General features: G+C 39.3%; 4 protein-coding genes across 6 annotated transcripts; 1 reads left to right on the top strand and 3 right to left on the bottom strand.

Moving 5' to 3' along the window:
* Window positions 1–17164: 17164 nt before the first annotated feature.
* On the bottom strand, window positions 17165–22052 carry MKKS (MKKS centrosomal shuttling protein). Its single transcript, XM_066316529.1, has 4 exons — window positions 21062–22052; window positions 20381–20556; window positions 19606–19716; window positions 17165–19138 (listed from the first exon to the last, which is right to left on the bottom strand). Exons 1-4 carry the CDS (start codon window positions 22050–22052, stop codon window positions 18698–18700), a joined length of 1719 nt encoding a protein of 572 aa, XP_066172626.1. The 3' UTR covers window positions 17165–18697.
* LOC136359676 (uncharacterized) lies at window positions 22030–22439 on the bottom strand. Its single transcript, XM_066316536.1, has one exon. The coding sequence runs from the start codon at window positions 22437–22439 to the stop codon at window positions 22290–22292; it is 150 nt and encodes a 49-aa protein (XP_066172633.1). The 3' UTR covers window positions 22030–22289.
* A 1984-nt stretch (window positions 22440–24423) lies between these two features.
* Window positions 24424–25528, bottom strand: LOC136358578 (uncharacterized; the record flags this gene model as incomplete). The annotated part of the gene is made up of 2 exons (XM_066314454.1): window positions 24424–24632; window positions 25462–25528. Coding segments are annotated over 2 exons (276 nt in total), but the record flags the coding sequence as incomplete, so codon positions are not given.
* A 143-nt stretch (window positions 25529–25671) lies between these two features.
* Window positions 25672–95968, top strand: SLX4IP (SLX4 interacting protein). Of its 3 annotated transcripts, none has more exons than XM_066316531.1 (9): window positions 25672–25735; window positions 27054–27186; window positions 29682–29730; window positions 59648–59737; window positions 62757–62895; window positions 78157–78234; window positions 80095–80183; window positions 92599–92708; window positions 94169–95968. In XM_066316531.1, exons 3-9 carry the CDS (start codon window positions 29704–29706, stop codon window positions 94998–95000), a joined length of 1365 nt encoding a protein of 454 aa, XP_066172628.1. In that variant the 5' UTR covers window positions 25672–25735; window positions 27054–27186; window positions 29682–29703; the 3' UTR covers window positions 95001–95968. The 3 variants fall into 3 exon arrangements, with proteins under 3 accessions (XP_066172628.1, XP_066172629.1, XP_066172627.1); XM_066316532.1 differs by lacking the exon at window positions 25672–25735 and adding an exon at window positions 26200–26314 and having other exon boundaries at window positions 62772–62895; XM_066316530.1 differs by lacking the exon at window positions 25672–25735 and adding an exon at window positions 26200–26314.
* The last annotated feature ends 6162 nt before the right edge of the window (window positions 95969–102130 follow it).

Raw genomic sequence — 102130 nt, 5'->3', positions numbered from 1 at the left:
AGGGACCTCCCCAATTGCTGACCACTATCAAGACTTTCATTCCTGAGCGACCTCATAAATGATCCTGCCAAAGCACAGCCACTAGTTCTTGTAAAACTTTACACTTTAGGGCTGCCCTTGCCTAGGTTTAGGCTGAGACACAGAACTGAACATATGTTAATGGACTGTCAGAGGGAAGAAGACACACACCCACCTCCATCTCCACCCTCTGTGAGGCTCCTGCACTATCCAGTGGCAGGGGAAGTGAGAAGTTGCCGTGTGTTTGCCAGACACAAGTGGCAGGGCTTTAGAGGAATGTACTGAAATGGTTTTAGCCTTTCTGCAGAGAATCCTCCCTACGAAAGGATATACACCCTCCACTAGGAAATTCACTTACTGATCACACCAGAAACAAACTTCCACCTGCTTTTTCAGCATTTATATTTAGTCACTAGAAGAGGTACAGAGACTCCATTGCCAGTCATATGCACACTTTGGGATTATACAATTTACTGCTACTGCAAATCTTCTGGATAAGATCAGTTTTTTAAGGGAAAACAGCCAAAACACCCCGAGGCTGTTCAGAAGAATACAGAATTTAAACAAATCCTTTCTTTGTTCTGTTGCAATTCATGTTAATAGAGATATCCAAGAGAAGCTCTGGAGGTTTTATCTCAGCCCAGCTGATGGTTTAGACATGATCATACAAGCTTTGCAGTGGGTTTATATTCATTATTTTACACCATGCTATGTTAGAAGTGTAACATGGCAGTGATAAACTAATGCTTCCAACCAGCATGGAAAAGAATGCCAGCATCAACACAGCAGCTGCTTAACGGCCTCCTGGTTAACAGCAATAATCCAATAATCCTATATTGCTACCACACATCTTTGACAATTTTGACACTAACACTGAAGAAAAGCAAAAAATCCAAAGGAAAATGTTCAACAGCCTGAGCAAGACAAAGACTTCATAGCTGTCTGTATCAATAAATTGTGGCAATAAAGATTTTCTGCTCCTACTAAACCATAGGTTTCGTTTCTGCCTTTCAAATAGACTGCCTTCAGAAAAACGTATTTCATATTTTCAAAGAAACCAAAACCCCCTGTATGAGCATGGAAGAGGAAATAGAGAACATCATGAATGCTGCTTAGTTCAGAATCTAGATATTTGTCTGCAAAAAAATAATAGTACTTTGATTGAGAAAAGATTTACGAACAAGCAAATCAAATGGCACGGAAGTTGCCGGGAAATGTGCGCTGCAGCATTTTCTAGTGCAGGATTCGGAGCTGCCTATGAGCTCTGTACATTTGGGTGATTTTCATTGAAATTCAGCACACTACGTTGCAGGCAGGGAAGTCTGCCAAAGATTTTATTTTTAAGATGCAGCAGCTACATGACCTATTTTTGCCTTCAACCAGCTAGCAACTTCTCCCTCAAAAGAATAAGGAGACATAAAACCCAGTGCAGATTTGAGTACCTGTGTTTTGCTTTCTTCCACAGAGATGACGTGGAAAAGCAGCAAGGATTAACAGTGGATAGCAACGGAGATCTGGCTGTTTTTCTTCCTCATTCTGTTTTAAACTCCACGTGTCCAGAAGAGAAGGGGAAAGACTACGTGCCTGTTGTTTGCTGAGGGCCTACAAAAACAGAGATCTCGTCTGACAGCATCAGGGTAACAATGGCCTTTGCCATCCCCTCCAGAACAGCAGGGTCCTCGGCCACCCCCATACACAGTGCAGTTCCTGCTTTGGCTGCGTGTCAGTCAGCTGGTCCTCTCACTGCAGAGATGGCAGAGGTCTCAGGAGCCCGGCATTTATGTAACACTACAGCACAGGAGAACAGCCTGTTCCTCAGGCTTCCTATGGCTCACACTTCCAGGAAGAGCTGGACTCACTGCCCACGAGGAGGAAGAAAGGGCTTTGTCCAATTCCTCCAGCTGGGATAGACATGGTGAGCTTGGAAAGTGTGAAGTGGAAAAAAAATAAAAATAATTGAAAACCCCAGAGCAGCTACAGAGCAAAGAGACACGGCTGTGCTGTGTCTCACTACACACACATCAGAGGGGAAAGATGATGTGCTGCTTATGCCTCATGAGGACAAAACTCATCATGCTTCCACACTTGAGTCCTGCAGCACACACACAAATCTAACCCATAGCTTTAAAACCAGTATTAGCCATGCCTTTAACCCCCCTACTACTTCATAATAAGGTAGACCAAACCACTGTTTTTATAGTTACAGTTTTTTGCCTGCTTGGAAACTGTCAGATTCATATTTTCAAGCTTCTCTGCACAGCAATCAGTGCACTTGTTTTTTTGTTTGGTTTTTTTTAAAACTGAAAACTGGGACTCCACGTGTTTGTAACTGCAGGAAGAAGCCAAGCTCACAGAAAATTTTGCAGGAAGTATAGGTATGCCTATTTCCACTGCTTCAAGACAGAAATCTTAAATTCTGTGTAACTGCTAAGTTCAATCATTATACCTGATTATTTAACAGTGCAGTAGATGAGTACTCCAGACTTCCTAGGCAAAAAAAGAACACAATCTTGCACCACAGCTTATAAGGAATACACAAAAAGGATATACAATAAAACTGCCATCAAAAGGGGCAACTGCTTGTGCCTCTTTATGCACACTCTAATAACCAAGAGGACACTCAAGATCAGGAAATAGTAATGAATATATGTGTATTTTAGTAACTAAGGGTACAGATTATCTGAAAACCAGGAGTTTGAAACAGGTTTCTTGCAGTGTGAAGCCTGCATTTACCCTCTGTTGCACATACAATTTCTCACTATAATTCTCTTAGTTGCACAAGCATACAAGTAAAGGAAGACCTTATTATGATCCAAATATGTAAAAAATATCACATTTTTGTTCAGATTAACAAATTCAATTCTCCTCTGAAGATGTGATTTTTATTCAATTAAAGATTAACATTTCCTAATCACTGCTGCTTTTAACTAGAGCTCCAAGCGAAAAAACCAAACCAAAACATTTATGTACATTTTTATACATGCACCTAATATGAAAGCAAAATAAAACAAAAATTAGGAAGGTCACTGGAGTGGATGACTTCTCAGAAAACATTTGGCTGATGTTGTAAAGACTGACAGGACAAGACAAAACACAGGTAATGTAAAGCAGTCCAACTGAAAAGGAGGGTCTCCTCCTAACTGAGAAGAAAAAATGAAAATTGATTCACTTATTACTTCTTTGAGGTTGAGTTCAATCTTTGCCATTAGTTTCTATCATTTAAGCAATCGGGTGCTTTTTTTTTTTTTTTAATTTTACTAGAGTATATCAACTTTGATTTTTTTATTGCGGTTTGATTCCAAAATAGAATTTCCTTAAAGAATAGAGAAGTATCTCACCCAAACTCACAGATTTCCCAATTTTCTGATACAGATCTCAGAGATTCAGTGTTCATCCTTTATCCTAACTCTCTAATGTTCTGGTGGTTCACACTCAACAGTCACAGCCAAAGAGGGTCATTTACTCCCTCAGATGTTGCTGTGTACAAAACAAAAGCTGCCTGCACACTAGTGCCCTTTTAATCAGGTTTTTTCAGGGCCTTTCTGCTGTGTTTGCCAGCACAATGGTTCAGAGGCCTTCCTAGGAACAACAGGCATCTGAGCATCACTTGAAGCAGTTCCCTAAAAACATCGAGGGACAAAATTCAGTACAACAGGGCTTGGGCTAATAATAGTCAAGCTGCTGCTGGGATGAAGTGAATCAGATCTTCAGCAGAATCTCAGATTCTTCTCTGAGAATGTTTCTATGTTTCTGAATGTCTTTTACAAAGTCAGAACAATGTAAGGAGGGGAAAAAAGAGGGCATGACTTGGGTTCAAGATGGGAACTACCAAAGTCCCAAAATACAGACAAAACACCAGAGTTATTTTAGAGAAGAAACAGCACAATTTAAAAATATGTCTAAATGCACATGATGACTGACAAAGAGTATTTTTGAAAATTTTACTTTAAAAGGTTGGATTAATCCGGATAGAAAGCAGAAACAACATTGGTAACCATAGATTAGAGACTGAAGAAATAACCAAGAAATAGAGACTGAAGAAAGTTCAACAGACATTTCTCCAACATATCACTGGGCCAGAAATCCTGCTAAATTATTCTGTGACTGCTCACAAGTTTTTGTATTCCTGAGGATACACGCCAAGGAATTTTGTGTCTTTCTGCACAGCAGTCTGAACAGAGAATTCCCTCCGTGTTTATAAAAATTCTGTATAAAATAATTAATATTTTAAGATAGAATAATTCAAAAGAAGTCAATAGCATAGACTGTAGCAGAGGTTACTTTGGTATTTTTGATCTCCAGCAAACAAACCCATCCTTGTTTTGGCTGGCAAAGCCTGGAACTCTTTTCATCAACTACTTGACCAAGCACATTAAGGAGTCCTGTGAAAGGTAAAAGCAGTTTTGTGTCCTGCAATATCTGATATTCCTTCTAGTTCCATACGGTTCTGACCTCCACAAGATTCTTACTTGAATTTTAAACAGAATTATACCAAAATTTTCCATTACCTTCAAATACACCAATAGAATATATTTCTTAGTAATCCTTGTAACTGCTAGATAGGCATTTTAGGCAGCCACTTAATGCTCTTTCTTATTAAGCAACCTTTAATTTAATGAGTCCACTCAAAGTGTCTAAACACTCCAGTGAGAGAGCACCAGGTCTTTTTCTCAAAACCCCTGCAGTAATCCTGTTTTCTTCATACCCTTGGGTGATGGAGTAGTGCTTCACTGTATTTTAACCAGGCACACAGTCTGAAGAGGCAGATACCACAATGCAATAGTCGCAAATGGATCCAATCAAGTTCCTGCAGTGAAGCTGGTTTAGTTAATGATTACTTTAATCTTATCTATATTTCCTTTCATGTTAAACACTCATTTGCTCTGTGCTACCAAAACAGCAGCAACAAAAAGGACTTTGCTATTATGTTTTACTTCATTTTCTTCTTCGTGCAAAAAACCTCCCATGTTTTCATTATAAGAACATTTCAGTAACAAAAAAATTTTTTTCCCAGAACCTTTTCTTTTAGCAAGCAGGTTATTGACTATAGCATTGAATTCTGAGAGCTGATTGAACAGTTGACTTTTGTCAGTTCTGCCCTCAAGACTCCCATATTCAGTTAATAAACCTTGTGGAACAAACTATGCAGGGAAAATATAAAGACACTTGACACTTCTTTTTTTGTTTTCCCTTTTTCCCGATGAGATTCTGCTGACACAATACACTGATACAGAAGACAACAAAGATTCCCAAGCACGGGATTGGCTGCAGTGATAAGACACCCCAGCACCACTGGCAGAGGAGAAGTGCACACAGGGAAAACATGCAAGAAATTAGAGAGTCAGAGCGCTCATTTTTTCCAGAGGAAGCTATGTTTCTGGCTCTGCTAGCTACAAGGGAACTGAGAAAAACCAGTAGGGACAGCCTGTCAGCCAGCAGAGAGGCTGGAGCACACGGGAAGCTCAACAAGGACACAACAGCCAACACCTTCCCTTTCCAAAAGGCTCAGGATGAGCAGAAGCCTGTGCAGAGCTTCCCCGGCTCTCCCTGCTCAGAGCTCACATCAAGGAACCAAAATCTCTCCGAACCAAAAGCGCTGCCTGGATGTGGATTGACAACAGCACAGGGACACGTGTAGCTCTAGGCCAGGCACAGAAGCATTCCTGCCGCTGAGTCACAGCACCAGGGAGCTGTGAGTGGGTGTGAAGCAGTTAGAAAACCACAAGCCTACCACGGGATGACTGTCAGAGATGACTGGTGGGCTTTGCTTTGAACCAGTTTGTGACGAGTGCAGATATCTGAATGCTGCTGTTTCTTTTACAAAGAAAATGGCTGGAGCCTTTTGTAGATTGTGTCCCTTTGGCTATAAAGTCACAGTCACCTTACCTGTGAAATACAGGTGGCCAAAACAACTCCACATGAGATGAGCTCTGATGGGACTTACAGTCCACGAGCAGCTACTGCCTTTGTGATCAACACGTAAATTTTTATATAAAAGTGTTGAACCACAGTAACAAGCGCCTACTGAAGTGAGCCCAGACTCTTTTATTATGGAAACACACATTTTAAAACAGAAAACAAACGATGGGTTACATGAGGTGGGTTGCTGTCCAGACTGGAGAAGGTTCCAAGCAGACCTTATAGTGGTATCTCAGCACCTATAGGGGAACTTCAAGAGAGCTGGAGAGGGACTTTTGACAAGAACATGGAGTGAGAGGAGAAGGAGGAATAGCTCCCCACTGACATAGAATAGGTTTAGATTAGATGTTAGGAAAAAATTCTTTACTGTGAGGGTGGTGAGACACTGGAACAGAGTGCTTAGAATAAGTTCTGAATGCCCCACTCCTGAAAACTTTCAAGATCAAGTTGGAAGGGGCTCTTGAACAACCTGATCTAATCCCACAGCAGGGGACTTGGAGCCAGATGAGCTTTAAGGCCCCTCCAACCCAAACCATTCCATGATTCTATTTTCTGATTTCCTGGAGCCAGGAGTAGTCATGAGCTGCATGCTACATGGCACTGCTGCAAGGCTGAATTACTATCCTGCGTATAACAGAAGCATTGAACACCCAAAGAATCACAGAATGGTTTGGGTTGGAAGGGACCTCAAAGACCACCTGATTCCCTGTCGCCTGCCATGGGAAGTGCCATCTTTGACTAAACCAGGCTGCTCAGAGCCCCATCCAACCTATCCTTGATACCAAACTTAGAGTGAAAGAAATAGCACCTGTCATAAAAAAAACAGTGGACTCACCTGATCTTAGGAACAAAAGATGAAACTCATCCCACACTGTCATTATGGAAAGAGCTATTTGCATTCATACTGGACAGATCAATGCAGTGGATTTCTCTCTTCTCTGCTTTTAAAACCACCAGAAATCCATGCTTTTTAGGTAGATCTTGGAAGAACATCTGGATACACGGTGCATGACTTCATATATTACTTTTACCCTCTTCAGGCAAAAAAACCATCATTTCATAAAAATGTTTTTCATCTAGCTTGGACTTTCTTGAGATGAGATTTGTTGAAACATATGGCATAACAGTACCTCCTAAACAGAGGTATTTATTAAAGAAAACAGTGATAAATATAGCTCCAAATAAACAGCTTTCAGTAAGAAAAGCTCTCCAGCTTTACCTCCCTTGTTTATCCAGGCTAGATCTTCCTTGGAGCACTGTGTACCACACAGACAGCCAACAGCTGAGTATTAGTGCAAAATATTACAGTGTCATTATGGTTTGCTTAAAACTGACTTTATACTGCTCTGGCTCCTCTTTTCCAAAAACAGTCCTTGGCCAAAACAAACCAGCAAAGCAAAAAAAGCTCACTGAGAACAGAATTGTTTATTCCAAAGGAGATAACTAGAAAGATGAAGGACAGACTGACTGCTGGCATGGAAAATGGCTCAAAGACATCTGTTCAACAGCTGACCCACACCCACTACACAATGGACTGAAACATCTACAGATTAGCTACTGAAATCCCCAGTTTATAGCTCAGTATTGGCTCAGTGCATTAAAGGGCTGTGGGTTAAACTGTTGGAGCTCAGCAATGAAAGCACAGGGACAGGCCAGAGCACTGGGTCTTTGGTCTCACTATTCCCACCCACCAGCCAGAACTAAATTATTTAGAGGAGCCAAGTTTAACAGCTGTGTTCTGTACATTTAATATTACCAATACAATAAATACTGAAGTGTTTCACTGGTGTATTGGGATTAAGGGAGAAACACTGCTAAGGCCTAAGCTGCTCTGCAAATAGGTATGTGCAGTACCAAGAGAAATGTACATTTGCAGCCAAATTTTACCAACATTCCAAATTTTACAAGCACATTTGCAAATTAAACTGAAGGATTGGGACTGAGGTGCAGCCCCATGACAGCATTGCAGCAAGCCAGAGTAATTGATGACTTAGTTTTATCATAGCAACCAAATTCTTCAAATTCTAGTTTTTTAAATTTATTTTACTAAAACCAGATAGGATTTGGAAGGATTGAACACCTGTCACTTTCTCTGTCCTTCACTTATTGCCCATCTGCAGCTGACAAAAGTGTTAAAGGATACAAATAGCAAAGGGAAGAAAAGCAAAGCAGCAAATCTTTTCTTTGATTTGCATAGTTTCTCCAGGCATAAATTCAGCAAAAGGCACAGATTTCCTCTCTAATGGTTTCCCTAGTCTAACAATTTGCAAAAGAAGCTAAGTCTAGAAGAATGGAATCTCTCATCCTCGATATCACGGGCATCTGAAAGCTTTTAACCTTTAATGCAGCGTGGACTTCAGTATTACCTTCACACACAGATACAGGAGAACTGTGATAGAAAGCTGCCAAATCCCAAAAGCCCAGATCAAACGAGCACTTGCTCTTTAATTAATAAGGACATGGATGTAAAGTAGAAAATTTCAGGCCCTCTGCAGGCAAGATGTGAGTTTAGGACTCGAGAGACAAAAGATCAAATACCACCTGCTCCCACCTACAGTGTGACCTACAGCATCCTAAACTAGGCTTCCTTTTCTGACCCATTGGAAGCCACATCTCCCTCCACTTGCTCTGTTGTAGGGATTATCTAAGTGAGCCCCACTGGGCCCCTTTTCTTTTATCTGCACTTCTGGGTGAAGAATATTTTTTGTTTCCTTTTTTTAAAATAAAACCTGGAAGTAAACATGTATGTCTTCCTCTCACAAGGCTCAGGTTCAGCTTGTGGTCTCTTACTACTCCCATTACGAATGATCCAAGGCTGCTCCTGCCACAGAGGTCACTGCTCCATCACTGGTGGTTTGTCCAGCCTACGCTGTGCTTTGCAGTTGTATTTTTTAATCTGTGTTTTGCATGCTTGTAACAACTCACTGCATTGGTTTACTCAGAGCAATAGGACTCTTTAGACATCTGCAAGATAAACCGCTTTAAACATTTGCTATTACAGAATAACTCCAGTCTGATGTCCTGGGTAACTTCACCTGTAAATCTCTTTTTTATTCTTAAATAGCTTGTATTATGGCTTACCAGCTGATGCTGGGAGCTCTAGAAGGGATGTCATTCAGCCTGGATGGGCAGAAAAGGGACACCTAGAGAATTCAGGAACGGGACAAAGCACATCTTTCATCTTTCTTTCCCTGCTTTCATAAAATAAATCTCTCTGGCTCTCCAGCTCAGCCCTCTGCTCCATCCCCCCAACACAGATAAAAGTGACTTCCATGATCTCATATTCTTCTGACCAAAACAGAGACAGTCACAAATACGTGACCCAGGGGCTCAGAGACAGTCCATATAAAACACTTTTGGATCTCATCCTGCCATGTCAGTATTTCACCATGGCTTTTAGTCACTGCTCTTAAAACTCACACAAAAAGGCTCAGGCCTAGACACACTGCTTCATGATCTGAAATCTCATTTCAGCATGTTTGCTTTGTCCCCCTCTTTTCTTCTGAGCCAGAGTTCAGTTCCTCCAAATAAAGACAAACCTGAAGAAACTCACATTTAGGCATTACTGAGAAATTGTCCTACGAGTGCCCATTAAAACTGACAATCCAGATGCAGCCTGACCCAGGAGCCCTTAAATTGCTGATTGCTAGAAGCTAAAAGTGCAGTCCTGGAGACTTCTTGCTGTTCTTCCCTCAGCACTTAAAAGGCCACTGTAGAGAATGAAGATAATTGTATCTCAGCTGTGTGCTTACTTTGTGTCTCATCATCACTAGTATCTTTTGAGGGCAGAGAAAATGGTCTTTTTGGTCTGTATCTTATTTTGCTCTTCCTGTATTCAAATGGTGTCAAGAAACAGACCAAATTTTCAAAAGGGTGGTGGGGAAATGACACCTTTTCAGATTCCAGAAAAAAAAGAAACAGACATTTCTAGGATCTGGCCCATATTTTGAAAATGCCAATTTTTAAAAAGTAAATTCTCATGCTTTCTTACCTTACAAGTCACTGCAATCCCACTATTTAAAGAAAAGGAGGCAAAAACAGCTTAACACAGACAATGACAATAGAAATAAGCACATTACTCTTTGAAAAGGACAGGATTTCATCAACTCCAGCTCCTCCAAGCTAGGCTGAGTACTCAGCACTATGACAACAACCTCCTGGTACACTGTTCAAGGCCAAACCAGTGAGCGTGTGTGCGGTCTCTGAGAAGGCAGCAGATCCCACACTCACCATCTGGCTGGAGCTCTTTGGAAGACAGGCACCTCCCATCCAAAATCTCCAGGTTCTCCAGTCGAGGTCGGCAGGCAGAGCACAGCCTGCCTCACTCTGACAATAACCAGAACCACGCCGACCTTCAAATTCATCACACCAAGAACCTTCTGTTGAGATAATTTCATCAACTCTATTCATTACCAGCGTGTCCCTGAGGATTCTGCCAGGAAGAGGCTGAGGCACAGCGTTTCTGCTTCTGGGTGTTTCATTATGGCACAAGTTCTCATCTAAGTGACTTGCCCCTAATGGAGATAAACATCTTGTTCAGCTGGAACTTCTGCCCGTAGCCAGAGCCCTGGGCAGGGCCAATCTTTTGTTCCTGTCACAGCTATTGAGAGCATGTCTGGCTAGGAATTAAGATGAATTCTTGATTAAACATCAATGAACACAAGTGACAAGCATGCGGGGCAGAGTTTGCCCATTTTTACCCAATAAAGTTCAAGCTTATATATTCAATAAACTGATTTTTTTGTCCAGGTATACTTTATACTACACACACAGTCTTAAGATCATAGCGTCCTTGCCAAACGACTCAATGTTTTTACTACCTGAAAATATCAATCTAATTCTCTATTCAGGGAGCCTTACTACACAATTATGATAAAACTGAGTGTTTTCTTTCCACCCTGTAGAGAAATAATCTCTTGGCCTGTGGCTCCAAATCCATTCTCCTCTGTGTTTCATGGTTGGTTTTTAAACTGTATTTGTTACAGCCACAGAATTGATTTCGTGCCTTACAATTACTGCTGGCTTTGCCAGTCACTACACCCAGTCATCACTCAGGCTGGCAAATATTCTCTATCTGAAGCTATAAATATAGATAAGTATTTTATTTTGAGTCCTTTAATATCACCTGCCTGGAACCTTGCAGCAACTGCTAGATATGACCAAAGCATCACGGCAAATAAATCCCTATTTTCCAATATTGCAAGTCATCCTTGTAAGGCTGGTGTGGATATTTAAGAGACATTTTATATTAATCTGTTACAAAGATAACTATCTGCAACACTTTTCACCATCCAAAGCTTCAGGCAAAATGTCTGTCAACAAAATGGAAACTCACCTCTGCTATTTTGCAGAGGTACAACTATTCCTTTTCTCACTAAAAGGCATGTTGATATCATACAACTTTTTTTTCTTTTCTTCCTCCGATGTAAAACCAACTTTATCTTCTTTTTTCTACACGCTCTAGATTCAGACAGATGTAGTTCTTGATGACTTTATGCCCATAAGTCATAGTTTTAAGCAACTAGATGTAGCCAATATTATAGAAAAAATCTTGCTTTTTACTCAAGCGTCTTTAGGGCCAATAGCAAGGGAGGTTTTAGATCCTCTACCAGTATGCAAACCCAACCAAAACCACATTCTGAGGATTGTGGATGCTTATGTTTATTTTGTGTGTTCAGGAAACTTATTTTGCCATGAGATTTTTGGCCTAAACTTTGCAACACATACTACATATAAAGTCATACAAGATGTGCCTCCTTCAATCAGCACTACCTCAAGAAACTTAAAACTTTCCGGGCTCCTATATGAATTCAGTATAAATTTAACGATTGCTACGCCAAAAACGTGAACACTGAAACAAACCGCTCCTTCAGACTATTTACTGTAGTTTGCTTAAAATAAACTTAATTATAATATAACCTTAAAACACCTACAGCAGTTCAGCCATGCAACTGCATATTCCTCTCGGTTAAGAGGGAACCCTGCTGTGTTAAACATACACCATGCATAAGGCATGCATTGCTGCCCACAGCTCCTCGATAACTGGTTCCATGCCAACACACACAGCTCCAAACGGAGACAGGCCAGAAACAGCGTTTCTCTGGTGTTCACTCCAGAAATCCACAATAAACCTCGGGAATTCTGTCATGCGTTCCACCTATTCCTTAACAGGCTGTACTAAACATAAGCAATAATGCCATGCATGAGTTATTCCTGCAGTGAAGCAAATCCTTCTCTGGGCCCAGCTAAAAACTGGAGTGACACCTGCTGTTTCGCACGCAGCTTTGGAAAGAGTTTTCATTGAGCAGCCATTTCGATTAAGCAGATGTAACAGATCTTCTTAACACCTAAACCCAGGACACGTGCACTTACACTCCCCTCAGAATTCTGCTCTTCTGCGAAACACTCATATGAAGGACTCATTGAAAGGGTTTTACACTCACAAAGACATCAAGTGCATACTGCTTTTAGAAATTTCATGCTATAATATTTCAGTACCCAAAGGAGGGTTTTGCACAACAATTTTTGTTATTAGACTCTAAAATCATTTCTCTGCTGCTTTGCTTTGGAGATGAGTTCTTTATTTGGAAAGGCTCATACTAAAGCAAGAAAAAAAAAAGATTGAATTATTCAATATAGAGTTCAAGTATTCCTTTTTCTTAGCATTTTGTACTATATTATCTTAATCAGTTAATTTCAAAGGTAAGAAACAGCAAGGCCATGTTCAGCTGTTTTAGCTCCTACTCAAATAACCATGTTTCAGCTGAAAACAACTTTCAATTAGAAATATTCCCAGCTGTAGAACATTAACACATCTGACTGGCCAGACCAAACAATTTATGGAACAAAGCAGAATAATTTATGGACAAATTCACATTTACAAGTAAAGTATCATGGCAGGACAGTTCAAAACCCGATTCAGCAAAGATATCTGGGTCAAACACAAAGCATGAAAGTCGGTGCAATGCTGATCAAAACTACATGACATTTCAGTGTTACAGCGACAGCGAGTTTCAGGACATGCTTCCAAGGATCACGATTTTAAATACCCAAAAGGAACTCAAGTAAATACTAAAAATCTAATTTCCTTTCCCTCACCTCTGCTGACAATACCAAAGAAGAAATACAGCATAGCAGGGTATGCAAAACCAAGCGAAGAATTTGTTCTACCTTTGTTAGTTACAGGAAAAATATTTCCTTGCTTGCTTACAAATGAAGTTGTGGAAAGCAGAAAAAAAGGCAGGCATAGACAGACAGCCGTGCCACACAACTACCTGCTGAACAGGCACAGTGCTGGTGCAAAGTAAATGTATTAAAACTTACTTTTCACGGACTGCAGCTCATGTGATGATGGAGGGGCCATGGGTCAATCCTCTGTGTCCATCCTCAGACCACTCCTGAGGAGATTTCCAGGGGTGTGGCTATGTGGTCTTCCCGACGGAACTCCCTCATCAAGCGTTGCCGGGCCATTCCCTGTTTTTAAAGATACTGGGCAATCCATGTCAGCCTTCCCAGAAAGTGCCCACGTCCTGGAAGTTCCCCAGGCCTTTAGCACACCGTTGGCCCTTGTTTCTCCACAGGTAATTTCCCTAATGTGTCTCTGAGGGGAGCAGGGCAGCCTGTCACAGCCGCCCTGGATAACAACCATCAGGAACCATCAGCCTTTTATTACCTTCGTCAAAGAGAAGGTGGGGTTTTCTTCCTCCGAGCCTTCTTTGAGGCCAGCTCCTTCCCGGCTGATCTCCAGGGTGTCTGTCCCTCCGGAACAGTTCATTGCACAAGGAAAAACCCCATTTTCCCAGCACTTTCCGCAGGATGAGGCTTTGCTGACAGCCCTAGTGCTGTGCCGCGGCTCCAGGTTTCCTTAAACCCAGTTTTTGCTCCACACCCTTCCTGAGGGTGCCCAAAATGGCATCCCACCCGCTTCCAGCAGCTGCCCTAGGCCAGCTCTCCTTAAACACATCCGAAAAGGGCAAAAAACACCACTTGGCAGCAAGGAATTTAAGGGGAAAGAGTGGGAAACATGGCAGGAGAGGTTTATCTGGACCCAGGAGGTTTTTCATCCCGTTTTCTCCCTCTGTTGAGCTGAGGCGTGAGCAAGTGGTTGCGCAGGCACGTGGCAGGAAGAATATTAGTTACAAAGAGGAATAAATGAGGGTGGAATAGTTTTGCTTCTGGCTCCTAAAGCCACAAAGTCTTCCAAGAACTGAAGGTGGCACAGTCCCTACAATTCCCTGAAAAAACCATTCAGCCAAGTGCAGCATCCATCAGCAGGGTCTGCAGAGCCCACACACAAATGTCGACTCAGGGATTAGGGAACTCATTTCCCCCCAAACCTCACTTTTTTTAAAATCAGGAATAACGGATCAGTCTACCAATATCATAAAGCCTTAAAGCAAAAGAGACCAGATTTAATGGTTTATGAAAAGAAGGTTAGCAGGAAGGAATAGGTGTTAACATTGCAGTGCTGCCACACAAATGCTTAGCAGACACTGTGTAATAGTATTAAAATAATAAGCAGCTAGTATTTAATGTGTATTTAATGTGTACCTGAAGAGAGTTGATGTTGTCCGGACAGAAAATAACAAGGACACTAGGAATCAGTTTGCAGAAGGCAGAGAGACACAGCTGGGGCCTGCCAGGCACATGATAAAAGCTTGAATAAAAGCTTTTCATGTGCAAGCAGATTTAAAAGCTGAAGTTCATAAAGATGTTTGCAGAAAGGTATGAAAATAAAATGTGTTTAATGTTTAGGTCAAGCAGCCCAATCCTGGAACCTGTTCTGCAATTAATTTTATTGGTGCCTGGAATAATGACATGGTGACTCTACTTATATACAATGCACTGTGACTAAATTTCTGCTTCCAGCATAGAGAATAAATTTGTATATGCTTTTGAGCTTGTGTTGTACAAGGCTAATTTGAACCAGGCAAAGCATACAGACAAAAAGCAAAATTATTTCTTAACTGAGAATGTAAGATCACAGTGTTACTGGTCAAAAAGTTATTTATTAGTACTGTGCAACTTGTCTCTTCTGGCAAACATAGAAATCACTCATATTTTCAATAATGGATAAAAGCGACTTATATTCTAGAACTAACCATTGTAATATGGCTTCTCAAAAAGTCTGGCAGATCGTAAGCATGCTGGAGGCAGTCCATTTGCAATAAAGTCAGGCTGTTTCTGCATCTTCAGAACAGCAGTAAATGCAGATTCAGTTAAAGTTCTTCCTACGACATTGACTGACTCAAAGATATTGATTTTTCTGAGATTGGAGAATGTAATACTTACATGACTCAGTTCACATGGCACTGCTGAAAATGTGATGAATACCACATTTTGCTAACCAGCCCAGCAAAATAAGGGCACAAGTAAAATTCAAGAGTAGAGGTTTTAGGTAAGGTGAATTGTTTTGTACATGCTCTGCTGTGCTTGTGATATTCAAGGCACTGTTTTCCTTACAAACTTTGCCAACAATCAATACTCTCCTTACCAGGACAGATCTAACATTGTAATGGCTGCTCAGCCTAAAAAAGCCCAAACATTTAAATTAAAAAATTAAAAAATGAAAAATTTTGAACAACAGACCAATGTTATGCTACCAATACAATAAGGATAGGTTTCCCAAAGTCACAAATCTGTTTCTAGCCTGTCTTCCATATGAACATCCACTCTGAACAGCAGAGCCCGGACTCTGAAGACATGATACAGTAAGAATTGCTGATATATCTGACATTGCTGATCTTGAACTCCAACCATTCCTGCCCACAGCCTTAAGGTCACATTTCTCTGTGTGTGTGCACTGAAGATGTAAAGCAATAAATCAGATTACTGGTAGCAACAGTGATGTACTGTTTCTGGAACTTCAGAGAATAATAAAATGCATCCAGGTTCAACATAAAAAAATGTGGCATTTTACCCAGAAAAATAATTAAAGGAGTCTACATAAATTCTGATCAAAGTTTCCTTAATGAAATGACTCTAATATTTTAGCAAGGATTTGAGTTATTATAAAATCTCTTTCTTTGTTCCTGTGCAGCGAGTAGCTTTTCACTTTACATCTGGATCTTAGAACTCTTCACCCACAAATCTTTGGTCCCATTTTATAGACAGGAGAATAGACAGAAAAAGATCTCAGATATGGTTCAGTGACTCTACAAATTTACAGATAAGAAACAGGTATTACACATTCTTAACCAATGCCAAAATAGTAACATTTAATGGTGCATCTGCTTGAAATGCACAGAATAATAAACAGAAATAAAGATCCCTTAATCAATCAGCATTTTCAGGTTTTCACTTTGATGGTTTGAGAATCAAATGGGAATAGAAATACCAAACAAATACTGAATTGAGGAGTAGCTATATTACACTGGCATCTAACTTAAATATGCTGACCTGAGTGATTATAATATCAACACTTCTTTATTTCTCCTTCTAGGCCTGGAGCATGAACAAAGCTGAGAAAGCTGGTAATGCTTTCTGTGCATTCCAGAAGTGCCAGATAACACACTTCTCATGCATTATCAGTAGAATTACTAAAGTTTAAATGAATCTGAGCAATCTTTGGAAATCAGACATGACCGAGGTTATGATCAGAAAACACTTGTCTCCTACTACTTATGTAATGCTAATTTTTCCCACTGAACTTCAAATGCCAAGGGGAACAGGAATAAAACCATAGTGGCCTCTCAGAGGCATTACAACTGAGGATATTTCATTCTGTCAGCTTTAAAACACAGGGGGAACCATTTTTGCACCCAAATTTAATTACAAAGCATGAAAGTTCAAAAAAGTTACTTCCTGTTGCTGTTAGCTTGAGTCAAAATTCTTTTTACTTGGATTTTAAAAGGTGTTCAAAGTTGTACTCCTCCTATGTTACCCCTTAAAGATGAGGCAAGACTAAACACTAAAGGTTCAAGCCTACTGTGGTACAACTGAGAACTGAACCCATACTGTCCATAAAGAGCAGAGCAAGCTGCTTATTTACCCTTTTTAGTCACAGTAGGAAACAAATATTCATTCTTATTAAAATGATTGATACAGGAGAAAAAATCTTTAATTAATGTATAAATTAATTTTTAGCTACTTAGCAAAACTAAATTTAATTTGTTCAGTTTAATCTGGGAGTTTCTTTTTGGGAGAGAATAAAAACCATTGCCAGCTTTGATTCAAGACCTGTGATTCCACCTTCAGATACCAAGACAAAAGAACACTCACAACTACCTCTACTTGAATATTATTTTAATTTTCACTTCACAGCTGTAGTCACTAAACTCAGCATTTTCACACTGCATAACGAGCTGCTATTATAGGAAGTAAAATAGCATAATTCAGCACTCTGAGCTGGAGAATCACAATTAGATGAAGTATTACCAAGATTTTTCTGTGCCTTAAGATATGCACCATCATTTGGCTTCATTATTCCTGATGTTTTCATATAGTTCATGGCATATGGGATGATCAAGATATAAAAGCAGCCCTTTTAGTAACTGGCTTTCAGCAGTCTCCATTATCAATCCTTGCACAAGCCCCCAAAGGATGCCTTACAGCACTGAAGCAATCATTCCAGGTCATAAAAAGATAAAGAACTTTAAATAACTCTTCCTTTTTTTTTCCCAGTGAGAAAATGATTACTTATGTTCTGAAAAATTAAAAGGACTTTGTACTAAAGGTCTGGAAAGATCTGGTTTTAATTACATATTTCAAATCTACTGCTTATATGCAGTAAATAGATTATTAAAAACTTAAAAGAGAGCAGGAAAAAATAAGCAGACTAGACTGGAACTGACTGGGATGTGTTCTGGAAACACACCATAAACAATTTGTCCCTTGTGACTGAAAACAAAAAGGGAGAAGAAAAGTGGCAAAGAAAATGAGCTTAAGTAAGAAACTGTAACACCCCTTTTGATCTTGCATGCAAGCTGAGAATAAGAAAGTTTTGATTATTCAGTCTACAGTCTTATTTAAAGATCAAAACAAGTCTGAGCAGCTTAAAGCATTACTTTATTAAAAGAAGCCATGTACAGTCAAAGAGTTAAATTGAATGGTAAGTGGGACATTCTTGCAGTTTTGCTTAAATGATAGAAATTTCATTATAGACTGCCCTGTATTCCACAGAAGAAAATCAAGGTCCACTTGACAAGTTTTTTCCACCCAGTCTGCCATTTCTTTTCAAATCTTCTGTTACCTATGTGCTCCCTTAAGAGCTCTAAATTGAGTTGTTATAACTTGTTAAATAAATTACGTGTATGAATTCAAATCTTTCAGCCATTTAGCAATAGAAACTGCATACACATATAGTATACTGTGACAAAAACTTTGGGACAAAATTTAAAACAAGTGGTTCAAGGTATCTGCTAAGCCTTTTTTACCAACAAAATTAAAAATACCGGTGATAAAATTCTCCTGCAATATAGAAGTCTCTTTGAATGTGTAAAGCTTTTGCTGAAACTCTACACATAGCACGTTTTCTCAGCAAGTGAATCCATTTCTCTCATTCCTTTGAAGATGCCACAGAGCTAGCCAATATCCAAAACTTTCCTTAATGCAGAGGGAATAGGTTGAACATTTGAAAATGGTTGAGAGCACAGTAGATTAACATCAAGAAGAGTATTCAGCAGCCAACTGATGAATTTAAAATTTCTGTCTGCTGTCCACATTCCAACCCATTCAAGTAATTTAACACATTATACTTTACCCTGCTTTCAATTCAATGTTTTCTTGCTATGCAACACAAATCACAATTAATTTTGTGATTCTAATTTTGATCTTCAATTATGTATGAAAGATCCAATATCAGGTTGGCTGTCTCCAGAGCTACCTGCAGGCCACTGCACTTGGCAGCAAAGCAATCCAGAGTCAGAAGATCAGCAACTTTTGCTGAGGGCTCTTTAGGACAGCCCTGTATAACAGGAGAGCCAGACTGGCTTTGCAAAAACCTCCAGCTGAGGTCCTCTGTGTTATCATTCACCCCACAGCCACATCTTGAAACTAGATCTGACCACTTGGAGACACAGGGAGAACCTGATGGAACAAACCAAGAGTGTCCATAAATCATGTCTGTAAGAATTTCTTCACCATCGTGACTCAGAGAGCGAGCTACAGACTCCAGGGAACGGCAAAACCCTTCAGCAACCAATTGGTATTGTGTCTGAGAACAATCTAGGTCTTTGAAAGTGCTGGCAGGCAGACTAGAACTCTAAAAAAGAAACCAGAACCAGGAAAGCAAAGTTAGAACACTGTTTTACAGAAATAATTTTAAACATGTATCATACTGCTGCTTTTTTTTCCCCCCAAAACAGATGGTTCGGTTCTAACTAAAAAATGTTTAAGTCATGATTATCCCACAATAGGAAAGAGTCAAAGTGGAGTTCTGCATTATCATCTTTCAATATAAAAACTCTACATATTTTCAACACTTAAAAATATGCAGTTACTATAATAGATACCTAAAGAAAGATCAACAAGTACAAATACAGTGTTAAATTTAATGGATATAATTAAAACGGAGTGCTTCAAATAGACTCCTTCATTTTATATTAGCAGTAAGCAAAAATGCCACATTAATCTAGAAAGAGACAAGAGTTTTAACTGTTGTAGGGATTCTACATAAATTCTAATTTCTTAAGTGTATCAAGCATCTTAAACCCCTTATGTCTTATGTACCTTGTATCTTATGTATGAAGCCAGGTGAGTTTCTGTACAGCCCCCTCCTAATAATGCCAAAGGTTCCTTCACTGTTAACTGCAACACGTGTTCTGCAGTTTCACAGACACGCTGAAAGCCATATGAAATTCTTGTTAGACATACCACCATTAAGAGGAATTGCCCCCATTGAAAAAACCACCAGAATAGTATTTTCAGTAGTTTCTGGTACAGATTCCATAAACTTGAATTACATGTGGATATAAAGCTGCTGAGGGATTTCCAAAACCATGTTCACTTAATGAGAAATCGTCTTTATTTGTCCACGCTATGGAAAGGCAGAAATAAAAAGCTGCATTTTAATCCTTCTTTTTTCAAAACAGGGCTGTATCTAAAAAGTCAATCAGCATCAATGACATTTCCAGACCAACTGTTCAACGCAAAATAATACCTGACTATCATTGTATGTGCTGCTGCCAGCTTTTTGCTAGGCAGTTTTGATTTTTACGTTCTCATAGACCAAGCAATGATAATGGAAATGAAAATATTTACCCAGCACTGGCCTCAAAAACAGGTGAAACATGTACCTGTCCCTAAACAAATCCCTGCATTAAAACAAAGGCATTAAATGAACATGAGCACTTCAAGGATTTTGAAATCCTTGAAACAAATAAACTTAATTTATGTACTGGAAAAACTATGTTTCTAAACTCAATATATTTAATATTTCTCAGCATTTTATTTCTCCATTAAAAACATAGCTTTCCAATAAAAGATTTGAAGAAAATTTGCCTACCTTCAACTCATCCCATGCTGTTTCACTTCTGTTACAGAGTATCAGGCTGCAGATAACTGTGTCCTCAGGAATTAGATGTAGAAAATGCTTTGAAGCAAAACTCTCAACGCACAAATCCTTCACAGTGCCGTAACAGCCAGGAGACAATGAATGTATGGAAGCTATAGGCTGTGAACCTGTCAATTAAGAATGGAGAAAACAGTATGTGGTACCATCAGAACAGCTAGCTGATGCATTTTATAAAGCACAAACTTTATTCCTCTTGGCTTTTTAACTTATATAGATTGTTCAATACCTGACATTTCAATTCACACAGGAAACCACAGAAACCAACACATTTAGACTGCGAGATTTGGTGGCAGTTTCAGATTAAAAAAATAAAAAAAATTGTTTCATTTTCCTTGAACCAGTTTAAAAACAGTTTCTGGAACTGGATATCACTCATGCAGCAAGCAGGAATAACACCTGTGGTATGCCACCATCAGGGCCTGCAAAAGACCAATATAACCTCGAAAAATAGTTTTTAGACTAGAAAAGAACAACTCTTGCTCAGCTGCTTAGGTAGGTTGGAGAGGAAAATAAGAGACTCCTCCTTTGCAATGACTCCACCCCAGGTAATGCTCACCTGACCATGAAAACCCCAGGGCAGTGGTTTAGAGCAGAGAACTGGCAGCCTGTTACCTGTCATGCGGCCCAGGGGCTCCATCACTGACAGCCCAGCCCTGTCCACAGCGAGGACACCGTGCTCCTGCAGGTACTGCTTCAAGGAGGGATGCATCACTTTCTGGCACACTACAAGGCCCACCTCATCCTTAACCAGCTGCTTCCCCACATTAAGCAACTGGTTCAGCTCTGAGACTTCCAGAGAAATGCCGTGATGGACTGCTACTGTTCCTTCCTCAGGGTTAAAGCCGTCGCCTGACATGGACACACTGAAAAGGGCAATCTTGATCATCTTTGAACCAGTCCTTTTGACAGCAAGTGGTTTTCCCAATTGGATTTCGGGCGTTTCTAAGAGCAGTCCGGGAAAAACTGTAGAATCCACAACTCTTCTACCTTTCACAGGTATTATCACACACTTCCCCAAAACAGCATTAGCCTCAACATGACACGGAACAGTAAATATAAAAGCCTTTAAAACCAGTGAGGTGAGATGATCAACTTCAGTTTTATTAAGCATGCAAGCAGGTTTGCTTGTTAAAATGCTACGTACCAAACAAGCAAGAGTCTCAACACTGCTAAAATCCACTGACACCCGGCAACCACAAGCCTCAGATTTCAGGTGCTCCATGCACAAACTCAGAAGATGCCTGCTTATTTTAATGACAGTAAAAGGTGCAACGTTCAGGCTCCTGAAATTTTCGATGAAGCCACAGCAAAGAATGGCAGCGAATAAGCCACAGTCACTGAAACGTGACACGTGGTTCCGTACAGAGGCTGTCAGGACACGCAGCACAGGCTGGCTGATGGAAAGGTGCCCCAAGAGGGCTGAGGATTGGGAAGTGGTACAAACACAGCCCCCCACACCATTGTGGAGCTGCTTGAGTCGACCAGCAGGACCGTAGGAAGATTTTAATATTCCGCTCAGCACAGACAGTGACTGACTCACTGCATCTCTAGTTAAAGGCTCACTAATAAATAACGGAGGCTTTTTAGCTTCAAGGCGAGACATTTTGAAGGTAAGATTTTAATTCTAGCCAACAAAACATTGCAATTTTACTTGGCTCTATGATTCATTGCACTTTTAAATTTTAAAAGTAGTACATTTTAATTCTTTGCAGGTAAGGATTATTGTTTTCAGTATGAAACAGTATAAATAACATTCTTGAAACTACCCATCACAGCTCTCTTAAAAATCAGGCTTAAATTATGTTGCAAAACTGATAAATAGTGACAGCAGGAAGCTATTTCATTCCCCACGATCTCTTTTAGCTTCTGATTGAGATTGAGCAGACTTTTTTGCAACAAAGTTTACAAGCATGGTTCCCAAGTGGACACCTATAACTGACAATCCGGCTACAAGCAGAAAGTTCTTTCTAATCCAGGGAGTTTTCTTCATCTTTTCCGGCCACAGTCACAGATGAAAACCTTCAAGCTACAATAAAAACCAGAAAGATATTAGAATAACCTTATGAAAATATTGCATAACTTGACCTATTTTAGTTTTAGTTTTCACCAAAAAAAGTCACAGGACTCTTCCAGTCGGTATCCAGTCTATCAGATACTGCATCAAAAAATCATTTAGGTTGGAAAAGACCTTTAAAGTGGAGTCCTGCTCTTAACCCCAGCACTGCCAAAGCCACCACTGAACCACGTCCCCAAGTGCCACATCTATGTATCCATTAAACACCTCGAGGAATAGTGACTCAGCCACCTCCCTCGGCAGCCTGTGCCGGGGCTTGACAACCCTTCCTGTGACCATGGTTTTCCTAATATCCAATCTAAACCTCCTCTGCTGCAACCTGAGGCCATTTCCTCTTGTCCCAGCACTTGTTACTGATTGTCGCTGTTAGGGACACGAAAGAACAAAGCAGGCAGCACAAAGGTCAGCAGGAAAAGCTCTCTTTAATTTTCTGACTCCATCTTATATACACTTGGATGAGAAGGGAAAAGATTGGCTACACAGGTAGCCACCTCTTTGACCTCGTTGGTGAACATCACCATCAACCATCTTTCTCCTCCCAGAGGGGAAATATGTAAACAGAACAGATGCTAAAAATAGACACAGTTTTCTTGAAGCTGCGTGACAATAAAGTACAAACAAAGAAAAGCAGGCAAACTTGGGGCAACAACTGATCCCCACCTGTCTGCAGCCTCCTTCCAGGTGGTTGTAGAGAGCAAAGGGGTTGCCCTGAGCCTTGATTTCTCCAGGCTGAAAAGCCCCAGCTCCCTCAGGCACGCTCCTCACACTGCCCTTCTCAGGACTCACTGAGCATCTCCATGTCCTCTCTGAAGCTGGAGCCCCTCACCACTGCTGAGCACAGGGGACAATCACTGTCCTGGTCCTGCTGGCCACTCCACTGTTGCTCCAGGCCAGGATTCCCTTGGCTGCCTGCGCACGCTGCCTCACATTCAGCTGCTACCACCAGCATTCCCAGGAATCTCTCCAGCCACTCTTCCCTGTAGCTCAGCACAGGGCTGTGACTCAAGTGCAGGACACAGGACTGGGCCTTGCTGAACCTCAACTGGCCTACGCATTCTATAATGCTTTTTAACGGAGAAAATCTACTAATACGATTTGACTACAAACACAGACAGTGCATCGCTTATACCTGTTATTAACAGCTTCAATTCTGACCACTGCTCTACACTGTTACCAGCAGGACTGTGAGTAGCAGGGTACCATAAACTTCACTGAATTGCACTGAAGTATCAAAACTGCAGTGGTGTCCATCTGATTTTAATCGAGAACAAAAGAACTCAACTAGTCAGCAGCGCTTGCCAGGCAACAGAAACACCAGCTTTTGATGTTTCAAACACCTTTAAGAAATCTGGCTCAAACAAAGGTTTCTTACTTCAAGATGCCCACAAAGAAAGTTTTTCAGTTCGTAAAAGTTAAATCAAAGTTTATTTATGTTTCTATGCAAACTCTACGGTATTTACACTTGTATTTCATTTTGTTTCATTCTCCATTGTAAGCACTACCGCTATTAAAACAGAATATGTTACTATGTAAAGCCACAATTATTTCTGGACAGTTTTAAGCCTGAAAAGACACTGTTATAGACCCAGTCACAAGAGTCTGATTGCTTCCTGAAGTTACTGGAGCTTGTTTTAACAGATCTTTAAGACATATAATACCCTCATTTAATTGATCCCATCATGTGGGATTTAGCAGTCGTTTTTGAGATTTATGATGCATTTTTTGGGTCCATGGAGGTACAAAAAATTAACTCACTTGCAAGTTAGAATAAAACTCTAAAAGACTAAAGTTAGAACACCAAGGCTGTATCTGTTTGAAAATTCTCAATTAATTCACCTTCTCCCTCAAAGACACAGATACCACTAATTAGGCAACTTACCCCAAAATCACAGTGCTAATGCTATTTTTCTTTATTTTTGCGATCTCTTTGCATCATGAATGTCAGAATCCCAGGCTCTGGAATAAAATCCTCTGTCTTCACTTGGAAAATAGGACTGGACTTCAAGTAACACCAGCCCCAGTGCACTAGCCCCAGGCTAGTTCCCATAACAATCAGAACTTTGTTGTCGTTCCAGAAGGTTTTAAGACCCACTGCAAACTGGCATCTACCTAGGTAAAGATAATTTATTATTTTAAACATACTCTAGAAATTCTTTTTTTTTTCTTACTCTATAATAACAACACTGAACAGATGAAGCTGAATGTTAATATCTTTAATTGCAGTGCAGCAGATGACTAAAACACTAAACACAAAGCTTTACTCTGTGAACCTAAAAAGAAACCCCAAAATAAACAAACTTCAATTCAGACATTTTGAAATGTTAATTGCTACATTTGCTTCGAGCTTTGGCATGCTAAATCTTAAACACAACAAAGCTTTATCTAATTATAAGCACTACTGCTCAGATGCTAAATATTCGGAGCCCAAAAGCAGGTTCAAAAAGCACCTTTCTCCCCTACAGTCAATAAAATTCAATGAGTAGCTGAGCTCCTAAGGAAATAAAGAACTTTTAAACTGCAGGCAAAACAAAGTGAGATGGTTCTGACACCACTTTACCTTAGCACAGCTTTGCCTGACCACCTTTTGGCATTCAGAACCTGCACCAACACGAAGAGAGCAATAAATTGATCCTCGTGTAATAAGAAATTGGAAAAAAAAAATCTTCTATGCGACTTCGCACGTATACCCACACTTTATACCAAAACACCTCATTGCTTTGAGCGGCTATAAAGCTATAACTCGGGGAAGAAACGCTGCTACATCCGGACAACTCCATGCCCCTGACAAGTGCAATGCCAACTAGCAGCCACCTCCCTCCATCACCTACGGAGCCCTCGCAACCCACTCCTCCTCCTCCTCCTCCTTCCCGACGACCTCGCAGCGCGGGCGCTGAGCGGGCAGCAGCTGCCGCGGGCACAGACCGCGGCCACGGCGCACCTGAGACTTCTCCCCCTCGGGCAGGGAGGAGACGAGGGAGGCACAACCACGGAGCCTTCTCACGGAGTCACAGCCACCCGCCCCCCACACGTTCAAACGCGCCCCGGCAGGAAGAAGAAGTGCAAGAGGCACGACCCCGGACGTGCCGCCCGTCCCCGCCCGCCATTAGCCGAGCGCAGCGTCACTCGCGGCCCGGGCCCGCCTCGGCCGCCGGCGGCCATTTTGCGTGCGGGCAGCGCGGGGCGGGCGGCGGCGACGGGCGCGGCCATTTTGGGTAGGGCAGAGGAGCGGCGGGAGGAGGGCGCGGCCATTTTGCGTGCGGGCGGCGCGGGGCGGGCCGTGGCGACGGGCGCGGCCATTTTGGGTAGGGCAGAGGAGCGGCGGGAGGAGGGCGCGGCCATTTTGGGTAGGGCAAGGGAGCGGCGGGCGCGGTGTGGGGAAGGGTACGGCCGCTTTGTGCCGCCCGGCTCTTGCGGCTGCGCTTGGGGCTCCAGCTCCTCTTTTCTCCTCGGTTAAACCTCTGAGGGGATGCTCGGAGAGCCGGGGCTCTGGCGGCGGTGCCGCTCGGCTCACACCGAGTCTCCCTCAGCCGCGCTGAACCGTTTCTCATCCCCGCTCACCCTGGCCAAGCACAGGCCGGGCTTTAAATCGTATATATATCTCTAATCTTTCGTCCTTAACATACCTGCTGCTGTAGGCACTCGGCCGTACACCTGCGCCCAGCTGTCTGAGGCTTCCTGTGGGCGGGCAGAAGTGCCCTGGCCAACACAAATTCAAATAACTTTGTTCCCTGACCTCCGCTTTTCCTTAGCTCTTCTGCCTTCCTGTATTCACTTTTCCTGTTTTCAGTCCTGTAAGTACAAGAAATACTCCTGTGAATACAGTAATTCTTCTCCTGTGTTCACTCCTCTCTCTGCTCCTGCAGTCGCTGTCAAGAATACCTCGTTTTATATTCATGCGTTAATGAATGGGTTTGTTTTCAATTTCCTTTATAGTTGCAGAGTTTACGACTGTAGCCAAAATACAAGTATCTAACGGCTGATCTCCGTGCAGAAAGGAGTATAATTTTTTCAAATTAGATAGTAATTTTTCAGTGCTAATTGCATTCAGGTGTTTCACAAAAGCGAAACAAGATAATCGTACCTGTTTGTGACGGTCCTTTGATGCTCGTCGGAAGCGCCGAGTTGTTGAGCCTTAAATGAGAAAGGGCAGTTTATGAATGAAGGGGTGTGAATAACAATGAGGAGAGAAGGTGCTGACCGACTGGAAGAGCGTTTTTCAAGGGTTAAGTGGAGTCATTGGCAACAGTGGGCATAGAAATCCTGAGTGGCAAATGGGAAGATTGTAGCGTGTCTTTTCAGAGTTAGAGATGCATTCCTGGAGGTGTGAGTAGCTGAGCATTGCACCGCTCGTCCCAAGCTTAGGATCCGCTCCCAAAAACTGACCAGTGCTGGACGGGAAAGTTCGAAAAACACCTCTTTTATGTTGCAATAGTTAATTTCGAGCTGCAAAAAAAAAAAAATTAGTTAATATCAGCTCACCCTACAGAGTTCCTTAATTAGCGTTTGTTTGTTTGTTTGTGCCGTTTTCAGGTGTCCCGTCTCCCCACGTGTGGTCAAGGCACCCGGTGATGGGCAGTGTGTGAAGTTTGCTGCTCTGTCTCCAAGTGTATGCCAGGAGTTTCCAGTTCTGCATTTCCTCACCACGGGAAGCTGCTTTGTTAAGGTAGGATGCTGCTCATCAGCTGGCAGAGGACACTTGAGTTTGCTCTCTGGGTGACATGTTTTCTGGCTTCTCCTGAGTATCCACCACTCCATTTTACTCAAATTTAAGAAAAAGATATTATGCCACATTATTCTTTAGGTGTGTCTCACTCCAGCTACAGGCAACCTGTGTGTTTAATTCTAAATCATATCTTCGTGCACTTGTATCAGCATTTTAGGTCTTGGAATACTACACATCCCACATAAAGGTTTTTTTTTTTAATATATATGTAGTCATGTGAGGAGGTTTTTCTGCTGTATTTGCTTATCTTCCTATATCCTTATGTAGGGTTTATTTTAGAGGTGTGCAACAGAAAAAACATTCCATGAGACAGAATCTTGCTGTCAAACAGTAGTGGCTGTAACAGACCTCTGTTTTTGGTGTTTAATTTTTTTTTAAAGACAGGAGACGTATTTTGGGCTAGCTTTTTTTTTTTTTTTTTTTTTTTTTTTTTTTTTCTTCTTTCTTTCTTCCTTGAACATTTGATGTGTGGTTTTCCTCATCTTCTGATGTCCTAGTGTTGAGTATTTTTTCACCTGTGTCACTTCGGTGATTTCCCTGATGGTTCACACATAAAATATTTCCTTTTTTGTTTTCTGTGGATTTGCTTACATTTTGTCTGTCTGCTGTATTTCCTTCGTCTTATCTTTGTGGTCAGTGCAAAGAATGGGGTAGTTGGCAAACTCCCAAAGTCAGCTTACTCCCAGGAAGAGCAAACTGAACCAAAGCTAACTTTACTTGTGCATCCTTTTCCTTTTTATGTTTTTCTTCTATTATTTTGTAAATTGGATTTGGAGGGGATTTCTGCCTGTTCTCACATGAATAGTAGTAGATGTATTGCAACAGTATCATTTGGAGAGTAAATTGTTATCAGAAAGGCATCAGTGATGCCAGGATAAGTTCAGCTGAACTTACTGCAGGACTGAACTGAACTGGGATATCTCAGGTGGTCCAGAGCTCTGTTACTTGCATTGTGTTTCTCAAAATGGCCATCAGTAAAGTTGGCAGGATTTAATCTGATAAAATGGAGAAGTTTCCAGGGCTGCTTGGTGCAAGGGAGAATGATAGTGGCATAGCACAAGGCATGATGGTATTCCAGCTTCTGTGTGCAGGACTGTTCAGAATTTTAAGATTAAAATCATCTGTGCCACGCTGTGTAGTTTTAAAGTGGGTGTTGATCTTCTTTTGCACTGTTTTGAAGTTAAATAGTGATATCAGCTGCATTTTGAAACATGTGAGTGTAGTTAGTGCCTGACAGAAACACATGTCCCCGACCTGACTTGCGTCCTGAAATTTTGTCAGCTCTATCACAGTACTTCATTGAAGTATGCAATGACAAATGTGTACACATTCCTCAGTTTTTTGTAGTTTGCTGTACCATCTCCTACAAAATTGGCCAAATTTGTCATTTAAAGAGACTAATCCTTTCGGAAACTTTAGATTACAAAAGGCAGCTCTATTCTCAGTGTGGTTTCTGTTGCATTTCATTTATTGCAGACAACAGCTACTGATTTTCTTTATTTTGAAGCTTGAGCTGTGCTCTTTGGATACTCTGCCTCCTGCCACTTTACTGAGACTCTGCTTCACCTGGTTTTCTGACCCATCCAAGTCTCTTTGTTGTCTGTTGGCTCTCTTCCTACCCTCTGTGAAAACAGAATGTGTCATGGTTTTTGTATTCCTGTTTTTTGTAGCTATTAATTTGGTACTGTAGGGCCCATTGCATCTCTCTCCTGAATCCCAACATTGTGGAGTTAGCTGGAAAGACTTTATTGAGTTTAACTTGATTTTCTCCTTTTTTGACAAGTCAGTTTTTGGCTCCTATATATGTGGAGGATGATGAGCTTCCCAGCTAGCTTCAGTGCGTGACTGTAATTGCCAGTTTGGAAAAAAAGCTTAGAAATTAATTGAGGGTTTTTTTTCTTGAGCCCAAGGGAATGTTCAACTTCTAATCCTGAGGTACTTGGAACAGTCTGAGGCAGGGTCACAGGCTGTGCAGCTCAATATACTTCACTCAGGGTCCCAAATTAAGTGATTTAGGTCCTGTTTGGGATAAGCAAGAGAGGAGGATGTCCAAAGTTCACTTTGCTTTTGTGCAACCACCAGAAGACTCAGCTCATGTTGCTTCACATGTGTAGTACACAATTTTAAATAACATGTCTATATGGTTGGATACCATAAACTATAGTTTCTTACTTGAAAGAGTTCTAACTTTGTGTTTCCTGTGTTGGATGCAGAGTGCCTGGACGCTTATGAGGTTCACTAAAAGAAACCAACACAGGTAGTAAAGTAATTTTCCTTTACATAAGAGTTTACTTTGTTTTTTTAAAAGCAGAGTGTAGGGTTTGAAGAACTGTAGTCATGAAGGAATGAGCCACAGATGTGAAATTCCTTCTTGATTGCTGTAGAGACCTGAGTGTTTCTCCAGTGCTGATCACCTTTAATTGTTATTTTTATAGGACCAGCTTACACTGACCTATCATGGCATCCAACAAATTTGTCATTAAGGTAAGTAGAATGTCATAACTTAAAAAAATAAATTTGTAATACTGCTTAGAATGTGTCTGTTGATACTAAAAGTGCATCCTTCAGGCTTCTGGTCATAGTAGCATAGTTTATATGAGCTTTTCTCTCCCTCTGGAAACAAACTTGGAACTGCTGCTTGACAGTTCATGACAGAGTGTGTCTGGGGTCAGCTGAGGATTAAAATGGTGTAACTAAAAGTGATGAGTTGTGCAGTGAGAATTAGAAACTCTGTGAATTTTCAGAAAACACTGTTTGCTACCTGAAGTAAAATTTCGGGTGGACTCTTTCCTTACTCTCATCTTGTAATACTATTTATGTACTTCCTAGGTCTAAGGGTTCCTGGTTTAAGGTGTAGCAGTTCTTAAACTATTTATCACACTTCACATTTTATTTGTCTCTTTTTGCCTCTTTTTCCATTTTCAGGGATTTGTTTCATGTGCAATAAAATGCCGTTGAAGTTCATTTTGCAGACAGTCAGAGACTTTTGGTTATGTGCTGAAGAGCAAAGCTTTTCAAAACATTCTGTAATGAACATAGCACTTCATAATTCTACTACTATAACTATATCAGGTAAATGATAAATAAACCTGTGATTAGCACAATATATTATTCTCCTGAAAGTGTTTATCCCAGGAGTTTTCATAACACAACAGATTTTTCTTCTGTGGATATGCTTGAAATATTTTGGAGGAGAGCTACAAAATCCTTCCTGAGTGATCAGGCTGTGGAATCTGTTGAAGCTTGGTTTTGTAGGCAACCAACCTGTTCAATGAGAAAGCCAAACACTTAATTTTTGTGTGCTATGTGTTCTTTTCCAAGGAAAACTGCTGTCATTTAGTGGGATAGCTGCTTTATATTTTTTACTATTTAACAGGACTGTAAATCTTCAGTTAACAGTAGCATACTATTCAGTGCTGCTGAGTTGATAAAGGGACTTACAGGAGAAATGTCTTTGATTTTGAGCACATTTTAGCTGATACTCTGTGCACCACTGATGTGAGTAACAACAGGAGCTGAGGCTGAAGGCACTGCTCTTCTCAGCTGAGAGCTCTTGATGTCATCAATATTCACTCAAGTTCCCAAGAAAAAAAAAAAGGGACGGGATTTGGAATGTCTTTGCTTGATAAAAAGCCTGAAGACACTTGGTTTCTGAGCTGCATCATTACAACTTTATCATTCAGCAAGGATGTGTTACTGGTGTTCAGCATGGGCCTTGCAATCACCAAATTCAGCATCTCTGGCTGCCTGAGGCAGGTCTGGGTTCTCACTGAGGATGTCTGTAGGTAAACAGTATCACAGATAAAGCTCTTGAAAATGCTACTGAAATACTTTTTCTTTCTTACAGTATTTGAGTAAGTTTTTGCACGTAACAAATGCTGAAAATTAACTTGACGTTGACCTGATTGAAATTCACTTTGTGCGCGGATTAAGATTTTACTTGTTATGTCAGGGATTTTGTCTGTCAAGTTTTGCTTCTTTAAATCCACTGGATTTGTATTTCATGGGAATATTTTCTAAGGCTTTTCAGCTCTCACATAAGTTTTGCAAGGAAGATCCCCATGCAGCAGATTCTGCATGAAAAACTATTCCTGCTTGTCTCTGTAGGTGGAGTACAGAGAATACTATATTCTTTATTTTAGATTCCTTGTGTTCAAAATTGATGGGAGCATTTTACTGAGTCTGAGAATGCTCAGGACAGATGTGCTGGAGCAAGTCCACAGGAGGGACATGAAGATGATAGAGGGATGGAGCTCCTCTCCTGTGAGGAAAGGCTGGGAGAATTGGAGCTGTTCAGCCTGGAGAAGGCTTCAGGGTGATCTAACTGTGGCCTTCCAGTACCTGAAAGGAGGAGAGGGGCTATTTATTAGAGCATGTAGTGACAGGGAAAGGGGGAGTGGGTTCAAACTGAAGGGAGAGTAAGTTTAGATTGGATATTAGGAAGAAATTCTTCCTTATGAGGGTGGTGATACACTGGAACAGGTAGCCAATGGAAGTTGTGGGTGCCCCATCCGTTGAAGTGTTCAAGGCCACTCAGAGCCCCCTGCAGTCTGACCTGCTCTTGGAATGTGTCCCTGCCCCTGGGAGGAGGATAGAACTGGAGGAGGGACGGTTTCTAAGATCCCTTTCAACCCAAACCACTCCATGATTCCATGTTTCAGGTGCCTCGCCTTGTCTTCTACATTCTCTACTTTTAAACTTTTAGTTTTTGTGAACCTGTGTATGTGAATCTTTCTGGTAAGAGAATGAAAAGTTCAGGTTATCAGTCTGTCAAATCTTAGCTGACTGTGCAGTAATTAAGTGGAACCCCCCTCTAATTTAACTTCTCTTATTAATGCTTGTTTTATCTGCGATCCCTGCGCCCTGGTGTAATGGTCGCTTACTGCCAGTGGGGGGAGCAATTGGTCTGCTTTTGAGTGGCGAGCCTAAGCTTGGCTTTATGAGCAATTAAAAGGGATTGAAATAAACTAATTGATGCAGTAAAATAGCTTTAAACCTTAATACAGAAACTACACTTAGGTCCTAAACACACTTTCTTCACCTACCAAGCAGCTGGATGACACAGTCTTGATTTGCAATAGATAATATTTTATGCAAGTTAATTTCATCATCAGTTTTCTATTTTATTTTATATTGGTACTTCATAAAGCACTGCATGGTAAAATACCCCCAGCATATGAATTTAATTAATCTTTCCCTGTGTGTTGCTAAAATATTTTACTGCTGTTCTGAGAAATAAATCCTAACTTTAATTGGTGAAGCTTAAAGCAAAATCTTGAACTCTATGTGGATTTCAAAAATAATATCACTAGGGCCTTGTTTAAAACTTTGGACAAAGTAGAAAGAATTTCTCTTCCAGAATTGTGTAAATTGACTTTATTCATGCCAAGCTGCAGAACTAAATATAGTAATTTTTATGGCTGCAATAGAAAAAAATTTCATTTACTGTTTTGTGCAATTTGTTCATTTGCCAAAGACGGAAGAGTAACTTGTTACTACATTTCAATAGCTCAGCTCAAAGGGAAGCTTTTTTTACTTTGTTTCCTACTTGGAGCACTGCTGTGTCTCAGTTTTGTAGGCCTTAGATTAAGATAATTGTAGTTTCAGTGTTCCCCCAGCTCACTCTGTGATTGATTTTTCAGCATTGTTGCTCCTTGTTACCAATTTAAATTACTGCATGCTGGACGTGCATGTAATTTTTTTTAATCCTTCCTGCTAATTTTTTGCTTGCTTTAAGTGGCAAGTTCATTTGGAACAGCAAGCACAGCTTTTTGTTTTATATTAGGAACAAAGATAGAAATACTGGATATGATTGGACAGGGAAGTGACAGTGGGGTTGTAATATGATCACTTTGTGTACTTTGCTTTTTTTACATTGAAGTATCTTAAAATGTAATCATTAAGATACTGACTTATAACCAAAGGCATCCTAACATCTGTCTTTTGAATCTTAGGAGTGCTCCATGAAAGAAAGTGTGTGTAGCAAGAACATTGATTATAGGCTGGAACAGCAGGTAGAAGGAAATGGAAAGCCATGTTCCTGTCAGACAGTGTCCCAGGATGGACTGACAGCCCTGGCTGGGTCATTTTAGGGTCTGCTCACACACCTGGGGATTGTCTTGGGTGTGGAATAACAAGTTGAGAATTTATGATGAAGTTTATTGTGATATTTTCAATGTTTTCTTTTTTTAGCTACCAGTTGAAATGTAATACAATGACAGTACACTGGCAAAGATTTCTCCACCAGTTGTGCCCATCTGGATGATTCTTAGGTGACATCTCAGAGGACTTGGGAGATTGGAGTTCACATTTCTGTGAAATGTGTTCATTGAGTCAGCTGATCAATATTCCTGTAAATACATGGTTAAGCCATAATGTTTTTGTGAGAAAGTGACGTGTTTTCTTCTTTTGGAGAGCTGTTTGGAGAGAAAAAAACTATGGACATGAGTAGGCTTTCTTACCTGATTTTTTATTTCTCTCTGATCCCATATAGTGAGTTATAAAAGATAACAAATATGTTTACTATTATTGCTCTATTAAGTCCACAGATACATGAGTACAGTGCTCTCAAGTGGAGAGCAAGGATAAGGAATGCTGTTTGTACTTAAAGTAAATTTTTATGTATTGTGACTGCTCAGAGTTATGAGACTGATTCTACAGCTGCTTTTTTGTGTACATAGTTGGGAGTGTGTTAGCATTCTGAGTTTTGGTTTGAGAATTAGGGTTTTTTAGAGAGTACTTCGTTAAAATAACAAATTAATACAGTAAAATAAAATAATCCTGCAAAATAAAAACATTTTGTATGTGAAATTCCTGTTGTTGGAGTACTCACAAATGTTTAAATAGAAACATTTTAAGATTAAGTTTCTGTGATTTAAATGGAATTTTCTAAAGTATTCTAAAACTGAGGTGCTGGTGTTCTCCAAACAGATTAAGGGTTGTTGAGTTTTATGTGTATTGTGTATTCTTATATTTGCTGTTTGGGTCTTCAAAAATTAAGAAATAGTTATGTTAACCATTAAATAGTTGTTTTCTGGAGATGGAGCTTTCCTGAAGTGGTATTGCTCAGAACAGCTGGAAATACAGGTGGTTGAAATGGTATTAGCAAGTAGCATCACACTTCACTCAGCTGTCATATTTGTTTCTGTAGAAATGGATAAAATCGGATACTTGACTAAAAGGGCATAGAAGTCTTAAAGAAAATGATGAAAAAGGGGCAGGAGGGAATGTGCTTTAAACTAGGAAGTGCAAACAAGAATAATGGCTGGAGGGACATCTATTTAGTTCTCTTTCTTAATGCTCCATTTAATTCCCAATTTCATGGGACCAGATATGGAATGGCTAAAGTGATGAGTAAATAAGTTCCAGAAGAAACAAAAGAAGAAGTTAGGAAGTAGAAGGGGGAGGAAAATTAAGTATACAATATAATTCTAAATCTCCTGGAGTCAATGGAAGTTTCCTCACTGACCTCAGAGGATTAATTTTCAAGCCTAGGGAAATGATGAGTGGATGAAGAGTTGAGAGATTAAAGTGTTAGCAGAAGGAGAAAGGAATAGGAAGCCAGAGGGATAAACAACAATAGTGGAAACACTGCTTTCACAGGGATCACTTCAAATAAGGAATAAAAGGATCATTCAACTTGAATTACTTCTTTTGGTAATTCAAATCTAAATAGTTTTTAAAGTACTACTTGTGCATGAAAATCAGGTTTTTTGCTAACTGTGAGCACTATACTGCTGTGGCAGTGATATGGGTTTCTAAATACCCACCATACTAAGTAATGTGTTTTTTCTCTAATCTAAATAATTCAAAGATGTGAGTTCCATGATACTTGCCATGTGCTTTATTCCTGACCAGCACTAGCAGATTTTACACCTGCATTGTTCAGCTTTGTGGAGATCCTGGTGGTGCTGCCTGCTTGACCCCTGAGTCCAGCCCTGAAGGAGGAAAGGATGGGAAACTTAGAAGCAGACTTGAATTTCCCTGAGTCCAGCAAAACATGGGGGCTTAGCAGTGATGCTGCATGGGGTCACTGAATGTCTTTAGGTCCTGGGAGAGGCTTCAACTTATGCTGTAGGTGAAATTCTTCAGTTCTTTCCAGTGGGTTCAGATGGAGGTTAGTAGGCTGGGAGGTAAAGAGATCCATGTTTCATGCAGTACCTGGTAAAAACAGTTTCATGATGCAGGGATGCAGATTTTGCTCTTGATGTTTATGATCATGAAAATTTTGGTAATTTTTCATGTAGCCTCTCCTTACTTTGGACAATATAGATGGATTCTAGTATGTGGGAGCTATCTGAATATTTGATGTAAGAGTGTATTCTGACAGGATTGTGGAGGAAAGGGGAGAACAGTGACTGACAACACGTTTTTCTTTTCTCCTGATTTTTCTTCCATGTAGTTCACAACTTCCTTAAAAGGCATCTATTTTTAATAGCAAAATTATTGCTTAGTTTCAATTCTCAAATAAAAGCTTCATTTCTGGACATTTTGTGTTCCAGTCTGGGGGACATTTTGTGCTCCCTGCAGCACTTACTCAACCGTGACTTTGCAGTATTTTCCTTGAGTCAGGAGCCAGACTTTTCCTTTAATGGTCCCACAGCGCACGGCCCCGTTTCATTGTTGTGCTGCAGTCATGGCTGTGCATGGGCACCGATGACGCTCTGCTATTGTGAAAACCCTTTAAACTGCTGATAAAAGTGATGACTCATGGTCACCTGATGAAAACAGATTCATTACCGTGACTCCAGAAAGTTTAGCTCCCATGGAAGTGTTTCACTTCCCACACTAGTTCTTCTAAAAGAGATGATGCTGCAGTTATTTTCTAACAGTTGACAGCTGCCCAATTAAGTGCGACAGTGTGGTTGGCAAAAACTGGAATTCCAGACTACTTTTAATAATAGTTTAAGGAACTAAAATCTGTATGAGCTGTGAAGCAGTCACCAACGTTTTTCACAGTGTTACTTGGAGTGATTTCTAATCAAATTATACATTTTGGATTTCATTTACCACTACCGAATTAAGTTCTTTTTGCGGTGGATCTGACGCAAACCTCACTGGAGTCAATGGGTTTTGGATCAGAGCCTGTTGGAGTAGATTGGTAGCATGTTGTAGCTTAACTAAGGACATGCTAATTTATTCCATAAATGGTCTTCCTCAGTCCAGTTTATCTCTGGTTTTAATGTATTGTGTTTGTCTATAATGTCAGTGTGTTGGGAAAATATGGAAAAGCAATACAGCCAAACAGTGAAATATAAATTGATTTTAATTCCAGTACAAAATGAGTAAAATTAAATCCTCTGCATTGCTGACTTGTGATTCCCCAGGGACTGTGAAAGGATGGGTGAATTAAAATAGAAATATGAAAAAAACTCGTTACATTAGATTTGAGTGTGTATGATTTTATGTTATAAGGCAGAAAAAGTTTCTCAACAGGAATTTGAATGTAGGCTAGTGTGGGATGGCTAATTCACTCTTAAATGATCAGGAGTTTGGTGAGTTTTGTCCCTATCTAGTTTCCCTCTTTTGACTGGAAATACTTCTGATACACAATGCTTAAGGAAGTCACCATATTAAATGACTCCTAATGTGTATGATTGAAACTTGCTACAATAATGACTAATATAAGCAGACGCTGACTAAGTAATTCATACTTTAAAATTTAGCATGCAAACTCCTACATTTTTTTTAGTTACATCTTCACTTCTGCTTGGGAGTTTCTTATAATTTATTTTCCATTCCGAAATCTGTATCACTGACTCATTTTAAACTTAAATGGTGAAGATAATGTATTTATTTTGTGCCAAAAACTTGTCTAGGTTGAGAAAGAATGGTCTCATCAGAATTGAAAATTTACTTTAGATATTTGAAAAAAGATAGATTTCTTGGCTGTTTTTATATTAGTCATACAAGCTTTGTCAACAAATTACATATGAAAAGTGATGGCTTGTTTGTGAGGTGCTGAGAGAACTCTTACTGCAGAACACAACTTCTGTACAGTGTGTCTGTACTGGGGCCTTCTGCTGTGGCTTTTTTTACAGAATCCATCTACTTCTGCGTTTGTGTGATGTTTCTTGGGCAAATGAAGGAAAGAAGGCTACACCTTTGTGTATCACATAGGAGTCAGATCAGCCGTGTGTGCTCATTTACTCACACAGAGATGTGGGGAGTGAAGGTGGCCCTTGCCAAGCCGTGGTGTCTGGCCCTTCACATGTGGAACTCACCTGTTCTTTCTTTCCCTGCTTCAAGGAGTGCTGTGCTTTGAATGATTCCTACAAGAAAGGCAACTCTGCCTTCTTACTACAGAACAGTGCTTGTAACTAACTGCAAGGTTTTCACTTGGGAAAGTGGGAAAACATAGTTTGTGGTCTAGATCATGTGCTCACGTTTTGAACCAAAATCTTCACTTCTGTGATTTGAGTGTTTTGCTGTTGGCTGTGTGTGCTTTGCTGGGGAAGTAGGGTCCAATTATGAAGCCTTAAGGGCAAGAGCCATCTTTCTTGGGTTTGTACTTCTTTGTCTTTGACCTTCACTGCGGGGTCTTTGCTGTTTTTGTTATAGGTGTGTTTTACAGATAGATCCTCTTGCAGGAAATCCTGAATCTCCATGCTTTGGCAAAACTGAGATTTTATTCCTTTTTCTGTGTAACTTGCCATGTTCTATGAAGATAGCATTTGACTGGAGAATCACTGTAAAAATGTTGCATCAAAGCTGGTTGGAGAATAATCAGTTGTGAGTCTCGAGGGAGAGTGAGAACAGAGATAAGGAAGAATGATGCAGTGGTTTCCACCCAAGAAAATGTGTCATAGCCACAGAACATTTTCTCAGCATTTTCATGTCATTGATGACTGAGGATTGTAAAGTTACTTCAATATTTCTATCCTCATTTTAACTTTAAAAAGTTATGCAATAAGTGAGCCAAACTAAGCTCTGTTCTGTGAGCAAGGTCCTCTTTGCACATCCCTGCTTAGTTTCCAGGAATTAGTATGATGCCTGGCATTTCTGACACCACTCAGCTGGTGAAACAATAGTTTATATAAGGTATAGTTAAATACAGCCTTTCAAGCTTGAGCCAATATTCTCCTGTTGTAAACTCTGGGGGTTGTCTTTGTTCACTGAATATCCCAGTGATTTAATAGCACTCATAATGGCCCAAATATACATGGCTGTGGTTTATCCTGCTTTGTATCATACAGATAAAGGCTAAGAGAAAAGCAATGTATAGATCTGAACAGAAAATATTTGCTGAACTGCGGAGTTGGGAAAGAGCTAACTCTTGGGCCATTAAAGAGGATCTGTTCAATGCCAGGATCCTAGGATGTGACAGTTAGTAGGGTCATGCAGAATATAACTTTCCCTTCTTTATTTTGACATTCCTGTTGCATAAAAATAGGAAGGAGAGTCATTTGAGCTGGACCAGAGTGCGCTGCCCTGCCGTAATAAGGTAACCTTCAGCAGTGGAAAACAAACCTACAAAGAGTTATTCATTCTCTTTGCGGTATTGTCTGCAAGTCTCTGGTTCTCATTTGCCTGGGTGTTAAACTGACACAGTCACAATCCATGGTTCAGGGAATTTACAAACAACTTGGATGATAGGATTAAGCCTGACACATCAAAAGTTGAAAATGAAACCCATAATTTAAAAAAGCAATCAAACAACAACATAGTCTCATCTCAAACATTAACTGCAGAGTGTTTGGAGCATAACATAAAATAGCTGAATAGAAGAGAGCAGTGATTAAATCATTGGCTGCCATGGGTGGAAGAAAAGAGCAACATTAGTTTATAGATTTCTTCAGAAGATTGCTAGAATTTGTCAGTAGTTTTAAATGTTTACATGTCAATTCATGTGTGCTTCAGTGAATTGAATATTTAATTTTGCTTTTATTTGGGGGAAACAGGGTGGTGTGTAGAGATGACCTCAAAGGACAAAAAAATGCTAAGGAAAATGTGTCTTTGTCTATATCCCTTCACCCTGATAATTGGCAGGAATTTTGATTTGTAAAATATTTGGAGGATACAACTAGGGGTACTTTTTGATTATGAACTGGAAAGAGATTTAATTACAGATGCTCAGCATATTCTACATAGTTCAGAAAACTCTTTGCTAATTTGAAGCCGCTTTCTGTAGGGTTATTAGAGATGGTTCATTTGTTGTTGCTCTTTTGGAGAGGCCTACATTATTAGGCATGTTGGAACTGTTGGGATTTAACCTGGTTTTGTAAATTCCTATTTGAACTCTGAAACAGATTTTGGAAAGGAAAACTCCACTGATGAAGAATACAATTAAAAAAAATACTGTAAGTTCAGAAGTGAAATGATACTCACTGTTAGAACCTGCCTTGTTTATCTTTTGCAAGCATCAAGAAATCTCACAGTATTTCAAGCTGTACACCTAGAAAATCACTTAAAGCTCCCTTGTTGGTAGCCAGTGCTGTGACAAGGTAAGCTAACTGTTTTTCATATACCATTATGAGGCAGCATTCACACTCCAAGCAGAGAAAATAAAGCTGGCAAAATATAATTTCCAGGTTTGTAAAGTAGGCCAGGGTATTTGAGCTGTTACAAAGTGTTAGGAGTACCAGTGATGATCACAGACTCTTAAAACCTAACAGAATATTTGATCTTCATAGTGGACTTGCAAATCTAAAACTAGTTTAGAAGGGGAGAATGCTTCAAAAATTTTATCTACGAGATACTGGTGACTTTAACTTGGCACAAGTGGTAGTTTCAGAAAAGGCAGCAGAATGGTACTTGAGAAGGTAAGCTTGTTCACCAAGAGCATCTACTCTGTAGTACTGCCCAAATCCAAATTTCCTCTGCTGCTGCTGGCTGCCATCATATTAATACTTGATTTTAAAATACCCCTTCTTTCTCTTTGGATTGCCACACAGATTTGGAGCTTAGGCCCTGATCAGCAAGTGGCTGGCTTGTTTCTCTCATTTGGCCATCTGCAAGTCAGTTCAGTGACCCTCAAGATGTTTAGATTAATTCCCTTGTGTTCTCAGTAATGCTTTGGATCTCTTCAAAATGTCCATATGCTACTTGTTTAAATGTTAAAATAGTTAGACATTAGTCCAAATCTGTTAAAATATAATTCAGTTTAAATGCTGTGTTACCTATGACCAGCGTGGTGAAAATCAGCAATGTTTTGTAGATCTCTTGTGGGCTGTGGATGGAGGTTCCTGTGTATTTAGGGTGAGGATTCCAGTTTTTTCCACAAAGGGAAAACACTAAAAATTCCCTTCACTGAGGGTTCATTCTCAGTAGCAAAGATCTGCCTTGCTGTTATTGTCACGTTTACAGCAGCACTGCAAAGAGCCTTAAAAATCAGACAGAACAAGGGAAAGGAGTAAAGTGAAGAGTGGCAGGGTCAGGGAACAGGCTGTGGAAGGTCTGTCCTAAGGGCTGGGAACAACTGTGGCATAAGCTTTTTACCTATATGACTGCTGTTGAATTCCAGAGGAGTCTGGATAACTTTTTTTAATTGCAGATAATAAGCATAAAAATGCAAAAAAATGCCCTTAACTTCCTGAGGAACAGATTGCACATGAACAGGTGATGGGTTTGCAATGGGTACTCTGCTACCTGAAGAGCAAGGCAATCTGCCGCTGAATGCTTGCTTGTTCTGGAGTTCCCCTCTGTGACTTCCACAGGGAAGTTTTGCAGTTTGGCATCGAACAAATTAAATTCTCAGGCCTTCCTTTGTTGTTTGCAGCTGTCTTCAACAGATCCACTAATATTTCTGGGCTAGAACAAAAGCTGAATGATTACAAATAATTCCACACTAAAGAAATGTGTAGCATAATGCTTTATTTACCCAAAAATACAGATTCCAGCAGCCAGGCTGCAGTAGTGGAGTGGAAAGTGGGGATAGTGCACTGCACTACTGCCTGGTTACAGAGCCATGCTGCTTCCTCCAGGAAGCTCAGAAGGACCCCTTTCAAGGGTCATTTACAGTTTGTTTTTGCAGTGAATTACCCTTCATACGAATTTCTTTTCTATTGGCTCCTTGATGGTTTCTCTAATTTGGGAAGTGTACTTTTAAAGACTTAAGGTGACATGTTTATTTTTCTTAAATGCTTATGGAACAGAAATTCAGCCTCATGAGGGATATGTGTCCCAAATGGAGTTAGAACAATCTCACAGTGTTAATTTTGTTCATCCATTATGTTCCTGATTTTTTTCTCTTCTAACTTTAATCCTGTAATTTTAGAGAAGAAGGTGTTTTGAAGAACTTTGCTTTCTGTGCACTTATTTAATTATCAGTAGGGTGTAAGCACGGGGAAAGCTTAATAGGTTATTTCTCCTTTCCCCTTCACCTTGTCACAATTACAAATGAACTAACTATAGGACCAGAAATCTGCCTCAAACCTTTGGACAGATTCATTCTTGATACAACCTTGTACTTGTACTTTCAATCCTTTTTTTCTCTCACTGAAATCTCAGGGATTTCAGCCATGGGTAGTGATGTTCACAGATGGATGCTGGAAGGATGAGGGTCTCTGCTTTGTGTTGCTGGCTGTGGTAGGAAGCGTCAATTAGTGTGAAAAATACTGAGAGTTCTTGCATTGAGTGATTGAAATAAATACTTTTTGTTGATTCTTCATACTTGCCTTTTAAAATTGCATGTTTGATTGCTAGACATAGGGAGGGGGAAGGTGGGACAGTTTGGTACCTTTTACCTATTGGCAGTCCTTAGCTGAGTGTGAATGGTAAAGCTACTAATAGGTCTCCATGTAGTACAGGGAGCTTGCATCTTTTTAATGATTTCACAGTACTCTCTTTCCTCTGTAAGGCTTTGCTTTTTATTAAAAAGAAAACAAAAATATTGCAGGAGATTTTTCTAGTGATTCCTAAGTAAATTTAGAACAGCAATTTGTAGCAAAATTCAGCCAAGAATCAGCAGATTGGAGGTTTAAGACAATTATGAACTAGAGTTGTGATATATGTTATACTTGTGTGAGAATTAGAGTAATTTAATACATTTTATGTGATAAAACAGTAGAAGTGAAATGACCATAGTTTCAGAATGTCTTGGCTTTTAGTAGTGATGTTTATTTTTCTTAATTTCTTGATTTTTTTTTTCCTTTCTAAGCAATGTAAAGGGAAGAAAACTTAATTTTTTGTGGAACGGGTCCTCTGTTTGCTTTTAAAAAAATCTTTGTTTCAATTTTTTTCTAGTAATTACTTTTTAAAAAACAAGTAAAAACTTTGTATGTAGGTACATGTATGCTCATTTTCAGAAAGTCAAATCTCAGTGCTTCTAATGTTTGCAATCTGGGATTGATTGTAAATATAATAGGTTATTTCATGCTGCTTCTCTTTATATTCGTGGTTATGATACTGAAATGTTAAGACCACACACAGATAACAAGATCTCCAGCCACTTACGCATGTAAACAGTCTGGCTTTTTACAAAGTGGAAAAATATTTCTTGTGCAGTATTTTTAACGTGATCAGCATGTTAAGGCTTAATCTGCAACTGTGTCAACATTTCTTTGGCTGTAACCATTAATTCTGTAGCCTCCTGATAATATGTAAAATGTGAGACTGGTTTGTTTACTACTGGGATTTGTCAGCAATTACTGTCTGCATTTAGCTTAGTGCTTTCAAATATATAATAGATCAAAGAGTTATTTTGCATCATCACTGTGGTTTTAGTAAAACAAAGGACTTTATTTTTTTTCCCCCAGCTGGCTTTAGGACCTTCAAAGGGCCATTGGAGCAATAATTTTCGTAAATATTGTGCTTTTATCTGTTTGATATTGGTGGGCACAGGTACAGTACATGAAATAACCTTCTGTAGCTACTGTTTGACAGAAATTTAGCTCTAGGGACCAGAATGTTCATCTCTTTTAGCCTCAGTCATTGTCAGACCTGGCATGGCTTCAACATGGCTGGGAATTTTTGTTTTGCTTATTTTTATGTAATTATTACATGTTTTCACATTCCTGTTATCATCAGGAACTGCAAGTGCAGTGGTCATGTGCAATATTATCTAAGTGCCATATCATTTTCATCACAAAGAACTGAGGATTACAAGTTCTGATAGACAAGTTCTTCATATGGAGACTAAGATGGCATAAAAGCATTTTAATGGACAACATATCTTTCCAAGTAATAAATATTTGGGTTTATATAGTGCCTTTATCTCTGTTCTCAAAGATAATTTATTAACATGTTTATGAATTTAGTTTCTATGTATTTTTGAGGTTTTGCAAGTAACAAAAAGAACAAACTCCCAAACTTACGAGATAAATGTGCAGAACTTTGGTAAGGGTGGTTTTTTTGGGTTTTTTTTTGTTTGTTTGTTTTTTTGTTTTTTTTTTTTGTTTAGTTCAAAGTAGGCTGTAAAGTCAGTTAAACTTACCGCTGCTCCTCAGAAGATTGCCACTAATTAATTCTGTGATCTCAGAGACACTTGCTTAAAATATTTCACCCAGGCTTTTCCTGTAACTTTGTACAATTCTTAAGTGAGTATTTTATTGAAGAGATAAAAATAATGGCACACCAGTCCATGAGACTGACTTTAAAAATCTTGAAATGCAGATACTGTAATATGGATAAGGGAAAATATTGGGGCAGTTCAGTGTTAGAGATAGTCAGCTCACAGAGTAAGCTTTTATATGAAACTCTTAAAAGGCAAACCTACATTTTTAAAGTCAGTATTATATTTAATAAACGTGTCAATATTACTGTAGGAGATTAAGAAAGCTTGCAGTTTGTAGATCATTATCTTTTTATTTTTAAGACTTAAATGTTCTCTGCTGCTTAAATTTTCTTGTCTTTCCTTAGCACCACTCAAACCAGATGTCTTGTTAAAATTTGAATTAATCTTTTGCCCAGTAAAACCCTAAGATACTGTTCTCCTAAACAACATATGAACAAAGAGAATCTGTGTGTTTCATCATTGCTGATCTGCTGTCTGGCCCAGTTTCATTTCCTTTGATGAAAAAATGATAAATATAAATTACAAAGTGAGGCAGCAAAATGATCTCTATCAGTTAGTTAAAACTAAATTCTTCATACCAGTTTTGTTTTCCAAAATTTTAAGCACTTCACCTAAAATATGAATTTCGTGCTAAGAATTTGTTTAGTACGGTACTTGAGTTTTTTACTCATTTTTTTTTCTCTGCAAAGGTGTTATTTTGGACCTATCTACCAGCTATGTATCCAAGTCTTTTGCCTGGTAACAAATCTCAGGCTTTAAGAAGCAGCAGTAAATTTTAATGGAGCTTTGTGACAAGCCCTTTGCCCTTGGTTTGGATATCTCCCCACCAAGTTATTCACCTTCGGGAAAATAAGTTTTTAGGTTCACATTTGTTTAGGAAAACCCTCTACTGACCGTGGATCTCCTGTGATCTTGGTGGCCTCTGCTGCACTAGAGGTGTAAAGAAATGGGAGATGGAGCCTGTGCAGTTTGAAAGTAAAGAAGAGAAAGGGTGGCGTGATTTATTGAAACAAAATAAAAATTACAAAAAATAAAACAACAAAAAGCAGAAAACCTACTGGAGATCCTTGTTATTTATGGAGCAGAGCCTGGGGGTAGCTGCAGTGATTTTCTGTAACAGTTTGTATTACAATAGTTTGTAGGGATATTCAGTAGTTTGTATGAGGAACAGAGACTGATGAAAGGAGAGCAGTGGAGCAGGAGTGAGGACAAGGTGAATGATGGATGTCACTGCTGGAGCAGGGACGTGCTGACAGCTGGACTGAAAGGTGTAGAGAAGGTTAGGAACAAGGCAAGGTGTGGAGCAGCAGGAGTAAAACAGGAATTAATAGTGCTTTATTAATGAGATGAGGATTAGGAGTGGTAAATAATACTCAAATGGCTGGAAAACTTTGAGTGGCAAGGTTAATTGGTTGAAAAACTATTCTCAGCCACTTGGAACAGGGATGAGATGAGGAATATCCACATACTAAAAAGTGTAAATTTTGAGGGATGATGGGCACAATTGTCTGTTTTATGTTTCATGTTCCCCTTTGCACCCCAGAAGGAGAAGCCAAGGCTCCTGAGGTGTCACAGAGTGGCAAAATGTTTTATCCTTCCCCAGTACTAATCCAAAGAAAGGCTGATGGTTTACTGCAATTAATTGTATTGATCCAGTTGGGGGAGATGTCTGTGGGGCTTCCAATCCCGCCCATTTTCCCTGTGGGAGTCAATGTGTTACCAGATGGCAGATTTTCCTTAATCAGTTTTCCACCTGCCCTTTCCAAGGTCATATTCAGAGGCTGTTTAGCTTCATAAATGGACTTGCAGTCGTCAAGGAGCACATGTGGTGTCCTTGGCCTTTTTAGAAGTCTTTCTGTAGGATATTGTGGTTGTGTTTTATTATAGCACTACTTTACTCTTTCCATTTTTATGTGGTTATATAAAATAGTTCATACAAAAAAGGTGTATTTCTCATGACAGCTTTTAAACACTTGTATATTTACCTGAATTTTTTGAGGAATATTTGGTTGATAAAATCGAAGTTTTGTTGTGGGTTGTTGTCCTTCAGTGTTTTTCTGAAAACCTAATGAAGGGAGGTTGAAGGGCATATTGAAAACTTTAAAGCCAGCAAGACTTGGAGCATCTAGCACTCCTACCAGGTTATAATCATTAATATTAATGAACTAAACTGTTTAAACACCCTAATCTCTCTTGTTCTCTTTGATCTTAATTACATTACAGTAGATCACGGGTTTATTCTTCATATCAGGCAAATAAGGAAATATTGCCTCTTCATTTACCTGTGTCCCTTAGCAACACAGTAGGTCTTATTCATTGTTGAATAACGTGCGTTTTTGCTGCCTTTGCTATATACAAATGCTTGTTTTTCCGTCTTCTTAAAAAGCCCTGAGTGGAACTTGTTACTAAATTCAAGCAAAAAATAATACAGAGATATGAATATATGGTCATAGGTGACTACAATGAAGCTTAATGGTGTTCTTGGATGTGTTAAAGCCAAGTATTTTTATTTTTCTTTTTGTTTTTATTTTTTTTTTCTTTTTTTTTCTTCTTTGTCTTGTTCTTACTAATGTGAGTCAGATGAAATGAATGATGTGATCACTTGTTCCTGTCTCTGTCGTTCCTGACATCCAGGAGCTGTAATCTGTCATGTGCTGTCATCTCTGTTCCTTCATTCCTTTTACCAAAGACAGTTGTGCAGCTAGCATACTATCAATTTTTTAAATTAAAAAATGAGCTGTTGCTTTCCAAAGGGTAATTCCCTCTCAATCTATAAAGTAGGTGTGGTTTTTTTGGTTTGTTTTTCTTCCCCCTTGAAATTTGTGGGGAAGAAAAAAGTAGTTTTTTAAACTTAATTTATCCAGGATACTCTTTCCTATGTGGCTCTTAAAAAAGATGCAGACTTGTAAGAAGTGAAATCCCAGCCATAGCTGTTCTAGCCCTGCAGATATTGTTAAAGTTCCTTAGTTGGCACAGTCCTGTCTTTGATAGGTGATTTTTGCAGCATGTGAGGCTTCATCCTTTGGTTTTGCTCATGTGGTTTTCACACTTAACACTGTATGACAGGGTTGAATTTTGTAACCAGTGAAATCACATTATATTTGTAGCATCTGCTGTCATGTACTTTAGTATAAAATTCCTGACTTTTGGTAGGCATTGCTTAGATTCAGTCAGAAATGTTACTGCTGTATACAGAGAAGGCTTTCTCCTTGCCAGCCTGGGCTCTTGAACACAGTGGATTGCCAGTGGAGTGGCTACAGGTGACTATTGTCCCAGGAAGGAAAGAAACTTTCTGCCCTGTAAGATGATCTGTCAGTTGGAGAAATGCTTCACAGATCTGTTTATCTGCTGCCTGCACAGGGTAAATCCTACTGCTGCATTGCCTTTAAAAGAAAGGGGAAGTCACTTTCCCACAGATGATCTTGAAATTCATGCGTTTTTTTGCTGTTGAAGCTGATTGCAAAGTTTTTAAATGTTAAAGAGTTGCGTGTTTTCTGGGATTTTTGTTAATTTTATTTGACTGCTTGAAAAATCTAGTCAGGAATGTAAAACTTCTACTGGACCTACAAGCTTAAAGGATAAGTTTTATCCACAAGTACAACAAATAACAATCTCTGTGTCTGTAAACTTGTTCTGCACCTATGCAGAGCTGTTACAGTGCCAGAATCTGACCATGTCTTTTAAAAATCTGTTGTTTTTCATTGCTTCTACTATTGGCAATATTCTTTATTTTATTTAGATGGATCATTAATGACCTCTTTAAAGAATAGTTTTTTCTTAAGCATCTGTATCCAGAAGTATATACAGAAATCTTTATTATCTTAAGAGGGACTGTGAAAGCAAAATAATTAAATATAATGCAGCATTGTAAAGACTGCAGTCTTAAAACCTGCTTTTGTATTATGCCAAATGGATCTTTAGTTCTGCTGTTTCTGTGAGTGAAAGTGCTGTTGGCAGATAAGGTTTACAGCTATAGACTCATGGAGAATTTTCCTCTAAAATTCCAATTCTAACATGCTTTCTTGTAATATTGAACTGTAAGGATATTTAAAGCAGTTACTACCTAATTTCCCATGCATATTGAGTGAGAGCACTGTTTGAAAACTCCTGGAAGGCAGGCCTAAATACAAATCTTGTACCATCAAAACTTCAGTGGACTCTGGCAGGTTACATTTCTTTCATATTTCTGTGTCTCCTTTGAAAGAAAAACTTTCCCAGATGGTCATTGCAGGGTACTGAATGAAACCAGTAATTTTATGTAAGTTCATAGCCCTGACAGAATTCCTTATTTGGGTGCTGGATTCTTTGCAGAGGTTTTTTTGTTTTTGGTTTTTTTTTTTTTTTTTTCATTTTTATCTCTACACTGTTGAACGAAGGCAAGTTGAGAGTAAGATTATCAGCAAGGTCACAGAGAAACTTAAGGCATGATGGGCAAAGGATCCTTACCGAGTTGGAGCTAGAAAAAAACACACAAAGGGAAGGGTAGGGCCATACTGATAGTTATAAATTAAGTGTCAAGGTCTCAAATCTGGGAAGGGATCATCAGAATTTATAAAGTTCTATTTATATAGTCCATTCTCCTCACTTCAGACATCTGTTACTGGTTATTGTTTGAGTGACCACCATGTACATTATACAAAAAGGAATGCGTTTTTTGTAAGATCTCTGCTAATGTGGCAGATAAAATCCCAGTGTTTGATAGCAGTGCCAAAGGGCAAAGAGGTGCTGAACAATATTCCTCATCTTTACCATAACTTTCCTTCCTGGAAAAACAGGCTTTGACAGTGGGAAAATGAAGACTGAGATAAGGAGAGGTGGAAAGAGGCTTGGGAACTGAGAGTGATATAGACCAGAACTCGAGCAAGCAGGGAAAAAGGTTTTCTCTTAGGCTGATGCACCAGTATTTTATTTTTTTGTTGTTGTTGATTACAAATAGGAGTTATATCTCCATGCTATGGCAATAAATTAAAAGGACTAGTAAGCTAAGGAACAGTTGTTTTTGTTGGCATGGAGTGTAATCTGGGCCTAGCTTTTACGTCTCTAGCAACTGATTGTTACTTTGTGTAAAATAAAATGCACTGGTTTTGTTAGTGCAAATGCTGCATCAGTCTCAAAATGTCATTTTTCAGAGGAGCAGTATTGGAACTGATGATAATGATTTGCTTACTCCTCAGGAGAGATGAAGCAGTTGACAATGATGGTTGTCTCATTTTTTATTGATTATGGGCATTAAGTTTCAGTACAGCAAGCAGGGAAGTTTGTTGCCTTTAAACTCTTTTTTTTTTCACCCTTGGAGGGTAAGGCAGGTGGATGCAGGTTAGGGAAAATCAGGTGTGCTGCAGACATGTTAATTCCATTTTAATTTTCCATTTTAACATCTTGCTGGGTAGACATAACCATTGCAATTGAGCAAGATTGAATTCAGCCAGGTGACATCTTAGATACCCAATAATAGCTGAATTTATTGAGCTGCTTTGTGCTGTCAGTTTTACTGTAGCCCCTGCCTGTTTAGAAGATGCATTAAAGAGGAATTTTGACCTTGGCAGGGGTGGAGAAAGTCTTGAATTTGAATTCAGGAAAAATTTCATGGAGGAATTAGGCGACATGTTGTAGTTTTTTGTGATGGGGTTATGGATGGAGCTGGGAGGAAAAAAACCTGGTGAATGTAGAAATTTATGTATTTTTTTTCATAGAAAATGATAAAAATACTGCTGAGGAAAGTATCATTATTTGCTTATGTTTTCAACCTCTTCCTGTAGACTTCTTGTTGCTGTCAGAGCATCTGGGTCAGTATGGACCCAATATAATGTTTTATATATTTAATGTCTACCTTTTGTTGCATTAAATCAACACTATTTATCATTTTCAGTGATTTTAATGTTTTCCACATGTATGAGGATTGGTGCTAATTATCACTGGAATTTTTCTAAACATAATTGTGGGAAAAATTTCCCACATATTTTCAATTAGTAACATAATCCACGGGAAACTTGGGAAAAAAAATAATACAAAGGCTTTGAAATGTAAAACTTAAACTTTTTTAAAAGGCATTCCCAAATAGCAGTTGGGATCCTAGGTACTCATTGTCCTTTTTGACTGCAGTAAAATTATGTCCTCTTTTCTTTAAGGCAACAGCTTTTTTGATACCAGTGAAACAGAGAAATGTTGTTTTGAGAATAAATCAGTCCTTCTTGCCATTCCACCCCTCTCCATCTGTAAAATGAAGCTGCTCTGAAATCTTGGGAGCATGTTGTTTCTATTACCCTTCATAATAGGTGAAAATGAGCAATGTGTTACCCATGATGTCTGTACATTGTGTTTTTCACAAGTGTTTTTCCTTGGGTTTTCATGGTGTGATTGACCACATGTGAATATTATACCTATCAATGCACTTAGTGTGAAAAAGAGTTACAGAAACCGACAAAGCCAGTAAGAGATTAAGCTCTGAATTTGTTTCTTTAAGTATTTGTTTTCATGTTAGAAACAATCACACTTTATTTGGATCTTCATTTCCCCTATTGAAAGAGCCCAGATTTTAGTAATTTTCTAGAAGAAAAATGGTTAGCACTTCCCAACCTCAGCAACTGAATTGTGGGAGGAGGAATATTTGCAGAAGGATTCACTTTTATGCATTAGGTATCTTTGGTGTGCCAGCTGGGGGCATGTAAATAAATATTGATTAACCTGTGCAATCTAAAGCCATACTCACCTGCCTTCCTTGGAGGTCAGGGATGGGTTCCTGGGGCCTCCTGAAGGCCCCAGGTTGGAGCAGAGTCAGGTGCACTTTTTGAGCTGCATCTGATTTGAGTTAAGGTCTTGTCATCCACCACCTGCTTCTCACTGCCCTACTCTCCTCCCAGAGATTACCACTGAAGTTGCTTACAGAGATATATGAATGGTCACTTCTTATTTCTTTCTGTCAAACTCAGTAGATTGTAGGATGCGTTTTAAAGCAGATGTTGAATGCAAACTGTTTCAGGTAGGGGACAGCTGTACCTGTTTAGCTCTGGTTGGTGCTAGCCTGTGGGAGATGTAAGATGGAGGCAGTCCAGGGACAGACAAATGAGAAAAGAGCTTCCTTAGCAGGTTCTGTTTTAGTCCCAGGAGCCTTTCTGGTGACAAACACTCCACCAGGTCATTTTCACAATCTGTTCTTGCTTTTCACCAACTCCTCAGTGTTCAACTATGTCCATATTTTACATATTTTTTCTTTTTTCTTTTTATTTAAGCATAAAGTCTATTTATTATATACTCTGTTTAGTGCCAGATGAAGTGAATTTTTTTCTGGGACATTAAATTATATCTCTTTTCTTCACAGCTGGTAATTCCTTGAGGTTTTTGCTGATCTGTTTCCATTTTGAAATATGATGTATTCTTCATCATCTGATTCTGCTTTTTCAGCAGTAACATTTAGAGCATCACTTGTTCATTTGAAAGACTCATCTCTTTCTTCCTTTGTACCTTTGTAGATAAAGCAGTGAATATTTTGTTGAACTTTCCTCTTCCGCTTTGTGTTGACTTAATATGCTCCCACTTAATAGAGGGATTTTGTCCAAATGGTGTCACTTTTGTAATACGCCTCTTTCAGCATGAGTCACTTTTTTCTTACACTGTTTCTGAAAAAGCTTTCTTGCTGTTCTGAAACTTTCCTGGCTGGGTTTCGACAAATTAGTTAAAACAGGGTTAAAAGTACTTCTTTTAAATACTTGGAAAATGCAATATTTCAACCATTGCAGTAAATTTAACAATATTAAGAAGTTTGGCTTGCTTTACTTTTTTTAGCAGATAAAAATACTTTAGCTTTATGTATTTGTCTTAAAATCTGATCATGTGCAATCAATGTATCTTCAGTCTGTTAAATTTTTTTGGCATAAAGATTTAGCATCTGCAAATATTTTATATTGAAACGTGGGCTGCAGATGTTGGCTTTGGTTTTGTGTTGCCTCCTGCTTCCCCGTTCAGTAGCTGTGTGCTGTGGTAGGTAAGGTTTTCAGGAGAGGCAGGGAAGGAAGGGAATTTCAGAGCAGGTGAGACCTCATGTCTTAGAATAAAAAGGAATCTGAATTAATTGCCAAGTTGGACACGTGGAACAATTTCCTGCGTGGGACCTGCGCTCACTTCCCCGTTCTGTTTTTGTGAGAGGGAAGTCAGCCCATCCCTGCAGCTGTTGGACACATAACTCAGAAATATATTTGTGGGTGCATCATGTGCTGGAGGACTGCTGCTCCTTCATCCCAGCAATTACCTCCTGAAACAAACACTGTGGTCTGCCTCTGCTTCACCTTACAGGAAGCTTTTAAATTGTGTTTTCAGGCTATTTGACGTTCTGTTTTATTTCCTCTGACAGAGTTTACATCAGAAGATACTGAGGGTGGTGTCTCCACCTAATTTTTATTGTGCTTATTTTCTGGCAGAAACACATAAAATCAGGTTGTACATTGCTGATTTTCTCAGCCCTCCTGGTGGCTGTTTTCATGCTGAACAAGTCCATCAGTAGCTTGCCTATATGTACTTGGTGATCTTGATGCTTTAAAGTCTGACAGATTAATATTAAGATACAGCATTTAAAGCATGTGTGGGAAAACCTGTGAAAATCATTTAACAAGTCTGGAAAAGGCCCTCAAACCTTTTTATTACTGGCTGTAATTTCTTCAGAAAAATTATATTGTCATGTTACAGTCAGCAATCTTTAGGAGTTCTGGAGGCTTTAGTAGTCATTGTGGTTGTATTTGATACCTATTGCTGATCTGATAATTGATAGCTATAGGTAATTATAGATGCCTATAGATAATTGATACCTATAGGATCTGATAATTACAAACCAAATAATTCAGCCATGCAGAGTGTTTTGTACAAGGTGTGTATGACTTCCTTTTTCTTTCCCTCTGGAGAAGAAACAAAATCCCAACACTGACTTCACAGAACTTCAAAGACTGTCCCCAACTCCAGTTTAATACAGCAATGACAAAGCAATTCTTCTTGTGAATTACTTTTATAATACCAAATTTTTATCATTGTGATTATAGATAGCTCAGAGTAAGAGCTTGGTAAGGTAATAATCTTTATCTGCACCCACTTACTGAGGATCAGGTAACAATATTATGTTATCCTGTGGCACTCTGTTGGTGTGGCTAAGCCCTAGGAGGTGTCTTTAAAAATTTACAATTAAGAATTAATTGCATTTGGGTAGATTGTCAATTTTTTCACCTCCCCAGTTAATAGGGCCACTTACCTTCCCCAACCTGAAGTGGCATAAAAGGTTATTGCAGGTTGTTGCAGACGTGGGTCTTTCATCATCGCTTGCTCACAATGACTTAAAAAATATCATAGTTTTTAGAATAATACTTCACAACAAGAGGGTGAAAGCAGCTTGTTGGAATCTCAGATTATCTTTTTACTATCTTGAGCAAATATTGTGCTGCTATTTCTGTTGTTCTGAATCAGTTCTGACACAGGCAGGGGCATGGTGTATATCCTTTCAAAACGATGGTGAGATTGCACTGTTACTTGGAGACTTAGCCCCAAGGAAAAACTTGCTTTTTGCAATTGTTTGAGCTCCAACTACATGACTCTTTTCAATATGTGGGCTACAGAACCTCCTACGGAATTGGGATCAGACCAGCACAGATTGACAACCTAAATTAAGCTTAATTCTCTCATGCAATTTAGGCCTCTTTTTCAACATTCTACCTGATAGAGCAGTTCTCCGAGACCAGTTCAGATGTTAAGATTAAGTAATTACTGCTTAGCCTGGCTGTGGGTGATGAACTGAAGGCTCTGTTTGCACTGCAGCATTCTTACGTTGCTAAAAACATGCAGCTCCTTTCCCTCCGCAGGTACTTGGTTTCTGAAGGAGTTGTCTTCATTAATTTATTTTAATCTGTTGATTTGGGTGGATCTCTCACAATTATGTGTTTTAACAACAGTGTGTTAGTCCTTAATTTGAAAGTCTACGGTATCACACACAGCTCCATCAGATCTTAAACTCCTCAGTGTTTTTTATGTTTTCCTAAGGGTTGAATCATTCACAAGTATTTCTTGTTTTCCTTTTCCCGTCATTTCTCAAGTTTAATATCCTGTCCATCTGCATCTGTTAAGAGTCTAAAATGCTGCCTTGATGTTGCATCCTAGTTTCATGAGTTGTCAGGCCACATTTATCAAAGGATTGTTCTAAAGGCTTGTTCTGTGCTTACACCTCTTTGCTTGGCATGAGAACCTCTCAGTGTGATCTTAATGTGCCTATAGCTTATTGATTGAATTTTCAGATAACTGCTTCTTTCTTCCACTGAAACACCAGAAAATTAAACACACCTCCTTTCAGGAACTCCTCATACATAAACTATACTTCTAAAAAAAGCAAGCCAACCACTTGTGAAAGATTATTTAGGTATAACTCGTTTGCAGGTTATAAAGGAGAGAATTTCCTCCCTGCTCTTGGAAAGTCTGATTGCACTTTAGATTGTCCAATTCCTGCTGAATTTGTGTATGATTTAGTACAGCTATCTTTGATGATAGATCTTCTATTTAGACCCTGTTATAGCATTCCTCATGATCTGCTGCTCCCTTTTTTGCTGTTGAAGTGAGCCCATAGATCTTTGAAAGCAGGGAAATTTAAAGATCTAGGTGATGTTAGCTGATGGCTATAAGCCTTCTTTAATAAGAAGGATTTATTTGTTGAAACTGTTCTACAACTTTAGGATATAAGTATATAACAAAGTACAAGCTTTGTACGATTTCCAGAATCAAGCAGCTCTTATCCAGAAAAAAGATGAGAAGTGGAATATACCCTTTTCCCCCTCTGATATTTACATCATATTTCTTGAGCATCTTGAAGAGTGGACTTGTTCATGATTTCCTGGAGGGATTCTGCTTTTGGCTTCTTCTGGAAGCTTCTCTCATCTGTTCTGCTCTGTTTCTGAATCAGCTGTTGAGAAATTTTTCTATAATTCTCAATTCCTCTTGTTTAGTGAGCTCCTGATTAATCTCATGACAGTAAAACCTTTCACTGGTGACCTGTTGGTGCCTACAACCCACTGAAATGGAGAGTTGGAGGAACACCTTGCTCTGAGCATTAACCAGGGAAGCTCTATTTCTGTGCAACTTTGCTGCCTGCTGAAAAAAACCTAAATTATTTTCCCCCCTCTCCTCCCTCTGATTTGTTTACCCTAGAAGCATGAAAACCCCTCCAAACCCGGCTCCCCAAAAAACCCTTGGAGATTGTCAAGAAAAATATGTGGAAAAGTCATACCCATATCAAATTGTAACTTTATCTACTTAAAAGAATGAGAAATGTACAGTATTAGCTGTCACCAAAATACCTTTATCCCCCGATGGCTGTCAGCAGTGGTGGTGACATAAATACCTATCCTGACTCCTGTGTTTATACAGGTTGAGGCATTTAAGTACTGGGACAGTGTCCCTATGGTTTGGGAAATTGTGCATTACCTCCAATCGTTGTGTTCCTAGACATGCTTGTAAATGAAAGTGAAATTAATGTTGTATAATGACAAATATCCCTTGTGCTGTATGCTCACTTGCTTAAGTGATTTTTGCCTCTTGCTATTACTGCATAAGAGGAAGAAGTCAAAATATTGTAAATCATTGGTGCTAATAGTATAAGCAATAGGAAAACATAAATTTCTTTGGGATCAGAAAGATAAAGGAGGCAAATAAACTTCTAATAAGCCTGGAAAATGTAATTTTTTCCCTAATACAATTGGCACAGTGTATAGACCAATGATTAATTGGTCATAATTATACTCAGTGCTGTAGATATTAGAACTTGCTTGACTCAGTGCAGAACACTTAGTGATTTTCAGAGAGAACTTAGAGAGGATGGAAAATATTTAAGTTTTCCTGTCTATTTTAAGACAAGATATTTCACATAAGCTTATGTGTGGCTTATTTTATTTTTTCCCACAAAATCTCTTGGCTGTGCTTTTGCATTCTGGAGACTGATGATATGTCCTATCAATTTTGTCATAATGCCAGAAAGGGCTTCCAGTGACATTTTTTGAGTAGTCATTGGGATCAAGTCTATGTTTTTGTTTTTGTTTTGTTTTAAATTGTAGATGTTATCTAAGACTGGAATAAAATTCTCTCTGTAACAACAGAGTAGCACAGTGCTCAGGGAAGAGGGAGCAGTAGAAATAAACAGTTCCTCTCTGTTCATCATGGAGCAGTTTTGGGGTTTTGAGTGTGTGAGAGTTGCAGCTCGGTTCCTTCCCACCCATCTCCAATCCCAGCAAAACTCTGAGATGTTTCTGTTCCAGCTCAGCTTCAATTAATTCTGACCCTCCAGTCCACATCTATAATCACAGAAATGGGAGAATAGGTCTTGGGAGCTGGTTCTCCACTCGTGTCTGCTTTAATGATACAGCACATTTGGAGTGCTGTAACTGAATACAAACCCGCCATGCTCATTTCCACCTTCCCAAGGACTTTCTGTTTATAAGGACTGGTTTTATGCTGTTCAACTGATGCAGTTTAAAGAAACAAGAGTACCCATTGTAGGAGCCCACTGATTGTAAAAATGAGTATAGCAATAAAAAAGTATTTATTTGGGTTTATTTGCTCATTGGGGGGTTTACAGTAATAATTCACCATCTAATATGTGCTTATTTCAAGGTTGCAGGAGGTTATGAGCAGATGACTTTGCTTGACTGACCACTTTGTGTTGGGTTTTGTTCTGTTTATGTTACATGTCTGGTTATATTTTCAATTTGCAGAGTCTATGAAGTGTTTGAAGTATTTGTATAAACAATTTGATGTCTGAAAAGATGTTCTGAATTAGATGGTATTGCTGTACAACAATACACTAACAACATTCTGAGATCATTTAAAGTCCTTTGTTTAGTGACACAATGAATGTCATTAGACAATCACAATAAAATGTGAACATTAAAAACAGCTTGTAAAAATGAAGAGTTTTTGAAATTTAGACTTATGGGGGATATCAAATTGGAGCATCTGCTTCTGTCTTTAATTTTTGAGTGAAGTGTTTTCCTATTGATTCTTGACAAGTGTGTTTCCCATCAAATCAGGCATTCAAGTTTCAGTTTTGACAATTACACCTCCAAAACAATTTTCAGTGCAAATTTTGAGATAGATGTTGAAAACATGAAATTAAAAGTTGCCGTTCCTTTTGTTTGCCTTTCAGTTGTGGTACTTAGGAGTCACGAGTTGCATTGACTGGAAACACTTCGTTTCCACTAAAATAAAAGCGAGTATTTTCGTGGAATTGCATGTCATCACAATAAAAATAGAAACTCCTATAAGAGCATCAGACCTGCTAATATAAACTGCGTACTTTTTCCCTCCACTTGCCTCTGTTCCCTGCAATTGTTTGTATTGGCATTTAGTCTGTACTTGTACTTGGAGCAGCCAAAGTTGTCTGGAGCTGCTCGGTACAAACACCATCCACAGAGCTGTACCATGTGAAGGCACATGAAGCATCAATACAGGTGTAGCTCTACCAGGTGTTGTGCAGCTCAGGAATGCAGGGGAGCCTGCGTGGAAGCTGTTGCTCATATCACATCTGGGACTTAGGAGATATAGGAGGTAGTGAGGTTCGGGAGGGTCTGTGCTTGTCACTCTCTGACTGCCCATTTTCCTCTTTGCCTGTGCCATTTTTGCTTCCCTGTGTCCTGTTCCAAAGCTGTCTGATTGTGTGGCTGCTGAAATATTTCCAGCTGTGCTGTCTACAAGAGGAGTGCTCCAAAGCTCAGAGGGTTAGAAACCTTCCATGGGGAAACCGTGTCTATTACAAGGACTTATGCACTATTTATATCTATTTGTTTTTTCTTTGAAGTGCTACAAACCTTTGGTGTGTTTGTAAAATTTTAAAGATAATTTTAACTGTTCCATTGTATAGTTTTGAATGTGGTTCATTATTTTCTTTTTTCCCTGTTGTTTCAAGATTGGCAACTGAGACAAACAGTGCCATTCAGAAGAAAATAATTACAGGCATTCTCTCCTTGAAAAACAGGTCTATACTTTGCATCTGTATCTCTATATAAAAGTTTTGTAGTCAATAGAAAATGTTGCCAGTTAACATAGAGCATTTGATAATTTGAATTTTCTTGATGTTTCAACTACTTGTTTGTTGTTATTAGTGCTGAACCATGAATAATTTACTGGCTTTCACTTTATAATCTGCAGCGTCTGCTAACTTTGAAGTTCAGTAGTCAATTTAAAGTTTGCTGGAGCTGACTAATGATTCACCAGAGATTTTTGTGAGATATTTTGTCATCCATTTAAAGCTTGGAAAGGTTTGCTGTTGCAGCCATCTGGCAATTCTTGGTTCTCTGGAGGAAAGAGAAGCCTTTTGATACAATAGATCAAAGCATTCTGCTCTTTAAGTGACTGATACCTATAAGTAACTTAGAAGTTTCTCAAAATGATTTCACAATGTTTGTCTCGTTTGCCAAACTTTTGCATTCTAGCTACAATACAATATTGGCCATGAATTACATTTTAATTATATATGAATCATAATTTAGAAGCTTATGTTTGCAGTTGATATACAACTCCAAGTGCTTTATAAACCAAGAATTTTAAATTTACCAAATATTCTGTTATGGTTAATTAAATGGATGCTAAGTCTTATTGCTCTTAGTGTTAATGGTGTAGGTAAGGGTACTTTCAATAACTGTACTTGTCATGAGCCTGAGATAAAGATGTACCCCTTAGACTACAGGTGATGTAAACCCAGAGTCTAAACCATATATCCCACTATTTCTAGAACTAACTCTGTTAGCAGTTGGGATCCTGAGGCTGGGCTTTGCAGATGTTTGGCAGTGAAGAGCAAATATGGAGAGAGTGAGTGAGGACACGAGGTGAGCAGTGCAGCATCCCTTGAAAGGAGCCAAATTCACTCTGGATGGTCTGTGCACGTGTGAGGTTTGTCTGGGATCAGGATGTTGTTTCTATTCCATCAGACATTCTGGATGTGCAAGTGCCATGGCCGCACATGTCCACTCTTCTCACAGAGTGGGTTCATTGCATCACAGATGCACCACAAGCAGCCAAGTCAGAATGATGAAATTGGCTTTTTTCTCACAGATCGGTTAGTTAGAGGTGTCTGAGTGAGATTTGGCTTACAGTAGAAAAAAGGGAACCCATGGGCTTATAATGCCCCATATCTCTGTGCAGGACAGCAGGCAGGAGTGAATGAGTGCCCAGTGGAAGTAGGGTGTGTTCATGCCACTCACTCTTCTTGTGTCAGTTCATTATAATGATTGATGGAGCAATGAAAGAAAATAACCCTTGTATGTCACATTGTCCTCAATCAGAAACTCTCAAGGAATTTCAGAAACAGCTGATGTATCTTGGGATGTAGCCTATATCACCCTAACAACTGTTTAATAATATGTGAGCCTTCAAAGTACCATTCAGAGTATAATATTGGCTAAATGACAGATGTGGTAACTACCAGATATCCACTGACAAGTCCTTGAAACTTGCTGTTCTTTACATTAGGTAGCTTGGAGAGAGGAAAACACTTCTAAGATGCTGAATTTTAAAGTACTTAATTAATTTAAAACACCAACTAGATAACCAATGTGGTACCAAATTTTCAGAAAATAGAATGGTCTGAGTTTAGTGAGGGAATAGTGAATTTTTCACACACTAAAATTTGCTTAAATTCAGATTTCAAAGTGTCATTTAGATAGCAGAAGAAAATTCTACACTTGAGCTTGTCATAGAAACATTTCTGTGAGCTATCCAGCATAGATTTGGTGTTCTTGTTCCTTGTTAAATCTACAAACAATGATAAATTTGTAATTCTGTCCTTCATGAGTTTCCACAATTCAGTGTTCTGCCTGCTGGAACTGTGAATCAGATGCATGTGCTTACCTGATTGTTTTATCTCCCCGTCTGCTCCACATGTGCTTCCAAGCAGCTACAATTCAACATGTTTTTTCTTCTTTTTTTTTTTCTTTCCAGTGTGGGAACTTTGCTGTCTTGGTGGATGTTCATATTTTGCCTCAAGGTTCCAGTAAAGACACCAGCTGGTTTTCAGATCATGAGAAAGAGGTACAACAAATATCAATTCTACTTCAAAAGCATATGGCTGCAGGGAAAAAGTTGGATTGCCTTGAACTGTTCAGAATTGTTCAGTGTTAGGACAATATTGTTAGTTATACCTAACCATCAGTAGTTGCCATGGGACCCCTATGTCAACCATATGTGCTTTTTGGGTCACAAATGACCACTTAAAATTTGCTTTTTTAATTTTTAAACTCTGTATGTGTGTGTGTGTGCATACATGCATGCATGTATTCTGTGTGGATTCTTCTGACTTAATTTTAAAAATATATTTCTCATGAATGCTTGTAAATTATCCTGAGTGATATAAACCAGATTGTGACAGGTATCATTTTGTTGGGAAAATAGCTCCCTATTCATTATTTTCCTCGTTCGGAGAAGTGTAAGTGACGTTGCATTTAGAGGGTGCAAGAAAAGATAAAGATGCGTGATAAACTGTAGTAGAACTGTTGCATCTTCTGAAAAGAAACTTGCATTATTTTTAAGTGTGTCATGTGTATAGTCTGCTGAAATAGTGGAAAATCAGCACGCAGCAAAACTCTGCCTGTGACTTTGATCAGGTTGTAGAGAAATCACAGAGGATCTTGTGCTGAGCTCCTGGCAGGAGCTTTCCCCTGTGTGTGGGAACTTGAGAAGTTCCTATTGAAAGCGAAGGCAGGACGTGTTTGGGATGCCTGGGGACTTTCCCGCACGTCTCCGTTACGGTCATTTTCAGCAGATAGTTCCCTAATAATGCCATCATTAACTTGTCACTGCACAGCGTCCCCAGACGTCTCAGAGTCGTACATTGAAATGAAATGAAAAGAAACAATGCATTAATATCCTGAGGGAGCAAAAGCAGAATGTTCAGCAGCGTGTGGTTCATCTGATTCGTGCTTTACTAAGCAGAGAAATAAGAAAATAGGGAGAATATTTTAGATTTCTTTTTATGACTAAATGAATGCTCCCTACCTTTTCTATTTATAACCAGTTTTACTCTCCTGGTTATCTGAGTTTTGAATGTTTTCAAAATGTATTTTGTAAAACTGCCAAAACAAAAGAGATGAATTTCAGGAAATTAGGTCATGATTGATTTAATAAGGAGACATGACAGGACAACATTCAGTGCATTTCTGTAACTGCACGTTTCCAGAGAAGTACAAAGGTTGGATATTTTCAGCAACTGAGAGGGGTGAGTCCTATAACTTTACCATTCACTTCCAGAAAGTCCTATGCAGAATCTTTGAGGGGGAGAAGAGGTCATAAAGAATGATTATTCCAATATATATATATTTTTATGAAAGCTTTTACGTGTTCATCACAAGTGATTTTCTGTGTTTCTGTTGTTTCCAACTCTGGAAAACACTCGTGGTGCTGCAGCCCTTTGTGCCTGTCTGTGGGAAACGTGGATGCCTCTTGTAACAAACACAATTCCTGCTGATCCCGGGCTTACCCTGGGTGAAAGTCATCGGCTTGAGCTCAGGGATCCTGCTGATGCAGTCTCAGTGGCCTTTTGGCTGCTGGCTCCTCATTGGAGCACATGCCTTGGAGGGCAGGATAGATACACCAGCGCCCAAAGCATGAGACTGGTGTAAGGAAATAAATAGAGCTGGGTGTTGCAATGACCACTGTGGCACACTGCTGTGACCAGGTGGATGTACAGTACTCTTGGGATTGCTCTGAGATGCTGCAGTTTTTTTCCTTTTTTCTTCCAATTTCCCTGCCCTTTCTTTCATACCCTTTTCCCCCCGAAATGGCAAAGCCAAAGTTGTATCTTTGTTCTCTGAGGTCTGTATGATTCTTTGTGGGGAGCTGTTTAAATAATATTTCCATGAGCCTAACGAGTAAAATATGTTCCATGTAAATGAAGGAAGTGCATGGTAATGTTTATTGCTGTAGAAGGAACCAAAGACACACCATGATTCTGCTGCTTTCAAGACCTTTTCATTCTAACCTGAACACAGGCCCATGAAGGAATGTGTAATGGGAGCACTTTAATGAGTTAAACAGAAGAATAAGCAAATACAGTAATTTATAATTGTGCTCTACAAGAGAAAGAAAAATGTATTTCTTACAGTAAAGGAAAAAATACTGGTTGTGATTGACTAATGTGTGTGCCCTGCTTTCATTTAGAGCAATATATTAAAATTTTGTTGTTCTGAGTACTTTCTACAATAATCAAAAGGAAATTTCAAGGCAATATCGTTTAGATGCTACTTATGTAATTTTATCTACTGCTCTAATATATTATAGAGGTAAAATTATATTTTTGTGTCCCACAATGTATCATTGCTATGAGCACATAGTTATGAACAGTGGAAAATGAGAATACTGAGGGAGAAGTGTCAAATATGTGTGTGTGTGTGTATTAAGCTTAAAACTTATTCTGGTATTCAAGAAATTAATTTTTGGTTTTCACTCCAAACAGTATTTTTTCTGGGTAATTCTGGCAGAAGGTTTTGTTCTTCCCGAGTTGTATGTGATTTTATTGTGCTTTGTTGAAGAACATGTGAAAGATACGAACAGTATGTTTAGGAGCAGAAAAATGTAAATTAATTAGAGCAATTAAGTTTCTGTGACCTAATTTGGTCAGTCTTCCCCCACATCCAAATTAAACTGAGTTGAAGCAAAATATCTGTTGTAAGTTTATAAGGATTCTTGCTGAGAAATGGTGTTGACAATTCCTGAGAGGATGTTTACTACAATTTTGCCTTAATACTTAACATTATGATATATTTTAATATGTATTTTTCCTACTTTGTATGCATATGAAACTAATTTCTGATTTAAAAACATTAGTATTGTAATATAATGTATTTCATCTGCCAAGTAAGAATTTCATAATGTACTTCCTCTCTTGTTCTTGTAGAAAAATGGTTTGATTCCCCTCCCTATTCCCATTTATTTTCCTAATTCATGTGCTTCTCCTCTCAATGTTTTTCCTTTTAATGGGAGAGGAGGTAATTTTGTATTGATTTCTGCTGTGTGGCTGTGGGCATTTCTGTAAATTTAGAGCAAACCAGGCCAGTGGTTTTTCTTTCAGGAGGTCTGCAAGCTGCTGGAAGATATTGTTGCTTCAAGGGTCAAACACTATTTGGAGGCACCTAAACAACGTGGTCAGGGAAAACCTGTGGAGCATGGATCATCTGGACCTTTGTTTCTTACTGGTAAAAGAAATTATTTAATTTAATGTGAAATAAAGTGTAGTGGAAAATACTGTTCTTTATTTTTTCTGTGAGAAATTTGCCATCAGGAAGGCCTGAAATAGTTGATGTTTTGGTCTGGAATTACTTCAGCTGTGTGAGTGAAAAGATTAAGTGGATTTGAATTTTTTGTGTTGCTTAAAAGTGAATGTAATGCTGGTACTATTAGTCAGAGAGCCTATCATTAGAACTAAAAAAAATAACTTATGCAACCCTTGGTCCTGCAAAATTGATTGAAATCTTGCTGGTTAGTTAAGTCTCATTTTCACTTACACATTCAGTTTAGAATTTTAAATACAAAAGTCATATCTTTACTTCTCCTTTTACTTTTGGCAATCTGTCTAGTCTTAAAAATTGATGTGATGTAGTAGATGACATTTGTCATTTCACCAGTGCTACTGCAGGCCTGGCAGCAGCACCCATGGCCTTGGGAGTGCAGAAGAGAACAAGATTAAGAGCCTTCACCCATTTGGAACTCCTTTTTTTTGTGTGTGAGGGTGTTGAGGCCAGTGGGTGCCATTTCAGTAAATGCACATTTTATACTAAAGATCATGATCACTGTAGCTTGGGCCTTACTGCTGGATCAGCTTTGGAGCTCAATGGCTGCCAGGTTTTGTTTAATGCCATTTTATTGTTAGCAGAATGGTGGGGTTTACAGTTGATAGGCTTATCTGTTGGTCTTATGTCATACCAGCAATTTGTCTTTAAATCGTTCTTAGGCAAAAAATCACTGGTGTTTGTTACTAGCCTGGAGCAGGTCATAAACTTGTCACAGAAAAAAAAGGGCTGCAGCAGTAAAGCTCAGTGCTGGCCATGCTTTGTCACATTTCCTTAAAGTCATTGAGACATCTCAACTGGAGTATGACTTCTGCAATGTGTGTGATTACACATTTACATTATATCATCACTATACTCATGAATTTCAGAATACAACATATATCAGATGAACAGTTTCAGTTGGGAACAAGTTCTTTGCCTCTTAAAATGCTTCCCATTATTGAAAAGGTGTATTCCTATAGAATTCTGTTTGATGGTTGCAGCTTTACATGCTCTTGTCAATGACAAAAACACAGGTTTTATACTCTGTGGCTGGCTTATAAATGCAAAATTATAGATATATATGGGAGCCACGTTCTTGTGTCATGAAATGGGCTTTTTCCCACCCCTCAAGAACACACTACCACATAAGCAAGAGGTGCTTCAGGCCACTAAAGGATTTCCAAACCCTTTTCTTTCTTGCAAGCTGTAACTACATTTTATCCTTTAAAAATACTATCATTGTTTGTCAAGCACATGAACTTTCAGACCCCTGTACTTTTCTGATTGTGAGTAAACATTACACATGGTGGGATCAGAATTTCTAAGATTTGTTGAGGTTTTTCCGTGTTTTCTTTTATAGAGTGATTTTTTTTAATGTTTCCTGCCTCAGTAAAAGGTAAGTTTTGAAAAAAAATGATGATTATATAAGGTGAAACTGCCAGACACAACAGTTGTTTTTATATATGTGGGCAGATGCAACACTAATTTGAGGGTGTTTGTGATAATTTAGAGTCTTCTACCTTCTTTCATATCATGAGCTTTTCAGTCAAGATATTGGTGTACTGTCCCAGGGTTGGGAACTGATCTTCTGTTTGACTCTTCCCCTTGTTTCTTGAAATTTAAAAACTTAGAGATAAGCTTTTGAGGAGGTCATCAGTAATATCAGTGACAGTTTTAGATTAGAGGATATTTACTTTGGATGGGGAAGAATGACTGTTCCATCAGTTTTCTGCAGTTAATCTCACCGTCATTAATTAACAATAAAGAACTAAAGGAAGAAAACAGGCTGTGATAATGAACATTCATGTTAAGCTTCATTTCCAAAGCCAACTCCTTCTTTTTCTCTCAGCCTGCTTTGCTCAAGGCTGTAATTTGTAAGAAAGGAGTGCTTTGTTCAAGTCCAAGAATCAAGTTTCTTCAAGTTCCATTCAAGTCTGTTCTTACCTGGGAAGGAAATAACACAATAGGTGGGTGTTCACAGGGGCAACCGGGCTGTGCCTCTAAGGACTGACCCTTTGAGGTGAGCCACAGGGCCAGGAGGCTTTACCAGTTACCTCTGGTGTTCTGCCCTCCTCTCTAGGATCACAGGTTCTGTTTGTAGGCTGCAGGGAGAAGGATTTGTGTTTTTTCACTCAAATGAAGTGCCACATTCCAGGCCAGTCCTTGGCTGGCAGTGTTTTGTACCGCACAAAGGAATGCACGAGCCTGGTACTGGGAAAAGGCTTCAGCTGCAGCTCTTGTTGCATTTGGAGGTTATGAAGAGTTTCTGAGTTCTTCAAGCTCTATGTGGTTTCTTTTGCTCCATGTTATTCAATCTGTGTGGAGTTTCACTGCTGTAAACCCCCTGCTCTTGTAAGGAGGTGTGTATTTCTAGAGGGATCCTTCACACAGTTATTAACTGCTTACTTGCTGTTTCCAGTGTCCCAGGTTAGCATTCCACCCCTGTAGTTGCATCTTTTCATGACAATTTCAACTAGTTTCCTGCAGGATGTATTCAAAATTTCTTGAAAAGAGGATTATTAGACCAGTATTAATAAGATTTTAGACTACCTTTAGTCAAGGCATGTTGTATTAGGTTTCATTTCAGAACCAGAAGCCAAACTACCTTAAGACTTGTGAAGACTTCTACTTACTTGCTAATATAACTATCTTGAAGAGAAAATTTTCACCTATCACAGCTTCCTTTTAGTGTTAATGTTATATTATGTTTAATATTAATATTATTTGACACTACCTTCCATTTTTGTGGCACTTAATGTAAATATCCATGCAAGTTACTCGTTAATTTACATTTCTTTTTCATTTGAGTTACACCCACACTGTAGTGTGTGGTGGGTCGCATACCAGCTCATTAGGAAATCTGTGGGTGTTACACATAGGAGAAGAAAGAAAGAAGGAAAGAATGGAAAAATGAGAGAAAGTAGCCAAGACAAGCAAGTTCTTCCTATTCTTCCTTCTGTCTGAACAATTTCCACACCCTTCCCAAATGGCCAGTATGAATAATTTGCCAAAGTAAGCTTTAATTTAGTCTTTGGACATAGGCCTTGGTATAAACTCTGTTTCTTGTGTTTAATTAATGTCCAAATGTGTTTGACTTGGATTTATTTTTTTAAAGAGAAATTTCAAATGGGGTAGATTTTCAAAGGTTGAATTTTGCCCACATCCAATCTGCATGGCCAAAGTCATGCAAGAAGGGCATTGGCCAGGTATGGCTTGTGATTGCATTATTTGAAGTTTCATGTTCCACAGAAAGTGTCTGGTTTTGATCAAGAGCAGTGAGAATTAAGAGGATACTACAGAGGTCTGAATAGACATGTTAAATACAGGAGAGATGGCAAGGGGACAACTGAAAACAATAAAGAAGAAGGTATGGTTTGCATGGGCACAGAGGAAACAATAAGAAGAAATGAAACAAAATATGGCTGATAGAAATGTCAATGTTAGAAATGGAGAGAAGGAAGAAAGTATATTGTAAACTGACCCTCTTCCCCCTCTTGAGGGAGGAAAAAGTTAACTATGTTTTTCCTACAAGTAATTTTCAGATCTACTCTCATTCCTTCCCCAGCATCCTTGCTGTTTTTCTTGGCTAGAGGGTGGGACATTTTTGCTCTGATTTCAGATCTTTTTATTGTACAGTCTCTTCTACAGTGAAAATAATTAGAGAGCATGCTGTCACATGGCACAGTGAGCTCCCAGCTTGATTTTATCTGCATTCCCTGGGATTCTGTGTATTTTTTTAATATATTTTTAACTTTCTTCTCTCATGAAATGAGGCTTACTGTGATCATGTTTCCTGAGTCCATCTTTTCACCCAGTTGCTTTTTGCAAATGTGACTTGACTTTATTATTGGTAGAAGTCTCATGTTTGAAACTCTTAGACATTCACTTCTGACAAGCTGACTAAAATGAGAAACTGGAAGAGGTAGAAGAGCTGTTATGAGTAGTTCAGCCTTACAAAGATCTGGAGTCAAAGTTCATGTTTCATTTAGTATAAAGAAAAACGCGTAAGATGCAATTTCATAAGAAAATACATTTCTCTTGCTTATGAAACAATTTTTTTGGCTCCTGCAAGCACACAAAAAATATACAATAAATCATGGTGGTAAATATTCCAAACTCTTTTGGCCTTGCATTTTAATTTGAACATTATGATGTTTTTAAGGGAAACACCCTTTTCAGACTGTCCCAGTTTTTGTTAGAAATGTTCACTATTGCTGTAGGACAAGAATTGTGTGAAATGCTTGTAGGGTATATCCCACATTATAGTCCTGTAACAGCAAAACTGATTTATTCCCACCATCCCAGCTGTTAACTCACACTTCTCTGCTGTGAAGCTCTTTGGTTTGGTTTGGTTTGAACCAGAATCTTTTCACTCGCCTTGCTTAAAAAGCAACTCTACAACACTTCTGTGGGTGCAACTAGAGGGAGAATAAGCTGCTATAGGGGTCTGAGGAGGAGTCTTTCCAATGAACTTTGATATCTGGGGTTGCACATTGTAATATCTCTCTCTCAAAAGAATTATATTGCAGCTTCTCTACAATAGACTCATTTATGATTTGTGGCAAAGTCCTGCAGATCTGTGTGAACTTTCAACTTACATTCATCTGTCTGTGACAACAGAGCTCCCTGAAGTATGCAGTAACTTATGCAATAACTTATGAAAAACGTTTTGATTAGTATCTTGTACTTAATATTTCCTGCTTGTGCTTTAGATTACTTTTCCCCCCCCATTTTTTACAGCCAGATAATGGGGAATAAGGACATCCTTTTTCCAGAGAAGCATTTTTCTTTTTTTCACCGAAGTATTTTTCTTCTAGAAGATCAAAAGTTGCAGAAGAACTAATTTTTTTCTTGTTTTGTCCTTTTCTCAGGGTAATGGGTATTTGACAAGAACAAAAGAAATGTCTGTGCTTACACACTCTTTGGGTGTTTTCTTTTTTTGTGTTTTTTTTTTTTTTTCTACACTGCCTTAGACTAATACAATTGAATTGGGAAAGATGCCAAGAAGGGCAACAGAGATAATCTAAGATGAGGAAATGCAATACAGGGAACAGTTAAATGTGCCTGGACTCTTCAGCTTGGAAAGTATATAAATTATGGGGAATACAACCAAGATCTATGAAATCATTTCTTGTCTCATTCTCTTCCAGTTTGAGAACAAGGGCGTATCAAATGAAGGGGCTGGAAATGCTGTGGTAGTTAGGAGAGCTGTGGAACTCTCTGCCAGAGGATAAAAGATATGATAAAGACTTGTGCTGCATCCACACCACCATGGGAGAGTGTTTCAGGGAGAGGACAGAATCTCCTGTGGTGCACTAAAGGCCTGAGTTGAGGAGGCTTGGAGCCTGGCAGTATCAGGGAAGGAACTGCCTGCACTTGGCTCTTGTATTTAGTGTTTGGCCTTAGGGACCTGTGCTCTTCCCGTTGTGCCCCTCTGAAAGGGAGACCTCACTCAGTGGGTGTCAGAGACTGTGAGGAAGTTCTGCACTGTCTGGACTGAAGCATCTACCTTTGGAAGGATCTTCTGTTGTGACACTGAGACTGGCAGAGGCCTCAGCAATGGCTGTCCCTGTTTTCCATGGGATGTTTGCAGCTGCAGCTGGGTTAAATGTGTTCTCTCTATTTTACTTCTACCAGTACCTCCTCTGAAATTATTTATGGACTTGGGTAATTAATGAAGTGTTGTACTTATTTTAAAGATGTCCTTAATGAAGTGTTTTATATAGATAGTATTGGATTGAAAAAAACAACAGGACAGTTGTTTAATTGGGTGTATTTTTGTGAAAAGGAAGAATTTGGTGTTGGTTTTGAAAACAGTCTTGACTTCTAGCCTTAAAATACTCTCTGCCTTAATGCATTGTATTGCTTTCTCTTGCTTTCATCTTTTTTTTTTTTTTTTTTTTTTTCTCCTGGTCTCTTCTCATATGATTTTTTTTCATTTTATGTAAAGAAAAAGTAGTATGAAAATGACTCCTAGTTTTGTGTGTGTGTGTGTGCAAAAAAAAGTGTTTGCATGCACAGCTACTCTCTTACATACCTATGTGAGCTATAAAGGTCTTCCTTTATCATCCAGATATTTCTGCAGAGTGATTTTGCTGCTAGTACTTCAGTTTATGCAATGACACATATATTTATGCAAATTTAAAGTTTATCTTTGGAGTTTTCTTTCTATAGTTAGGCAAAAAATCAGCATCCATTAATCATGTGTCTTTACAAAGTGGAATGGTGTGTCTCAGTTTCTCAAAGTTGGCTGGAAGTTAATAGGTAATTTATCTCTATCAGTTAAAATGAAATTTAGGGTACTAGTTTGATGCAGGTGTTTCAAGTTAGGCAAGATGAACCCCACCTTTAATTTCTGATTTGATACTCACCTGAGAATATCAAAGTGACTCTCATCTAGGCCAGGGAACATAGCTTTGGAAAGAGCCCTTGGCATGCTTGTTCCAAGTGGGAATTCAGCATTTTTGGAGGGTACATGAAGCGAATTTGAAAATCTGTCCCTAAGCACTATTTCTTATTGGACTGCCTTACTCTTATTTGCAACGTCTTTTCCTCTTGGAGGTGCTCTTCATGTTTGCTCTCTGTATGTTTTACAGCTTCTCCAGTCCCTTGGAATCAGGAATAACAGAGGATGGATTCTCAGTGTCCAGCTCATGGACCTGTTTTAGCACTGGGCACAGCTGGAAGAGGTGGCAGATAGGTTTGGGGGGTTTTTTGAGTGCTCACTGTTTTGGTTGAAATGTTTTGATTCTAAAAATTAACTAGGTTTAATAGCTTCTTTTGCCTTTAGTTCGACTGTACATTAAATTATATTTAAAAAAAAAAAGGATTGATTCTTACTTTGATATTAACTATTGAGTTTCTTTTAAAAAAATGCTCTTTATTAAATGTTTCTAAAGAGAGCAATATTGTTTTGGTTAAAATGTAATCAAGAAGAATAGGGATTTGAAATAAAACCTAAAAGAAATGTGATTTCCCTAGAAATGTTCAGAGGAATTTACTTAATTGCAACCAGAAGTTTGACCTGGAAGTGTAACGCTTTGACCTTTTAGCTGTCTGGCTTCCTAAATGTGTTGTTTTGCTCTCTTTAAACTGTGAGAAAATCTCTTTTATACATCCTTAACTCTTGCCTTCCCTAAAAGTCTGCAAACAATCACCAGCAAAAGAAAAATCATCATGCTGTTTTAAGAAAAAAAAAAAAATCATTGCAGCTACGTATTGAGCATTGAAGTACTTTTTATTTTCATTTTAACTGGAAGTAATTGGGGGTATAATTTCACTGTTAAATATGAATAGGAATTTCTTTTAAACTTTCCATGCTACCATATTACACAATAACACTCTCCTTTGTTCTTAAGTTTCATTATCATATGACCAAGGTAGAAATTACAGCTTTTAAAATTGCAAACATTTTTGTGGGTTTATTCGTATTTGGAAAATTTTTATAAGTCTTTATGGGAATCTGTCCAGATAGAGATGGAGGGCCAATTGTTGAAAAAAATTCTGCCTCTTTTCTCCATGTTAGTAGTTTAGTTAGAGCAATTCTGGGTGTTTGATTCACCACTGAGTACCAGGTATGTTGTGGTTATTACACATGAAGTATTTCTGTGGACTACAAAGGCACAGTGGCAGACCACAAGCAGAATGAACCCAACAAAGCTTTGCAAGGCTTGTGCCTTAATTTAGTAAAAAAAAAAAAAAAAAATATATATATATATAATATGAAATAAAAATTTGGTAGTATAGCAAATAATAAAGACTTCTACTTGAAAATGGGAGGAAGAAAGTTCAGTGTAATCTTGACTGTGTTGGAGACTTTACAACTTGATGAGAACATCAGCTTCAGACTAATCAGAGATGTTCTAACGCCCAGCAAATTATACATATTCAGGGAGAAACATTCCATATTCACTGTTAGAAATCCATGTTTAAATGCCAAAACTTGCTTTAGAGAGAATAGAAGATGACAGTTTTGTATTTGTTTACTCAGTATCTTTCTCTTATTCCTTTAATTAGGATATTTAATGTGGTGGGGTTTTTTTATGTGCATATATGTAGGTCATAGAATATGGGCAATGCCATGGCAAAAGACAGGATTGTTGTGTTTGACCTTAAATTTGCTGTTCAGTTTCGAGAAAGAGAATGCTCTGTGTACTTTTTTTTGGCACTTAGCATCTCTTAAGCTGATGTCAGAAGAGGAGGCTGCCTGAGCTGTGCCGTTCAGGTGGCCCCTTATAACACCACATTCTTGAGTGAGCTAAAACGAATGGTTTTATACAAACCATTTGTCAGTCAGTCTCCAGCTCTTTGCACCAGAATCAGAGCTGAGCTGGTGGTGGTGGGCAGGTGATCACAATCATGGTTGTTCTTGGTTTCTTTTGGTGTTGTCCTCTTTGCATCAGAGCTTGTGAGAGCCAAAGGACATAGGGATTTATTTGGAAATAGAGCCTTTCAGCAGCTGACTTCATTAGGATCTGTTTGCCAGCATTTAAAAAGAGAAAATACAAAAGGCTCCATTGTGGTGCTTTCCACCTATTTGCTATGCCCCAGAATTTCCTTCTGTTCTGAGTTGTTGCAAATCTAACAGGAGTCTGTTGTGTGAGAAGACAAAAACCTGTGAACCTCTGGCACAACTTGGTTTATTCAGACAACAGCATGAAATTGCAAGTTCGAGTCCACACATGTCTCTTAGAACTCATGTTCTTTTGAAGTGTCCTCTAGATGTTAGGGTAGACAAGGAGTTTTGACCATCAACATCTACCTCTTAGCAACTCCTAACAGGAGTCATAAAAAAAATTAAAGAATATTTTTTGCTATGTATCAAGATCACCTTTGAAGAAGCTATGTTTTCATGTTTAAGTCACTTTTTTTTTAAGTTCTGCTGACTATTCCTGCTCCTGGTTGCTCTTTCCCTTTCATTCTCTCACATCGTGTCTCCAGTGGCAGTTGGGCTTTTTTCACCAAGCCCAGAGGTGTTGTAGCCCTGTGGTACAATATATTCCTGACATTTTTAGTGACCCTTGCCTGGAGACCTTGTTATTGGTGGAAGATGAAAGTCTTGGCAGCTGTGGGAGCTTTAAGATTAAAACTCTCTTCTTTTGGGGTAAAAGGTTTGCAGAAGTTATTTCCTATAGGCAGGGGAAAAAAAATAGAGCCTGGAGACCTGTGAAAGTTTTGATTGACTTAATTTAAAAATCTTTTAGCATCATAATATTGTCACCAGTAATTTTGCTGTTGTAATGAACAGTAAGGGGAATCAGTCATGTCTGATAAATTCCAAAAGGCTCATTTCAACATTTTGATTGAGTCTTTGTGCTTTAAGAAATTTTGTTTTGTAGAGATTCCTCACATTTAAAATACAAAATCCTCCATTTCAAGTACTTCACGGCATCAAAAAATTTCCTGCAGCTCATGGATTTGTTCAAGGGAAAACCACAGAGACAGGCTGAAGGGACGTACTTTGTGAAAGAGGCATGTGCTGTATTATGCATTCCCTAGCGTGCTGTGAGTCAAACTTGGGTCCATCACAGTGTCTGTGTCTCATTTGAGCCAGAATCTGCCTTCCTTTTATCACTGTGAGGAGTTCAGTGATGAGAGTGATTGGTCCATTTGGGAAGAGCCGTGTCTGGCCAGTTTGTGGGATGTGCTTGTCCTGATGCGCAAAAGTGGCACCGGACAGTTTAACCAAACTCCACTGCACTACGGACACTTCCAAGATTCTTTGGCTTCTCCTGGGCTGCTGACTTGTCAGACAGTGTTTACCACAGGGTTTGTTTTCCAGTTCTCTCTGCCTTTTAGCTGGTAGCAACAGATGCCTTTCTCAGTTTTTCTCTTGGTTGTTGTGCTCATTCCAGTGGTTAAAGAAGTCCGGGCACGTGGCTTTCTCTGGAATACATTTTAGATGTTCAAAACCGGGAGCATTCCTAAATAGCTTTCAGTTCGTGCCCATCACATGCAATTAATAATGTGGTTATTGAGCCTAAGATCAACAAAAGGGTGAAATGAAATCTTGTGCCCTGTTAGAAAACAGTTGTCTGTGGTAAAGGTGCACTGACCATCAAATCTATTCTCTGCATTTATCTCCTTGAATGCCTGGCAGGTGCTGCTGGCTGTTACTGCTCATACATTATGAATGGATATGGATTTTCCAGGAATGGATCAGCCTTCCTTTCCATCCTTAAGTATTAGTGAGGGGAAGATGGCCTTTTTCCTTCAGAGCTGGTGTGTTCCCAGGACCTCCATCAGAGGCATTAATCATCTGGCAGCCAGATGGTCTCAGATGTGATTTTCTTCATTCTTTCCTCCAGAACAGCACTGACAGCCAGCCTAAGAAATGCCTTATCCTGGATCCAGTTTGGCCAGGATAGTTCTGAATTTGGAGTGAATTCCACACCTCTCCTGCTAGAGGAGAGCCTTACAACTCTACTGTAGGATTTTACAAAATGGCTCAGTCCAGTTTTGCAGTTTGTGGCTCATACTCTGCATGGTTTAGACAGTGGGCTGTGTCTAGGCTATCCAGGTTCTGATAGCAGGGAGGATTCTTCTAGGCCTATCCCTTCCTCTCTCGATCACACTCCTTGAAAGGCTAATGTCTTTCTTCCAGTCAGGGACCCTGTTCCCAGATAAGAACTAAATCTTGTCCTCAGGTCCTTGGTGAGAAGGATTTCTCACCTATTTGTGTTGGCAACTGGCTTTTGTTCAGAAGATTTAACAGATAGAAGAGCAGCAGTAATGCTCAAAACCAGTGAAAGAGTAAGGTGAAAAAAACCCCAGCAGTCTGGTTTTGTCTGTACTTGGTTCAAGCTACTCTAAGACACCCTAGAAAAAGACAGAGGCAAATTCCATCCCTGAATTTATTTACAGGTATAAGAGTTAGCAAGGTCACACCCTGCAGCAAAACTCACTCAAAATACCCCCAAAAATACCCAAGTATTTTTTTGTCCATTCTTCAAGTGTATTTTATATATCAGTTAAATAGCCTGAATGCTTTTCCTTGGGTATTAAACTTCTTTTTAAAAAGCTTTGATGGGCTTGATGTTATGTTTATCAGTACACATTTTCCTTTGTACTTGCTTATAGTAATCATCTTCTTTGAACTGAAGGCAGACTGTATGGAAAGAATGGATGCCATCTTGACATGTTTCAGTTATTTTGAAGCCCATTCTTTGCTGTACAAAATTTGAACTGGGTGAAGATGCTTCTTGTTTAAGAAATACGAAGTGGATTCCAGAAACGGCTTTGGAAATCTCAGCAGCATTTTTGTATGTGATGTCGTGCATCTGCTGTCCCTATCTTAGACTTGACTTTAAACTTAAATGCCAATATTTTATTTGAATCTCTTATAAATTATAAATGGCAGCCTACTCTGCAGCACATGGTATGGAGTTGGACCTTTTTGGCAAGGAAAACTACACAATTAAGAGTAGGTTTAGAATGAGATGTTCCTTTTTTTGTTTTGTTTACAAACAATCAGGACTTTTGATTCTGTGGTGAATAATTTTAAGTGAAGAAATATGAGTGCTAAAAAGCAGTTAATAATATGTCTGTAGAGCACTTTGAAGATGAAAAGCTCTATATACTGTAAACATTATTACTGGTATAGCCTATTCTGTGTGAAAAAATTAATCAAGCATGAGCTAAGTGTAGATTTTTTTTAATGTACAATTTAGTGTTTCAGAAACTGTACCTGTGTATTTGCTTTCACTTTGTAAGAGAAACTTGTCCTCTTATATTTTTAGTATGTGTGTTGCAATGATTTATTTCCAAAAGTAGAGTCAGCCCTAGTCCACCACAATCTTTCGGAAATGTGAAGTGTCTAGGCTGGGAGGAAAAATGGGTACGATATTAAAATACTGTGTGATGAGAAATAGGTGCCTGTCAGATCTGGAGATGTTTTGGGGGCCTTAGGCTTGTGCTGTGGCTTTGGACAAGCCTGGAGTGAAGTGGGGAGCCAGGCAGGTGCCAGATCAGGCTGGGGAGTGAACACCTGCCAGGCTGCTCCAGATAACTCAGCAGCTCAGAGGCATTTTCCCAGGCTCCCAGCTGAATGGTCCATAATAGCCGTGGGAGAGGGTTCCCAGTGCTGCACACTGCACCACAGCCGCCTCTTGGCAGCCTTCTGGAAGCTCAAGTCAGCCTGGCTGTGTCTCCTTTGGAAAACAAGTGTTGCTGGATAGTCTTACAGGAGAGCTGGTGTCTGATACTTCCTCTCCGTGTCGTGGGACTCTGAAATACAACAGGCAGGGCAAATTACTGTTCCCTTAAAAGGCAGCGCTCACTGGTGCCTATTTCAGCTGAAACTGAGCTGTGGCTTTTCTAGAACCACTTTTATGCAGTCTCCTTTTGAGTTTCAGGGTCTACTTATTTCCTTGGGGTTGATTTGTTTGTTTGGTTTTGTTTTTCTTGTTTGTTTTTGGACCCTGGATCTGATGATTTAGAGTGCCCAGTTTTGGAACAAGAAAAACAAAACTTCATGTCACTAAATACAATTTTAGTTCTGCCTGTGTGCTGGTAATCCACAAAGGGAGCTTTGTCTGTGTTGGATGGTGAAGAGGAAATTGAAGATGGGATCAACTAGGTTTGCTGAGCCCAGGGTGTATGAACTTTCTACATTACTGGAAGAAAAATCGGCTGTTGCTTGAGGTTCAAACTCATGTGTTGTGCTCAAAAGAAGTCAGTATTGAGCATTTGGTACGTATCAGTTGGTCTGTTCTTTCATGAGATCATGAACAGATTTAAATTCATGCTGAGTAACTGTGTAGAAAATTTAAAAAGCTGCAAATCACATGGGGTTCTTGGATAAGGTTTTCTTGTGGGTCTTATTTTTAAGTTTCTTTCTTCATGAAGTAGAATAGTTAATTGGATAATATATTTCCCCAGAAGGAAGCTGAAAGAGGATATCACCATTTTTATAGTTCTGCTGTAACTTTGACAGCTTTAAAACTGGGGGAGTTTTTCAAACTCCAGCTGACTACAGAGTAGATCCTATGTCATGTACAAGAGGGGTTCAAAACATTTAATAAGTGTAGGTGTGTGATACTTTCAAAATGCAAGTATCTTAAATGTAGTTCGTCTTAATATTTTCTCAGCCTCAGCAACAAGTAACAGCAAATATCTGTTCAGGTTATTTCAGCAAAGTAGTAAATAATCATGGAAACTAAACTGATTTTTTAGTGTTAGTCCCTCTGGGCTGAGCTTATTACCTCAGGTGCAATTCCCTATGACGCTTTATAAGACTTTCAGACTTGAGCTGATGCTGCAAAAATAGTTTGTAGAGGTGTCTTGATCTTTACATAATGATAGATTTTGTCAGATCTGAGGTGGGTGTTCTCTTCCACAGAACAGTAGCTGGCTGAATGGAAGCCTCTAAGGAGAATTTGAAACTTTGTTCAGTCAGTCATATGTGATTAAACACTTAACCTCTCAGAGAATACCAGGACTGCAAGAAAAATAAACAGATATAGAGGTCACTGATCTATAGAAAAATTTCAAGAACTAAGTGTCCTGCTTTTCCTGTGAAAAACAAAGATTCACACTTTTTTATTTTAGATTCCTTCCAAAAATACCCCCAAACATGTGGAATATCACCGACAAATGGAGATGGAAAGAAAAACTTCTAATATTTACTGTCTGGAGATTTGTTTTCTGAGTTGTACTTTTAGGAATGCTACTTTCTCAGCCTTCCAAGGTCACAGTGGAGTATGTTGTTATCACACTAATAACTTATTTATATACAGGGCAAATTCTTTGATTTGACTAAGCCTACTAGCAGTGATAAAGAATTGTAGATGCCAAACTGGAAATAGCTAAAAGTAATTTTCCTTAATTGTTCTTTTAAGTAAACAGTTAATAAAGCTGGTGGATGACATCCAAATTTTTCTCTAGTGCTCATCATTTTTAAGGGATGGTTCAACTTGTCACATCTTGACTTGATCTCTAAAAGGAAGTCAAATTTTGGGTGTCTTCCTGAGGGGAAGGAAAAAAGATGGCTGATAAATTTCAAAGGGACTGATTGTGATTGATAACTGTAGTTCTTAATGAGAGCTGAGGCTCAACAGCGCTTGATGGTGAGCTCCAGAAGATCATGTAGAAATAGGAGAGTGGGGGACCCTTCAGGATGATGTGCATCTATACTTAGATATAAGGCATGCCTTGGCACTTGCTCAGTAAGGGATTGAGACTGGAACAAGCAGGCTTTCCTTCTTTTTAAATGGGTAGATTACAAAAACAGCTTAATACTCTAACTTACCTGTGCTAATTGCACCTCGGGTAGCTGACTGTCTTCAAAGCATCAATAATTTAAGTCTTGCAAACCCCATCCAAGTTAGGGGAAATATCACCCACCCTCCTTCACTCTTGGGTTTCAGTGAGGTGCACAGGGAGACTGGGCAGGATGAGTCACAGTTGTCAGGTTTTTGCACTTTCAGTGGGAGTCAGGTTGCTTCATACCTTCATGAATGAAGTGCTAACTGATTTACCAGGGTCATTTGGGAATTTAAGTAGAACAAAAGTAAAAGCTGATTTCCTTAGTAAGATAATTACTCCCTCAGTCATAATGTAATCTCTTCAGTCCACTTCTACGCTGCTGATGCACAAGGATTTCTGTCTATTCCTGGGAATAGAAACTGAAAAAGCCTCTGGAGGTTACAGGTACCTGCTGGGGCAGCCAGGCCAGCTTGGACTGCTGTACATACTGAGGACTTCAAATGTGGGCATTTCTCACCTCATTCGATGGAACTGTAGAATTAAACCCTTTCATGTTGGAGTTTCTTTGTCATTATCTCTTTTTTCCTGCCAGGTCTGTCGCTTTCTTCTAGAAGGCAGTTCAGTAAATGAGTATCTATACTATTCTTGTAGAATGTGTATGAAAACATGACACCGCACTATTAAGCAAATGACACCTCGGATCAATTAATTAATTTAATTTCTGTGGTTGGATTCCAGAACTTGATAGTTATTAATTTGTGTAGATTTTTTCCCTGTTTCAGGCACTAATTCCTTGAGACTTCAGTATGAGACTTCAGCAGTGTCTTTTGAAAAATATTCCAATAAAGTTACTTTTTCCTTTGTATTGTTGAGCCCCTGCTGCTTTCTCTCAATCCAGTCTTAGCAGATGTGCAACACTTTGAGACCAGAATGCCCAGGATACTCTTACACTTAATATTATCCCTTTGTTTTGTGTTGCAGCCAACAGTTTGCACATTACTGCCTACTTTATGAAGAGATGGGTTAATCTCCGTTGTGCTCTAGGGAAACGTTATCGTGGTAAGAAATCAGTTTCTTACAGAGTTACTTAGAAGAGGAAGAAAGGGAACATAACTAAGACACTGTCAGATTTTGGTCTACTTAAATCAAAGTTTCCTTCAGAGCTTGGGCTTTTTGGTGGGGTTTGGTTTGTTTTTTACAAAGAAGGTTTGCTGAAAACAACCAAACAAAAAGAAGTGTTTCTTGAGATAAAATGGATTTTTTTTTTTAAACTTAATTTTAAATTTGTGTATGCCTTGCCCCAGGGTAATCAGCTAAGCCTCACCAAATTCTGTAAGTATGATGAGACTCAGCATTTTCCTGAGACTCTGCAGGGTGAATCAAGCAGAGGTTGCAGCATGAATCACTTCATTATTGCTCAGTGTCTTGTGACATCAACATACAGTACAAGTGTATGCAGGAAAGGCTTTTGTTCACCTCACAGCTATAAAATCTTGACGTAGGTGATGTCATTGGACCAGGTCTTTCCTTCATATTTTCTCAAGCCAGGGTGCTCTGGAAGGAAGGGAGATCAGTCCTCTCCTGCCAACAGCAACACAAAGGAGCTGTAATGGCCACTGCCCTCTGTGCTGGCCTCTTGGCATCAAATGAAAAAAAAAAAAGCAAAATCCTGAAAAATACTGAATAATTGAATGGATATTTTAAAACCATTTATTGTTTTTATAGGGTTTCATGATATTCATAAATGTTTAAATCTGTCTTCAAATGCCAGCTGGTTGTTTTCTAAGTCCATATTGGCCGAAGAGATCAGTGTTAAGTTTAAATATTTCATCAAACTTGTCCTGTTAGAATAGAATTTCAGAGTGTCTGCATTGGCATCTCAGCATTGTTTGCTGTCTATTAAATTTGAACTGTTCTAAAGCATCAATGAATACCTAAAGATACCTGCATTTTGCTAGCCAGCAGATGAGATGGTTATAAAATGTAACAATAAAAACATGTTACTGGAAGCAACTTGCCCTACTCTTCAATTCTAGAAAAAAAATCTGTGAGATCAATCTTAGAGGTTTTTTTCTCAAGCTTTGTCTCTTTCTTATGCCACAAAAATAGTGTTACGGCATCGTTCTAGAATATAACAAACTTCAAAAATTAATAATTCTCTTTTTATAAAAACAAAACCCAGCAAAAAAAAATCAGAGCTGAAAATATGAAGATACTGATCTGGAAATAATTTCATATGTAAACAAGAAAATATCCAGCTGTGCTCTTCCCATAGCATTGTCAGGTACTGAATAAAGTTTTGTCTCGTCTATTCTAATCTGTGCACCCTTCAATTTTTTACTCCTTTGTAAATAGAAACTTTGTTGTGTTCATAGCAAACCATGTGATCTTGAGTAAAATGTGCAATTCAGTTGTAGTTGGCCAATTTGTTTAATGACTTCAAAAATATCTGTAGCTGGAGTGTGAAACACTCTGCCCTGGCCTTACACTGAGGTTTGATGCCAGGCTCTGACTGAATGTTGTTCTAGGCTACAAACCTAATTTACAGCTTTTGTGATGAAAAGACTCATCACCAAAACAGCACAGAAGAAATCCTTGTTAAGTGGTTTGTCTGTTGGTTCAGTCTGATCTTCCTGTCCAGGGGTGCAGGTGGACTAATTTGCAGCCATGACTGTCCTCTTGGGAACTCAATCTATTCTACTTATTGATTTTTTGGGATGCTTTATGAAAACAAAACAAAAGGAGGAGTGCATATTGTAGAGAGTAGGTGAGAAGCTAGAAGGGTGCATGAAATGAGTTAGTGTGCAATTAAAAAACAAAGTAATTTTGTCTACTAAAATGATGTGTATGTTGTTGTCGTGAGTGGTTTTGAAAGTGGTTATGATTTTTGTAATCCTCTTTTCAATTCTTTTTATTTAGATCTCCGTGTGTTTCCAGAGAAGTTTATAGTTTGTGTCAGTAAACTTGATTTTGATCCAAGTGCTTGGGCATGTGACGATGGTGGATTGGTAGGTACAAAACTGTTCTATAATTTTTCAGCGGTTTTTAATGGAAAGGAAGTGAATGTTTATATATATAAATGTAGTTGTTCAAGTATTTGTTACTGTCATCTTGGCACCAGAAAGTCACATGAACAGTTGGGCCAAAGTCATCAAAAGTTCATCCTGAAATGAGCCTAAGGCAGGCACAAATGGGAATTTTGAAAGCTCAGCATTTTCTAAGCCTTATAAATCTTGGAGAAGAAGAGCATGTGTTTAGAAAGCCAAGTATGATTTTAGCACCTTGATTTAAGGATCTTTTTTCCCTTTATATTTTGTCATTGTAACATTTTGCTTTCCAAAATTATAATGTAGCCGTTCGTAATGTCCACAGGGTTCTTGTATGTTTTCTTAGCACTTGTTCTGCACAGCAACTCAAGCGGATCAGTGCTGGCCCTGCTGGGAAAAAAATCCCCAAACATTTATGGAGGAAAAGGCACTGGTGTGTGGTTAAATACCATAAGCAATTCTTCTTAAATATTTCATCCTGAAGGCTTCATCAGGGTCAAAGGCTTCTGAATTTTATCCTGCAGTTAAGTGCTGATTGTCTCAGGAGTGCTCACATGGGCCCAGGTGCCGCTCTCTGGCTCACACTGGGGGTCACAATTACACCCTGAGGTCTGGGTGGATTTTAGGAGTTGATCTTACATGTATTAAAGTATATTTGACCCTTGAAAAAACATGTTTTCTTTTACTCATTCAACTCCTTTTTTTTTTTTTTTTTTTAAATACCAGGCAGGGTGTTCATAGTTACAATGCTAAATGCAGATTTTCTTGTTTTGATTCCTAGTTTGGTACGTACCCTTAAGTGTCAAAGAATCAAGCAAATGTTTTTTGCACTCTCAGAAAAAAATGATCTCTCTGCTCTAGAAGTACTTTGCTCTTTTGAAAATTATTACTTTTATAGTATTGTCTTGAAAACTCTGTAATGCTTGAAGTAGAAAATTCTATCTCTGCATTTTGAGAAATAATTATGGGGTTTTTTTCTTGCTTAAGTAACTCGTATGAGATATCCAGTTCCCTTATTTGGTAGTTTTAATCTTTCCATAAGATAAGAGCTGAGAAGTTTTCTTTAGTTTTTCTTGTGATTTTGTGTGGGAAAGAGAAGGCAAATTTAAAAATTCAGTGTTAGGGACTTTAGCTTTACTATTTCAGAATTGGATCTTCATCTGTGAAAACTCGTTGTTTAAAAGGCAAGTTTATATTTATAAAGAAAACATCTTAGTGAGCTGATAACCAAATCAGTAATAAAGTCCTGGCAGTTTGCTTTGCTTACAAAAGCAGTTGTTGGGTGCACACACCTGGCTGGGATGGTCAGTGTCGTGTGTTAGTAGCAGGGAGTATGAGAAAGTTATCCCGAAGCATCTTCCCTGATCTGAAGAACTTGGCAAGATGGCAGCAGTCCTTTAGCAAATGTTTTGGAGCATCTGTTTAATTCTTACCACTCTCACTTAAAGGGGCTACTCCAGACTTATGTTGTTCTGGGTTTCCTACAGCATGTTTGGATCAGGTTTGTCATATACTCCAGCTGGGTACTTTGCCAGACTGGGGGAGTGTTTGATTGCCACTGAGAGTTTTGCAAGTTTTTGGCACTCTGGAAGAAAGGCAAAGAATCTGCACTTTGTGTGTGTCTGCTTTTCTCCATGCAGTTGAGCTGTGAGTAGGCTGGAATTCTAAACTCTGCCCTACAAAAGACCACCCAGAAGACCTTTCTGTTGATACACTCTGCAGATTGTGTCATGGGCTGAAAATGACGCTGTGTTTTGTTTTCTTCTGTATGTTGTTTGGGTTCCAATAACGCCACAGTGTTGGATGCAAGTTCTTTGAAACCTTTAATCAGCTCACACCCTTGGATTTGAGGGCCTGTTTGTGTTTTACAACAGCAGTTAACTATACAGTAATGGAGACTTTGTCACTTTCCTGTGTTGCTGTGACTGTGATTGACTTAGTCAAGGCTTAGTGATGATGTATTTTTTTAAACTGTTTTTGTGCTGGTTTGTGGTCTGGGTCAAGCTTTCATTCCTGAGCTCTGTCAAGACAAATCAAGCTCACTGTTCCCCTTTCCCATTACTTGGAACCAGTTTTATGTCAGCCTGGTGCACGTTTCCTTCACTGACCACAACTCCCTTCCTTCACCTGTCTTCAGCCCTTTATTCTTGCCTTTTCACTGCTTTTTAGGCTGTTCTGTGTATCTCTGAAATAGGTTGTGCTTAAACCACGAGTTTCAAGGGATGTAGCCAGCTATGAAATGAAATTTTTATGTCCTGCACCTTAGGAAAGATTATAACTAGACTGCTTTTGAGATATTCACAAGCACAAACCTCAGCATCAATTGCTGGGAGAACCAATTTTAATCCTCCTGTGATGCCTCATGTAAGATTAAGGTTAGGGTTGATTAGGCAGTCTCTGTCAAATTAGCTTTAAGCATAAACAAATAAAATATTTGAGCTCCTCTAAGGAGCAGAGATGAAATAAAACAGAAGAAAATCCATCAATACATAATATTCTAGGATGGATTTATAAATGGGTATGCCTGTGGTTATGTTTAAAACTCAGGCTGCAGGCAGTGATAAGTATTTTGGAAGAAGGGAAATCTCTAGTAAAGAAACAATATAGCAAGTTATTGAAATTACATAAGCAAATTGGAAGTCTTAAGGAAAAGATTGGAAGAATAGGCTGAGTGATTAATGCTAAGTTTAAACATCAAACCATTGTTTTTTGTTTTACCAAACTGTGTTTGTAATCTTGAATAGTTTTATCTTGAAAAAGAAGACAGTTTTGGGAACATGGCAAAAGAGGAAACCCAAGGAAATACATAAGAGCTCTGGAGAGATTAGGCATCTTTGTCAGTGACTAAGTTTTCTCAATTATTATTATGTGGAGAACTAAAATGGAAAATTGGAAATGGGTTATCTGGAGAAATAGTGGAAATGGAAATGGGTGGAAGGCTTATGAGCATTTGAAAATGTGCAAACAATGGAGTATTCATTGATAACCACATCAGCTTTATACCAGAATCTATAAGAGGAAGCACTTCTAAGGAAAGCATGAAGGAGGTTAAGCTAAAGATGATATTAAAGTGGAAATTTGAAATTACTGTTTGAATAAAATGAGAAAAGGAAGTGGGGACTAGGAGATCCTGTCTTGATTAAAAAGGTCTCGGGGTTTCCACTGAGCCTTGTTAAGTTACAGAGACTATTATACAAAAATAAGGATTCTTTTCCAGCAGAATATTGCTCTTTAAAAACCAAACCAGCCAAAAAAAAACTCCCTTACAGGTACACACGGAGAAGAAAAGTGCTAAAGATGTGGCCAGTGCTTTTTAAATCCCCAGCAGGGAAATAAACTATTTCATCTTCTTCATACATGTCTAATTTATTGTGTCATTGAAACACTCTTCAGGAGCATTAGAGAATTCTCATTCCTAAAACTCCTCAGAGCCTTAGTGACAGAGTTTGCTTGGGTTTTGATTATGCTGGGAAGTGGCTTCTGGTTCTTTCATGCAAACATGAAACTTAGCTGTAATTAATTGATCTGTCCCACTGGAGTGTAGGCTGCTAGAATAGTGTGTCTATTGGAATGTAGAATGAAAAGTCCAGATAGCAGCAATTTGTCAAGATTAGTTCAGGGCTTTATGTGGAATTTAGTTATCTTAAATGCTTTAAAGACTTATTGTTAAGTGATATCAGATTGGGTAGGGGAAGAAGGAAATGCTGTGAAATAGAATTGCACAATTCACACTGTAAGTACCAATCTTGGCATGTGTGTGTATAGCTATATATGTGTGTAAAATGTTACAGTGAAACTGCTGTGCTGGTGGGCTGCTACTGAAAAGGTCACTCCACATCCCCTCTACATCCAGACAGATATTCCTTTCCTTTCTGGTTACAATGGCCCAAGTGATTCTTCAGTCGAGAATGAATTAGTTCATTGACTTGATCTAGCAGAAAATTATTTATTTGTGACGTTGCTCTGTTTTTCATTGGAGGATTAGTTTTCCATCATGTCAGTTCACTGAACCAACTCATCCTGTACCCACACACTTGCCAATGGTGATGCAAAAAAATGTTGCAGGAGCACACAGCCAGGATTTAGATGAATGGAGCCAAAGCAACCTTTAGGTAGCAGCTGAGAGTTACCTGGGTTTGAAAGTAACACCCACAACAAGTTAATGTTATATTTCTCATAATAGTTATCTTGTTGGTTTTTTTGGTTTTTTTTTTTTTTTTTTTTTGGTATCACTATGCTTTTTTAATTTTTATAAAAGCTAGTTTTCTGGGATTTTAGATTATGTGCTGAATTCTTTTCAGTCATTATAGGAAACAGGAGAAAAATATTAAGCTGTAGTTGGTAAATATGAACAGGGTTGGCTACTTCTTTCAAAAAGGTAGAGAGGAAACTGCAGGCTAATGAACTTTATCCAAATACCACATTAGTGGAGCAGGCAAAGAATTGCTTTGGGTGAGTTTTCACTTGACAGCTCAAGCTTCTGTCACTTTTTTTTACTCAATCCTTCCTGCTCTTTGCTCCTCCTGCCTTCACTTCTCTGGGCATTCTTGTCTTTAGTGTTTGTCAGTGCTGGGGTCATTCAGTGATCCCTCTGAGAACGAGGGGTGTTTTATGTTTTGGTTTGTTGCTGTTGTTGTTTCAGCCAGCTGACTTCGGTGTTGATCCTTGGCAGGACCACGTGTTGAGTAAGGGTGAGACTTCCCTTTCACTGCTGGTGTAACTTTAAATTAGCTTGAATCATTAGGCTGCCGTCTCTGAGAAACTGCATCTCAGAGTAATGATCATAAAAAGAAAGCTACAGCAGCTTTACAATATTCCCTTTTGTCCCAGCTGTCTGCCTCTTTTCCTTGGAGATTACCACTCCTGCAGCAGCATTTGCCAAAAGGGCTGTGTGCCTGCATCTCATCTTTCTGTGTACCACAGTCCTGTGGATTCATGCACACCGAGCTTCCCTGGATTTTCAGCTCACACACTGAATTGAGTGTGGGAGCAGCTGGGGCATGTGTGTGTGCTCCCTTCTGCCAGCTCGGAGTGGGGCAGGAACCTCCTGCAAAAGGGGAGGGAGGAGACCCGAGAGCAGTGATGCTGTGAATTGCCTCAGTGAGATTTGTCTGAACTTGTCGGAGTCTCTTCTTATAGCCTACAAACTGATTTATTTTGTGCACGGCAAAAGCCTCACAGCTGTCTGCTGCATTAACTATCCAGAGAAGTGGGCAAATGATGAAATGAAAACTGACACAATTATTTCAATTAGTCAAGACCAGAGAAGGCTTTGGAGAATTTCAAGGAAACCTCTTAGAGCTGGGTAGGGAGGCACTAGGGCTGTAAATGAAAATCATCTGTTGATAAATGCACAGTATTTTTACTGAAAAAAGCAATTTCTGTGCTCATGTAAACTGCTGAGTGAACTGTGTGATCGCTGGAAAAAGGCCAGGATATTGCTGCAAGGGATTGACTGGAAAACCTTTGTTCTGTAGCATTATTTATCTGAAAAGCAGGCACAATATTAGAGTATGTATGGAATGAAATAAAAAGTAGTATTTATTGCCTTAAAGCCAACAAGTAAGTGGAATACATCTTCAATAAAAGTGTACCTCATTATGCAAAATTAGGTGAAGCAGAGCAGAAATACAGATGGTCCTGTAGCTGCAGTATAAATGATTAAGGTTGTAAAATGATTTCCATATGAAGCAATCCTGAAAAAGTAGAGACAAATTGAGTAATCTTTTACTCATTTTTGGTACTTGTTTCTTATATGAGAGCTCCAGTTGATTTAAATCTAACTACTTAGCAGCGTTCACAAGATCCCATTTGTCAAAGCCTTGTGGTTATTTAAGATATTATCATCTGTCATCGTCCTTTCACCTCCCTCATTTTCCTCTCCCCTCTCACTGTTGCTGTCACAGCGAATGCTGGTGGTTCACGTGGATTTGAGCTGATTTTCTGCTCTTTTCTCTCTGCAGACTTGGAGAGGACAGGCACCCCTGGCACAGGGGCAGAGGGAAGGCTGGCAGGGATCATGTTAAAGCTGCAGGGAGTGAAAGGTTTTATTTTGCTGTGGTGCATTGGTGAGATTTTGATGGCTCTATGATTTGAAAAGGTTTAACTTAAGGTTTTGATAAAAAAATCTTGATATTGCTCTTGGGCAAAGAATATTTGACAAGATTTTAAAAAATTGTTTCAAAAAGCAGTCTGTTCCTCAGTCTTCAGCAGAAATCTCTTAGAACTACTAGGAAGTTTATAACTTGACTGAAAAGGAAACTGAAATGTATGATGGTAAAGTTCACAGCAGGGTTTTTGAACAATTTGTAATAATTTGAAATTATTTGGAGGGACAGTTTCCCAGTGTGGGCTCAGAAGTCTTGGAGGTTTTTAGGGTGGTGGCACTGGTGTTGGTTTTAGAAACCAAGCTAAAACATTAAACTGTTGAACAGCAATTATTTCCTGAGCTGGGCAGTTCTTATTTTACATATTTTGCTTTTGTATAACCAGTGAGATCAAGAGTATTAGTTATTCTTTACAAGATCTCCTCCAGGTGTTAGTGCATATTGTAATTGCATAAAAAGAACAAAAGAACATAAAATTGATGTATTTTTTTTTCTCCTGTAAGTATCAAAGTGTTGGGCATGTGAATCACACTGTGTACATGATGTACTCTAAGGAGTATTCTCTTATGTCATATAACCCCAGCTATGTCTGGAAGGGCGAATGCAAGGTTTGCTTCAGGGTGATGCTGAGGGACATCTGCCCTGCTGACCCCAATACCCAGTGAGGTTTGGTAGGCACATAAAGGATCCTCATGCCAGGCTGTGCAAATCTGTAGTACAGGATTACAGGAGGGCCTATCCCAGATATTCTCTCTTGATTTGTAAGCTGCAGAAAGGGGTCAAGCACCACATAAAACTGCTATTCTATTAATTTATAAATACCTCTCTCAAGTTTGAAATCTATGTCTTGCTTGCATGTCCTCTTTCATAATTACTGGAGTCAGGAAACTAAAAACTGATGGAAATGGCTGGCTGAAGATGCATGGTTTCCTTTACAAAGGTAAAAATTCGCTGTTAGTATACTGTAGATTTTTTTTCAGTGTCATTGAGAGAAGTTGTTTTGGTTGAAAAGCTGTTGTCTACTCCATTTCTTATCAGTGGACACTTTCTCTGAAGATAGAATCTGAGTCTTGTAGCATCAGTATATAAAATCAGAATGATTAATAGCTCAATTACTTAACATTAATTTTAGCAGTTCTTGCCTTCAAGCAAATGCACACACGCTGTGTCACGTGCTGCTCAGTATGTAAATAAATCAGGTTTTTTGGGAGCACTTCTGTGCCTTTAGAAAGTGTGATGGGGTATTTGCTCTCTGTGCTACACATAGGTCTGCATTTGTTAAAAGGCTCCCCTGCAACTTGAAGTTTTAGGAAGGATCACATTTCATTTGTTCTCTGCCATTTACAGCAGGAATTCTTCTATTTTCTCGTCTTTAGTGGGTGTTTAAATGCAAATGTAGAGAGCTCTGAATTTCTTACACTCAGAACAGTCTGGGATTCCTCCTATATGTGAAATGCAGTTAAAATCTGAACCAAATACTTCAAAAGGAAGAAGGCATTTTCCTCATAGAAGTCGTATGCTTTAAGCTAATCTGGTGATGCCTGGGGGACCTTTGGAATGTTTGTAATTGCCAGGACTTATGTACTGAGTGAGAAACTTGGGTTCACACCTTATGTTTTGAGAAAGTGGAATGTGCATCACAGGGGCTTGTAATAGATTGGGCCAATGTTTGGACTAAATAGTACAGACTATAGGGTCTCCTGATGAGCAAAAGTGAAGATCCATGGTGTCAAATTCACAGGAATTTTGGTGGTAGATGATGAACACTGTACTTACTGATCCAGGAGTTTGATTTGGCTTTCTGTGCTGTGTCGTGGGAAGGTTGAACAGTTCTGCTCCTCCTGGACACATGAAGTTTGCTCTGGTTGTTACATTCTTTTCAAGATTGAAATTGGAATGTTTTTGAAAACCACCAGCATTCCTTAAAAATTCCTTTTTCAAAGGCAACACCAGTAGTCCAGTGTAATGTGGAATGATCCTTAATGGTTTTTACTGGAATTTACTGGCTTTTAGAGCAGGACAGTCAACTTTAAAATGTAGAGCAGTATTCCGTAAATCCAATCAAGGAGCTATATTTCAGGTTGAGAATAATATTAATTTCTATACTTGGAAAACTTTTGCAAGTGTTTTATGATGTGGTTGGAGTTCATAAGTAGAACTGCCAGGACTGATGCATCACTGCATTGGAAATGCAAAAAAATTTGCATCTTGAAACTGTGGGAAGCTTTTCCTTCATGTGGGTTGGGAGAGGGCAGGAGACGAGACCCAAAGTCCTGTCTCTGTCACTTTTTTATCAGTTAGATTGTAATATCTGATTCATCCTTTCCCTCACAAGCCTCCTCACTTGCTTTAAGGAGCCCTTTTTGTTTATCAGATTGGAAGGAGTCCTGTCTGACCTCTCTGATCTGTCAGTCATCTGTTAGGACACCTCTGAAACCTAAAGGTTATCTTTGGTGGTTGAGCTCATGATACAGCTTAGAATGACACTAAGAGAAATCATGCAGTTGCAAACTTACATAAAGTTCCCCTAAATAGATGTTTGTCTTTTGTATTTCACCAATTTTAGTTTTATTGTATGTGCCTGGGATAAATATTTTGGTTTCATAGCTTTGCCTATATTATTATCTTTATAGTCCCCTCCCATTTGCCACTGTGATATAAAAATTGATTTCTTGAACCTGTTGATGTATTCTATTAAGTATTTTTGATGAGCCACATTGATACATGCATTTTAAAAACTGTGTGTTTCTTATTATGGGGTTGGAAACCAGACATGAAATTTAATTATCTCTTAGTCTTTTTGGTACATAAGCTTGTGGCACTGAGAATAGTAAGAGACAACTAGAAAACATGACACCAGAGAGGCAGGAAAGGGGGGCAGCAGTGTTCACTTTGAAAGTTTTCTTTCAACCCAGTATCAGACTGGAAGTAAAGAAGAAAAGACTATTTGTATGAGTATATTGTCATGCTGGAAAGGCCAAAGCTTTCACTCTGCTTCAGGGTGATGAGTTATAGGGGTTCCTCACAAGTGCCCATCCATGGGTAGATCTTTAACAAATATTTAATGCTGTATTCAGCTGGAGAGAGATGGAGATGGCAGTGACTGCTGCTTTTACAGTTTTGAGGTTTCTTTTTCAGGTTGAGTGAGTACTAAGTGGAGTAAGATAGAAAAAAAAAAAAAATCTTCAATTTGATAAACCTTACAGGGGGTATATTCTGTGCCTAACCGTGTGCCTGATGTTTCTCTGTAGGTTTTGATAGAGGTTTTTCTTCCCCCAGACATCTCTCTGGATAAGTATCAAGGATCTTAAAATCAGGTTTGGGGAGGCCAGTGTCATAAGCAGAGAGGCTGGTAAGACCTTGTAAGCTTCACTTCTGCGGGCCTTTCTCTGCAGTTTTAGTGACAAAAAGGACTGAGCTTACCCTGGGATTTTAAGAGCACATATTTCTAATAGAACTTGGCAGATCAAGGGCTAGAGAAGCATTTTAATCTTTTGTGCCCACCCAGTCTCTATACAAATGTAAATATGTCTGTCTTTAACAATTTGCCAAGCAATGTGGTTTTAATTTGTTAGCAGCAATCCCACTCCCTGCAGCTCTTTCAGAGTCGAGTCGCAAGTCTGGCGGTGCTTTGACGTTTTTCTCTGTCATGGTGTCATTGTTTATATGATGTCTGCTTCTGCTGTCCTCCCTTTTATGCCTGGAATATTTTTCTTTAATTATTTCACTGCCTAAAAGGAATCTGGGATTACTAGACAGGATGAGAGCAGATTAGCTTTTTTTCTTTCTTTAACAAGTCCTGAAGTTCCCATAGGAAATAATAGTATTCCCAAAACAGACAGTGTGTTTTTATTTTTTTGTTTTTAATTAACTAAAATTATTAAGTCTAATAAAGAAAATAAAGGAAGTATCACCAATAGTGGTTGTGTTTCTTAGTAGTATATGGGGTACCCACTGTTGTTATTTATGACTCTCTCTGGCTTCTATTGTGGACTTATTCCAGCCTTAGGGAGTTTACATCACTACTAATAGCAAAAGGCTCTCTGGTTCCCACAGAGTCTTTCAAAGCCTGACTCATATGCCTTATGTTAATTGTTCAGCTCTCAAAATACAGCACTTACAGGGTGTGGTTCTGAGGGGAAAATCTACTCTACTTAGAGGGCATGTTCAGAAGTGTTTCACATATAAATCATTTCGATTTTTACTTTTTTTGATGCCTTAACCCTTTCTGTCAGTGCTTTGTGTGATAAGTTATTTAATGCAAACAAAAGGGTGATGACAGCGCAGTGAGGGAACGCGTTAGCCCTGCAACTTGGGGCCATTAGCTCCAGCCTGACTCAAGTCACAAGTGCCCTGACTTTGTCATCCTTGCCTCTCTGCAGGGTCTGCTCCTCACAGCCTGGCGGGACCATCCCAGTCCTGCAGGGTCCACAATCAGATGCAGTCAGAACCAGGGTTTATTCCATATCTGCAGTAGGGAATATATGGGGACAGGAATTATCCCCAGTCCTCCCCTGGATTTTGTACCAAGGGCTCCTTTCCATGCATTGCTTAGCACAGTGACTAGAGTTGCCTTAGTGGGCTGCTGGTCCTGGCCAGTGCACTGGGGCCTGGAGATTTACCAGAGTTGACCTTACCCGTTTCCACCCAGCAGGAGCTCAGAAGGGCTCCGGCTCTCTGGCCAAGTACAAGCACTCTCCAGCTGCTTTGATGCAGGATGATTGTGCAAGACACTTCAGCCTCCAAGTTGTGTGACTGTTACTGGAAATCAAAATAGTTTCTACAGACTCGGCAGTCTCTGCCTTCTCTTAAAATTAGCAGAACGCTCGAGTATCTTAAGAGTATTTCTGTCTTTAATAGTTTACAAAGTATGAAAATATATTTAGTCAAATTAGGGGAATCTACCTCCAGCAAGAATAGAAGCAGCAATTAATCCCTCAGATTAAACTAGTTAAGCTTGATTTCTGAGGTTGGGATCACCTTGCCTGTATGCTCCGTGTGTTTTCTGCTTGCTGTAAACACACTCATTGCGCCATGAGTGAACAGAACTTCATGCATCGCTCAACGCACACATTTGGGTAACTTATTTCTGAAAGGAAGGCTCAGAACAGCTGTAGTTTTTTTAAGTGCCAAAATGGCTTTACTTCTTTTCCTGGCTATGCTCCTTCTGCTTGCAAAACAGGAAGCTGTTTTCACTGGCTATTTCTTCTGGAAAGAGCATGGAGGTCCCCCCCGCCCCCTCCTTTAAAACAGAAATAAAAATGGGCAGGGCTTAATCTCCCCTAAGTGACAGGTTCCCGAGGGATGTTCCAGGCAGGGGTCATGTACAGGCTTTGGCCTTGTCCCTCTGCTGGTTTTCTCTGTCCCTCAGTTCTTGGAGCCCTTGTCAGAGGCTGCATCATGGACGGTGAGGGAGGAAAAGTGCTCCCTCAAAGACAAGGAGATACACAAAGCCTCTTCTCTTCTTGACTTCACCACTTCTTTTTCCTCTCCTCCGTAGCCTCAGAGATAATTCTTTTTTGGAGCTTGCGGTAGTTCATGGTGAAATCAGCAAATGGCCCTTGTCTGATTGAGATTGTTTCATTGTGAAAGGAAGTGCTCACAGCTTGAAGAAAAAGAGCATTTTCCTTCCCTCCCGCTCACCCCAACCTCGTATTATATAAAAGGATGGTGCTGCTGTTAGCTGAGACCAGAAAGAATTCCCCTGTTGTCCTGTAGTAGCCAACCACTACAAGCTGCAAGCATTGAAATGTTAGAATTAAAAGTTTTAACCCTTGCCTTGTTCAATGAGCAAATAACACTGTCTATTTTTTTTCTGTAAGTATGGAAAATTATGGGAATTCCTCTGAGAATAAGTGCATAGACCACTGCGCCAGTCAGTCTCTTCAGAAAAAAAAAAAAAAAAAAAACCTGACAAGCATGCTCCTGTCTGCAAGAGAGATTCCTGGCATTTGTCACAGTTTGAGCCACAAAGATGTCAAATATTTGCCAACAGTTTCCTCAGATGGTTTGGAAAGCTACATCCTTTACATTGCAGTCTTGTTTGTTTGCGGTGTATTTTAGCATACGAAATAACGTTGCTGGGGAGTCAAGGGGAGGGAACTGACTAGACTCCCAAATATTAAAAGATTAAAAATAATTGTTTCTTTTAGACTGCTTAGATCAAAATAATGAAGAACAGCTGTAAATCTTAGTATTAGAAATGGAGCTTTCTGTTGAATAATCATAGCTTGATGTGTCATGTTTTAAACCTGTATTTTCTTTTGGAGCAGAAAGAACTTTCCAGTGCGACGTCTGAATATTTTACTGAATCTGCTGAGAACAAGAAGATCAAGATTAGTCTGAGTGAACAAATAAAGCAAGACATCCTGAGAAAAATGTATGCCACTATTCTTCCTAAGATTTTGAATTTATAATTGGTAAAATTTTGGTTTGGTGGAATCTAGCTTATGTACTAAAATTTTAAATAACATAAACTACTTTACAGAATATTGTTCTAAATGACTGAAAGATTACTACTGTAGCGTGGATAAGAACATAAAATGATTTTTTGTTGTTTTTTACAGCATGGAGAAAGCTATTACAACCCACATAGATATCACACATGGCACTAGGCAGAGTCAAAAAGGCTGTTTTTCCTTGAATGATGCTCTCAGCCAAAATAAATATGTGATGCTTGAATCTGGTGAAAAACACTTCACAATTATTTTTTTGTTGTTCATTTTGAGAATCTGGATCAATAGTTACAATTAAAAAGTATCCCTGGTGGAGGGGATGGAGAGGGTGAGCTGATCAGCTGAACTTGTCATTGCTCCATGTGGTACCAGGACTCCATCCCAACTTGTGTGAGCTCAGCAGCCCCAAATCACTTGTGAAATCAGGGATTTGCTGTGAACCCTGCAACTTTTCTTTTTACTACTGTGTTGTCTTTAGAAATGAGATTAGCTTTGGAGATGTGCCAGCCCTACCTGTTTTGGATGAGCCCTCTTTGAGAAGAGTTAGATGCGCTGTCCTGGGAATTGCTCGGCAGCAAAAAGTAGTCTCAGCTTGGGCCATCTCTAGCAACGTGTTCAGACTCAAAATGCAGCTTCAGGACTTGGGCATAAAGTTCATCTTCTGTGCTGTGTGAAATCCAGATCCATAGGTAGCGCACACTGCTGAGGAGTGTTTATGTACTGACACTCCATCGGGTCCCTTGCGATGCCATTTTCCTGTGTAATTCCTTTTAGAATATCATCTACTTGCATTACCTAAGTCCTTGCTAGATGAATGGGCTTGATACTAGATGAGTAGTGGTTAACTTTAAAGCACTGCTTTGAAATGTCCTGGGAAAAATTCCAGAGGAACATTCTAAAATAGAGATTAGGAGCTCTCACACGGAGATGTACTCACGGCCTCTCCCCGCCTGCCCCCTCTATCCTGTAGATATGCATTATGCATGTGGATGTATGGGAATGGCTTGCAATCATTTAGGCACTTAGGAAATGCTATTTTATCTCACTAGTTCAGAAAGGAATTCAATATACTTCTGCTCTGTTGACCTTTAACATCTGTGATGAATTGAGTTCTGCCTCTTGGAAAAGAGTGTGAACTCACTCCTTCATGGCTTAGTCATTAATAAATAAGGTTCTCCCCTAGCACAGTGGAAAATCAGATGGATAACGCTTGATATTATCCACACTAGACAAACATTACTGCTTGTCAAGATGGTATACAGGGATTTTTTTCCATGTTCAAAAAGAGGGTGGCCCAAGTGGTGTTTCAAAGTTGGAAAAACAGTAAATGGAGTCAGTAGAGGTTTTTTTTTAATTGAAAAAACAAAATTCCTTTTTATTGCAGTGTGAAGAGGACAAAATCAAGGAGAAGTAGTGCAAGCAAACCTCAAATCAGCAAGGACTCCAAGAAAGTGTATCTTGGCTCAGCAGACTTGCAGACAGAGAACAGAAAGAATGACCGTCAGGCTTCTCTCGCTGCTCGGTCTGATGTGAAACGGAGGAGTCCAGGCCTGCTGAAGGACTGCACAAACACAGCTGAGAGCAGCTTGGAGCTTCCTGTATTAGAGCAGAGAAATGATGTTAATCAGAGACTGCCAGATGATGTTCACAGCCAGCAAAAACCTCACCCTCTGGAGTGGTTGGAGGCGAGTCTTCTAAGTGAGAACCCTCCTTGCAGCTCTGAGTCAGTGCTGCTGGCTCCAAAGCAAAGCCAGAGAGTGACCAAAACACAGGCTCAGCTGGACACCTGTGCTTCAGAGGAAAAGCTGGAGCATTTCACAAACAGGTCCTCTGAAGGGACACCTTTGACTTCTATCAATACAGAAATTAGTAAGTGTGATGACAATTGTTTGGGTCCATTCCTGGAGAAGACACCCCTTCATTCCAAGTTGTTTTCAAAGCAAGACATGACAAAGACTGTGGTTGACAAGAAATCATTGACTTTGAGAGAAAAACCCTCCTCACCTCCTTTTGTGAGCAACAGTGGTGTGCAGACGAGCCAAAATGAACCAAGCACAGCCACTGAAGTGCTGCCTGCAGTGCCAACACCATGTCTAGAGCTGCACCTCGTGTCTTCAGAGAAGCTTTCCCAAAAAAGAAAAAAAGAAGTGGAAAATGGTCTCGGGAAGTTAAAACTGCGAAGGCTTAAAAAATCAAAATCTGAAATACTGCCTTGAGAGCATGGGTGGTCAGCCAAGGTTGTGTGTAAGCAAAGATTAGGAAGCGATTCAAAATGACAGAAAATAAGAAAAATACAAAATTAAAATTAGAGAACACATTTTAAGAAAATTTAGTTAAATATCTTAGTCGTTTGGCACTGTAATAAAGGTAATCCTTCAAAATCTTTGGGAATTAGTCATTATTATTTCACTAGCCAGCATCATATTTATAGAAAGAAAAATCTTTTATAAAATAATATTTACTAAGCAAAATTTTAGATTTATACATATTCAGTGCTATTAAAAAGTATTATCAGCTGGTGACAGCAAAGTTAAAACCCCCTGTGTGATCTGTTAGCAGCTGCAGCTATTTGGTATCTTGCTTGTTTCTGAGCATGTAGGTTATTTTAGTAAAATTAACTCTTTCTATTAGAAAGTTTGTGGTTTACTGACATGTTCTTTACAACAATAAAGCAAATTAAGTTTATTTCAAATAACTATTTAACCAGGATTAATAGCTGATGAATTGGGGCCCACTTTCTCATAGAACTTTCAAAATAACTATAGTTTCTGCTTGTGTAGTTTTGATATGAACATTTAATTCTATCCCCTGTTGTGGGTACAAGTAATCATGCATTCAGTCTTGGGGGGAAATGAAGGTTATTTTTACATATTTAGATTTATATATTTACACCTGGATGTGCAAACATTGTTCTTGGGTGAAGTTCATATATAAACATGTATTCACATCTTCATGGATATGTGTTTCAAAATCAGGCCTTGCTTGTGTGCAAGGGCAACACACTGGTTTTCATGTGGTAGTAATACCGGAGTTAAATCTTATTTTAAGACAAATTTTAATTTCACAGTGCTTGTTCATCCTGCTTCTTAAATTTAAATGCGAATGTGGTAAGGAAATGTACTTTTTTATTTCATGCTTATCTTTTTAAAATGCGTAAAATAAATTTATAAGCCGTTTTCTTTCATCATTCTTAAGATCAGTGTGAGTACAGACACTGAGTCAGGAGGGCTGGCCATGTCCTTGGCATGCAGCATGGCCAGCCCAGCACAGGAGGGCATTGTCCCACTCTGCTCTCACCTGGGCCAGCCTCTCCTCAAGAGCTGGGGACCGTTTTGGGCACTAGAATTTAAAAAAGATATAAAGGTATTAGAGAACATCCAGAGGGGTGCAGGAGGATGGTGAAGGGCCTTGAGGGGCAGCTGTGTGAGGAGTGGCTGAGGCACTGGGTCTGTTCAGTCTGGAGGAGAGGAGACTGAGGGGAAACTTCATTGTAGCTACAACTTCCCCTGAGAGCCAGTGACGGGACCTGAGGGAATGGCCTGAAGCTGTGTCAGGGCAGGTTGAGGTCGGATATCAGGAACAGGTTTTCTCCCAGAATGTAGCTGGGTACTGAACAAGCTCCCAGGGAAGTGGTCACTGCACCAAGCCCGGCAGAGCTCCAGCAGCATTTGCACAATGCTCTTAGGCACATGGTGGGATTGTTGGGGTGTCCTGTGCAGGGCCAGGAGCTTGGCTTTGATGCTCCTTGTGAGTCCCTTCCCCCTCAGCCTATTCCGTGCTCTATGATTTTATGTGAAGTGATTTAGAAAAATCTCAATGACATTTACTTAGGACTGTGGATCTCCTCAGTGCGGTTAAGGAGATGATTCACATCCAGGAGCAGTACAGTTGGTGGTGTAACCCAGGTCCTGATGAGAGTTAGCAGCTCTGCAGCTGACAGCAAGACACTGCTGATTGTACAGCTTCCTCCTGCTGGAAATGATTTCTGCTCTTGCTGCAAATGAAGAAGATTTCTGCATGTGTCTGGAGGACATGTTCTCTTTTTTCTTTCAGCTGTTTGGGTGATGTTTCTCAGTGCTTTGCAGTCAGGTTCCAAATCCTTAACCAAGCTCCAGGCTCTGCTAAAAGGTCTTGCACAGTACCAGCAAAACCAAGGCTGCAAAGAACCTGGTTTGGAGGAAGAAGAGCCTGAGGTATGTTCACTGTTGTCTTTTTTATTCACTGGAGATACTGAGCCAGGAAGGGAGTAAAAAAGCACCTTTTTGATGGACTTGGAAGAGGTGTAGGGACATTAATTAAGCACTTATCAGAAAAATGAGAGTACCTAGAATAATTTGATAGTTTGTATTAAAGTCTTAGCATAGATAATTCAAGTATCAGAAACCAGAGGGCAACCACATACAGTTTTTATCATCCTATACTGTTACTATATATATATGTATAAACCTTATAATTACAATTTAGTTTTAATCCTAACTGAATAACATACCTGCCTGCAACCTTTCAAGTGAAGCTCATACATTTAGAGGGGCCTTAGGTAGATTTAATCATTGTCTGTGCAGCTAAGAAAACTTGAATTTTCCTTTAGAATATTTTGTTATGTTACTACAAATGCTGTTTTCATCTCTTTGATGGGAACATCTCTCTTTCAAAGCAGTGGTTGTGCAACAGTGAGAGGTGTAAGGTGATGAGGGTGTGAGAGGCTGGGGAGTCAGAATAAAGACAGGTGGGCTTTTTCACAAGTCCACAGTGGCATCATTCCTTTTCTCCTTACTGTCTTCATAAATTCTAGGCTCTTTAGGCCTGTGTATTTTTGAGCTTCATTACTATCAAAAGTTGTGTCTTGGGTCCTCTCAGAAATGCAGCAATTTAGGAAAGGCTTTAAATTCAGTAATTTCTGGATTAGCTGCTCGAAACTGTGCTTTAGTCTGTTCCACAGAGCTTCTATATCAGCTTCTGTTTTGCAAACCTGATGGTGCTTTAGGGGTGTTGGGACACCCAGGTTGTGTCCGTGTCTCTCTCCTCTCTCTACTGCAAGCCCAGGGTCACTTTCTCAGACTTTGATTTTTCCTTTATCACCCATCCACCTGCATCCAGAGGACTGGCAGAGGTGTGGTCTGACATGCTCTTGAACCACAAACCTGATTTCCTAAATCAGGTTGAGAGGGGGAAAAAAAGGGAACTGGAAACTGAGCTGGAGAAAAATTAGCAGTTTGCAAGTCTTGGCTTTCTATTACCAAATTGCTTCTGAGCAGCATTAACATACCTTTCTCTAAAAGTAATGAATATTTAGAGGCTCTGTTGTCTTCTAAAACTGCCATTGAAGCACAGAAAGAATAGTTTTGGTTCATTTTTTATCCTAAACCAGCCAGCTTTGGTGGTTTATTTTTTTTTTAATGAATCATCTGGTTCATTTAGTCTGTGCTATTTGCTGATAATGTAACAGTTGTTTCCTAGAGAAACACTTTCTAATGTGTGCAGATGATCGTTTCCATCATTCTTTACATCAAAGCAGTTAAAAATATTTGTTTAGTGGAGTTTTATGGTTAAACACATATCAAAAGCTAGACCAGCCTTTTACATAATCCTTTACAAAGAGGAAACAGTTGGTGTGAAATCTCCCTTGGCCATTGTTGGGCAAGGTTTAGGAAGGAAGGTTTTAAATATCCCAAGAACTTGTGGGTACTAAGCTTTGTGCTGGTTCTGGTGTTACCTGCCAGGTAAGCACACAGACTTCCCTTCCTACTGAAGGTTTTGGCCAAGTGAGCTGTTAAGTAGCTTCTGAAGGTGTTTCTTTGGTCAGTGTGAACTTCCTTCCCTCTCACTGCCCAGCAGTGGATTGCATTGGATGATTTTTAATTGGCATTTTACAGCATCATCTCATTGGCTTTTGACTGGGAAAATGGTTTCTTTCTAAAGAAATAAAAAACAGGAGGAAATATTTTTTCTGTTTGCAGTTGGAATAAGAAAGATGTGAAGTATAGACTCTCCCAGATTGTGTGGTATGAGTAGTTATCTCCTTGGCGTTATCAGTACCCAAGGAAAGGGTCTGTATTCAAACAGGCTGCAGCAAACAGAGGCAGTAACTCTGAGCCTTTTTGCCAGCACTGGCAAGTGTGGGTTGTCCTCAGAAGTTAGCTTTAATAAAAGGCACTCCTCACGCCTTTGCTTTGTGCTTTTTTCTCCTCTAACAAACATTAACTGACTTCCAGTAACCCGGGTGAAGGAGAAGATGTGGGCTGAGGGAACGGCCGTGCTCGGAGCCTGTCATCAGAGGGAGAGCAAAGCCCTCAGCAGCTGAGCCTGCAGGGAGCTGCAAGAGCTTATTCTGACAGCTGGAGCAGCACTGAGGGCAGCACTGCTTCCAAGGTAAAGCTAACTGGTTAAGGAGCAGAAGATCCTTTCATCAACTCACACATGTCCTTTTGTCCACCTGTTTCCCCCAGATAATTAAAATGGAACCTGGTAGTGCGTGACCTTGTCCTTTCCATGGTGGCAGTAAGGTGACATTTTTAGGTAGGGACTTTTTTGTCGGTTTGGTGTTGTCTTATGCTGCGAAAGCCTAAAAGTTGTGGAATCAATGGAGTGTCACAAGACATTTCAGGCTGGAACCTGGAATTTATTCAGGAAATTAGGCACAACTGTCCTACCTTATTTACTATCCACCTAAACTATTCCAGAGCTGGGGAGCTGTTCCTGTGACAGCTGACAGTGCACCTTTTGTAAAGGAGAATTTCAGTGATTTGCTCCCATTCTATCCAAGTTAAATCTTTTAGTACAGCAGTAGGAATTGGTACTCTAGCTCCATAACTGCCTTACTTGCTGGCATAATAATTATATTTTTTATTTATGCATCAGATCTTTAAAAAAAAGTATCTTGAGCTCTAATTCTACAACTGGGCATGCCCCTGTTTAATATTAATATGATCTCATAGTGTTAGAATGAAAGGAATAGAGATTTATTTCTCCACCCTGTAGGGAAACTGGTTGAAACAATTTGCACATCACAGAAGGCACTCACTGGCAGATCTGGGCTGGGACTCCAGTCTGACACTGTCTGATCCTGCATGGCTCTGCTGCTGCCCCGGTGCCAGGGAAGCAGCTGCTGAACCATCCAGAGCCTGCACTCCTTTCCTCCACCTCTGCCCCAGCATCTGGAGTTAATCCTTGCACAGCTTTTTTAATGGGTTTCCCTCTATTGGGAGAAATCAGATCTTTGCAAGCAAACCGAGTGCACACTGGCAAACAGTAACCATGCTGGCCATTGCTGTCAATGCTGAAAAAAGAGGAAGCCAAAAAATTCTTAAATATACTCAAATATTCTTGCTTCCGTTACAAGGGGAGGGGGAGGTTACGCAATCACTTCCACCTTCTGGGGAGGAAAAGGCTGAATTTGGTACTTCCCTTGTCAGAACTTCTCATCTTTGCAGGCACTCCTAAAAACCATGAAGGCTCTGCCTTGTGACTCTGCAGATGGCAAGGCAGCACCCTGGACCTGGGATAGCTGGGAGGCAGGGCTGGATTCAGCTGGAGGGCTGGCAGATAAGGAGCAGAAGCTGGCAGTCCTCAAGGAGCAGCAGGGAGCATAACCTTGTACATTTTAGCTTGGCAGGGAGCTGATTATTAACATTACCTCTCGCTCTGCAGGTGTCAGCTGGTGTGAGAACAGGAGGTGTGTCTGTGCAAGGGAAAATGGTTTCACCAGGAAGTGGCTGGAGATGCAGTCGCATGTTTGGGCCGCAGCCTGGCTCACATTCTCCTGGCCTGAGGGGCTTCAGGTCCCGGGGCTCCCAGCTGCCCTTGGCTCCTGTCAGCAGTGCAGAGGGAGCCATTCCCAGGGCTGGCGTTCCCGGTGACATGAATATATTGGTGTGAAGGCTGATGTAACCTGCACCATCAGCACCTTTCCCAGGTACCTCTACGTAAGATGGGCCCGTTCCATGCGGAGGTGCAGAGCTTTGATGTGGCCGCGTTCAGCTTAGGCTGAACCAAACCCAGATTCTGCAGGTTCAATTAGCTGTAGCTAGAGCAAAACTCAGAGTGCTAAGGGGAGCTATTTTATTCATTTCTTTTCATTTAATTTCATTTCAATTTTATTTCATTTCGATTTTATTTCTCGTATGCTTAAATGGCAGCTCAGGAAGCACATGTTTTCAATTCTTAGATGAAGAGGGATCCAAAGAACAAACTTACACTAGCAGAGGGAAGCTTCTTCTGACTAAACAGAATGTATCTTCCCTGAGTAATGAAAGTGTGAACTGGCAAAGTATGATTTCCACAAAAATAAACGTGCCTTGGTATTCTAAAGGGGAAGCCCTAAACTTTATGTTTCTATTTGTGTTCTTGACAACAGAAGCCACTTCATAGACCAGCCCCCAGCCAGGTGGTGGACCTGGGCTTTGGGGGACTGTTCTACAGTGTAAGTTTTGGAATTACCACTGAGATAGGAGAAATAATTAAAAATACCAGTATAGCAATTGCATAGATTTTTCTGACTGCCTCCTGTACAAATGGCACAATTCTAATTTTCTAACATTGTGAGATAGTGACAGAGTGAGGAAAATCCATGGGGAAATAGGGAAAAGCAGGGTGTGTGTGGAGGAGCTCTGCAGTAACAAAACCTCTGCATAGAGCACAGGAAAGGCTGGAAGTAAATAAATGAACCCTGGGCTCAGGACTTTGACACATTTTGAAGCTTGAATAACTCAAGTTTTGCTTTCACTGAGTCTTCCGAGACTGAATCCTTGAATTTGAGACCCATGTGAACAGTAGACAGCAGGAAGATGGTAAATTCAACATTAAAAGTACAGGGAAAGCAGTCAGGGAATAGCCCAGCTTTGCCCTTTGGAGGCAGGTGAAAGATTCTATTATCTTTAAATAGCTTTTTTGGACATGACATGTTTGCTTTATTGCAGGTTTAGAAGTCAGAGAACAAAGGGAAATAAATACTCATGGGATTTGTTTGATGAGGAATTATTGAAGTGGTCAGCTGAAGCTAATCTTGTTGACTTCCCCTTCAGAAGGCAGTAAACTAAACAGGCTCCAGTGCTTGCCCCGTGTGGTGTGTGAGCGTGAAGAGTAAAAGCAGCACCCAGCCAAAGTAGAGTAGCCACGATGGAAATCTTCTAAAGTGAGTTTAAAATAATGAAAAAATAACACTAATTAGATTTTATCAAAATTTTTTTTTGACAGCCATAAAAAAAGTACAGAAGAAAGTATTTCTCACTCTCAGGTTTTGTTAGCGTTCAGTGTATTCATATGGCAGCAATCTGTATATAAAATATCTGTTTATTTACTACAAACAAATACAGATGGCAAAGACCTGACCTTGCAGCAGGTTGGTTTA

This window comes from Sylvia atricapilla, chromosome 3 (genome assembly GCF_009819655.1).
Source record: "Sylvia atricapilla isolate bSylAtr1 chromosome 3, bSylAtr1.pri, whole genome shotgun sequence".
Lineage (NCBI taxonomy): Eukaryota > Metazoa > Chordata > Aves > Passeriformes > Sylviidae > Sylvia > Sylvia atricapilla.
Note: the sequence above shows the minus strand (reverse complement) of the source record. Positions and strands in the feature narration are given on the sequence as shown.

Excerpts from the sequence above, each read along its gene's own strand:
- SLX4IP (XM_066316531.1), top strand. The coding sequence starts at position 29,704 with ATGGCATCCAACAAATTTGTCATTAAG. Across the intron at positions 78,235-80,094 it reads TCTAGGGAAACGTTATCGTG|ATCTCCGTGTGTTTCCAGAG; the intron begins GTAAGAAATCAG and ends CTTTTTATTTAG. Across the intron at positions 92,709-94,168 it reads CAAGACATCCTGAGAAAAAT|TGTGAAGAGGACAAAATCAA; the intron begins GTATGCCACTAT and ends TTTTTATTGCAG.
- LOC136359676 (XM_066316536.1), bottom strand. The coding sequence starts at position 22,439 with ATGAAGAAAACTCCCTGGATTAGAAAGAACTTTCTGCTTGTAGCCGGA.
- MKKS (XM_066316529.1), bottom strand. The coding sequence starts at position 22,052 with ATGTCTCGCCTTGAAGCTAAAAAGCCTCCGTTATTTATTAGTGAGCCT. Across the intron at positions 20,557-21,061 it reads GCCCCTGGGCCGCATGACAG|GTTCACAGCCTATAGCTTCC; the intron begins GTAACAGGCTGC and ends CTTAATTGACAG. Across the intron at positions 19,139-19,605 it reads CTTCATACATAAGATACAAG|AGTTCTAGTCTGCCTGCCAG; the intron begins GTACATAAGACA and ends TTTCTTTTTTAG.